This window comes from Haliotis cracherodii, unplaced genomic scaffold, assembly GCF_022045235.1.
Source record: "Haliotis cracherodii isolate W230 unplaced genomic scaffold, xgHalCrac1.p SCAF_4, whole genome shotgun sequence".
Taxonomy (NCBI): Eukaryota; Metazoa; Mollusca; class Gastropoda; order Lepetellida; family Haliotidae; genus Haliotis; species Haliotis cracherodii.
Window position 1 is genome coordinate 58,828,744 of NW_027266297.1, and position 144,179 is coordinate 58,972,922.

A 144,179-nucleotide genomic window follows, 5' to 3' on the forward strand; every position below is an offset into this window, starting at 1 on the left:
GCGTTGTTCCCATGTGGAGATTAGAACTCAGGCGTTACGAGAGGACGCTGTAACCAGCGGGCTACCCAAGGGGCCTTTAATATAGGAACTTACGGAATATGATTACCTGATACCTGATTCCGTCACTGATAATCACAATGTCACATGAGGTTGCATAATTGGTCAGATTTTACCCCTCAAAAAGTGTTATACAGGAAGTGTAATGTGTAGATATATATACTATTTTCCATCTTGACCTGTCAATCAATACGAAACCATCAGTACACACACACCGCCTTGTGTTCTGCAAGCAGTGGGGTCTTGCAGGGCGGATGTCACGACGCTTGTGTCTGCATCCTCTTTGTTTGTTTCTTTCTTTGTTGTTTAACGCCGCACTCAGCAATATTCCAGCTATATGACTGCGGTCTGTAAATAATCGAGTCTTGATCAGACAATCCAGTGATTGATATCATGAGCATCGACCCATGCAACTGGGATCGATGACATGCATCAACCTAGTCAGCGAGCCTGACCACCCGATCCCGTTAGTCGCCTCTTACGACAAGCACAGTCACCTTTTACGGCAAGAATGGATTGATGAAGACCTATTCAACCCAAGATCTTCGCGGGTTGTGTCTGCATCCAAGAAATGGATTATGTCACACGGAAGGGCGTATTTAGAACCGACACTGATTCTAAACAATATGGTTTAAACATGTTTCTTACACCAACACATGTTTTAAACTTTCTTCATTTTACAGCGTTTCATAAGAAATATCAAATTTCACATTCTACACATACTTTAACAAATGTTATGTTCGGTATAACACTTTCTCTGTGAAGTTGGGCGGTCCGGTAGTCTAGTAGTTAAAGCGTTCGCTCGTCACGCCGAAGACCTGGCTTCGATTCCCGACATGGGTACAATGTGTGAAGCCCATTTCTGGTGTCCCCCGCCGTGATATTGCTGGAATATTGCTAAAAGCGGCGTAAAACCATACTCACTCACTCACTCACTCACTTTATCAAAGTCTTGTTTCCACCCTTGCCACATCAATCCCAATTTCCAGCGCTAAATATAATGGACTATCGCACATATCAATAGTGCCTGCCTTTGTTGACACGAATATGTTTTTTCAGCTTTTAACCCCCCAACAATTGCAAAGGTTTTTGTGAAATCAATGTTTTTGTTGTCTGATCGACTAGGTCATTGCTTATGGTAGTCGCCATCTTTGCGGAGCTATACGAGATAAGAACAGCGATCTGATTGGATATCCCGTTTTCATAAGGGGCACAACTCGTGATCTACGCGAGGTGGTGCCAGGGTCGAGCCAGGAAAAGTGGCCTTTATGTTGCAAGGGTAGAAACTAGGCTTTGATATTGGCTAGTGGACACGCTTGTCTCGGGAGGACGGTCTGAACCACACAACCATGTCACGCTATTAGAACCTAATCATTTAGTCTCAACTTAGGTTGGCTCTTACAACAAGCATGAGGTACTGGGGACGTGTTATGAAAAAAATAAATCTGAAAACCATTGAAAGATCTCCTCTTGGACAACAATGCCCTGAAAAGCCAAGATATTATGAGCAGTGATCCACACCATGGGTACGATGACATTCATCCAAGAAAATCACCGAGCCTGATCGTCCGGTCCATTACGTTCCCTATTGCAACAAATATAGGCTACTAAAGTACTCACTGAAATGAGAAAAAAACTGTTTTTTCGACCTCAGATCTTAAATTATTGCAGTTAATATACAAAATATGTAAATATTCAAACAACTAAATTAGTACTAATTGGGCCGTGGCACAAATACAGCATCAAAACATGTCAGCGAGCCTGACCTCCCAATCCCGTTAGTCGCCTCTTACGACAAGCATTGTCGCTTTGCATGGCATTAAGCAATATTCCAGGTTCACTCATTGTACTCATGTGGTGGATCGAATGGCTTTCACGGTGACCAGCGACCCGTGAAGATTCCGGGGTAGACTAGGTCTTCAGCAACCCATGCTTGCCGTAAAAGGTGACTATGCCTGTCGTAAGAGGCGACTAACGGGATCGGGCGGTCAGACTCGCTGACTTGTTTGATGCATGTCATTGATCCCAATTGCGTGGATCGATGCTCATAATATTAATCACTGGGTTGTCTGGTCCAGACTCGATTATTTACAGAACGCCGTGATCTTGCTGGAATATTGCTGAAAGCGGCGTAAAACCATACTCATTCGCTCACTCACTCACTCACTCACTCCACCATTAGGGAAGGATGGTTCTGGAGATGAAGACTCTGTCTGACATACATCAATCCATCCCATGGGCAATAACACAGTAACTAATGGTGCCTACCAGAAGACATTAGAGTGAGTGAGTGAGTATGGTATTGCGCCGCTTTTAGCAATATTCCAGCAATATCACGGCGGGGGACATCAGAAATGGGCTTCACACATTGTACCCATGTCGAGAATCGAACCCGGGACTTCGGTGATATCTATCACAGGATTGTCTGGTCCAGACTCGATCATTTACAGACCGTCGTCATAAAGCTGGAATATTGCTGAGTGCGGCGTTTAACAACAAACCAACCAACTATTACATAACAAGGGTCATGTGTGACGTCATCCGGCTTACTGCTTAGTACTCTCATCTGGTATGGCCCTCCACAAAACGTTTCTGCTACATCTGTGGATTATCAAGGCGATGATGATAATGCAAACGAGATAAGATCAAATAACTTTTATTAACATTCTAAAACCATGACATTGCGACACAGACAATTCAATTCGATTGAATATTAGAGTGAGTGAGTTAGTGTGGTTTTGCGCCGCTTTTAGCAATATTCCAGCAATGTCACACGGAAGGGCGTATTTAGAACCGACACTGATTCTAAACAATATGGTTTAAACATGTTTCTTACACCAACACATGTTTTAAACTTTCTTCATTTTACAGCGTTTCATAAGAAATATCAAATTTCACATTCTACACATACTTTAACAAATGTTATGTTCGGTATAACACTTTCTCTGTGAAGTTGGGCGGTCCGGTAGTCTAGTAGTTAAAGCGTTCGCTCGTCACGCCGAAGACCTGGCTTCGATTCCCGACATGGGTACAATGTGTGAAGCCCATTTCTGGTGTTCCCCGCTGTGATATTGCTGAAATATTGCTGAAGGCGTCGTAAAACCATACTCACTCACCATTCTTAGTGAAGTACAAATTCTAGTACTTTTTTTTACCCTTTTCTAAAAAGGCATTGTGTATTCATACAACTACGGCTGGTCACCACGAAAGCCAAGTGGGGTGACTTAGGTAGCATAATTATATTTTTCCTTAATCGAAATTGCTCGGTATTTCAATTATTGTTATCTCGATTTTCTCGCATTTGCGATTATTTCTCGTTATTTCAAGTTTATTTTAAAAAGTCGAGGCAACGAGGAAATAATCGAAATAACGCCAAATAATCGAATTTTTTAAATACACTTGAAATGACAAGAAAATATTCAAATTAATGAGACACAAACTCGAAGTAACGAGAAAATAACTGAAATTGCGAAAATACGATCGAAGTAACGAGAAAAAACTCGAAATTTCGTGAAAATATACAAATAATTGAAATTTCGATATTTTTTTTTAAAATGCGGCACCATTTTGCTTTTGTAGGTAACACCCGTTAACAGTGGTCTATACAAAAGCCCGAAACATCATTTACTCAAAAGTAAAACGGAAAGTATGTAATATATCATTTAACAAGGAAACAATCACTTGGCTCTTCAAGTGCCATTGTTCTCTAATTCTCTGTAATAAATATATAACGCTATGTGGCTGTGGGAGTTATATACAACAATGATTTCATTATGCCGTGGTCCACTTGTAATAGTTTTCGAAAACGTCCTTGGAACTGATGGGTAATTGGATATAAAGTACATGCATTTCTACTCTCTTTTTTAAACAATTGTTGATTACCTGTCATATTTGGTCTACATATCTTAAACTCTCCGATATATAGTTATTTGTTTAGTTTAGAAAGTTTACCACAATAATGGGAGAGGGGCGTCAATTGCAGAGCTTCGCTCGGCGACCACGTGGCCTGAATAGGCTGCTACGATCATTTACTGTGAAACGACCGTGTTTATCAAATTCAGTTTGTAAGGGAGGTAATCGCATAGTGTAAAATGCAAAACAGGAATTGAATTGAAACTGCTGGAAAGCCAGGATAAGTTGAGCTTTTATAGTTGAGTTGTGACCTGACAATTAACCCCCTATGTACGAGGTCCGCCAACTAGCGCGTACCATTGTGAAGAAAGGGGTAGCGGGTGGACCGCGACAAGTAGTACGATGGATAAGTGTGTGTGTCCTGTCTCGGCTAACAACGAGTTATAGTGGCGAGTTCAATAACACATTATATTACTTGCTGACGTGAGATACCCGGTGACTGTGAAAACGGTGACAGAAAATGTTTGTTTATGTGTTTGTTGTTTAACGCCACACTCAGCAATATTCAAGCTATATGACGGCGGTCTGTAAATAATCGAATCTGGACCAGACAATCCAGTGATTGACATCACGAGCATCGTTCCACGCAATTGGGATACGATGACATGCATCAACAAAGTCAGCGAGCTAGACCACCCGATCCCTTTAGTCGCCTGTTGCGACAAGTGTACTCGCCTTTTACTGCAAGCATGGGTTGCTGAAGACCTTTTCTAACCCGTGGATCTTCACGGGTCGACAGAAAATGAGCATAGATAACGACTGACAAGTATCGGGACAATGAAGGGAATTCATTTGCTGTAAATATAGAATACTTCTTTTACCAAAGAGAGCAGTAATGAATAGTGTCTTGTCATTCATCCAATGATTGTGACGGTTGAGACATGAACGTAGTGATAGTTGACTCAAAGACATACTCCTTAATTAATCCCATGTTTTGTTTGTTTGTTTGTTGTTTAACGACGCACTCAGCAATATTCAATCTATATGATAATCCCATGTGATTGTTTAAACGCAATACTGGTAGCTGGATTTATTTGAGAAATAAACGCCGACAGGGAGTTGTTTATCGTACAATAAAACACTGAAGGGAGAATTAATTATGAGGGGCGCAGCCCCGAGTGGTTTATTCTCCCTGCAGTGTACCTGTTGTTGTACCGTCCCCTGTTGTACCGTTCCCTGTTGTTGTACCGCCCCCTGTTGTACCGTCCCCTGTTGTTGTACCGTCCCCTGTTGTTGTACCGCCCCCTGTTGATGTACCGTCCCCTGTTGTTGTACTGTCCACTGTTGTACCGTCAACTATGATTATCCAGTTATATAAATATATAAGATTAATACTCGATAAATCACAAAGAACACTGATGAACGAACGGGGAAGGTACATCAACAGGGAACGGTACATCAACAGGGGATGGTACAACAACAGGGGACGGTACAACAACAGGGGACGGTACAACAACAGGGGACGGTACAACAACAGGTGACGGTACAACAGGGGACGGTACAACAACAGGGGACGGTACAACAACAGGGGACGGTACAACAACAGGGGACGGTACATCAACAGGGGACGGTACAACAGGGGACGGTACAACAGGGGACGGTACATCAACAGGGGACGGTACATCAACAGTGGACAGTACAACAACAGGGGGCGGTACAACAACAGGTGACGGTACAACAACAGGGAACGGTACAACAACAGGGGACGGTACAACAACAGGTGACGGTACATCAACAGGGGACGGTACAACAGGGGACGGTACAACAACAGGGGACGGTACAACAGGGGACGGTACAACAACAGGGGACGGTACATCAACAGGGGACGGTACAACAGGGGACGGTACAACAACAGGTGACGGTACATCAACAGGGGACGGTACAACAGTGGACAGTACATCAACAGGGGACGGTACAACAGGGGACGGTACAACAACAGGGGACGGTACAACAACAGGGGACGGTACAACAGGGGACGGTACAACAACAGGGGACGGTACATCAACAGGGGACGGTACAACAACAGGTGACGGTACAACAACAGGGGACGTTACATCAACAGGGGAGGTACAACAGGGGGGCGGTACAACAACAGGTGACGGTACATCAACAGGGGACGGTACAACAGGGGACGGTACAACAACAGGGGACGGTACAACAGGGGACGGTACAACAACAGGGGACGGTACATCAACAGGGGACGGTACAACAGGGGACGGTACAACAACAGGGAACGGTACAACAATAGGGGACGGTACAACAACAGGGGACGGTACATCAACAGGGGATGGTACAACAACAGGGAACGGTACAACAACAGGGGACAGTACAACAACAGGGAACGGTACAACAATAGGGGACGGTACAACAACAGGGGGCGGTACAACAACAGGGGATGGTACAACAACAGGGGACGGTACAACAACAGGGGGCGGTACAACAACAGGGGACAGTACAACAACAGGGAACGGTATAACAATAGGGGACGGTACAACAACAGGGGACGGTACAACAGGGGACAGTACAACAGGGGGCGGTACAACAACAGGGAACGGTACAACAGGGGGCGGTACAAATGGTTGACCCTGTTCCTTACATCCCCAGTACCACCAGCACCACCGTCGCTCCCACCTCTACCATCACGTCAACCAGTTGAAGATCTGTGACGGTTGTGATGACAAACAAAATAACTGTATCTGTAGTACTCGGAATAAACAGTTATCATTATCAACGGCACATAAATGAATCCCTCGCCCCTCTGTAGTCCCTCGTCGACTCATTCTGTGAACACATTCCGTGTCAACGATACGCAACAATCTACTCAAGTTTATATTAAGATATAAAAAAATTATCTCACTATAGCTTTACCAGCACTCAATAGGTCATGTGGGCGTACTAATGAATAAACAACTGACTGTTACTGACACGTACAGCGGGTAAGGGCTACGTTTGGGTTACCACGATCACCAGTTTCATTTATGACACTGGTGACCTATAAACTTCAACCTGTGTACAGTGCGGAAAGTCACCGGCTTTGATAAATTCGCTCATGAGGCGGGTCATCCGGCCATTGTTCTAAATCCTCCAAAAACCTTCCGTCAATATTTACCCGCTCCATAATGTGCCCCGTCGTCTCTCTATCCATTGGTTTGTTTGTTTAGAGGATTTCCCTATTCTTTTCATGAAGTTATACATTTTACACTAGATTTCTCTACTCATATATTTGTTCATTATTATCTTAGATCTATTATTTCTCTTCGATCATCGCGTCTCAGAATTACACAATAAAAGATGCAAAGAAAGCCCTAATTGTACAAAATTATCAGGATAATCGTATAAGGTTGAACCAACGGGGTACCTGGCATGGATTCTATTTTTATACTTTTTACAATTCCTGGAGAAATAAAGTAAACAGTGATCACAATATTGAAAAGAAGGAATGAATGGTTTGGAATCCGTGGTTTTGATGCCAAAGGCGATAAAATGCAACACATTCTATTTGCCTGCCGCTTTAATCCACACACGGGAACGTGTAACTACTACTAATGATAAACAAATTCACACAAAAAACTCGTGGGCGAGGCCTCATCTGTTTGTTATTATATCATAGTTACATATGGTCCTATGCACGCAGGGGGCATAACTCTCTTTTTTTCAAAGCGGATCCTCTAAACATTATCTACACTGGATAAATTGGAGAAACTGATATAAAGGCACGATATACATCCAGAGATTTAAAAAAAATATTTAAAAATAAAAAAACATTATTTACCTGTAGAAACAAAACCCGGTAATAACTGCGAGTCTACTAAGTAAATATGGCGTCCACATACAAACTGCGGTGTAATATCGTTGGCCATCAGAAAGATGTCCGCGCTGTTGCCTCGACAATCTTCCCTGAAGGAGGAATTGTGTCCGGGTCAAGGGATGTCACATCTAGAATCTGGGTTCCGAATGAGTAAGAAACCAAGTGAATTATGATGTAAACATACAATCAATTGAACGTACGTTCGGTATTCGATCACAAGGAACGCGTTGTTACATCCGTTTCAAAAAGGAGCTACACTTCATATCACGCAATGATGTGCGAATTAATTCACACAACAACTCACAAAGCAGTTTTAACTAGTCAATGCTGTCTTTCATTGCTAAGTCTTTTACCTGAAACAATTCTTACACACTTGAATGTCTCAGAACCAAGTACTATGGAGACAATATCTGCAGTTCAAAAATGATTAATTTGGAAAATAATCAAAATTTCACAATTTTCAAGAGTTCATATGCTTCGAAGGTAAAGCATTAACCTGTTTGGTGTATTACATGTCGACTGACATGTGCACCAATCTGTTTATCCCCAAAAATATTACATCTTGCACGCAAACATACCACTGAATAGACTCAAATAATGTTCAAGTCCTTGGGGATTCTAAATATTTGGCTGTTTGTTAAATTATTAAACTAATCTAAATTGAAGATAGCGTGTTACATTTATGAATTAAAATTTAAAATTCTGGTAAGAAAAACACAAAGTTTAGAGTGTCAGTTCTTGATTTTCCTCAACCTATTATCTAATTTTAAAATCTCCATCTATGATAGTCTAAAGACTTATGAGTATGTGCGATGAAATGGTATCAGTAAACTTGCCACATAACAGACTGGGACCCAAAATAGACTTAGGTTAAACCCTGTGTACAACATCTGTAACTACCGTATATGACCGCAGATAAGCCGAAAGGCAATGACACACTGGAAGTCTGACTGCAAGACTGTGCCAGTACTTGAAGATATTCAAAAATATAAGATGAAAAACGTAATTATATTGAAATTATAATTTCTAATAAAGACTTAACAAACTTTATTGATAATTTATAACAATAATGGTTGTAGTCGTCGCACCTTCCAAACTTTCGGAAAGTTGTAATCTATCCGACCATCATTCAGCATGTTCAGGCAATGTTTCTGACAGATCACGATCTGAAAAATACTATCATGAAAGTGTATCCTATGGATAAGCTGACCCCTTTCAATGGAATCTTTTTTCTGGTCCTCAAATTTGGCTTATCTGTGGACATATATGGTACCCCAGCGAAGAATTTCTCATACCCATGTGAGTAGTCTCTTCATGTTGACTGTGCCATTCTTAATCAGGCTCAAAACTAATGTATGGTGATAAATGGGTCCGGAGTATTTATATGCATAGAATGGAGATATGATACACTGGATAATCAAGAATTGTTAAATTTGTTGTGGCAATAAATGGTTAACAGGTTTAATTATGATGATGATGATGATGATGATGATGATGACAAATTTATGTTGTGCCTATTTCTGTCAATAGTTGCTCAGTTGTGAGGTACATATCAAATAAACAGGTTATGAGTCAGAGTATGTTGTCAAATGCTTTGTGGAACAGATACCTTTTTAAGAGTGTTCAATGGTGCAAACAGTTTTCATGTTGTTTCAACTAATCAATTTCTTCAAGGATTGGTTGGCTTTTCTTCCATGAAAATTGAATCTTTGATTGAATTCCCATGTTTTCATGTGTATCATTACTTGTGATATTATACACATGGCGACATGAATAATGAATATTGACATTTATTGATGTGGGTGAATATTGAGAATGAATACTCTAAAGTAATTGTGAAGCAATGTATATTCAAATTATAATGATTAATGATTATAATCTATCATTACTTGCTTATTCAAAACAAGATAATCCTGGAAAATTGTACCAGTTCTCAACACCAGTGTAGACGATGGTTTAATTGTTTTTGAGCCACATGATAAACCATATCTGTATGAAATGGTATTCTATGAAATGTAATAACTATTTATTGCCGGGGTAACAGTCTGACAAAACCTTCATTCTATTTTTCTTACATCTTCCCGAGGCAAGCGTGTCCACTAGCCTATATCAAAGGCTAGTTTCTACCCTTGCCACATCAAGGCCACTTTTCTTGGCTCGATCCTGGTGCCACCTCGTAGATCAGAGTTCTGCCCCTTGAAATGAAAACATGATATCCAATCAGATCGCTGTTCTTAGCTCGTGTAGCTTCACAAAGATGGCAACTACCAAAGGCAATGACTTAGTCGATGAAATAACGAAAACATTCGGGATTTAATCCGTGACTCAAACACATAGGCAATCTTTGGGGGTTTTAAGAGATGAAAAAGACATAGTCGTGTCAACAAAGACAGGCAGCGGTAAATCACTTTCATACGAAGGTGTACCAGTCGTGTATGTTGGTTTTGTGAAACGTTCTCTGATTGGACTATCGACATGTGTGATAGTCCAATCATATTTAGCACAGGATGTGGCAAGGGTGGAAACAAGACTTTGATAATAAGGCTAGTGGACCCTCCTGCCTCGGGAAGAGGTTTTTCTAATTAATCATGTTAACACAAATAAATACACATGATTGTTTAAGCTGCTTTTTATGTTGCAGACACAATCCCAGTTTTACAGAAGGACATGTGATGAGCGGCCACAGCAACTTCGTGGCCAGTGTGTGCGTGGTCCCCCCTGATGACACGTACCCGAACGGTCTAATCATCACCGGCAGCAACGACAACACCATCCTGGCTTTCACCCTGGAGTCCCCACAACCAGTCTTCAAGCTTACTGGCCACACTGGCACTGGTGAGTGAGTCCATGTCAAGCATCTGTCAAGCATCTGTCAAGCCATGTACTGATGAAATAGAGAATCTCACCCGACTGTCTTTTGATATCAAATATATCAACATGAGTTGATGAAAGTGGGACAACTGAGGCTTGCCTAGGATTTTTTCCACTTTTATCAACGAGAGTTGATATATTTGATTTCAAAAGACACGAGGGTGAGATTTTATTTATCATCCAACATCATTCTTCCAACTTTTTCAGTCTGTAGACAGTAATAAGCAGTGTCTTTAGTGTAAAAAGTACTGCTAACAGCTTCAATAGCAGAGCCATTAGTGATGTCATTTGATTGTGACGTCATGGTAACCAATGATGTCACAATGGCCTGCAAAGCATTGTGATGCAATTTTATGGCAGCGATATCTACAGTGTAGATATCGTTTGATCTCACCCAAGCTATGTCTCCTGTGGGAGCCAGTTTTGGATGATAAGTACCGGTATATAACGGATCATTTCAGGTCATTAGCAACTTGAGGGATACCTTTCAAATCTGATTTTCAAAATGTTTTCCAAGTTGAGGATTCCCCATGCGCCTGTTGATACCCCGGTGGTTCCTCAACCTACTGGCCAAGGTCAGCATCCCGCAGGTACTTTGATATTGATTCGCTGTGCAGAGTTGCGTCCCTTGGCCACCCAAGAAACCTATGATTGTGGGTTCGAATCCCGGTTTGCCCCAATTATGTTTCTAGATTTGTCAGCACCATACCTGTGCTTGTGGGTTTCACCGAAGTGGTAAACGTCTAAGACCTGCATCACTTCGGGCTTTCCTCCCACATAAGGCTGACACGCCGTGATATAGCTGGAATGCTGTTAAAAGAGGCGTTAATCCCAACTCACTCACTAATATTGGAATCAAATTACTGGATTCCCAGTAGACTTCCTCAAACTCTTGTTTCAGTGTGTGCTGTTGCCTCAGGAAAGTTTGGCTTCCTTCTCAGTGGCTCCTGGGACAAGACTGCCAAAGTCTGGCTCAAACAGAAATGTGTGATGACTCTAGAAGGTGAGAACAGGACTGGTTTTACGGATCAGAAATTGTCATAATCTGCCATTACCAGATCATGTTATTATTTAATGTGTGCAAATGTACAATTAACATGATTAACTGGACATGTGTGAAAATTAGACCAGAAAAGCACAGGACCGTGTAACTAGAATTCTATACCAACAAACCGTCAGACAAAAACCATGTAAGTCAAAGGCCTCGTCTCTGAGTTTGTTAGTATTGAATATTATTTACATGGTCCTGTGAGCCAAGCAACAGAATTTGATGTCTAACAATTCCAGATACTCCACAGACTATTTTAACTATACACAAACAACTGTGGACAATGATATAAAACCAGTGTCTTAATGCAAACCTATGAGCAAACAGTTGTCTGCGTGATTTTTCCTTAGGTTTATGATAACAAAAATGCAAAACAATTGCATAGTTAGCCAATCAAATGCTATGGAATCATGTGCAATTTATTTATTATGTATTGAGTTCAATTTTGGTGTGCCCTGTCACTTGAGTATTGCTGAAAGTGGTGACAAAACTCATTCACTCTATCTCAGAATCCAACACAGGCTACTCACTCACTCACTCACTGGACCGCCTCCATGGCCTACTGGTAGAGCGTCCGCCCGGAGAGTGGAAAGTCCGGGGTTCGATCCCTGACCGCTTCATACCAAAAGACGTTAAACGATGGTACTTGTTGTTACCCTGTCTGGCGCTCGGCATTTAGGGGCTGGTCGGCTCGGAGTCAGTATACCGTGTCTGAGTGGGGTATTCATGTTAAACTGCTGCATATTATCTCAGTGAGCTAGCACTATAAATCGGCATCAGTCCGGACTGGTACAAGTAGCCACATGCACACACACGTACATGCACGTCGCTATATAAGTGCAATAATCTTGGACGCGACGTTAAACCCCATTTCACCTCACTCACTCACTCACTATTAATTGATGCAGAGAATCATCGATAAACATATAGCAGGTTGTACTTTATGATCTCCAGCTATAGTGAAACCCTATTTGTGATTGGGTTGATAATTATTGAAATATCATTTCTTTCTGAGTATGTACAGCTGAGTTACATGTATATTACACCAAAATATTTGTTTCCAAGTGTGAGCGGTGTGTGAAGCGTGTTCAGTTAACGAAGTGCGTCTGTGCGCAGGTCATGAGGCAGCCGTGTGGGCAGTGGCGGTCATCTCGGAACATGGGATGATGCTGACTGGCTCTGCAGACAAGTCCATCAAACTCTGGAAGGCTGGGAAATGTGAAAAAACTTTCCATGGTGTGTATGTCAAGATTATTTCATCATATAAGGTAGCTACACAATAAATCGCAAGGAACAATGATGAACAATGCGTAGTTTATTTCACACTAAAACATTGTTATATCATGACATCATTTCTGGAGATTCGAACATGCGCTCGCAACTTGAAGACATAGTATACTGGACGATGTTATTTTTTAGAGGAGAGTGTCTAGTGAGTTGTTCTTCATAGATGTAGCTGTGCAACGCAGATAAACGCTATAGCCAAACGATCACATCCAAAAGTGGGAGAGACATGACAATAGGTTTTTGGACAAAAGGTGAAGATAATTGACATAATGATTGTGAGAATATGTGGGAAATACCCACCCAAAGTAGACACAATTTATGGATAACAACTTCTTTAATACGACGAAAGGCGACATTATGGTATAGATCCTTATACCGTTGTCAAGCAAGACTGGAAAAAGTACCCACCTGTTCATAAAATGGACTTGTCCGACATTGGAGAGGTCGGATTCTATTGAGCACGTTGAGGGAGTCATCATTATTTAAATAAGGGTATATATTTTTAAACCTTGTACATTTTATCATCATCCTTAAAGTAGCTGTACATGATTACCGGCATGACATCTCAAAACAGAAATAAACGACTTGTCATTATTTTTCGTATAATAAAACACTGCAGGGAGAATAAATCACTCAGGGATGTGCCCCTCATGGTTTATTCTCCCTGCAGTGTTTTTTGTACGATAAACAACTCCAACTCATTGTTTATTATCCCTTGCCCAACAAAGTTGGCGGGGGATATAGAAACGGGCTCCGTCAGTCCGTCCGTCCGTCCGTCTTTTTGTACGCCCGTACGTCACGTTTCGTTTCCGGAGCATTACTCAGAAACCGTTCAATATTTTTTCAGTAAACTTTGCAGGTCTGTCAAGTACATGCTGTAATGGTGCCTTTTGCTATTTAGAAATTTTTATTTTTTACGTTTCAATGGCAACAAGATGGACTTAGGTTCCAAACTCTTCTTTCTTTTACAATTTCCATGACAAGTTCCACCTCAGTTAAAAAGGTTAGGGTTTGTTTAGATTTAATTATGTCATAAATTCTGCAACAGTGGCGGGGGATATGGCGACATTAGTGGCAAACTCTTGTTTTTTTAAATACAAAGCTTGTTATTCTCACAAACAGTAATTTTCATCACCACAGCCAGGAGATTAGAATGGGGTTTGTTATATTTTATAATGTCCAGATTGACTGATATGTGGAGAGTATCTACCCCTAATGTATATATCTTGCTTCGTGTCTTCACAAGACCCCAACATCTGTCGAAGGTTGCACTGCCGAGGTCAGGTATTGGTTGAGGAAGATTTTTGGCCAGATGTTAAATTAGTGAGTGATGACATATTTACCTTTAGTTCAGTGATGACTTGCTAACTGTAGGTATTTTAAACTAACTGTCTACAACATGAGTGGTGCTGTTACTCTTGAAATATGAAAAGAAATTTGCATTGGATATTTTCGAAATGTTAGAAATTGTCATTAATCCTCCTATTTCAGTATAAGTAATGATAAAATATATGGATGAACAACTTCTTTATCATAATTAGGAGCGGGTTGGAATAGGTCTTCAGCAACCCATGCTTGCCCTAAAGAGCGACTATGCTTGTCGTCAGAGGCGACTAACAGGATCGGGTGGTCAGGCTCGCTGACTTGGTTGTTGCATTAGGAGCAATGTTTTGGTGTAGGTTCTAACACCGTTATCAAGCAAGTGATCACTTGATTGATAACAGTGTTAGAACCTATCACTATCAAAAGTGGGATGGCATATTTGTTTCAGTCTTTTATCAACTGAGATGCATGATTGTTTTCAGGGCATGAAGACTGTGTTCGAGGTTTAGCGGTCATGACTGGTGGTGAGTTTCTGTCCTGCTCTAACGATGCAACAGTCAAACGTTGGCTGCTAACCGGCGACTGTGTCGCCACCTACTACGGCCATGCCAACTATGTATACAGCGTCGCTCTGCTGCCCAACGGCCAGGACTTTGTGACCAGTAGTGAGGACCGCACAGTGAAGGTGTGGCGTGGACCAGAGAGTGCCCAGACCATTCCCCACCCCACACAGTCAGTCTGGTCAGTGTGCACGCTACCCAATGGCGACATAGTCACAGGAGCCAGGTATGTTATTAAAGGTGTTATTGTTAATGCTGCAAAAAAATCTGATTGGTTGAAAAATATTGTTAAAGGGAATTTGATTCCGGAAATATTTTCACTGCATATGAAACGCTTTTTAATTTCCTTCTCATTCTCAACTTGAAGAAAAACACGCCATTTGGCTTAGCGAAATGGCCATTACTGCATTCGACCCAATAAGCGCCCATGTCCGAATATAAGCGCCCCCGCCCGGTTCCGAAAATTTATATACTGTATTCGACTTAATAAGCACCCAGGGCGCTCTCAAAATTAGAAATTGGGGGCTCTTATAAGAATATTATTTTGGTGAAAAGAGTTCAAAGAGCGTAAATTTCGTGGTTTATGCTGAAATGTTTATGAGTGACAGATGTATTTTTCCAGAATTTAATTGCCCATAATTAAGGGTGCATATAACAAACATATTATGCACGAATAAATAGCCTTGTGTACATTTATCAATCGGAAGGGGTGCTCATTAGGATTGTTCACTAGCCAGTAATATTAACAAATATCGCCGAGGGCTCTTATTATGTCGAATACTGTAGTAATTATTTCATTTTAAATGAAAATCGTCCGGGAACCGATGTTTCCGGATATTTGAAGTCCGTCTAAGCGGGGCATGACTGTATTCTGTTTATTTTAGATATTTGTGACTTTCAATATTATGCCGAGAAAAAAATGACACCGTACTCCTTCAGCGAAGTACGGCAAACGAACGGGTGATGAGAAACTAAATTCGTCAGTACAAATTCGAAATTTGAGATAAAAAATCACCAGACATGTTGACTTACCGTTTAAATTGTATTTTTTGTTCAGCTAGGCATTGTTTTATATCCAGGGATTAAGATTACCTGGTGTATTTTCTCGGAAACTAAGCTGGACAGTGTACACACGTTTTCTTGGAATCTACCGGTGATTCGGTCAAGACACACCCAATGATATGACTTTACAGGATTTTAAATGCAAGGATCAGCAAAAGTTGTATCTGAAACTATTTTTTGTCAGGAATAATATATTCCAATATATTGTTAATTTAGATTCAGCTTTTACTAAACATATTGAAAATAATAATAACCCTAAGCGAAGCAGCTGATCGCTATTGCCGGGTATTATTTTTTACATGGAACCAGTCTGACAAGTCACCGCCAAGGCTCCCGTGCACGTGATCGCGAGAATTACGTGTTGACATAGAATCGTCCAACAAATACAAATATGACTTTTAACGAATCAAAGTATGGCATTTATGATATATGTATCCATTCTCTGCCAACTAAAGTTCGTTTCAAGGCGTCAATAGCGGTAATCTGACCGTGGTCGCTGTTAATAACGGTGAGTTGTGCGATCTTCCGATCGCTTCACACACGATTTCGCCGAAATTAATTAAAACAATGTTAAAAGGAATTTTGAATAAAATTAATGAAATAAGTTACGAACATAAGTCCAGATAAACAAAGAACATTTTTTATAGCCAGACAGTGTAATTACATGAATAATTTGCGAACTTCAGTATGGATTTGTTGACATGGTATTTCCGGTGTTACGTGCTCACAGTAATGTCTTTCCATTGGGGAAAAAACATCAAAACTCATTAATTCGTGTATAATGCGCACCCCCTTCTACACAGCTGTGTTTTTTTTCAAGAAAATACTGTAAGGCTTACTGATGAATTTACGCCAATTTGACTCTGAATTTGCGCCCAATAAGCGCCCACTCCTGTCTTTATTTTAAGCGCCCAGGCCGCTTATTGGGTCGAATACGGGTAGCTCTATGTTATTTAATAATAAGTTTGATCAAAATTTTTTTTTTTACAATGTTGATAAACATTATATGTTTTTAATGTTTGTTATTGATTATTTGACAGGGGTTCAAAAATCCCTTTGTCTGTCAGGCAGGTCAAGTAAATCTTTACATATTTTACATTCAGGCAGGCAAAACTTTCTGTCACGACTTGTCTGTGAACGTGTGGATTATCTTGTCATTACACTCTCTGGTTATAAAGAGTGTTCCACGTATATCTATCCGTCTTGATGTTTTTAATCTATTTCATTGATTTTATGTAAAATTTGATTCAGTGTTGTTTATATTACTTCGGCAAAATCGTGTGTTTTACCAACCAGAAGGTCGCACTGACTCATTTTTTACTGCAACGGTTGTTTGGTAGTCAGGAATAGTTACATATATTATTAATGTCATGCTTTGACTTGTGAATGGCATTTAGGGGTACACAAAGTATGTGGTCTAGACTACCAGGTGTCAGACTTTCATTTTTGTAGAAGCCTTGCAGACTGAGTGGGTTAAATCGCTGACTTTGTGTGCTGGTGATTAGATGCCTCACTCTAGCAGTTTGGGTTCAAATCCCAAATGGGACTCAACCCCCAAAAGTACAAAAATCTGTACTTTACTTAGTAAGTGTTATCCTAATGTAACATTTGTTGTTATTTTATTGTATGTCAAATGTTGTTTTTGAGATTGAGATTGCCAGACGCAGAATGCCTTAATGTCACGGTAGTTGATTGTTAAATCTCAAATGGTGATTCGTTCAGTTGGTACATGCGTAAAAACTTATGGTAATACAGCAAAGTGCTACACGTGTTATTATTTTTGTTTTAAACAAATTCATTAAAAGTAACAACTAAAAGAGCAAGATATTAGAATGATATATCTCTTAAATAATATCGGGATTGGGTGGTCAGGCTCGCTGACTTGGACGCATGTCATCCTATCCCATTTGCGTGGATAGATAAACAACAAACAAACAAGCAAATTAAATAATATCCAGATTCATTTGGTTCAAGATCAAAATAGAAGGGCAAGGATCGATATTATGCATGATGAAGTCACCATTCAATATTCATGTGGGAGGCCGACTCATCTTCAGCGGCACAATTAGCTGTTCAAAGCTTCGTCCCTGACTCATGTACAGTGTCAAATAAAATTTGGATTGTTTCTAGATATGTCCTCACCATTCTAGTGGCTCTCACCGAAGTGGTAAACATCTTATGACCTGCATCACTTCAGGCTTTTCTCCCGCATCAAGGTGTGACAGAAACTTTGGTCGTGGGTCAAATCCCAGATTTGATGTCCTTATGTTTCTAGATCTGCCACACGTTACTAATGGGTTTCACCGAAGTGGTAAACATCTTATGACCTGCATCACTTCAGGCTTTCCTCCTGCATCAAGGGGTGACAGAAACTTTGATCGTGGGTCAAATCCCAGATTTGATGTCCTTATGTTTCTAGATCTGCCACACGTTACTAATGGGTTTCACCGAAGTGGTAAACATCTTATGACCTGCATCACTTCAGGCTTTTCTCCTGCATCAAGGTGTGTCAGAAACTTTGATCGTGGGTCAAATCCCAGATTTGATGTCCTTATGTTTCTAGATTTGCCACACCATACTAATGGGTTTCACCGAAGTGGTAAACATCTTATGACCTGCATCACTTCAGGCTTCTCTCCTGCAGCAAGCTGACTTGCTATGATATAGCTGTATTACTGTTCAAAGTGGCATTAAACCAGACTCACTCAGTATCTTCCCTAGGAAAGAGAGTTAACTGACTATAAAAGTCCAGTTTCCACCCTTGCCGAACTAGGCTGGTATTATGGAGTTACATTTTGGTTGGACAAATGAGTCAATGCATAGTCCAATCAAAATCGTGCACCAAAATCGAAATCCAGTTTGTAAACTGTCCTGCAGATTTTGGTAGATTGCAGGATTTGCAAAGTATGTGCACCGCCAACTCGTCAGGAGATATTTTCCAAATCTTTTCATGTTTTTAATCAAGGTGCTCGCCTGATTTAATGCATTTCGCGATGTAAGACCCGTTTTATCACAGTATAGATCTTTATTATCGATCAGATCGTCCTGACTCGGTGCCACCATTTTGTTTGATGCAAACACAAGTGATACGACAGGTGGAATCTGATTGGTCCATAGGAGAGGCTTAGAAGGAACATTACTGGTTATGGCCACTGGTGGCGCTACGATCGAGCCCAGTTATTCCAGCGTAGTTCGGCAAGGCTGGAAACTGGACTTTTAAAGTCAGTTAACTCACTTGCCTCGGGAAGATGGCCTGTAGTAGTCCTGTACCCCAGTTTTTGTTTCATGTTAAATATGCCTTAAACATGATGAAGGCTTATCATCAAATGTGGAACACAGTGCTAATCCGGGTTAGAATAGGCCTCCAGGACTTGCTTGTCTGCTTGTCGTAAGAGATGACTAACTTGGATGGTGTGGTCTGATTTCATGACTTGGTTGCTTGTGTTTCATCATACCCTGACAACATGGGATGTTGCTCATTATATTGACCACTGGTTTGCCATCCAAGACCTTATAGGTCACAAGCCCGTTCAATAGTTTGATTTGTTGTTACACCCATGATTATTTGTTGCACCCCTGAATACTCCTTACACCCCTACTAACCTCGATCCTGCTTGCTTCTGTGTAAGGGGCAGGGGGTAGTCTAGTGGTTAAAGCATTCCCCACATGGATACAATGTGTGAAGCCAATTTCTGGTGTGCCCCGCCGTGATATTGCTGGAATATTGTTAAAAGCGGTGTAAAACCATACTCACTCATTCTTCTGTGTAGTGATGGAATCATACGAGTGTTCACATCGGCACCTGAGCGGATGGCATCGGCTGAAGAACTGCAAGCTTATGAGGAGCAGGTATCTGCATCCACAGTTCCGGCACAGGTGGGCGACATCAAGACAGAAGACATACCTGGTCCAGAGGTGCTAATTAATCCAGGTAACACACCTCTTTCTCTGCTTTGATGTTGTAAGATTATAGGTGAGGTGAAATGGGGTTTAACGTCGCCTCAAAGATTATTGCACTTATATAGAGACATGCATGCACGTGTGTGTGTGTGTGGCTGCTAGTACTGGTCCGGACTGATGCTGATTTATAGTGCTAGCACACTGAGATACCATGCCGCAGTTTAACATGGATACCCCACTCAGACACAGTATACTGACTCCGAGCCGACCAGTCCTTGTTTTAGCCCCTTAATGCTGAGCACCAGACAGGGTAGCAAGTACCATCTTTTAACGTCTTTTGGTATGACGCGGCCCGGGATCGAACCCCGGACCTTCTGCTCTCCGGGCGGACACTCTACCACTAGACCACCGAGGCGGTCTGTAAGATTATATAATGTTGAGAAAGTCTGAACACACTGAATGTGACATCTGACGTACTGAGTGTCCATGTTTTGTCCCATGTAACTGTGGCATGAGGATTAGGTCTGTTATCAACAAGGGTAATCAGTAGGGCTGGGACGAGTCCAAAAGTACTACCCGGGTACCCGACCCCCTATTACCCGACCCTACCCCGGTACCCATTGTAGGTCTCAAGAGTTGGGTACAAAATAACTGATAAGCAATTGTTTTACCGCAGCCCTGGCAAAAACTACTTAGATATATGTATCAAACACTCAGATCATGGGTACACAGAAGTTGACCGAAGCTTTATCTTTACTCAAACATATACAAGTCAAAATGAATGTGTGCATTGTCAGAACAAAATGCGAATATCCACGACCTGTGGTGAACCACTGAGCTTCAGTGAGTTTTTGTCATTAAGGGCAGATACTGGACTTTTACAGTCAGTTAACACCCTTGCCTCAGGAAGATGTTTGTTCAAATGGACCCTGGCCTAGCAGTTTTTATTAACACACTCTCATGATATTACTTGAACAATACTGGGTGGTACATGAAATAACAAACCAATAAAAAAACAAAAACACATTTGCTGCACTGTATGTTGTGTGTTTCCAGGTCGCAAGGACGGGCAGCAGAAGATGGTGCGACAGGGGGACAAGATTGAGCTGTACCAGTGGGATGCAGCTAAGGCCAGCTGGACTAAGATTGGGGATGTTGTTGGTTCCAGTGGAGGGTCACAACAGACTTCTGGCAAGACGCTTTATGAAGGCAAGGTAGGACAGGATGGATGAGATTTTCTATTGCTTCTGATCAGAGAAATAAATTTAGGATCTTTCATGTAGGTTTTATCCCAGATTCCAGAACTTTCCTTTTACATTTAGTTGACACAATGTGATATAAAGAACTGTGTGTCCTGTTGAACCCATCCCACTAATTGTAGAAATATGACTGTGTGTCCTGTTGAACCCATCCCACTACTTGTAGGAATATGACTGTGTATCCTGTTGATCCCATGTCACTCACTACTTGTAGGAATATGACTGTGTCCTGTTGAACCCATCTGACTCACTATTTTTAGGAATACGACTATGTGTCCTGTTGAACCCATCTCACTCACTACTTGTAGGAATACGACTATGTGTCCTGTTGAACCCATCTCACTCACTACTTGTAGGAATACGACTATGTGTCCTGTTGAACCCGTCTGACTCACTACTTGTAGGAATACGACTATGTGTCCTGTTGAACCTATCTCACTACTTGTAGGAATATGACTGTGTGTCCTGTTGAACCCATCTGACTCACTACTTACAGGAATACGACTATGTGTTCAGCGTGGACATTCAGGAAGGAATGCCGCCTCTCAAACTGCCGTACAATGTCAGTGAAGACCCGTGGTTTGCCGCACAGAGGTTCCTCGATAAACACGACCTCAGTCAAATGTTCCTTGACCAGGTGGCTAAGTTCATCACAGACAACACCAAAGGAGTAACCCTGGGTACAGAACAGCCAGCCTACTCTGACCCTTTCACCGGTCAGTAACACCACCATGGCTTCGTCCATTTCCATATCTAGACTCTATAGACTATTAGCCATCATACCCATAGGGGAATGGATAGCCAGGAAACATTTTCATTTTCAGATTATGTCTCAGTGAGAAATATCACAGTTTACCTAATCCTGACTTACACTCACAGCTTATCTCTTCTTATTTCCGAAAGGTAGTGGAAACTTCTTGCTCTGCGTTCCGGAGAACAGGAAACATCTCACCCAAACACACCCCTTCCTCTCTCAGATGCACCTGAACCAACCCATCTGACTCATCACTCTTGGGGGCGCGGGTGGCCCAGTCGTCTTAGGCACCGCAATTCCCTGTGCAGAGTTGCGTTCCCTTGGCACGCCAGAAACCTATGATTGTGGGTTCAAATCCCAGTTCGCCCCGATTATGTTTCTAGGTTTGTCAGCACCATACCCGTGCTCGTGGGTTTCACCGAAGTGGTAAACGTCTGAGACCTGCATCACTTCGGTCTTTCCTCCCACATGAAGCTGACATGCCGCGATATAACTGGAATACTGTTAAAAGCGGCATTAAACACAACTCACTCACTCACTCATCACTCTTATTTTCTCCTAGCCTTCTTAAGTCAAAATCACATCAGAGAGAGCGGGGACGGTTGGCCTGGTGCTTCAGTGTATTAGTCACTGGAACCACATGACCAACCAGTCTGATCATCACTCTCTTATTTTCGCTCTGAGCTAGTTTTTCATGTCATGCATTTTGTATTGTTTGTGTTGCTTGTTACTTCATTTACGTTGTTGTATCTTTGTTTCCTTATGGTTATGTAAGTGGCTTTTTTGCTTTCTTAGTGTAAACCATCTTGCCGAGGCAAGAGAGTTAACTGACTTTAAAAGTTCAGTTTTCCTCCCTTGCCGAACTAGGCTGGAATTACTGAGCTCAATCGTAGCGCCACCAGTGGCTATTACCAGTTATGTCCCTTCTAAGCCTCTCCTATGGACCAATCAGATTCCACCTCTCGTATCACTTGCGTTTGCCTCACACAAAATGGTGGCGCCCGGTCAAGACGATCTGATCGATAATCAAGATCTATACTGTGATTTACGGGTCTTACATCGTGAAATGCATCAAATCACATGAGCACCTTGGTTAAAAACGTGAAAAGATTTGGAAAATATCTGCTGATAACGAGTTGGCGGTGCACATGCTTTGCAAATTCTGCAATCGACTGAAATCTGCCCCGACAGTTTACAAACCGGATTTCGATTTCGGTGGGCGATTTTGATTGGACTATGCATAGACTCAGTAGTCCAGCTAAAATGTAAATCCATAATACCAGCCTAGTTCGGCAAGGGTGGAAACCGGGCTTTTATAGTCTGTTAACTCTCTTGCCCCAGGAAGATGAGTGTAAACTTGTCCTTTAAGCCTCATAGTTGGGATTGAGATACCTATATCATATAGCATACCTACACGATCGGGGTGGGAAGGCATTGTGATTACACCTCTGCTTCATTGCAGATATATGCCGCGTTGTACTAAGTGCCATGGTAACAAGCCTGGCTATCACGTAAATCGCGGACGCAACATGCTTGTAAACTAGCACTCAGGATATCCGATTCTTCCGAGCCTACCACTCCATCACCAGTCTTGACTACCTCTTCTTCTGTGGGCTGGAAGCCCCCAGCATCTACCACTCTATGATTCGCTTCGTCGGAGAATCCTCTCTCTACTATCGCCTCACCAATTCAGGTGTTGGTCACCACAACGGTGATGGACCAGGCGCTGATGACTGTTCTACCAACGGCTCCTGTCTACACATCGATGACATCATCCAGGACTTCCCTGAGTCGAATTCTAACCAAGTTGATCATCTTTCCACCGTCATGACCTATCAACAGCGCCAGATCGATCTCTTGTGGAATCATGTGCAAGCTGCTCTGGTGGAACTTGCTACTACTCCACACCTTGGTTATCTGGCCCTTACGGAATGGGATTCCAATTTTAAGAGTGTCTTCCTTTGACAATCATGGTCCTCTTCCGCTGTCTTCAACAGCCACGTCTCCGCCACTCACTCTGACATGTCCATCGGTCAGGTAGCCTCGTGGTTAAAGCGTTTGCTTGTCACACCGAAGATTGGGTTCGATTCCCGACATGCGTGCAATGTGTGAAGCTCATTTCTTGTGTTCCCTGCCATGATCTTGCTGGAATATTGCTGAAAGCGGCGTAAAACCATACTCACTCACTCCACCATTAGGGAAGGATAGTTCTGGAGATCAAGACTCTGTCTTTACGAATCATTACCTCAAAGGTTTCACCACTGAAGACATTGCTGACATACATCAATCCATCCCATGGGCAATAACACAGTAACTTATGGTGCCTAAGTGAGTGAATGAGTGAGTATGGTTTTACGCCGCTTTTAGCAATATTCCAGCAATAACATGGCGGGGGACACCAGTAATGGGCTTCCCACATTGTACCCATGTCGGGAATCAAACCCGGGTCGTGGGCGTGACAAGCGAACGCTTTAACCACTAGGCTACCCGATGCGCAAATGAAGACATTAGAGGTACATTCACCCACATATCACTTCTTGTGGACATCAGCTTACTGTTCCATACCCAACAACGAAGAGTCCATGCCCCCCTGTGTTACAAGTTAATTCATGAGTGATAAAGACCGTGCGAATATTCGACCTTTTCTTAACTCTAAAGTCGTTTATAAAGAAAGCTTGAGTGATATTCTATGCGCGATTTATCAAATCCATAAAATTTTACGATTTGCTCCTTTTTCCCTGAAAGAAGGTGGTACCCAACGATAGATAACAAAGAACAACAATAGAGCCTAGAAGATGTCTGACCTCGTACCCATGGGTTTCTACAGAACAGACAATTATCAGAACCACACATTCAGGCGAGACCCACTACCATCTGTGATATTCAAGCAATTTTTATATGTCAGGATAAGGTGAAATATGTATTTTTTAGACAAAAAATATCATTAATGCCTTTCCTGACTTATACGCTGAAGCACCCGCCAAACCATCCCCTCTGATGTGATTTTAACTTGATGGGGTTTAATGTCGCGTCCAAGATTATTGCACTTATATAGCGACGTGCATGTACGTGTGTGTGTTTGTGTGGCTGCTTGTACTAGTCCGGACTGATGCCGATTTATAGTGCTAGCTCACTGAGATACCATGCCGCAGTTTAACATGAATACCCCACTCAGACACAGTATACTGACTCCGAGCCGACCAGTCCTTGTTTTAGCCCCTTAATGCCGAGCGCCAGACAGGGTAACACCAAGTACCATCTATTAACGTCTTTTGGTATGACACCGTCGGGGATCGAACCCCAGACCTTCTGCTCTCCGGGCGGACGCTCTACCACTAGACCACAGAGGCGGTTTTAACTTAAGGAGGCAAGGAGAAAATAAAACAGTGATTATTCAGACGGGTTGGTCACGTGGTTCGTGTGAGCCTTTGTATGGCAGAGGTGCGTTTGGGTGAGATGTTTTCTGTTCTCCAGGAACACATCACAGGACGTTTTCCACTACCTTTCGGGAATAAGAAGAGATAAGCAATTAGTATGTATCATGATAAGTATAATTGATATATTTTTGCTTTATGCTGTTATGTTAATGACTGTCATTTGTCTTGAGTGGTTGTTGTCTAATGTTTTGTTGACTGATTGTTGACTCTTCTTGTGAAGGTGAAGGACGATATGTCCCAGGGTCCACTGCTGCACCAGGAGCCGGAGCCGGAGCTGGAGCCACACATGGAGCTGACCCCTTCACTGGTGAGAAAACCGTCACAGTGTCAAACACAATACCGTCATTTTCATCTTTACTGGATTGTGTATGCAGTCAAACACTCCTTTGGCCTCGTCAGGATTTATTATTTACAGGCTGCTGTAAAGGCAATCTCATTAAAATCAGAGTTCTTGCTGCCGCTAAACAAAGATCTACGGACATCCCATTACGGGTCACGTCAGAACGACCTTTTGCAAACTTTGACCAACCACTGAAATGACTAACAAGAAGTCGACATCAGCCAATTAGAAAGCAGCTTTCTTGAGCTTTACAGCACTTGTTTTAACCTGGCGACTTCCATTTCAAACTACGCTTGAAAAATATGTTGACACAGTTCTCGATTAAAATTATGAAAACTGAACAAACGAACATTCTGGAATGTCTAATAAATGTATATGGTTGAGATTGTATGGCAGTGCTTCCCACGTACTGTGCAACGCCTCCACCGTTCAAATGTTTATCCCACTGATGCGAGAGATAGACGATAATTTTGACGGAATCAGTCGTACGGGTCATAACTGTCGTTTGGAATACCCCGTGTTGACATTTTCAAGGTTGCATGATTAGAAAACACATTCGGACTGTCACTTTCATGATCTGGTAAGCGACACTCTGATTGGTCGGATGAAAGGTTTTTCTGACATGACTGGTAATTGGATGTCTTCAGATCTTTGTTAAGTGATAGCGAGAACTAAGATTTGATATTAATGAGATTACTGTAAAGGAGTTGATTGTGGCTGAAAACAATTCACACACTCCACAGGATCTAATCTGTGCATCAAGTACATGCTTAATGAATGCTCATACTTAATGACCTGTTTCAATGACCTGGGGGTGGCCGAAAGTTCCTATTGCTTGTTGCTAGTTAGGCATGTTGTGTCACATCATACTCCATCCACATATTGGGTAAAGGGTTTGAAAGTAGTAACTGTTCTCTGTTGACTATCTGCAAGCTTAACTGACATTGTGTTCCAGGCTCTGGCAGTTACAAACCAGCGGGCAGCAGCAGCAGCAGCAGCAGCAGCACCTCCACCTCCAGCAACTCCTTCTTCCCCCTCACCTCCTTCCTCACCTTCGACCAGGCCAACCCCACACAGATTATAGGTACGTTATTATCAGGTGGTGATGACATCATATTGTTTGATGAACTTACAATGTATATTGCCAGAGAACATGAAAAATTGATTTATGATGTTTTTAGGAAGGTTATGTTTGAGGTACTCTTTTTTAGCAAAACATGATACCGTATATCACCATGAATAAGGCAAGTTTTTCGAACCTAGAATTAAGGGGGTTCCAAGGGGGTTGCTTTTTACACAAGGTGGAGTGATCGAGAGATTGCACAACTCATCGTTATTTACAGCAACCAGGGTCAGATTTACGCTATTGATGCCTTGGAACGACGTTTAGTGGACAGAGAATGGATGTATTAATATCATAAATGCCATACTTTGACTCTTTAGAAGTCATATTTGTTGTAGTTTGACTGTTGTATGTCAACATAAAGTTTTCATGATTGTGATCACGAGTGCGGGAGCATCAACGGTGATTGGTCAAATTGTTCCATATGAAAAACATGTCCGGCAATAGCGATCAGCTGTACCAAAGTGCTATGCTAATGGTTATTAACTTATTTCAAATGTATATAGTAAAGCTGCAACCAAAGTGACATAACACTGGAATATATTATTTCTGATAACATATTAATTTCAGATGCAATTCTTCCGATCATTGTATCAAAATTCTTTAAAGTTATATTATTTGGTAATTTTTAACCGAATCACTGGTAGATTCTGAGAAAATGTGTGTACAGCTGATTGCTGCTTCCGGCTTAGTCTACGAGAAAATAAACACAGTAATCTTATCCTCTGCATATAAAACAGTGCCTAGCAGAACAGGAAATACAATTTAGATGGTATATCATGATTTCTAGTCATGTTTTATCTCAAATTTCAAATTTGCATTGACCAAGTTTAATTGTTATCACCTATTGGTTTATAGGCGGGGTTGCTTTAAGGACGGCGGTCTACGTTACCTGTACCTAGCCTTGGTCAGGAGACCTGCTGAAGTAATGAGGTTTTATCAAGTGAAAGCCACACTCTGTTTTTACTTTGACACAGTGCTAATTACATTTACTTATGGGGGGCATCGGGTAGCCTAGTGGTTAAAGCGTTCGCTCGTCACGCCAAAGACCCGGGTTCAATTCCCGACTTGGGTACAATGTGTGAAGCCCATTTCTGGTGTTCCCTGCCGTGATATTGCTGGAATATTGCTAAAAGCGGCGTAAAACCATACTCACTCACTACTCACATTTACTTATGACCCGCGAAGACCCGGGGTAGAATAGGTCTTCAGCAACCCATGCTTGCCGTAAAAGGTGACTGTGCTTGTCGTATTTTTTGCTTGTTTTGTTTGTTGTTTAATGCCACACTCAGCAATATTCCAGCTATATGACAGCAGTCTGTAAATAATCAACTCTGGACCAGACAATCCAGTGTATGACCACCCAATCCAGTTGGTCGCCTCTTACGACAAACATAGACACCTTTTACGGCAAGCATGGGTTGCTGAAGACCTATTCTAACCCTGATCTTCATGGGTAATGCTTGACGTAAGAGGTGACCAGGCTCGCTGACTTGGTTGATGCATGTCATCGTATCTCAGTTGGGTGGATTGATGACTGATGTCAATCACTGGATTTTCTGGTCCAGACTCAATTATTTACAGAACGCTGTCATATAGCTGGAATATTGCTGAGTACAGAGTTATTTTGTCGAGCTAATTCATCACAAGGCTGCTCATAGTGTGTGTAATTATTACCCAGGTCAGTAGATCAGTGTTTATTCCATTTAACAGGGTATGTACACATTGACTGCATATGCTAGAATCTGGTCATGTAGTAATACTGTCTTGGTTTTGTTCAGGCAAGATAAAAGAGTTAAATGTGACAGTGAGTGACAGCCTGAAGGTGCCGGACTCCAGAATAGATGACCTGTCATCACTCATCTCGGGTCAGTCAGCCTCACAACAACAGTTGCAGACAGTGCAGAGTCTGCTGGCCTGGCCGTCAAGTGAGTAGCCTCTCTGGTTTGTGTTGATGTGGAGGTGTCCTAACAATTTACTTGTTCCAAGTGTTGTTACCTGGTGTTACCCATGTTCAGCACAGATTCAATGAGTCCTAACTACTGACTGATAGCTGCATGGTGTTACTGATGTGGTATTCACCTAAATGTTCAGCACAGATTCAATGAGTCCTAACTACTGACTGATAGCTGCATGGTGTTACTGATGTGGTATTCACCTAAATGTTCAGCACTGATTCAATGAGTCCTAACTACTGACTGATAGTTACATCTTGTCACTGATGTGGTGTTCACCTAAATGGTCAGCACTGATTCAATGAGTCCTAACTACTGACTGATAGTTACATGGTGTTACCATCGTGGTGTTCACCTAAATGTTGAGCACTGATTCAATGAGTCCTAACTATTGACTGATAGTTACATCTTGTCAATGATGTGGTGTTCACCTAAATGGTCAGCACTGATTCAATGAGTCCTAACTACTGACTGATAGCTGCATGGTGTTACCGACGTGGTGTTCACCTAAATGTTCAGCACTGATTCAATGAGTCCTAACTACTGACTGATAGTTACTTGGTGTTACCGAAATGGTGTTCACCTAAATGTTCAGAATTGGTTCAATGAGTCCTAACTATCCACTGACAGTTACAGTGTTGTTAAAGATGTGGTGTTCACCTAAATATACAGCACTGATTCAGTGAGTCCTAACTATCCACTGACAGTTACAGTGTTGTTAAAGATGTGGTGTTCACCTAAATATACAGCACTGATTCAGTGAGTCCTAACTATCCACTGACAGTTACAGTGTTGTTAAAGATGTGGTGTTCACCTAAATATACAGCACTGATTCAGTGAGTCCTAACTATCCACTGACAGTTACAGTGTTGTTAAAGATGTGGTGTTCACCTAAATATACAGCACTGATTCAGTGAGTCCTAACTATCCACTGACAGTTACAGTGTTGTTACAGATGTGGTGTTCCCAGCCCTGGATGTGGTGAGGATTTGTGTGAAGCATCCCCTGGTCAACCAAGCCTTCAGCAACCAAGCCACGATACAACAGCTGATTTCCTTCATCACCCCAGACAACCCACCAGCCTGTCAGATGCTGGCCCTGCGATCCCTAACTAACCTGTTCTCCCAATCCCAGGGTAGAAAGGCTGTATGTGAGAACAGAGACACTGTCTTAGGCTCTGCACTCAGCTGCAGGAAAACTAACAAGAATGTACAGATAGCCATTGGCACTGTCATTCTGAACTATGCAATCGCTCTACGTGGAACAGAGGATATCGAAGGTAAATCACAATGCCTTTCCGCTGCTCGAAATGTCCTCGAAGCCTCACCAGACCATGAAGCCAGTTTTAGAGTCCTTGTTAGCATCGGTACTATCTTGTCTGGGGATGAGGAAGCATTCGCACTAGCTCAGTCTCTAGGCCTACAGGATCCTATAGTCAAACTAGGGAGAGTGACAGAGCCGAAGAAGGTACCGGAGTGTGCTCAACTGGTTCTTAACATTTTGAGAGTTTGAATGCATGTATTTGATATTGAATGGATGTGATATTTGTAAAGGGGAAAGTATTGCCTTAGGCATGTAATGTGTGAGCAAAAAGGCACAATGCAAGATAACTGCATCTTCCTGAGGCAAGTATGTCCACTAGCCTATATCAAAGCCTAGTTTCTACCCTTGCCACATCAAGGCCACTTTGCTTGGCTCAACCCTGGCGCCACCTTGCATAGATCACGAGCTGTGCCCCTTGTAATGAAAACGAGATATCCAATCAGATTGCTGTTCTTATGTCGTATATCTTCACAAAAGATTGACAACCAAGTTGATCAGACAACGAAAACATTTGCAATTTCATATCTGACACAAAAACATTCGCAATTTCACAAAATCCTCTGCAATCGTTGGGTGGGGTGGGGGGGTTGTTAAAAGATGAAAAAGACATATTCCAGCAGTACATCACTTTCATACGAAAGTGTACCAGTCTGATTGGACTGTTGATATGTGTGATAGTCCAGTCATATTTAGCACAGGAATGCGGGCTTGATGTGGCGAGGGTGGAAACAAGATTGAAAAAAAAAGGCAAGTGGAATCTCTTGCCTCGGGAAGATGAGATAACTGAAACTCTACTTGCACTGTTCAAATATGCTAAAGAATTGACAATATTTGCTGCTATTATGGAGGCATAAAGAACCGGTGTGCACTCTGTGTTAATCAGCATATTGCATTTATGCAGAGAGCGCACACAGGATATTCGGTTGTACCATGATAAACACAAACAAACAACACCGAAGTCAATTCTTATGATAAAATAACCTCCCAGACTGCTTATTGCATCATTAACAAAAAAGACGAAGAAAATACGAAACCAGTGACATCGTTAAGCGCAATAATGCAACAAATGTATCTACTGGTGCATGTGACATCATTGCTCTGGGAACAGGAAGCAAAACAATTCCTTGCTTGGTTAGCCTATCACGCTGTGGAATCGGTTGCAATTTACTTGTTTATCTTGAAATGTAAGATACAAGGCTTTCTTAATCAAATAATATGTGATCAGTTTGGTTGATCTTGTGAAAGATCCCAAGCTAAGTTAAGGAATATATTTAATAACATGAATAACACCTATTGTTATTATTCATAATTATTGTACATTATGATGTTTTCACAATAAGACCTGGTAAATAGCTGCTTCATAACTGACATTCTAACAGCAGGATTATTTAGAGACATTTGTGTCCAACATATTATGTAAATGCATATTTGTTAGGCTACAAAAGATAATAGTCTTGGTTCTCAGGCACCGCCTGCATCATCATAAAGTTCACCGCACGTTTCATTTTTATTGCCATTTTTACAAAAAACAAAAAAATCCTTAAAGAGTCCAACGGTAGTCAAATACTGTATTCCAGTATTTTACTCAATAGGGAATACATTTATGTAGGGAGCCCTTCCCAGGTTGATTGTACACAACTGTTTATTTGGTTACACATCTGTTTATTTGGTTACATACTAGTTTGAACAACAACAAAAAAAACACTGCCCACCTGCACTATATTTTCAAAAGTCATTGCCTGAGAACCAATTCTTTTATTTTAGCCTTATCTTTCTTCCATCATGTTGATGTTGAAATAGATGAATCTTCTCAGGTCTAGACAAGGAATACTTCTGGATGTATGCTTTTACCTACAATACTGAATGGCTTAACAGACATGATGACAACCTATTTCATAGGAGAATGCCTGTATTTCTATTCTACTCAATAACTGTTAAGGACCCCTCACTTCTTTGATGTCACTGTATTCGACGTAATAAGCGCCCAGGGGCTCTCAAAATACGAAAGAGGCGGCTCTTATTAGAATATTATTTTGGTGAAAAAAACAGAGTTGAAAGATAAATTTTGTGGTTTATGCTGACAGCCTGAAATGTTTATGTACGACAGATATATTTTTCCAGAATGTAATTGCCCATAATTAAGGGTGCATAAAACACACGAGTACGCATTATACACGAAGAAATAAGTCTTGTGTACATTGATCAATCGGGAGGGGTGGCAATTGGGATTGTTCACTATCCAATATATTAGCAAATATCGCAGTGGGCGCTTATTTGAGCGGGGCGCTAATTATGTCAAATACGGTACTCCAGTTAACCCGCATTGCCATTGTTTGTCTATTGTATTTTTTATTTATGGTTAACGTTGAAAATGAATGCATAGATATTATACAATAAACTATCTCATTCCATTGACGAGACATGTAGTGCTTCTCATCCTAATCAAGGCGTCAGTCGCCTCCTTGGTCTAGTGGATAGAGCATCTGCTTAGAGAGCAAATGGATTGGGGTTCGATGCCCGGCTGCTTCATACCAAAAGATGTTAAAAGATTGTACTTCTTGTCACCCTGCCTGGCGCTTGGCATCAAGGGGCTATAACAAGGACTGGTTGACTCGGAATCAGTATACGGTGTCGGAGTAGGATATCCATGTTAAACTGCAGCATGGTATCTCGGTGGGCTAGCACCAAAAAACTGTCATCAATCCGGACACAACGTTAAACGTCATCAAGGCATCTTCATTCCAGATCATTAAACCTTGGGGATTCTGGGTTGGAATGGGTCTCAAGTACCAGTATTTCCTGCTTGTATGAGTGAGTCAACTGAAGTTGATGGTGTTCCTCCTGTGTCACAGTGGCATGTAAATGATCAAGTCTGAACCCATCTTCCTGAGGGGGCGCGGATGGCCCAGTCGTCTAAGGCGACGCGATTCGCTGTGCAGAGTTGCGTCCCTTGGGCACGCCAGAAACCTATGATTGTGGGTTCGTATCCCGGTACGTCCCGATTATGTTTCTAGGTTTGTCAGCACCCTACCCGTGCTCGTGGGTTTCACCGAACATTAAGCTGACACGCTGCAATATAACTGGAATACTGTTAAAAGAGGCGTTAAACCCAACTCACTCACTCACTCTTCCTGAGGCAAGAGTATTTATCAAAGGGGGCGGTCGGGTAGCCTAGTGGTTAAAGCGTTCGCTCGTCACGCCGAAGACCCGGGTTCGATTCCCGACATGGGTACAATGTGTGAAGCCCATTTCTGGTGTCCCCCGCCGTGATATTGCTGGAATATTGCTAAAAGCGGCGTAAAACCATACTCATTCACTCACTCACTTTATCAAAGTCTTGTTTCCACCCTTGCCACATCAATCCCAATTTCCAGCGCTAAATATAATGGACTATCGCACATATCAATAGTGCCTGCCTTTGTTGACACGAATATGTTTTTTCAGCTTTTAACCCCCCAACAATTGCAAAGGTTTTTGTGAAATCAATGTTTTTGTTGTCTGATCGACTAGGTCATTGCTTATGGTAGTCGCCATCTTTGTGGAGCTATACGAGATAAGAACAGCGATCTGATTGGATATCCCGTTTTCATAAGGGGCACAACTCGTGATGTACGCGAGGTGGTGCCAGGGTCGAGCCAGGAAAAGTGGCCTTTATGTTGCAAGGGTAGAAACTAGGCTTTGATATTGGCTAGTGGACACGCTTGTCTCGGGAGGACGGTCTGAACCACACAACCATGTCACGCTATTAGAACCTAATCATTTAGTCTCAACTTAGGTTGGCTCTTACAACAAGCATGAGGTACTGGGGACGTGTTATGAAAAAAATAAATCTGAAAACCATTGAAAGATCTCCTCTTGGACAACGATGCCCTGAAAAGCCAAGATATTATGAGCAGTGATCCACACCATGGGTACGATGACATTCATCCAAGAAAATCACCGAGCCTGATCACCCGGTCCATTACGTTCCCTATTGCAACAAATATAGGCTACTAAAGTACTCACTGAAATGAAAAAAAACTGTTTTTTCGACCTCAGATCTTAATTATTGCAGTTAATATACAAAATATGTAAATATTCAAACAACTTAATTAGTACTAATTGGGCCGTGGCACAAATACAGCATCAAAACATGTCAGCGAGCCTGACCTCCCAATCCCGTTAGTCGCCTCTTACGACAAGCATAGTCGCTTTGCATGGCATTAAGCAATATTCCAGGTTCACTCATTGTACTCATGTGGTGAATCGAATGGCTTTCATGGTGACCAGCGACCCGTGAAGATTCCGGGGTAGAATAGGTCTTCAGCAACCCATGCTTGCCGTAAAAGGTGACTATGCCTGTCGTAAGAGGCGACTAACGGGATCGGGCGGTCAGACTCGCTGACTTGTTTGATGCATGTCATTGATCCCAATTGCGTGGATCGATGCTCATAATATTAATCACTGGATTGTCTGGTCCAGACTCGATTATTTACAGAACGCCGTGATCTTGCTGGAATATTGCTGAAAGCGGCGTAAAACCATACTCACTCGCTCACTCACTCACTCACTCACTCCACCATTAGGGAAGGATGGTTCTGGAGATGAAGACTCTGTCTGACATACATCAATCCATCCCATGGGCAATAACACAGTAACTAATGGTGCCTACCAGAAGAGATTAGAGTGAGTGAGTGAGTGAGTATGGTATTGCGCCGCTTTTAGCAATATTCCAGCAATATCACGGCGGGGGACATCAGAAATGGGCTTCACACATTGTACCCATGTCGAGAATCGAACCCGGGACTTCGGTGATGTCTATCACAGGATTGTCTGGTCCAGACTCGATCATTTACAGACCGTCGTCATAAAGCTGGAATATTGCTGAGTGCGGCGTTTAACAACAAACCAACCAACTATTACATAACAAGGGTCATGTGTGACGTCATCCGGCTTACTGCTTGGTACACTCATCTGGTATGACCCTCCACAAAACGTTTCTGCTACATCTGTGGATTATCAAGGCGATGATGATAATGCAAACGAGATAAGATCAAATAACTTTTATTAACATTCTAAAACCATGACATTGCGACACAGACAATTCAATTCGATTGAATATTAGAGTGAGTGAGTTAGTGTGGTTTTGCGCCGCTTTTAGCAATATTCCAGCAATATCACAGCGGGGGACACCAGAAATGTCCTTTCACACATTGTATCCATGTCGGGAATCGATCCCGGGTCATTGGCGTGACGAGCGAACGCTTTAACCACTGGGCTACCCGATCGCCCCTTGAATTATGAGAAACATCAGTGAATAACAATCATAACATAATCTGATTTTCAGTCATCCGTACGAAGTAGTCAATCATGGATCTGAAATTTGATCTTGTGCATATTTATGATAACAGCTTTCTCAGCTGGGTTTCTCAGTCACAGATCTATTAAGAAAACAGTCACTCACTATTCATTCAACGATATGGCCCAGTGACTGAATGAATGAAGAAAATGTTAATGTCCCCCTCATTATTCGTATTTTCGAGTTGGATAGTAATTTCCCTTGGCTCGCGAAGATGTCCTTGCATACGGTAGCTCAGTCTCTTGTCACGCTCAGTTACGTTAGTGAGCAAATCGACTCACGGCAGCTAGTGAGCCCTAGCGGCCAGTGTCAGACTACCGAGAAGAAGCTAGAGATTAGCACCCCTTTGAAATACAGTAAAGTACGGTTATAACGAACTCAAGGGGACTACTAATTTTAGTTCGTTATAACCGTAGTTTACTGTATGTGTGTTCACTGACACAAATATGCATAAACATTTACTGCAAGGACTAATGTTGAATTTCAATTATCTGAACTTGACATCAATTTACGTGCAAAATGTGTGTAGGCATTTGATTACATGCTCTAAATGAGAGTGTAGTTTGACGCTGCTTTTAGCAATATTCCAGCAACATCACGGCGGGGGCATCAGAAATGTGCTTCAAACATTGCACAATGTGAAACTGTGGCATGTTTTCTCAGTGGGTTAGCTAGCAAAATAAAACTGGCATTAATCCGGACTAGTACGAGCAGCCACACGTACACGTGCTAGACTAACGCTTAATCTCTGAAAATATATAATTTTGAAAGAAACAAGCTACTATATTTAAATTGAAAAGGAGCCCCAGTGAGATGGGAGATCCTGAACTTGTGGAGAATCTAGACTTGCTTCATTTAGGGCTGAAACATTACAGTAAGGGCTTGGCGGAAGGGACAATAATAGGGTTGATGGGCGGAAGGACGTGCATGCACGTTGCTATACAAGTACAGTAAACTACGGTTATAACGAACACGCTTATAACGAACTGACGGATATAACGAACTTACTTTTTAGGTCCCGACTATTTGCTGTAGTTAAGCTGTATATATGCTTATAACTAACTACGGTTATAACGAACTAAAATTAGTAGTTCCCTTGAGTTCGTTATAACCGTACCTTACTGTACAATAATCTTCAACGCACGTTGAACCTATCTTGCCTCAAACAATAGGTTGTTGAAGTCTATTCCAGACTGGGCCCCCACGGGGTTTTCAATAAGAATGTCGATAGGCGTACAGTTGTTATGGCGTTCAAAAGGTTACACAACGAATACAATTTATTTTGAGGTATGAATGAGTTTTCATGATGTCTCAAATGAACAAACTCAAAGACTCTTACTGAGTTTTGGGTACAATGTGTGAAGCCCATTTCTGGTGTCCCCCGCCGTGATATTGCTGGAATATTGCTAAAAGCGGCGTAAAACCATACTCACTCACTTACTGAGTGTTAAATGTCATTAAGACCACACCTGCATTCAGCGGGTCGCGCTTTTCCCTCTTCCCCTGCAGTAGACTGGACAGGCAAGCTATTTGATTGACCAACAGTGGCTGAATCGGCACCTCGGTCAACGAACATGGCTGCTAATTGAAGCCGACGAGAGTCTGTTTGTCGGGATCTTGGTTGACTCCAATGGCGGAAATGCGTTTGCTACTGGCAAGAAGATCCAAATCCAGGGATAATACGGTGTCGTTCGTCTTGATGGATGCCTCGGAGATATCTCGCGGCACCTCTCTGTTAGAATGATTTAATAGTAAACACCATGGTAAGCTATTCCACAACAGTAATGCTATTGCAGTGAGTGTGTGATGTTTTATGTCTCGTTTTAGCAATATTCCAGCAATATCACAACAGGGAGAGACCCGTTAAGATTCCGGGGTAGAATAAGTCTTCAGCAACCCATGCTTGCCGTAAAAGGTGACTATGCTTGTCGTAAGAGACGACTGACTGGATCGGGTGGTCAGGCTCGCTGACTTGGTTGATGCATGTCATCAATCCCAATTGCGTGGATCGATGCTCATGATATTAATCACTGGATGGGCTGGTCCAGACTCGATTATTTACAGACCGCCGAGTGCGGCGTTAAACAACAAACCAACCAACCAACAACAGGGAGAGGGACGAAATGAGCTATACACATTGTACCTTGGGTGTTTGTTTGTCGTCTATATATAATCGGTCTATATATAATCGAGTCTCGACCAGACAATCTAGTGATTGTCATCATAACCATCGATCCACGCAATTGGGATAACGACATGCTTCAGCCAAGTCAGCGAGTCTGACCACCCGATCCAGTTAGTCGCTTTTATGACAAGCATAGTCGCCTTTTACGGCACCATGGGTTGCTGAAGACCTATATAATTCTACCCCGGATCTTCTCGGGTGACCCATGGGTGTCTCCCAATTTGTTAGACAGGTTATAATCACATAGTAAGTGGATTACTAATTCATCGGCTGATGTCAATGCAATAGACTAACCCAAACAAGGTAGGCGGCTATACACGCAACTATTAAACAAATTGATTTGTTTTCATGACATGTTACATTCTCAAACTGTGTAAATAGATAGAGCATTCTCCCTTTTTTCAGGATATATTATTCATGATATTGACAACATTCTCAAATAGCAAGGAATCTTAACAAAGTAGAACAAGAGTCCTCACTCACCCTAACCTAAATCCTCGAGTAGGTTCTTGGTCAAGCTGATCCTTCAGTCGTTTCAATTTCATATCAAAATAAACTATTTGGTTTCTTAAGTGAGTCCTCTCAGTTTTAATCAAAATAAACTTCGGTAAATATAAACTGTTTGATCATCTAGTTAAATTTGTTTGTTTGTTTGTTTGTTGTTTGACGCCGCACTCAGCAATATTCCAGCTATATGACGGCGGTCTGCAAATGATCGAATCTGGACCAGACAATCCAGTGATAGACATCACCGAAGTCCCGGGTTCGATTCCCGACATGGGTACAATGTGTGAAGCCCATTTCTGATGTCCCCCCGCGTTAAACAACAAACAAACGAACGAACATTACAAGACAAGGATTGTTATTTTGATGACTGATACTGTAAGTTTTTGTTCCGTGCAGGTTACAAGGGAGGGTTCGGGTAGAATTCAAGCTACTTACATTACACAGGCCGTCATGGTAGCGAGACCAGCCAACAAGATCATGATGAAAAGGGCGAAAAACGAGAGCATGAAATCTGCAATACAAAGAGTATATGTTGTAGACGATTTGTTCCAGGGAAAATGTTATACACCGCTTTCCATATGAAACTACCAAGCTGCAGGTGCTTTGTTTGTTTGTTTGTTGTTTAACGCCGCACTCGGCAATAGTCAAAAAAAAAAAAAAAAAAAAAAAATTGTGTCTATCTTGTCAAACAATTTAATAGTCCAGGTATATGAAGGCGTTCTGTAAATAATCGAGTCTGGACCGGACAATCCTGTGATTGGTGTCATGAGCATCCATCCACGCACTTGGGATACAATGACGTGTCAACCAAGTCAGCGAGCCTGACCACCCGATCCCATTAGTCGCCTCACACGCCAAGCATGGTTACCTTCTACGGCAAGCATTGGTTGCTGAAGACCTATTTCACCCCGGATCTTCACGGGTCTTGTACATATGCACCCTTGCGACATTATTCATTCAAACTGAGCAAGGGGCCACGGGTGGCCCAGTCGTCTAAGGCGCCGCGATTCGCTGTGCAGAGTTGCGTCCCTTGGGCATGCCAGAAACTTATGATTGTGGGTTCGAATCCTGGTTCGCCCCAATTATGTTTCTAGGTTTGTCAGCACCATACCCGTGCTCGTGGGTTTCACCGAAGTGGTAAACGTCTGAGACCTGCATCACTTCAGGCTTTCCTCCCACATTAAGCTGACACGCCGCGATATGACTGGAATACTGTTAAAAGCTGTGTTAAACCCAACACACTCACTCACTCAAACTGAGCAAGCATGGGGTAATCGATGCTGGTCCTAGATATAACATCTTTCTGATTATCAATCACATGCACTTGTTCAGTAGTTCGAGTAGCCTAGTGGTTAAAGCATTCGCTCGTCACGCCGAAGACCCGGGTTCGATTCCCGACATGGGTACAATGTGTGAAGCCCATTTCTGGTGTCCCCCGTCGGGATATTGCTGGAATATTGCTAAAAGCGGCGTAAAACCATACTCACTTATTTAGTTCGCCCGACGAAGGGATATACGTAGTCCTTCAACACTAACGACAGTGAAGAATCTGTCTTCTAAATTCGTAAATGCCTAAAAAACTTTTAATAAACCGACAACCAAATATAATTCAAAACGAAACATACTACAGATTTCTGACATAAATTAGTGTCTTGTTCCACATGTAGGGCATCGCTTAATGATGCTGTTAGAACTTGAAATAATCAATTTCTATCTGCTTCTTCTCATTTATTCCTTGTCTTATCATATACTGGGGAGTTTTTTTGTGCCGTGCGCTTGTCCCAAATGAAGATTTAGAACCAATCTCATTAAAATCAGATCTTAGTTTTCGCTACCGCTAAACAAAGATCTGAGGACATCCCATTACCGGTCACGTCAGAACGACCTTTCGCGAATTTTGATCGACCAATGAAATGACTGACAAGAAACCGACATTGGCCAATCACAAGGCAGCTTTCTCGAGCTTTACGACACAAGTTTCAAATTGGCGACTACACTTCGAAACATATTTTGACGTATTCTCGATTAATTTTTTTAAAACTGATAAGAAGAACATTCTGGAATGGCTTATAAATGTCCTAGATTGTATGGATCATAAAACCTATAACTGTCGTTCGGAATACCCCGTGTTAATTATATCGTGGTTGCATGATTAGAAAACACATTCCGACTGTCACTTTCATGATCTGGTAAGCGACGCTCTGATTGGTTGGATGAAAGGTCGTTCTGACGCGTCCCGTAATGTGATGTCCTCAGATCTTTGTTTAGCGATAGCGAGAACTAAGATCTGATTTAAATGAGATTGGTTTAGAATTTCTTTTTATATTCTTTATTACTGATTCTCTAGGCGCTTTTGCAAAGTAAAAAAGTTTTTGGACAAACTGATTGTGTTAGTGTGTCTGATTTGTTTAGAAACGTGTAGAGATCTTACTCTGGAAAATCTGAGCAGAAGGGGCAGGCTTTGTTGGCATCGGCGTCGAACTGTGCACTGTTCCGTTTGAAGCAGCTTCCGTTTCATTCTCAGACAATACCCCTGTGCTGTTGGTTCTGGTATGTCGGAGCACATGTTCAGACATGGTCTGTGCTTTCTGAAGCCAATCGTTCTCAGCGGTCTGTCCATCTTGAAGCGCATATCCGACTTCGGTCTTTTCTTTCTCAAACCGGACTCCGCCATCGGTAGTAGTATTATGGCCTGTCATCGAATGAAAGTACATAATCAGAAGTTAGATATGTAAGGACAAGTTTCATACGTGTCTACGACTCGTAAGGAAGCATTCTCACATAAAAATATAAATCAATACATCGATGAATTGAGCATCTCACAAAAAGTGTTTTTAGCTGGCATGTTACACGGATTTTACAAAAATATATACAACATATACTCGTGTCCCAAATCTAAATTACATGATGTTCTTTTAGCATGGTCAGTTTTATGCCACCATCCGGCTTCTACAGGTAGTCTATGGTCAGAAAGTCGAGAACGTGCGAACCATGCTCTTAGTTTATAAGGGGGCACGGGTGGCCCAGTCGTCTAAGGCGCCGCGGGGGCACGGCTGGTCCATTCGTCTAAGGCGCCGCTATTCGCCGTGCAGAGTTACTTCCCTTGGGCACTCCAGAAACCTATGATTCTGGGTTCGAATCCCGGTTCACCCCTATTATGTTTCTAGGTTTGTCAGCACCATACCCGTGCTCGTGGGTTTCACGGAAGTGGTAAACGTCTAAGACCTGCATCTCTTGGGGCTTTCCTCCCAAATTAAACTGACATGCCGTTATATAACTGTAATACTGTTAAAAGTGGCGTTAAACCCAACTCACTCACTTAATTTATAAGGGAGACAAGGTAGATATGATTCTACTAGTGGCATTTGTTGGTACTGGTATGGATATTAGTATTTGACTGACATCAGATAGCGGATGGACCGCCTGTTCACCGATGGCGATGACAAGAATCTGACCTTCTCCACTGAGGGACAACATCAAGCTCTTCAGTCAATTGACACTATTTACATTGATGGTGCCTCTAGCTTATGTCGCACCCTGTGGAGTCAGGTATACTTTATTCATGCCACAACTAAATATTCTCGCGTATACACTGTTGACAGATATCAATATACATACTCTTAATTTGGCTCCCATGCTTGTCGTAAAAGGCGACTATGCTTGTCGTAAAAGGCGACTAACGGGATCGGGTGGTCAGGCTCGCTGACTTGGTTGATACATGTCATCGATCCCAATTGTGTGCATTGATGCTCATGATGTCAATCACTGGATTGTCTGGTCCAGCCTCGATTATTTACAGACCGCCGTCATATAGCTGGAATATTGCTGAGTGCGGCGTTAAACAACAAACAAACAAACATGTACGACGGATGGCTCGTGATTATTGTATCTTCCAGTGTGGCAAATGGCAGTCATATTTGCTTTCCATTCAAGATGTCTTGATAAAACTTGGTAATACACAAGGTAATCATGTCTGTCCCTTTACCATTTAGCAGATATTTTAAAGTTTATTTGTTTTTAATCAGAGATGGCTACCTGGCAGCCATTTTGAAATTCCAATTTTTATGCCTTGACCAACCTTTAAACCTCTTATAGTAACCAATATTCACACATAATTTCAGCTGAATCAATCAAGTCATTTCTGAGAAGCCCAAAACGTAAAAAAAAAACGTCAAAGAAAATATGAACGATGGCGACAGAAGCTCACATGGCCTTTCATTCCAGGTTAGCTAAAAAGACGGACATGTCGCCAAATGTGAAGAACTGACAACAACCTGGGAAGAATATGAATTTGATGTTTTCATTTTGTTTATTTATGGGAAACGACTGTCCTTTAAAATTGACAATATTGTAAAATACATATCACAAGAGGCCCATAGGGCCTGTATCGCTCACCTGGATATTTGCGCGATCGTGAAAAAATATACATTTGCATTGTTCATGTATAATACTGCAAATATTTCGTAATTTTGACTCAGTCAGCATTTAAAATGGATGGATGGCAAATCTGACAGCATGAACGTGTATTTCTCTAGATACTAATGTAGCATAAAGATCTGAACCGTTTCCATGTTATGATCCAGTGGGGTGTGTGTGTGTGTGTGTGTGTGTGGGGGGGGGGGGGGGGTCAGCCCCACCATTTGTACAATTTTGAATCCCCACCACCTAGGAATGCTTCAAACCAAATATGGTTGATCTCTATCTCTTAGTTACAGAGAAGAAGTCGTTTAAAGCAATATAGCCAAATTACCCCTATTTGGCCACGCCCCTCAGCCCCTTGGGGGTCAAGACCACTATTTATACAGTTTTGAATCTAACCACCTAGGAATGCTTCCAACCACATATGGTTGATCTCTAGCTCTTAGTTACAGAGAAGAAGTCGTTTAAAGCAATATAGCCAAATTACCCCTATTTGGCCACGCCCTTCAGCCCCTTTGGGGGGTCAGGCCCACTATTTGTACAGTTTGAATCCCCACCACCTAGGAATGCTTCCAACCACATACGGTTGATCCCTAGCTCTTAGTTACAGAGAAGAAGTTTGAAGCAATATAGCCAAATTACCCCTATTCGGCCCTGCCCCTCAGTCCCTTGGGGGTCAGCCCCACCATTTGTACAGTTTTGAATCCTCACCACCTAGGAATGCTTCCAACCACATATGGTTGATATCTTTCTCTTAGTTCCAGAGAAGAAGTCGTTTGAAGCAATATAGCCAAATTACCCCTATTCGGCCACGCCCCTCAGTCTCTTAGGGGTCATCCCCACCATTTGTACAATTTTGAATCCCCACCACCTAGGAAAGCTTCCAGGCAAATTTCGTTAAATTGCAATTAGGGGTTCTGAAGAAGAAGTAGTTCGAATAAATTGTTGACTTACAGACGACGGAACACGGACGACGGACGGACGACGGACGCCACGGTATGGCATAAGCTCACCTTGGTCCTTCGGACCCGGTGAACTAATATATTGTCCTAAGTTTTCCATTGCCTCAAAAAACAAAACAAAATACACCAGCTAAAAACACAACAATCATAAACAAAAACAAAACAAACACCGTTGACTTAAAATGCTGGATGTTCGAATCATATATGTGTTGCGAGTAGGTACAGAACATAATTGGCTTCTCCTTTCGGGGTATATATTCTATCGATCTTTTTTAAAGATATATCCCTGCACTCGACCCAAGTATATCAAACGGTTAGTCCCTGAAATCACATTGACGTCCAACAAACCACATGCAAAAGCTACTTTAGAAATTTAGAAACTTTAGAAATAAGGATTACAAATACAAGAAAAAAAAATCCAAAACCATATATAATCATTTCATTAACGTCACATTTATCATGTCATTGTTGCCACATGGGGCAGTGGGATTTACAGACAATACCGTATTCAATGTAATAAGCGCCCCGCTCTAATAAGCGTCCACGGCGATATTTGCTAATATATTGGCTACTGAACAATCCCAGTTAACACCCCTTCCGATTGATCAATGTACACAAGACTTATTTATTCGTGTAAAATACGCACTCGTATGTTATATGCGCCCTTAATTATGGCAATTAAATTATCGACAATATATCTATCGTGTTTAATACGCACAGCTTCTTCTTTTATATCATTTCAGGCTGTCAGCATGAACCACAAAATATAAATCTTTCAACTCTGTTTTTATCCCACCAAAATTATATTCTAATAAGAGCCCCTTATTTCTAATTTTGAGAGCGCCCTGGGCGCTTATTACGTCGAATACGAATATTTCATGTTCTTTTTTAAAATGAACATTCAAAGGAGTAATCTAATAATTTTACCTTGAATCCCCTGTCCCGTCAGAATACAGACGACACACATTGGAATAAATAAATCCATACTGAAGATGTCACACAGTGTCCCCTGCAGCCTGACAAGTATTTGTACGGAGCCTCCGCCTATGCCACCTGAATGACTCTATGGAACTCTTGTGTCTTTAATTCTGTGATATGGTATCCGACGCTGATGTTCAGAATATTATGTTACTTATTGTCAACTGCATGTGGCGATGCTGTGATTCCATGACGACGCGACAGAATAGGCTAATCATGTTGAATTACTGATGGCGACACTGGTTGTTAATTGGCAAGGACAATAATGAGCTGGTAGCTTTCGTAATATTTGTTTATCATTCTGTAGATCGGTTTGCGTTGCATCATTTACACAAGATTAATATCTGTTAAACTGCTATATCTTGCTTAAATCCCTTGATTTGTTACAAGATAACGAGAAAGCATTTTCTTATCAGCCACAATACGGCCTGAGTTAAAGCACAATTACAAAACGAAAGCAATCAGTCCACAGTTCTTTGGAAACAACAAGTTAAAATCACGGCGTGTCGGCTTAATGTGGGAGGAAAGCCCCAAGATATGCAGGTCTTAGACGTTTACCACTTCGGTGAAACCCACGAGCACGGGTATGGTGCTGACAAACCTAGAAATATAATTTGGGCGAACCGGGATTCGAACCCACAATCATAGGTTTCTGACGTGCCCAAGCGACGCACTTCTGCACAGTGAATCGCGGCGCCTTAGACGACTGGGCCACCCGTGCCCCCATAACTTTCTGAAATGAACCAGTCCAGAATCGTCCGTATTTCAATTAATAGACAGTTTCTTTATTTTCCTCATCCAAAGTTATGAGTGAATGAGTGAGTTTAGTTTGATGCGGTGACAATTAAAGGTTTGGTTGAGAAAGAGATGTGACAAAACCTTAGTCCCCTTTGACCTTTTGCACCCTTGGACATCGTGGATAGAACTGGTCCCAAACACAACTCGTCATAAGCTTGACTAAACGTGATCGGTTGGTCAGCCCGATGACCTCGTTGACTGTCACTGGAAACCTATAGGAATGTATGTTACTCATAATATCAAACACTGGGCTGCCTGGTCCAGAACTGCCATCATATAGCTGGAATATTGCTGAGTGCGGCGTTAAACAACAAACCAAAGACTGGTCCAGGCTCGATTAATTACAGGCCGTGATAAAACTGGAATATTGCTGAGTGCGGCGTTAAACAACAAACCAAAGACTGGTCCAGACTCGATTAATTACAGGCCGTGATAAAGCTGGAATATTGGGCAGCCTAAAACAACAAACAAACACTCTTGACCAAAAATATTAACTGTTGTAAGGTGTGGCTAGTTACCATATTAACATCAGTGGTCGCCTACCCAAGGTCGGCACGGAATGGTGGCACCTGTTTTATTTACCTGGCACACCATTGTAACCTGACTACAGTCGTGGATTCTAATTAGTCTAGTTCTGTACTCGCGATTGTTCGCACCAAAGAAAACCACACGAAGTCAACACAAAAGTAGCATTATCTTCCAAGAAGGTACCGGAGAAACAGGAAACAAGTCGTGAACTGGAGGACTCTACTACAGGAAATGAAGTGTTCTCGAACACAAAACCGTTTCAAGAGTGAAGACCAATCCAAACCCGCACCTGCTACCTGTTACCTGTTACGTGTTACCTTACTGGTTCCTGATGGTCGGGCTCGGTGATTTGGTTGATTTTGCGTATCATCGTACCTCTATGACATGGGTCGCTGCTCATGATATCAAACACTGGATTGCCTAGTCCAGACACAAATGTTTATTGGCCGACGTCTTGTGTCTGGAATATTGTTGGGTGCGGATTTGGGCAACTAACACTGTTTTAATGAAAAGTGTTAAAGAGTGACTGGTGCCTCAGGTAAAGCAGGACATGCTTACCCTTTTCGTGCACACCTGGTGTCATCACTCCTTTTCAGCCATCCACTAATATTTTTCAGCATTATTTTGACTTTTTCGATCAAGGAAATATGTTTCGTTGGTTGGTTTGTTTGTTTTTTAACGCCGCACTCAGCAATGTTCCAGCTATATGACGGCAGTCTGTATATAATCAAGTCTGGACCAGACACTCCAGTGATTAATATCATGAGCATCGATCCAGGCAATTGGGATCGATGACATGTATCAACCAAGTCAGCGAGCCTGACCACCCGATCCCGTTACTCGCCTTTTACGACAATCATAGTCACCTTTTACGACAAGCATGGGTTGCTGAAGACCTATTCTATCCCGGAATCTTCACGGGTCGAAATATGTCTCGATAGACATTCGAAAATGATTATTCCCTGGCTTAGACTTTTTGGACTTAAAAAATTCTATCAGCATTTGAAACTTACTTATTTTGTCAATTACGATGAAACATATTGTCTGTGTAGATTTGGCGCTTTGTCAGTGATATCACTAGTGAGTGAGTTGAATTTAACACCACCCAAACTGTATTTCTCTTGAGAACAGCCTTGATTGGATGAGTGAGTAAGTTTAGTTTCACACTCTTGTGACTATTTCTCTAAAGAAGAGTCTTGATTGGATGAGTGAGTAAGTTTAGTTTAACACTCTTATGACTATTTCTCTAAAGAAGAGTCTTGATTGGATGAGTGAGTAAGTTTAGTTTAACACCCTTGTGACTATTTCTCTTGAGAACAGCCTTGATTGGATGAGTGAGTTAGTTTAGTTTAACACCCTTGTGACTATTTCTCTCAAGGAGAGCCTTGATTGGATGAGTGAGTAAGTTTAGTTTAACACTCTTGTGACTATTTCTCTCAAGGAGAGCCTTGATTGGATGAGTGAGTTAGTTTAGTTTAACACCCTTGTGACTATTTCTCTCAAGGAGAGCCTTGATTGGATGAGTGAGTTAGTTTAGTTTAACACCCTGGTGACTATTTCTGTCAAGGAGAGCCTTGATTGGATGAGTGAGTTAGTTTAGTTTAACACCCTTGTGACTATTTCTCTCAAGGAGAGCCTTGATTGGATGAGTGAGTGAGTTAGGTTAGTTTAACACCCCTGTAACCTTAAGAAGAGTTTAGATTAGATGAGTGAGTTAGGTTACACCATTGTTAGTGTATTTCAGTTATGAGAATAGCCTTGATTGGATGAGTGAGTGAGTTAGTTTAAACTACCTTGTAAGTGTATAAAAACTAAGACAGCCTTGATTGGATGAGAGATTGGGTTTGTTTTCAAACACATTTTATTGACATATATGGTCATTAGGATTGGGGAAAATTGGACATACATAAATACACAAGAATGACAAGAAATCAGCCATCAGTAGAGGGCTGAAGGTAATCCAATGTAAAAGAAAGAACATGAACGACAGGCACGGATAGTTATCAATTGATATTTATGCAATGGAAACAGTCATATATTTCAACGAAATAGGTCCAATGATAACACGTCTTGTATGTTCTTAGGATGTTATGCCATTCAAAACAGTATATTTTTTTTATTTGACGTTTACACGATATACGACGAGAGGTCGGTCACATGACCGCGAAATTGACGTTCATAAGTGTATGAACGACACAATTTGACGTTCATACGTTTTTCACAAGACCGTGTTCTTGAAATGACGTAAACACTGACGGACTACTTCCACATTCCTGGGGAAACCCCTGGGAATTCCCTAGCACGAAAACATACATAAGCATTATTTCTGATCATTTAGAACCTTTAATCTTGGTCTCAGCATTTCAGTATACTTTGAGAAACGTAAGAGAGCTTGACTACATGATTGTTCACGAATTTCCTCGCTACGGCCTATCCTAATGAACAAACGAAAAATGCACATCTAAACTATCGTCAGTATCGATTCGATCTGTGTCTAGACTGACAGTGACCGTCTCCAGCAATCTGCGAATTAACCTTTGTGTCTGTTTGACGCACCTTTTTTCTCACCTTTTAATAATCGGTCAGTTGATCAATGATGACTAACACATGTAACCACCACAGGTTCATCAACGACTTCGGAAATCTCTCCCGTCACGTTTATCGCGTCGGCCATTTTGACGTCTTGTACTTGATGTAAATTAATTACGACGCGCTGTCATTGTGCCTGACTTACTGAGGTAGTTCATTACAGACCTTTCTCATCTAATGAGATATTATATGAACACATGTGTTGCGTAAGATGTTTCTGAAGAGCAAGTTGTGCATCCATTCGCTCATGTCACCTCTCTTTTTTGGGAACGATTTTATTCCGCGATATAGCTGGTTGTTGTATGGCTGTCAGTGTAAACATGAAGTCAAACGTACTAAAAAAATTGTGTATAGATCTTTGCCAACATCCTTTGACGTAAGAAATTGTGATAAAAACCTCCGATGATCATACAGTTTGGCCCTCACTCTATAAAGGTTCATACTCCAATGAACTCACGCAAAGTGAAGGTCAATTCTTAATAATTTTTTAATTTGACGTTTACACGATATACGACTTTTCCATTGGACGAGAGGTCGGTCACATGACCGCGAAATTGACGTTCATAAGTGTATGAACGACACCAATTTGACGTTCATACGTTTTTCACGAGACCGTGTTCTTGAAATGACGTAAACACTGACGGACTACTTCCACATTCCTGGGGAAACCCCTGGGAATTCCCTAGCACGAAAACATGCATACGCGTTCTTTCTGATCATTTAGAACCTTTATTCTTGGTCTCAGCGTTTCAGTATACATTTAGAAATGTCAGAGAGCGTGACTGCATAATTGTTCACGAATATCCTCGCTATGCTACGGCCCGTCCTAATGAACAAACGAAGAAATGCACATCTAAACTATCGTAGTATCGACCCGATCCGTGCCTAGGCTGACATTGACCGTCTCCAGCAATCTATGAATTTACCTTTGTGTCTGTTTGACGCATCTTTATTCACCTTTTAATGATCGACCAGTTGATCAATGATGACTAACACATGTAACCGCCACAGGTTCATTAACAACTTCGGAAATCTCACCCGTCACGTTTATCATGTCGGCCATTTTGACGTCTTGTACTTGATGTAAATGTATTACGATGCGCTGTCATTGTGACTGACTTACTGAGGTAGTTCTTAACAGACCTTTCTCATCTAATGAGGCTATGATTTGAACACATGTGTTGCGTGAGATGTTTCTGAAGAGCAAGTTGTGCATCCATACGCCCATATCACCTCTTTTTTTAGGAGCTATTTTACTCCGCGATATAGCTGGTTGTTGTATGGCTGTCAGTGTAAACATGAAGTCACACGTACTAAATAAAATTGTGTATAGATATTTGCCTTCATCCTTTGAGGTAAGAAATTGTGATCAAACTTTTTATAAGAATTGACTTTCCCTTTGCGTGAGTTCATTGGAGTATGAACCTTCATAGAGTGACGGCCAAACTGTATGAACGTCAGAGCTTGAAGGTCAATTCTTAAATAACAAATGTTCTACAGACGTTTTTTCCCAAACGTTTTTAAAATAGGGAGTATTTGCGATTATTTACGTTTCTAAATGTTATCGTGTCGGGGCTAACACTTGGGAAATACGTCGCTTCATAAATAAAGCGACAAAACATGTCGTTTCAATGCATTCAGGGACTAAAAACTAGGACTGGTCGGCTCGGAGTCAGTATACTGCGTCTGAGTGGAGTATTCATGTTAAACTGCGGCATGGTATCTCAGTGAGCTCGCACTATAAATCGGCATCAGTCCGGTCTAGTAAAAAACTAGTCTAAGAAACCGCATCTAAAACCATCCAACACCCAAACTGACTGACTGACTGACTGACTGACACTGACTGACACAAGCAGCCACACACCCACACCAATGCATGCACGTCGTTACATAAGTGCAATAATTTTGTATACGACGTTAAACCCAATTTACCTCACCTCAAATTTTAGGGTAAAACATGTCACAGCTCTATTTGCACGTGTTGATATTGTTATCAAATACATGTCGTTATAATTAAGCTTTGCCAGTATAAAGAATGAATTGTTACAAAGGGACTCTAATAAAGTGAGTGAGTGAGTGAGTGAGTTGGGTTTAACGCCGCTTTTAACAGTATTCCAGCTATATCACGGCGTGTCAGCTTTAGTGGGAGGAAAGCCCGAAGTGATGCAGGTCTTAGACGTTTACCACTTCGGTGAAACCCAAGAGCACGGGTATGGTGCTGACAAACCTAGAAACATAATCAGGGCGAACCGGGATTCGAACCCACAATCATAGGTTTCTGGTGTGCCCAAGGGACGCAACTCTGCACAGCGAATTGCGGCGCCTTAGACGACTGGGCCACCCGTGCCCCCGACGCCAATAAAGGTCATGATAACTTATGGTAGGCCAATGGTAGGCCAAATGGTAGGCCAAATGGTAACATATTGCGCACCTATCGACCTTTTTAAAGTGTACATTTTACTGAAAAATATGTAAAGCATATTTCCGCGTGGGGAAACCGCAGTATTTTTGCAAAGTTTCGATGTAGTATCCTTCCTCTTGAAGTTGAGCTTGACTGTTATAACAACCCCGTAATCTCTCCAAAAAATCGTTTATGTTCACATTGTAGGTTTAACACTATTGAAGTCGTATGCCATTGTTTAGTCTGGTCCCCATTTTATTTGGATTTAAAGAACACAAGGACAAGTTTTCATTAAATTCGATATACTGTGACATTATGAAGTGGTATATATGTAAATATAATACTAATCTATGGATGTAAATACATTTGATGATACATTTGTGTGTTTAAAGTTGATTTTGACAGCCCGGGCCAAGTCGGACCCAACTCTTCTGATAGAGAATGTGGAGTGAAAAGGGCTTCACTTTGAGCACTGTGTTTTCTTTTACTAGCGCAATATGAGACAATAAAGTGGTATGTAGCTAGATACTAGTCTTTAGATATAAAGAATGTTTAGAACTTTAGAGGAGCTAGGACTGTTATTAACACGTGTCGTTTCAGCCCTTTGGCATTCGCGAATATCCACTTCCAGAAAACATCCTGTGATGATTTAATATGAATTAGTAAAGGTTAATTAGGGATGCCCAACACGTTAAGTAATGAAAGAAGAGTAGCTAAAACACTGTCGTTTCCTGCCAGGGCATCACACCCTTACACGCTGAGGTCGGTGAGAAACATCAAAGAAAACACACACTGACTTTTCTACGAGGACTCACGGTATGTAGTCATAATTATCAGTTTATTACACTGTTGGAGATGCATTTTGATTCAAACTCAATTAAATGAGCAAAACTATACGCTTGTGGACATTTGAGATATTCGTTTTATTATTCTGCAATCCATTTTTAGTATTACCTACTGGCCCGGTCCGACTTTTCTTGGCCCGACTTTAAGGCAATCCCTGTTCTTTTTCACAAGACTGTCCAGCTTAAACCAGCTTTTCTCTCTATGCAGCCTCCAGATAAACTGTCCTATGTTATGATTAATCATCTTTTTTAACAATTTGTTGCCGCAACACATTGTAAAATGCTTAAACGTTTCCTGTTACAACCCATCTCAAAGCTATCCCACTCAATTTCAGTCGTTTGTTGTTTGAATATCTTATACCGTATTCGACGTAATAAGCGCCCCGCTTTAATAAGCGCACACGGCGATATTTGCTAATATACTGGCAGTGAACAATCCCAATTAGCACCACTTCCGATCGATCAATGTACACAAGACTTATTTATTCGCATATGATACGCACTCGTGTGTTATACGCACCCTTAATTATGGGTAATTGAATTCTGGAAAAATATATCTCTCGTATATAAACATTTCAGGCTGTCAGCATAAACCATGACATTTATCTCTCAACTCTGTTTTTTTCTCTCCAAAATAATATTCTAATAAGAGCCCACTATTTCTCATTTTGGGCGCTTATTACGTCGAATACTGTATGTATATTATTATGGTGCTAATATGTCTTAGATATATGTATGGTAATATCATCACATCCTGGAAAGGACCCGTAAAGATCCGGGGTAGAATAGGTCTTCAGGAACCCATGCTTGCCGTAAAAGGCGACTATGCATGTCGTAAGATGCGACTAACGGGATCGTGTGGTCAGACTCGCTGACTTGGTTGATGCATGTCATCGATCTCAATTGCGTGGATTGATGCTCATGATGTCAATCACTGGATTGTCTGGTACAGACCCGATTTATTTTACAGACCGCCGTCATATACTGAAATATTGCTGAGTGCGGCGTTAAACAACAAACAAACATCCGGGGTAGAAAATGTCTTCAGCAACCCATGCTTGCCGTGAAAGGCGACTATGCTTGTCGTAAGAGATGACTAACGGGATCGGGTGATCAGGCTCTCTGATTTGGTTGTTGCATGTCATCGTATCACAGTTGCGTGGCTCGATGCTCTTGATGTCAATCACTGGATTGTCTGGTCCAGACTCGATTACTTACAGACCGCCGTCATATAGCTGGAATATTGCTGAGTGTGACGTTAGGCAACAAGCAAACAAAACATGTGTATCCAATCTTGTTTTAGTGCAAAGTGTGACACATTAATACAATAATTTCCTTCTTCCTCCTTCGCGTTTGGCCGAAGGTCAAGGACGTACATATTTTAAAGCGAAACTACCTGCTCGCTCAACTGTGACGAATCCTACAACATAACTTGTCGCAGTGTCACTTGGGTGTACGTATACCCCGCTGTTCGACTGAGGTGAGGTCAACTTGTGACGTGTGACGTGACTTTCATTGACTGGGATAACTACTTGTCCAGCTTATCACAACTTGCGACGAATCACGGAACAAGACGGCACGCCTATATTACAGGAAACACTGTGATCAAGGACCAACATCAATCTACCAGCTTGTGCTTCGCAATATGTCTTCTGATGTAAGTATTGCCCGCATTAGATGTAAGATCAACTTGTCCTGATGACATTGCCGCCCCATCATTGTGTCGCGTAATCACCGCTCCCACCCACCTGTAGCGCGAGGGGTATGCCCTATTACATTGTGTGGTGTTCAGGTAAATGTTTGTAATGAACAGGATATTAATCAGATATTAAGAACAGGTAAGTGTGTAATAAATTAGGGTAGTTCGGCTTTGTCAATACACTTACATAGTTCGCAATATCAGGGCAGAGAGCATAACCTAACTGACGTCCACATTTCCCAGAAATGAAACCCAAAGCGGATGCGCTTCTTTTCTTAGAAGTCGCCTTGAATATCTAGCGTTCCCCTCTTACATAACGACGGCTGGAATGGATGGAGAGTGTTCCCAGAGAACGCAATGTCGGTATATCGATCGTCAAACGAAAGACATTAAAAGATGGTATTTATTGTTACACCGCCTGACATTAGGCATTAAGGAGATTAAACAAGGACTGGTCGACTCGAAGCCAGTATAACATGTATGTGTGTGGTATCCATGTAAAACTGAGACACCATATCCCAGTGGGGTAACACTATCACCGGCATCAGTCCAAACTAGTATCGGAACACACATACACACGTATGTAATAAAAACGAAAATTAATTAATCACAAGTGAAGACAAAACTGTAATACCATAACTATAGTCACATATTTCATACTTAAATGGCAATATGGATTGTACTATATGTGGTTCATGTTCTTCCCAGGAATACACAAGGAATTGATAATACTACACCTGTGTAAGTCTGTTGTAAGAGTATTCTTAGAGCAATACTTCAAAAAATGTTGTTTGCTGCAGGGAAAGTAACACCTATGTGCATGATACTCTGAATGGCGTCATTTTATCCTTGCAAGGTTTCCTTACAGAAATTATTATTACTAAATTATTTATAGTAATTGCTCAGGATCTTTTTGCAACCCCCCATTTCAAAGTATTCATAAGTATCACCTTCATCGTACTGTCACACAAATCGTAAATAACTTTCACTTTGTCCTATTCATATATATATCAGTCTCGTTTTTCAAAATAAAAATGCTGCAGGGAACGTTTGACTTTGACAATTTTTAAACCTACATTGTGTTACCCTATATTGCATAAGGTTCCTGACAACCTCAGGTAAACTTAGTAACAGCTCATCTTCCAAGGCCCAGTTTTGAATTGGTTCTCTTCCGAACCTGGGTTTGAAATGGGTCACTTCTAAACCTACTTTGAGGTTTTACATTTCAATTTTAATACCCATTTTATTAACTGGACTCTTAAGTTAAACACAATATTCAGTTTTGATTGGTTAAAAGTCACAATTTTGGCAATCTCATTAAAATCCGATCTAAGTTCTCGCAGCCACTAAAAAAAGATGTTTGTTTAGGGATAGCGAGAACTAAGATCTGATTTTAATGGGATTGCCATTTTGTTATATGAAAATTCCATGACTGAATCAAACCTAGAACCTCACATATCGTGTTTAGTTCTGTAATCCACTGTTTTCCCACTAAGACACAAGGGCAGGTGATGAAAGCTTGTTTAAGTTTACATGTCATGACTCCAGCTGGTCCATGTTGCAAGTGTTTTTTTCTCTCGCATGGTTCGATCGAATTGCTTTGGACCGCGAAACGCTGTATTATTTCACTATAAGGCATTTCGATGTTTTCTTAATTGTTCGGTATCTCTTGCAGTTAGACGGTTCATAAGTGGGATAAAACACGCCAGCGAAAATCTAAAAACGCCAGCGAGGTAAAAGCCCGAGGCCATCGGTTTTCCCTCGCACGCGGTTTTACAGTTTCAACCAAAACCTCAGAAGCGTGTTTTATGCAAATCGTAAAGACTCAGAATAAGACGTCCTTGAATGTTTAACACATTGAGACTCTTTGACACATTGACACTTGTATAGAGATATGACAAGGAATGTTATTATGGACAGTCACTTTTATACTCTATTAACATAAATTATAATGTTTTAGGGCTACTTCTTGCCCCTTCATCAGTTGAATGACAGGGTGTTGATGTTGCTTTATATGTGTCTTAAGTGGTCGCCTTCTGCCCAGGGTGGGAAAACATGACCTATGAAGTCAGTTATTATTAGATACATGTATGTGCAGCCAGTCGTGAATAGATTCACGATATACAGTTAAGAGTGAGTGAGTGGGTTTAACGCCGCTTTAAACAATATTCCAGTTATATCGCGGCGTGTCAGCTTAATGTGGGAGGAAAGCCCGAAGTGATACAGGTCTCAGACCTTTACCACTTCGAACCGGGATTCGAACCCACAATCAGGTTTCTGGGGTGCCCAAGGGACGCAACTCTGCACAGCGAATCGGGCGCCTTAGACGACTGGGCCACCTATGCCCCCTATAGAGTTAAAGAAGGAATTGATGGTGTGACCGTTGTTAAAGAAGAGTGTGACATGTTAATAATTAAAAGTTAAGAAAGATTTAAATAAAATGTCCCATGAAAAACTCTCCTACGCTAAATAAATAATTCACATTTGGTCAGTATTTCATATTTCATCGCCCTGTACTGTATCAGTAGCAATAATCTTGGACGCGACGTTAGACCAAATTTCACCTCACTTCATTGAGACGACGATGAGCACACATAGTGTATTATTCTATATTTCAGTTCCCTGCTGTCATCGACTTAAATGTGGGTGGTCGTCATCTGACAACCTCCCTGTCCACCCTCACCAAGTACCCGGGCTCCAAGTTGGCCGGCATGTTTAGTGGAAGGCATCCGGTACCCAAGGACAAAGATGGCCGCTACTTCATCGATGTAGATGGTGATGTGTTTGTTCATATCCTCAACTTTATGAGGTTTGAGACAATGCCTCCTCCTGAAAGAGTTGGAGAAGTTCGGACATATGCAGAATACTTTGGATTACACTACCTGATGAAAGTCATTGTAGATACCTATGGATATGTTTATTGATAACACTTCTCATTTGGAATACGCGAAAAGGGAACTGAGGAATTTTGACTTTTCTTCAAGGTATATTTGTCATTTCATATGGACCGCCCAATGTTCCTGTTTTATGAGTGGGTGTCAACGTCAGCTTTCTGGGGTACCTCAGATTGACATACGTATTTAAATTTCTGGTCTTCATAAAGATAAGCAGATCTCCGTTGCTCAATCTACTGGCACATGACTTACAATGTCTGGTTATCTTCACAACTGAGAAAGAAATAACAAGCGACTGTTTCGGTGCAATGATATTTCGAATTGACAATTCACCCAAGTGTACACTGAATTAACTCAAATGATTAATCAACGTCACCAACAGAAATACGCATTTCGTCTATTTCAGATCATAAAGAGAACGTCATAAACTACATGTTATATACCTGATGTACAGATTGTGAGGAAAACATCGTATCGCGCAATGACAGCCGAGACAGCGATGCATTCGTTAGACATCAACAGCTTTGAGGAAGATAGTGTCACGTGCATACACAAGCCACGCCCACTCATGAATATTGTAGACTTAAGACCATTGTAGATTTAAGGGCACAACAAACGTACATGTATTTTACTTTTACTTTCTTTCAAAGAGGGTGTAGACAATGGTGGCGATATGTCCGGTGTGGGGGTCAGGACCTATCACGTCAGGGTGGAAATCAATCATTATACCACAAGGTTATTACATTGTTAACACAAATAACCTTGTTATTTTTCTACTTTCTATGCTTTGGAGACTATTAATGCCTTAGATTTATATATACTGACATGCGGATATATGGAAATGGCTGTATAACGAAGACAATACAATATACATGTACCCTAAAGTCGAACGGTTAAATGTTAATAAGTAAATACACTTAACGTGATTGTGTAACATAGCCATTTAGTTTTCGTTTATGCTTCCAAAAACCAAAAGCAAATTAGGCCACGCCCACAACCAACTAATGCTTCCTGATTGGCCGATTAGAGTGGGCTGGGTTTGTTTCGCATTATTGCGCTGATCGTTTTCACTGATTTCGTATTCTTATAGGCATTTTTGTTATGTTAATGATTAAATAAATAGTGTGTGAAGTTAATATTGTTGACTTATATATTTAATCCTCGTACCTAGACGGGACGGTCGGGTAGCCTAGTGGTTAAAGCGTTCGCTCGTCACGCCGAACGGCCTGGTTCGATTACCGACATGGGTACAATGTGTGAAGCCCATTTCTAGTGTCCCCCACCGTGATATTGCTGGAATATTGCTAAAAGCGGCGTAAAACCATACTCACTCACTCGTACCTAGACATTGCATGCTCGGATGGACCTCAAAAGTTCTAAAATGTTGACACCAAAGGCTGGAGCTGCAAGATTAATATTTATCATTTGCATGTGACCTGTCAGGGAAAACAAATAAACATGACTCGTATTCAATAATGTAACCTCTAGTAACCTTGACCGTAAACAGAGGTCAGGCACAATTTAATCAAATAGAAATCCAAACCTGTACACATAGTCTCAAGCAAACGTACAATGTATAGTTTCCGAAAGAAATGTTAAGATAATTGATGTTTTGAAGTCAATTTTCCCCAGGATCATACACTGACAGTCAGCGGATTTATGGTAAGCTAATGGACACTTTGTTGGACATTGGTCATGTTTCGTGGGAATTCCGGCGCAGAATACGTTCACAGTATCCCAGGGTGATTTTGTGTTGTCGCACGCAGACAGTGTAGGAAATAGGTAATGATATCAAACGTGATTGATACTGAATTATTTACAGTCCGACGTTACAAGGTTAGAGTGAAATGACAATAAGTCCGCTATATCATAGCGTGCCAGCTTGATGGAGGGAAGTTTCAAGGCTGCACAAGTCGAAGACGTTTACCACTTTGGTGAAATCCACAAGACCCGAGCATGGTGCTAAAAAACCAAGGGAAATCTTCAGGGATAATCAGGGATTCGAGCTAATTAACAGCGGATCCTGATATTGCCAAAGGGATATTGATCCTTATAAATCTTAACATACTCATGATATTTCACGCTTCATAAACAGATCTTTTTTATCTAGTAATTATTTGGTATGTGATTATAAATATTGGTGGAATATTTCATGAAAAGAGTGATGGATAAATCTTGTTACCACGGCTACTAAATTCTTGTCATTTGTCTCAAAAGTTGTAACATGTCTTCCCACGTAAACCGAGCGAGAATTGCTTACACCTATTATAACGTTATCAAATATAATTGCTTTGTACCAATTTATAACAAAGTCATGGATCAAGACTTTGAAAGGCATTTAGAAGTAATACACATAAGGAAGAGAATTTATGGATGTCAACATCTTTATATATTATGAGGAACACAACGTGTCTGAGTATATGCCTACTCCTTCATCAGGTGAATGAATGATATGAGACAGAGGGCTAATTACCCCCGGCCTCCCGTTTGTCTATTGTCCATTACCATTTACTTATCAGTGATAATCTATTCCTGGCTTCCAGTTGTCGATAACAGTTACTATCAGCGCTAATCACTGTACAGTGTTGGTTTTCATTGTCTATTGCTAGTCAGCGCCAATTATCTGTTGGATTCCCTTGTTAAGGTTCCACCTTTTGTTATCATATAGCTTTTGTTGTTTTCACATGTACATATATATGCTCTCTGCCTCATAGCATTCATTCACCTAAAAAACAAATAAAAAAACACACTACAGGTAACTGCCAACACTGCAAACAACCAGAAACCCCAGAACACGCACTCATCCACTGCACACACTACCTAACACATCGAACCGCATTACAAATGACCCTCAATCTAAACAAGGCTCTCACTCTAGAAGCAATACTAAACCCACAAAATAAACTAGAAAACTTCAAGGCCTTAGGCGTATTCTTAATAAAAACGGAACTAATAAAACGCATCTAAAAACACAATAACCTACCAAATCAAAATCACATAAACAAACAAACATCCACCATACCCAGCTCCCTTAGTTCTCCTCCCCAAACCCATCGGCATCTATTCCAAATCCCCAAATTCCCAAATTCTATATAAGCAACCCCTAAACCCCCCTCTTGGGTTGCACAGACCACTTTCGCCCCTTTCGGAAACACATTAAATGGCCTGGCCGGGTCCGTGTGAGAAATACGCATCAGTCGGAAAGCGCACGTTAAATCTCCAAAGTAAGTAAATAAGTAGCATTCATTCACCTGATGAAGGAGTAGGCATATACTCAGAAACGTTGTGTTCCTCATAATAAAGAAGTTGACATCCATAAATTCTCATCCTGATGTGCTACATTGTATTATAGGTTTTTTTCTAATCTTACAAAGCCTTTTGAAACTAGGGTAACATTTGGATAAGTGGACAAGTATTTAACACTTAGCACTGGATGTTCCTATCAGATAAAGTTCTCAGAAATTGCAGCTGTTGTACACCAACGCGTGATGAGCCTGTGAATGCATGCCGTGCCTCTTCCAGTCGTATAGCAATATCAGGGCGGAGTGTAAATAATTGATTCTGGGCCAGGCAACCAACTGCTTGTCAACATCAGTAACCAATCAATTTAAAGCTGTCCTCACTTGAAAGCGTGTACTAAACCCAGTCCCTCCAACTGTGTTATACTGTTCACAGCCCATATAAGATATTTTTGTATGGTTTCTATCAATTCTAGGGGGCACGGGTGGCCCAGTCGTCTGAGGCGCCGTATTCGCCGTGCAGAGTTGCGTCCCTTTGGGCATGTTCATGCGGTGGGTGAAGTGAGTGAGTGAGGGAGTATCGTTTTACGCCGCTTATAGAAATATTCCAGCAATATCACGGCGGGGGACACCAGAAATAGGCTTCACACACTGTATCCATGTCGGGAATCGAACCCGGGTCTTCGGCGTGACGAGCGAACGCTTTAACCACTAGGCTACCCGACCACCCGATTCAAAAGACGAAAGGGGGGGGAGAGGGTGTGAAATGGGGTTTAACGTCGCGTCCAAGATTATTGTACTTATTTAGTGACGTGCATGTGTTTGTGTGGCTGCTTATACTAGTTCGGACTAATTCCAATTTATAGTTCTAGCTCACTGAGATACCATTCCGCAGTTTAACAAGAATACCCCACTCAGACACAGTATATTGACTCCGAGCCGACCAGTCCTTGTCGGGAATCGAACCAGGGTCTTCAGCGTGACGAGCGAACGCTTTAACCACTAGGCTACCCGACCGCCCCGTTGGGTGAAGTGGGTGTATAGCAATGCGTGTATAGCAGTTGGCACCGGCTATATCAGGGATACTTGTAAATGATCGAATCTGGACGAGGCAGACCAGTGGTTGATAGTGCGAGCATTTATATGTGGCCAACGCCTGTAACCAGTCGCATCTCGGTAAACATTCCGCTCTTACGAGAAGCATGGAGTATTGGTTTTGGAAACTGCATCAGCTGGTTTGCTAAACATACAGTAAACACGTAGACATATATACCCGCGAATAGGTGCATATTAACAGTTGTGTCATAAAACGACATTCACTCACTCACTAAAGGATATTTTCTCATCGTTAAACGATTTGCAGTTTTTGCATATGCCTTGATTCAATATTTTATCAACAAATTTTATATCATTAGCGACGTAAAGTACGCAATCTATTTCATATCATTGGTGTAAGTAAACGAACAGTGGTAATTGTTTTCGGAAAGTAAAAGAGGTATATTTTAAATGGTATAGAAAACAGGATTGGTCGCCCATGTGAATAATACATTCAAGCCCTCGAACGCGTCTCCATCGAAACTCGTTCCACCCGTGAAGATCCGGGGTAGAATAGGTGTTCAGCAACTCATGCTTGCCGTAAAAGACGACTGTGAATCGGATAGTCAGGCTCACTGATTTGGTTGATGCATGTCATTGTATCCCAGTTGCGTTGATTGATGCTCATGATGTTAGTCGATAGATTGTGTGGTCCACACTCGATTATTTACAGACCTCCGTCATATAGCTGGAATAATACTATGTGCGGCGTTGAACAACAAACAAACAAACTCACTCGTCCTGTTCACATTCCCACTCAATGACACACTCCTCAGCTCCGCCGTACAACCGTATGAATAGAAAGATGAGTCATAATGCGACAGGGAAGTAGCCAGTTACATAATAGGATAAGTCCGCTGTTTCACTCCTTCCTAGAAACAAAACCGAAAGTAGACCATGTGGAGTTGATGGAAATTCCGACACGTCAGCTCTGATCTACACTCATGTCCAGCGCATTACTTCCAACACTCCTTCATTGAAAAGATGCTTTTCACCCAGTGACAGAACAATGGCGGTAAGTGTTACTGTTTTCACCCAGTGACAGAACAATGGCGGTAAGTGTTACTGTTTTCATGATCAACCAGTGACAGAACAATGGCAGTAAGTGTTACTGTTTTCACCCAGTGACAGAACAATGGCGGTAAGTGTTACTGTTTTCATCCAGTGACAGAACAATGGCGGTAAGTGTTACTGTTATCACCGAGTGAAGAAACAATGTCGGTAAGTGTTACTGTTTTCACCCAGTGACAGAACAATGGCGGTAAGTGATACTGTTTTCACCCAGTGACAGAACAATGGCGGTAAGTGTTACTGTTTTCACCCAGTGACAGAACAATGGCGGTAAGTGTTACTGTTTTCATGATCAACCAGTGACAGAACAATGGCGGTAAGTGTTACTGTTTTCACCCAGTGACAGAACAATGGCGGTAAGTGTTACTGTTTTCATCCAGTGACAGAACAATGGCGGTAAGTGTTACTGTTTTCACCCAGTGACAGAACAATGGCGGTAAGTGATACTGTTTTCACCCAGTGACAGAACAATGGCGGTAAGTGTTACTGTTATCACCAAGTGAAGAAACAATGTCGGTAAGTGTTCCTGTTTTCACCCAGTGACAGAACAATGGCGGTAAGTGTTACTGTTTTCACCCAGTGACAGAACAATGGCGGTAAGTGTTACTGTTTTCATCCAGTGACAGAACAATGGCGGTAAGTGTTACTGTTTTCATCCAGTGACAGAACAATGGCGGTAAGTGTTACTGTTTTCATCCAGTGACAGAACAATGGCGGTAAGTGTTACTGTTTTCACCCAGTGACAGAACAATGGCGGTAAGTGTTACTGTTTTCACCCAGTGACAGAACAATGGCGGTAAGTGTTACTGTTTTCATGATCAACCAGTGACAGAACAATGGCGGTAAGTGTTACTGTTTTCACCCAGTGACAGAACAATGGCGGTAAGTGTTACTGTTTTCACCCAGTGACAGAACAATGGCGGTAAGTGTTACTGTTTTCACCCAGTGACAGAACAATGGCGGTAAGTGTTACTGTTTTCATGATCAACCAGTGACAGAACAATGGCGGTAAGTGTTACTGTTTTCACCCAGTGACAGAACAATGGCGGTAAGTGATACTGTTTTCACCCAGTGACAGAACAATGGCGGTAAGTGTTACTGTTTTCACCCAGTGACAGAACAATGGCGGTAAGTGTTACTGTTTTCATCCAGTGACAGAACAATGGCGGTAAGTGTTACTGTTTTCACCCAGTGACAGAACAATGGCGGTAAGTGATACTGTTTTCACCCGGTGACAGAAAAATGGCGGTAAGTGTTACTGTTTTCACCCAGTGACAGAACAATGGCGGTAAGTGTTACTGTTTTCACCCAGTGACAGAACAATGGCGGTAAGTGTTACTGTTTTCAACAAGTGACAGAACAATGGCGATAAGTGTTACTGTTTTCTAGGAAAAACATACCACAAAGCGTAGAGTGTATTTCACAAACTTTCCTCATTTTCTGAAGTAATTATCATTTAATCAATAATAAATCTGAATCACTGTAACAGTCCCGGTCATATTCTGGTCAGTGCTATGTCTTATTTACTTGTCCACCTATACAAATGTTACCCTCGTTTCAAAAGGCTTTGTAAGATTAGAAAAACTAATTGGCCATGGGCTACTTAGGTCCTCCGTGCACCATAATGTCACCACAGTTTAAAGAGCTAATGCTGCGTCGTATATCAGTGTCATATTTAGGCGTTGTGTGTATAGCAACAGCTGCAGGATGTCAAATGTGCAGCTAATATTCATGTGTACAAGGGTTTAAGTACACGCTCTAGTGGCCTGATTGGCGTACAAATGGCTGTCCTTGGAGCGGAGAGTGCGTGCAAAGCATTCACATTTTTTCTGCTTGTCATAACCAGAAACCAAACAACATAAACGTTTCTACCTTACCTCAAGTCAGTTTGAGTTACACAATACTCCTCGCCTCATAGCTATGTGTGTCACAATGACCCTAAACATGTCACGAGTCAAATGATATTTTTAGGTCATTATTACACCAACTGATAAATCGTTGATCCCATGTGGCGCATGACCGCTTATCTTTCACCTACCCATCTTTGAGAAGTTTATTTGTCGCTATACGGCTGATCAGACATTACCGATACGACGTTAAACCTTAGCCAAGGACGCTCTTCCATATAAAGGTAAAACAAAACCAAATAGAAAAAGACTTACCACTGAACAGATTCGACGTAATTTGCCTGGTAAATATATTTATCCAGGTTGTCAATAAAAGTGTTTTCGGTGTATGATTGATAATTATAATTTTCCGATGAAGATTATAGTTACAATCACATGATTGCGAAGCCCTGGATTGTGATATTAAAGGAATATTGCTAAAAGTGGCCTGAAGCTTTACTCACTCACATACTCTTTCGTCTTTTGAATCGGGCGGTCGGTTAGCCTAGTGGTTAAAGCGTTCGCTCTTCGCGCCGAAGACCCGGGTTCGATTCCCGACATGGGTACAATGTGTGAAGCCTATTTCTGGTGTCCCCCGCCGTGATATTGCTGGAATATTGCTAAAAGCGGCGTTAAACCATAGTCACTCACTCATTCGAATCATAACGGGAATGAGTTGTGTACATATAAGTGAGTGAGTGAATGTGTTGCGTTTAACGTCGCTTTTAGCAATATTCCAGTTATATCACGGCGAGTCAGCTTAATGTGGGAGGAAAGCCCGAAGTGATGCAGGTCTCAGACGTTTATCACTTCGGTGAAACCGAGGGGCGACTGGTTACAGGCGGTTACCACATATAGATGCTCGCATTATAAATCACTGGTCTGCCTATCCAATTCTAATTTACGAGTCTCCCTGATATAGCCGGTGCCGACTGCAATACACTCACTTCACCACAAACGCATTCTGTCCCATATAAAAACAGAATTATTTAAGAAACTTATAGTGTGAGTGAGTTGGGTTTAAAGCCGCTTTTAACAGTATTCCAGTTATATCACGGCGTGTCAGCTTAATGTGTGAGGAAAGCCCGAAGTGATGCAGGCCTCAGACGTTTACCACTTCGGTGAAACCCACGAGCATAGATATGGTACTGACAAACTTAGAAACATAATTGGGGCGAACCGGGATTAGAACCCATAATCATAGGTTTCTGGCAAGTGCAAGGGACGCAACTCTGCACAGCGAATCGGGGCGCCTTAGACGACTGGGCCACCCGTGCCCCCACGTACCCATGTACAATGACTGATCAACAGCGATGTCCTTTATTCCTAGCTGCCTTTCTGAACGTTTGATAAGCTGGAGGTACAATGCACTCAATAACCTAACGTATTGACTTGTATCAGTACTGGCAATAGCATCTCTTCCACATGAACACCAGTTACTCTCAACCCGTGAAGATTCCGGGGTAGAATAGGTCTTCAGCAACCCATGCTTGCCGTAAAAGGCGACTATGGTTGTCGTAAAAGGCGACTAACGGGATCGGGTGGTCAGGCTCGCTGACTTGGTTGATACATGTCATCGATCCCAATTACGTGGATCGATGGTCATGATGTCGATCACTGGATTGTCTGATCCAGACTCGATTATTTTACAGACCGCCGTCATTTAGCTGGAATATTGCTGAGTGCGGCGTTAAACAACCAACCAACCAACCAACCAACCAACCAACCAGTTACTCTCAAGGATGAATACATGATGGGTGGAAAACAGGATCACATCACATTAGAAAACCCAGTTATTCCATTGATGCAATGATGCATGTGCTTGTGAAGGTGCCAGTGAAGAGGCAGGACTTCTCTCACCTTATGCCGGGTGTCATCACTACCAGTACTTGATAGCATGCTTCATCTTCCCGAGTCAAGGGAGTAAACTGACTAGAAAAGTCCATTTCCACCCTTGCCGAACAAGGCTGGAATTATGGAGTTACATTTATAGTCAGTTAACTCCCTTGCCTCGGGAAGATAAGCAGGCTTATGATACAGTCGGAATCGTACAATGGACTTCTATTAGAGATTTCTTATGATTATGGAAATGCTTGTGTCGTTTCTATTTATTATAACATTTAGATAACTGTTAGCATTGATTTACCGGTAATATGTTTCTAGGGAAAGCATTCATAAATCTTACCGTCTGGTATTTATTATTGGTTTCTAAGAACTATGAACCTTTGGAAAACATACAATATAAGTTCTAAAAAATGTCGGTATGTCATAGTTTCACCTTATATCTGGTCTTCTTCTATACATATGTTTCAGTTTCCTCAAATCATAGATCTAAATGTGGGAGGGCGGCACCTGAGCACCCGTATTTCAACTCTCACAAAATACCCTGATTCCAAGTTGGCCGATATGTTCAGTGGGGAAGATGTTATGCCAAAAGACAAAGATGGCCGGTTCTTCATCGATGCGGATGGCGACGTATTCGCTCACATTCTCAACTTCCTGAGGTACGAGATGCTGCCCCCTCCCGACCAGGCAGTGGCTGTACACAAATATGCCAACATTTTTGGCATTAAGCCTTTGCTTGCTAAACATTTACAGTGGGGACCAGTCTTTGCACAGGCTTTGAGAGACAAGTGGAAACGTGGAATAGCCGGGTATGACGACTGCCTGAATCAGGTGCGGGAAGGCCTGGTGGCAAGTCGGTATCACAGTGGTGTCTTGTACATCCAGTTCTCGGATTCCTCTCAACACATGTTCACTCTGTGCAAGGTGGCTGGTATTCCTGAGGGACATCAGGTCATCAACGTCAAATACTCCTCCTCCACAATGGATGGGACCAATCTTGTCCATTTCCTCAATGAGGATCTGAAGCGTATCGGTGTCCACCTTCAACCGGGGGAATTCCGACCAGAACCAAAGTGTGGTTGTCGCGTGGCGTTGCGGTACATGATAAAACATGAGTAACTGATGTACCCATAATTGTCAGATTGTGTGGTTTGGTACGATTAATGTATACCTCCCAGGCGAATAACATACAATCTACAGCAACCTATGCTTGCCGTAAAAGGCGGTTATGCTTGTCGTGAGAGGCGACTAACGGGATCGGGTTCAGGATGGCTGACTTGGTTGAAACATGTCATCGTTCCCAATTGCGTATGCTGATGATATCAATCACTGGATTGTCTGTTCCAGACTCGATTATTTACAGACCGCCGTCAAATAGTTGGAATATTGCTGAGTGCGGCGTTAAACAACAAACCAACCAACCAACACTTAGGCACAATCGTCGATTAAGCAACGTGGCACCGAGGTGTTTGAGAAGGTAACGAAAAATAACAAATAATTAATTGATGTAACTTGTTTACATTAATAAACAGGCGATGATAATCATATTCTCCTGCCAAAAGCATACATTATGAATATACAGCTAGTATGCATTTCAAGCTTTCTAGTGGAGAGTATAGTTGTATATAATGTTTATACTTGTGATTACGTATACACTTGTCTAGTGGTAGTGCGTCCAACCGGAGAGCGGAAGGTCCGGGGTTCGATCCCCGGCCATGCCATACAAAAAGACGTTGACTTGTGACGGTTGAGTCATGTGAATACATCTGAGTTGTGCTTGTATCATATGTATTGTTTAATAAAATACCTACATATTTTACTGTTGCTTTTAGTGTCTTTTTTCTTTGTTTGTTAACGCCGCACTCAGCAATAGTCCAGCTACATGACGGCGGTCTGTAAATAATCGAGTCTGGACCAGATACGATGACATGCATCAACCACGTCAGCCAGCCTGACAACCCGATCCCGTTAGACGCCTATTACGGCAAGCATGGGTTGCTGAAGACCTATTCTACCCCTGCTTTATGTGAGTAAAACGGATTTACTCCGCATAAACGAAAGGACGAGAAGGAGGAGAGACGTAAGTGTTCCAGACTGGGGACATTATCCACAGAAGGGAGAGATCCACGTTTGTCGCAGAACTGTCAGAATCGGAAATTCGAACAGACGATATGTGGACCTCGCAAGGCTAAGAGATGACCGTCTGTACTGTGAAATGTTTGTTACTCTTAAATAAATTTTCAAGAATTGTGACCCTGCTTCACCATTAGAAAACCATCCTGTCATCCTTCGTTGATAGATACTTTCAGGTGAAGGTTTTATCGTGGATGAATTCTCTTCATTTCGTGCTGAGAATCTCAGCTGCTTAAAGAGTTATGGTCATTTTAGGGAGATCAACCACATTTCCGTTTTCATAAAACATGACAATGACAGTGAAGTGCTAATGTTCCGGATATCCTATGCTAGAATGAGTGTTTGACTGTTGAGGACATTGCACTCATTGTTAGAATCGATCGTGTTCAGAAGTTGTTCTGGTATGGAATCGATGTTTCAAAGGAGATAATTTATTTACAATTTCCTAATTAAAAATCCTTAATTCCGTTCGGGCGTGATAACTTATCTGGACCGTTAGACGTTAAAGATTCTGGGTTAAGATTAGTTTTCAGCAACCCACGCCTGTCTAAAGAGGGGACTTGGTTGATGAGTGTCATCATATCCCAATTGCATAGAACGATTCTCATAATGTCAATCCCTGGATTCTTGTCTGGTTCTTACTCGATTATGTATAGATCGTCAAACAAACAAACATATTCCTTGTGATTTGAATAAGGTAGTGGTGATGATTCTGACTAACTTGCTGGTGTATATTTTATGTGCGCTCCATACTTCCAGTAAGAGAGGAGACAACTCACTTGCACTTACACAGACCCAGATCACGGTGAAATTACAGAATATCACTGTACCATTTCTGAGATATTATGTTGGTAAAGGATCATATTTATTTTTTATATTGTATGTATCTCTCATTCATTCTACACAAACAAAGAGTATTCAGTCAGCAATTACTACGTGACTCACATATGACAAAGCAGGATCTTTCGGTATAGATCCCCATACCCTTGTCAAGCAAGACTGAATGAAGAACATTGTACAGAAAATATATAGTAGGTGAAGCCTGTGCAAATAGTCTGTGAACTTGCAACATGGCAAAGATACAGTTAGAAGTGAAGTTTATCCCGTCTCAGCGCGATGGACGTATTCCATGTTTTTTCCGAGGATACATGTTCAAATCAAACAAGCAGAGCCTGAGTGTGTGAGTGAGTGAGTTAGTTAGGCTTAACGCCGCTTTGAACAAGATTCCAGTTATACCACGGCGTGTCAGCATGAAGTGGGATGAAAGGCCGAGGTGATGCAGGTCTCAGACGTTTACTGTTTTGGTGAAACCCACGGCACGGGTGCTGACACACCTAGAAACAAAATCGGGCGAACCGGGATTCGAACACATAATCATAGGTTTGCGTCGCCTTACATGACCAATCAAGAAGAGACATGATTGACAGTCTTGTGAGTGTTTCTAGAAGACGTGTCCTGCAAAAGTGTCCACAACGAATGTCATAACTCATGTAAATAAAATAATGACAAAAATGGTTATATGCACGGGTGGCTTAGTCGTCTAAGGCGCCGCGATTCGCTGTGCAGAGTTGCGTCCCGTTGACACGCCAGAAACCTATGATTAATGGGTTCGAATCCCGGTTCGCCCCGATTAGGTTTCTAGGCTTGTCAGCACCATACCCATGCTCGTGGGTTTCACTGAAGTGATAAACGTCTGAGACCTGCATCACTTCGGGCTTTCCTCCCACATTAAGCTGACACGCCGCGATATGACTGGAATACTGTTAAAAGCGGCGTTAAACACAACTCACTCACTCACTATGTAATGGCGGTCTGTAAATAATCGAGGTTGGACAAGACGATCCAGTGCTTGACATCATTATCATCAATTCATGCAATTGGGATCGATGACATGCATCAACCAAGTCAGCGAGCCTGACCACCCGATCCCGTTAGTCGCTTCGACAAGTATTGTCGCCTTTTACGGCAAGCATGGGTCGCTGAAGACCTATTCTACCCTGGATCTTCACGGACCTTATGTGTAGATGTATGTTAAACCAGTTCTACAATTTATAATACTATTTATTAAGATTTTAGTTTTAGTTTACTTTTAAGTACACTCAACAAGCAATAGTGAAACTACAATTAATTATATCAGCAAATAAGTTTTGAAATGGTCCCTGACAGTAATTCTCTTTTGCCTTTGGTCACATACTCCGATGTTAATAAGGTACCTGCCTGGAGTTTCAACAGGCCGACCTGCTTAAACAAGTCTCTGCATTCTGTCTTTTTGTACCCAAGCTGAATGCATCTCACCCCCATTGCCGCTCCCCAAATCACATCCTGTCACACCCAAACTGAAGATACTCCTGTAGCGTTAGCGCCTGTAGGAGAAAAGAAATGATAGCATGATAGCAACTAGAGCTGTACTTGTAGGTACGTTTCCTGCTAACAAAATGCTAATGGTTTAAAATCTTCTGTATATTTAAGTAACACTAAATCAATAAACCTATTGCGCAGTCCTCTGCAATTCTACTGAATTTGCTTGAGCTGCCCATGGGGCTCAATTGGAAATCTTGAGCAGGAGGAAAGCAGATTCCCACAGACTGGGAGTGAAGGACTAACCTCCATCTCAAGAGGCTCAAAAGAATTATGAACCTTTACAAAGGTTGTGATAGAAGGCATCACCAAATGCTGGAGTGCATCGGCTCTATTATAAATTGGCTTCACCATGTTTCAATTTCATGTGTTGTGTTTGATGTTTTAATTGAGTTAGAGGACTCTCTGTTTCGAAAGCAGATGTCAATATCACTTGGTTATTTTGAAATATTTGGGTTGTGGGGTGTGGGTGTGGGGTGTGGGTGTGGGGGTGGGGTGTGGGGTGTGGGGGGTGGGGGTGGGGTGTGGGGGGTGGGGGGTTATCACTCAATTGGTCACCGTTTACCCACAAAGAGGGCAGTTTGATTAGAGGCCATTGACACTTTGGCAGCTGGAGTCGTGGAAGAGAAAGTGGTTGAAAACGTCTTGGTGGAAGGTGTTTGGAATGGAGGAAATAACGTTTTGGCCTCTGTGTTGTCCTCTATGTTGTCCTCTGTCATGTCTGACATACAGCCTGTACCGTCTCTTACACTGCTAGAATTCAGTGTCGACACCTGTCATTTCAACCTCCGATACTTAATGATCACTTTATTCATTATGATGTAACTCCTATGATTACTGATTGATAACGTTGGATAAAATTATATCTACGAGGGGCGTTCAACAAGTTTTGCAACTTGGGCATTTCTGATTACACAAACAATTTCAACTTTTGGCAGGTGTGACACTAGTCATAACATTAGGTTGACACGTGTCATAACAAGTTCCAGACACAACAATAAGTTAGGTGTGATGGCTTCATTCACCTAAGGGTGGTCACAATCATGGATTCTCTCAAACATGAACAATGCTCTGCAATAAAGTACCAAGGAGGGATGCAAAGCAAAAGAAATCCATGATCGCACGTGTAAAGTGATGGGTAAGGATGCTCCTGACAATTCTACAGTTTGCCGTTGGTCTCTACAGTTTAAAAGGGGTAGGGAGTCCATAGATGATGACCCACGGTCAGGCAGGCCATCAGATGCCACCCTAACGGAAACCATTGCTGCTATAGAAAGAAGAATTTTGTCTGACCGACGAGTAAAAGTATCTGAACTTTCTAGGGAATTCCAAATATCAGTTGGAACTGTTGTAACCATTATTCGTGAGCATCTTGGTATGTCCAAGATATCTGCAAGATGGGTACCTACAAACCTCAGAGCTCAAGATCGCCATCAGAGAACTGAAAGTTGTCGAGGACCTCCTGGATCTCTATACTGCTGATGGAACCGGATTTCTTTCTCGTCTAGTGACAGGTGATGAAACATCGATCTACCACTGGGACCAAGAAACTAAATTGGAATCCATGCAATGGAAGCAGCCCAATTCTCCGCCTCTGAGGAAGTATCGAACTCAACCATCGACTGGCAAGGTAATGGCCACCATATTTTGGGATGCAAGAGGCATATTACATGATTGTGGTTTCGAACAGTTATATCACCCAACCTACAGCCCAGACTTAGCCCCCAGTGACCATTTCCTGTTCCGGCAAATGAAATCTGCCCTGCGTGGTAGACACTTCAAGGATGAAAAATACAAAAAGACTGTCACAGAGGCGTGGTTAGAGGTCCAATCTGCGGATTTCTATAAAAGTGGTATTAAAAGCTTGAAGGACAAATGGAATAAGTGTATTGAGGTGAATGGAGATTATATTGAAAAATAAAATTGCTAAAGTTATTCTGCGACTTGGTCTTATGTTGAAGTTGCAAAACTTATTAAACGCCCCTCATAATATGTTTTCATCCTGCGAACAGGACGTGTCATAAATTGATTTTAAATATTACTTTGAATAAATGACTCAAATGTGAATAACTTAACTTGGTCTCATCGTTATATAACTTAAATAATGCCGATGGGCCGTTAAAGTTTAACTCACTCACTCTTATCTTTCAACCGGATAATATATTAAAGTTTTAGATTGGGCAGGTTCACAGACAAATAAATCGCGCCGAGGTCAAGGTTTAAGTTTGCACAGTGCATATTTCCTTCTGTTTATCTTATCATGAACAAGATCACAATGCAATATTACCGGGACACAACTCCACGCGTTTCTGCATTCGTAGTTACACAGCGACTTTAGGTAGGTTGCCTTCTATAATCTCTCTACCAGTCGACATTAGGGTAGGACGCTTCTGGAATTGTATGTTATCGCTTTATTATCACCCTAATGGTGACGTCACGCTATTGTTGTTGCAGTTGATTTTGAACCAGGAATTCACTGGCAATTCGTGCAAAATTTAAAAAAGTAAAACTGACTCAACGATTTTTGGTCATTTTCATTATCGTTGAGAGAAATTATCAATCTCATTACGGTAGAAGTCAGAGAAATCACATGAATGTTCGTGTCTCGTTTATTCTACTTCCGGAATCAGAGAAAGCAGAGATGCTTAAAAATCTCTTTGTTTAACATATCTTTCTCGGAACCAATGTAGAGGGCAGAGGAGGTGGGACAATTTGCAATGATTAAAGAATCGCTATACACGGGGATAGAAGGTATGAGTTTAATTTGGACTAGACTGGGTAAACTTGCAACGAATTAATCTGGATTCAGCTTTAACCTGTGTGTGTGTGTGTGTGTGTGTGTGTGTGTGTGTGTGTGAGCTAATACGCACATATTCGCGGGTTCTTTCCACAGCTGCTTTCCAAATCCAACACTCCATGCTTTTGTGTATATAATATCATTATGTATTGTGAACTGTATTACCAGCCTGGAGAGACAGTGCAAACTACACACACTCAAGAGACCTGCCTTAAAATGATCCGTTACTCATATTATTAAACACTTGTTTGCCTGGCCCAGAACCGATTATTTACAGTCCGCCCTAATATTGTTAGATTACAGGTACATCATAACATGCACGCATTAGCTCATCACAACGAGCTGTAAAACAGCCGGAATATCCAAATAACTCCAAAGCGAGAGTACATGCGTGATGGTGTAGGTAGACGCGTGCAAGGTGTGACTATGAGGGATCGTGTCTAGGTTAACATGACCTGTAACCTGGCTAGGGCGATTTCAGTTTACAGTTTACAGCAATATGATTTCTTTGTGATTGACCCCTGTGGTCACATTATAAAGTTCATTACAAATAAACATAGTATCATCAAATATTAAGGCTTGTTCTACCTTTCGAAATTTGGTCAGTTAGGTAATTGCATTATATTCTTTCAGATAGAACTTGTTGGAAGTATCATTCTCACTCGCAAACCTCAGTGCAGGGCATATCCCAGATTCCAGCTGTGTATCATTTATTATTTCCAAGCACCATACAGGTGCGCCAAGGTGTTAAACGTCTTAGCACGTGTATTAATGTTGAGAATTGAGATAAACACCGCTTGTACAGTATTTCATTCAGGGCGATTCTGGGTTTTTTTAAAACACGATCATATGTTTCTAAAGGATGCAACTGTGCATATCACCTTGCTTTAGACGACATGGCCACTTGTAACCCCATCTGTCAGTAATCCAACTTATAACCCCAACTAAACTGTTGAATTGTTGTTTAAAGTGGTCTTTAACAAACCATTCACTCAAATTGACAGGAACCAACTCACATTCTTAAATTTACCCCGCTTTTCTTTTGTTTCTAGATAGAAACCTACAAGCAATACTCGACACCCTGAACACGGGATTATTACTTACAACTGTGGACTTCACAAAGTATATTTTAACATTATGCAGGTGAGTGTACGATGTCAATGTTTTGCCTATTGAAACTCTGTGGTTCAAGAAAAAGTGTCAACATTTACTTCACTGCATATCGAGTGTGAGGATGAGTAGGCATCTAAGTTTACAGTGGCAAAGTGTCCAAACCGTGTGTATCAGCCCCAGTGCGATGAGTCTACCGAAACATGTTATTACCCAAATGCTACCGGTAGGGCAGGACATACTTCCCCTTTTCGCGAACACCTGGTGTCATCACTTTTAGTGATCCATTCAAATTGTTACCGCTGTTTTGTCTTTTACGCCTCAAAATATTGTTCTGCGGATAATAATACTCGATACTTTTATGCCCTGGCGTTGGCGGTATATTATAATTCACCGCATCAAAAACATTTGTGCCTAGATTGTGTAAAATCTGAACAAATCACAAATTCACGTCAAAGGAATTGTAATCTATTAAGAACCTTAACTCACTTTGCATAAGAGAAAGGAGAAAGGCAAACTGGAGTTCTCTATTTAATTAATGGAGTAGGGGTAGAGTGAGTGAGTGAGTGAGTGAGTGAGTGAGTGAGTGAGTATGTAACGTCACATCGGCAGTATTTCAGCCATATCGTGAAGAGAGGTTATGCATTAATAATACAAATATTTAGATTAAATAAAAACCTGTCAAACGATGGACAGTACAATAACTAAAATTTCTCAGATGCGATGTAAAACTAGTTGAGAATATTAAAACGCAGGAAGTAAGAGTGTGGGTAGAATAGGTCTTCACAACCAATGCTTGCCGTTATCTGCGACTGACGGGATCGGGTGCTATACACAGGTGCAGGACGCACATATCTGAAAGAGAAAAACAAAATAATCAATAATTAAAGTGATGGCATACCTAATCTCTCACGGTAAACAGCCAGTGCACAGAGAACACAGCAAACGCTATCTTTACAGGACTAACATCGAACTACCAACTCGTGTTTCGTAGTATGTCTTCTAGTGTAATTACTACTTGCGTTAGGTGAAGAATTTCCTGTTCACTTTGGCACAATGATACCTTAGTGTCTCGCGGGATCGTCGCATACATCTGCCTCCAGCGCGGAAACATGCCTTGATGGAAGATTCAGATACATGTATTAATAAGCACACAGCTGGGTATCGGTCTTGCAATATCAGATATCAAAATCAGTTCAGACTGTCACAAACTAGCTTTAAGATGTTGTGTTAGGCCAGAGAGCCTAGCTGTCCTCCATACTTTCCAGAAATGTAAGCGAAAGTATATGTTCTACATTAAAGCGGCCTTGAATATCTAGTTTTCCCTCAATACATTACGATTGAGACCTGTGAAGATCCGGGGTAGAATGGGTCTTCAACAGCCCCTGTTTGTCGTAAGAGGCGACTAACGGGATCCGGTAGTCAGGCTCGCTAACTTGGTTGATGCATGTCATCGTATCCAAATTGCGTCGATTGATGCTCATGATGTCAATCACTGGATTGTCTGGTCTGCTGAGTAAGGCGTTAAACAACAAACAAACAAAATGAGGTAGGTGGCATATCCACCGTCATATGTAGCTTGATTCCATGATGTATATACATTGAATTTTGTCTGAATCCATTCGATGTTTGTCGTAATTGGGAAACATGCATCATTGCCTCATATGATATTCTTATCTTTGGCACATTACATGTGTTGGTTGGTGAGTTATCAAATTACTGAATCAAACTGAATGTCCTTTTTCATGTTCAAATACATCAGTTGCTGTAAACAAGCCAAATGACTATTTAGCTTGAGTCATATTTGGAAAGTATTTTTCATGTTATACGCGGTGTGTGTGAAATCAATATTTATTCTGAAACCACTCTTAGACCAATTAATCATTGTCATGTGCGTTTCATGTACCTTAAAAAGTCTTATCTGAGTGTATGTACATACTAGCCTGTTGGGATTCCTGGAAAGAATAGGTCCTTAGCAACAAGGAAATGAACAGAGCAATTTACGCATTAAATGTGTACATGGTCTCGCGTAGGTTTCTTTCACCCCGAAATGATATCTGTACATTCTCGGAAATGTAAATCGTTGAAAAGAAATATATTTCTGGTTGTGTTATCATTCAGGCTATGTATATAGTGCATTTTAATTTGACCAATTGGTCTAATTTAAGAGATAAACATACCATCCTTTTCATGGAGCTAGGTTACCTGTAAATATGCGCCAAGTTGATTCTGGAGCATGATCGAGAAATAAGTTAGTTCAGAATGTAAATATTAGCTTCGATGCGACCATTAAATCAGTGCTTCAGTCAGAGGCGGTTATTGTGATTTGACACCTTTGATAGACCAATGAGAATCGAGTATTTTCTAAATGTAAGGTAGAATCACATGTGCATTAACAATGTGTTGTATTTCAGGATTCTCAAGTTGTAGACTTAAATGTGGGTGGTCGACATCTGACAACCTCCCTGTCCACCCTCACCAAGTACCCGGACTCCATGTTGGCCACCATGTTTAGTGGAAGGCATCCGGTAGCCAAGGACAAAGATGGCCGCTACTTCATAGATGTAGATGGGGATGTGTTTGTTCATATCCTCAACTTTCTGAGATTCAGGAAAATGCCTCCACCCGAAAGAGCATCAGAGGTTAATGAATATGCAGAGTACTTTGGATTAGAGGAACTGAAGGCACCTGTCCTCGAAGACTTCGAACAAGTGCTTTACGGAATATGGAAAAAGAAGCTACCTGACTACCAAAGTCTTTGGGATTGTGTGAAAAGTAAATTGAACAATATCAACACAAGTTACTTTTACATTCGCACAAGAAGTTTTGATTGTCAACACTTAAGGATTACAGAAACAGTGACCCCAAGCAATTATGACACCATTGGTTTAGATTTCGACCCAAACCCATCTATCTTTTTCAATCTTCTTGCAGTAGACCTGAAAAGACGTAATATCTTCACCGACTCTTGTCTGAGGGTATGCCCGGTTTGTGGTCGTAAAGCAGCAATGGGATTCAGAATTGGACGGTGATCCAAATTGTCACACATTGAGTCGACAGATAATTTTGATGAAAGGAATGTGAATCAGCCGTGGCATGGGTGGAGAGCTCTGTTGCCTACTGCTGTGATCTTGAAGCGCTGGGTCATTGGTTAATGTTCGTCTAATTGATGATCAAATCTAGCAAGACCTACTAGTATTATTACGGAACATTTCTTTTCAATGTATATAAACTCAAATAGGATACTAATGCAAGACAACTGTTAACAGAGCGATTAACGTTTTGCTGCTTCTCTAGGTTCTTAATTTCCCTTGGATTTCCGTGTCAGAATAGGTCCATGGTATGCCATACGTGTTGCAAGTGCCGACTAGGGTGGATACACTGGCTGACTGTCACTTGTACCAGGGTTTTAGATGATGTTAAATAGCTGAAATATTGCTGACTGTGGCGTAAAACAAATCCGTTGCCATTGTGCCGAACCAGGTGTTTTTTGGTCGCTTTTATGTAAGGCCAGGACACAAACATTTTTAAAATGAAAATTGTTACTTTTGTGCTTACTTTTTGACATACAATGTATGTACAATGTAAAAGAATGTATGTGAATATCGTTAATAGCTGAATTGATTAAAGCTTGCAGTATACTGGGTTCCTTTTCACTCTTGACTTGTTTTGAACCCATTGTGAGAGTGATGAAGAGTATTCAGAATTCAATGTTGGTCTTGGTAAAAACAAAATGTTCCTCGTGTTGGTTCAGTAACAGTAGACATCTATTTAATGTGCGCTTCCTAATCACGACACGAAAAGCATCTTTTCTGACGTTTTGAAAGGTGTTGGTATTGATGAAAATGCATACATTTTGCAAGCATTCCAAATCATTTGGTTATATTTATATGTATGCCTAGTTTGGGAATGTTTGGAAATGTTTGAGAAATGCACACACTTACATCAGTGTCCATACCCGCCTACAATCTTGCAGCTGTGTTATGTCATGTGGCAGCAGGTAGCGACACACAAACAAATTAATAACTTTTTCATGTGTACACATGTATTTGTGTTATTTGGACAGTTTACAATTTCAAACCTTATTTCAAACGTTAGAAATGAAACATTTCCCTTAAACTTCCCGGTACAGAAATATATAGGGAATTGTACAAGATGTTTGATGCAGGTTTGGCATATATGAGATAAGATTGGCACCCTAATGTTTTAAATACCAAGAGAAATACAAGCAGAATCAATAACTTTTGTCACTTTATTTCCTTCCATGACCATGTACAGGCATCAAGGCACCCTCAAACCTTATGAAATATAATTTGATAAGGATCACTAGGTGATATGTGTGTAAGTTACCACAAACATAACAAAAGACATGACTCTGACTCAGAAACGTGTTTAATCATGTTATGAATGAAAATTCATGAACGGCATGAACTTGTATCAATATGGAATGTTTGAAATCTGCAAACACCAAAAGGCATTTCATTAAAAAATGTTAACAGCAAACAAGAGAAAGAATTACACAGTTATGAGGGATAGTCCATCATTACACTTGTCAATATCGAGTATGACCTCCCCTTGCATCAATGACGGCCTGACAACGTCGAGATATGCTGTCAATAAGCACCCGGATGTTCCCAATGGGAAGGTTGTTCCACTCTTCCACGAGGGCATGTCCGAGCTCTGCCAAAGTCGTGGGTTGTGCTCTATGGCGTGAAAGGGCAACCTGCAGCATGTTCCAGACATGCTCAATCGGGTTCAAGTCCGGCGAGCGCGCTGGCCAATCCATGCGGACAATTGTCTCCTGCTCAAGGTACTGCTCAACCACCCTGGCACGATGAGGACGGGCGTTATCATCCATCAGGATGAACTCAGGGCCAACAGCACCAGCGTAGGGTCTGACGTACACATCGAGGATCTCATCCCGTTACCTCACCCTCGTCATTGTTCCTCTCTCTAGAACATGTAGATCTGTCCTTCCATCTCTGTTGATTCCACCCCAGACCATGATGGAACCACCACCATAACGGTCATGTTCACTGATGTTGGCATCATGGAAACGTTCACGTTGTCGTCGCCACACCCGCTGCCTCCTGTCTGTAAAGTCCAAACAATACCTGGACTCATCGGTGAACAGAACTGGAACCCAATCGTTCCGTGTCCAAGTGTCATGATCTTCAGCCCATTCCAATCGCTCCCGCCGGTGTCGAACAGTCAGGGGGATTCGGACACATGCCCTTCTCGAGTAGAGACCTGCATTGTGAAGACGATTCCGTATCGTCTGAGTGGACACATTCACCCCCGAGGCGTTCAGGAGGTCGTTACGTAGGCTGGTTGCTGTCCAGAAGGGATGACGTCGTGCCTGAAGAGCCACAAAATGATCTTGGCGTTGGGTTGTCGACCTCTGACGACCTCCCCCATGTCGGTGTGCTGCTGTACCAAAATTTTACTGTCGGGACCAGGCCCTGCTTACAACGCTCTGGTTGACGTTTAGTGCATTGGCAACGTCACGTTGTGAATAGCCAGCATCAAGCATTCCAATACATCTGCCCAGTTGTTCTGTCGTCAGGCGACGCCTTACACGTTGAGGGGGCATTGCGTAGATAAACGTAGTGTAAACACTCAATTGAGTTTACAGTTTCAGAATGAATCAGACACCGTTGCCTGATTGGAAATCGTGCAATGGTAGCAAAAGCATGAACTGTGATGTGAAACGCATTTCCCATGGCATGAAATGCACGTGCACGTGTGTTGGGGACGTTTTTGATTTCACTTGAACACAATATTGCCAGTTATGCAGTTATTTTGTTTTTTTATAACGAAAAATATCTACGATCCTTATCAAATTTTGAGTAGTATACATTGGAAATATATGGACATATAGCTTCTAGTAATTTGATCTCTGCATACGCTCGGTATTCATGCATTGTCTGTATACAAAGACAGAGCTCGTTATGCAGGACAAAGAATGCTCAGTACACTCCCGACCATGCAGTTGCTGTAAACAAATATGCAAACATTTTTGGCATTATCCCTTTGCTTAAAAATTTACAATGGGGACCAGTCTTTGTGCAGGCTTTGAGAGACAACTGGAAATGGGGAATAGCCGGATACGACGACTGACTGAATCAGGTGCGGGAAGGCCTCATGGCAAGTCGGTATCACAGTGGTGTCTTGTACATCCAGTTCTCGGATTCCTCTCAACACATGTTCACTCTGTGCAAAGTGGCTGGTATTCCTGAGGGGCATCAGGTCATCAACGTCAAATATTCCTCCTCCACAACGGATGGGAGCAATCTTGTCCATTTCCTCAATAAGGATCTGAAGCGTATCGGTGTCCACCTTCAGCCGGGGGACTTCCGACCAGAACCAAAGTGTGGTTGTCGCGTGGCTTTGTGGTACATGATAAAACATGAGTAACTGATGTACCAATAATTGTCACATTGTGTGGTTTGGTGCGATTAATGTACACTTCCCAGTCGAAAGACATACAATCTACGGCAACATATCCTTGTTGTAAAAGGCGACGATGCTTGGCGACTAACGGGATCGGGTTGTCAGGCTGGCCGACTTGGTTGAAGCATGTCATCGTTCCCAATTGCCCAGATCGATGCTAATGATATCAATCGCTGGATTGTCTGGTCCAGACTCGATTATTTAACAGACCGCCGTCAAATAGCTGGAATATTGCTGAGTGCGGCGTTAAACAACAAACTAACCAACCAACCAACTTTTTGGCATAATCGTCGATTAAGCAACGTGGCACACAGGTGTTTGAGAAGGTGAAAGACGAAAAATAACAAATAATTAATTGATGTAACTTGTTTACACTAATAAACAAGCGACTATAATCATATTCTCATGACAAAAGCATACATGATGAATATACAGCTAGTATGCATTTCAAGCTTTGTAGTGGAGAGTATAGTTGTATATAATGTTTATACTTACGTATACACTTGTCTACTGGTAGTGCGTCCAACCGGAGAGCGGAAGGTCCGGGGTTCGATCCCCAGCCGCGTCATACAAAAAGACGTGGACTTGTGACGGTTGAGTCATGTGAATACATCTAAGTTGTACTTGTATCATATGGATTGTGTCATAAAATACCTACATATTTTACTGTTGCTTTTAGTGTCTTTTGTCTTTGTTTGTTAACGCCGCACTCAGGAATAGTCCAGCTATATGACGGCGGTCTGTAAATAATCGAGTCTGGACCAGATACGATGACATGCATCAACCACGTCAGCCAGCCTGACAACCCGATCCCGTTAATCGCCTATTACGGCAAGCATGGGTTGCAGAAGACCTATTCTATCCCTGCTTTTTGTGAGTAAAAACGGATTTAAACCGTATAAACAAAAGCACTAGAAGGAGGAGAGATGTTAGTGTTCCAGACTGGGGACATTATCCACAGAAGGGAGAGATCCACGTTCGTCGCAGAACTGTCAGAATCGGAAATTCGAACAGACGATATGTGGAACTCGCAAGGCTAAGAGATGACCGTCTGTACTGTGAAATGCGACATCTAAGTTTGTTACTCTTCAATAAATTTTCAAGAATTGTGACCCTGCTTCACCATCAGGAAAACTTTTTCTCATCCTTCGTTAATAGATACTTTCAGGGGAAGGTTTTATCGTGGATAAATTCTGTACATTTCGTCCTGAGAATCTTAGCTGCTTAAAGAGTTATGGTTATTATAGGGAGATCAACCACATTTCCGTTTTCATGAAACATGACAATCCTGTGAAGTGCTAACGTTCCGGATATCCTATGCTAGAATGAGCGTTTGACTGTTGAGGACGTTGCACTCATTGTTAGATACGTCGTCTCCTGGCAGACTTCTCGGATATATAACAAGGGTGCGGCTGTGCAGTCCGTTGCCCGTAAAGGGCCGTGGCTAGCTGATGGGGCTCTTCGGGAGTGTTTCTGTCTTCTCTTACTAGTACATATAGGATTACCTTAGTACATATCATATGTAGGTCTGTAAGCAGAGGATACTCCGAGCCCAACGTTAGGGTGGAAGTATTTCTTCGTTAACTCTGACATTAGCGTTTTGGTAGATGAATCGATCGTGTTCAGAATTTGTTCTAGTATGGAATCGATGTATCAAAGGAGATAATTTATTTACAATTTCCTAATCAAAAATTCTTAATTCCGTTCGGGCGTGATAATCTCTCTGGACCGTTAGACGTTAAAGATTCTGGGTTAAGATTGGTTTTCAGCAACCCACGCCTGTCGAAAGAGGAGACTTGGTTGAAGGATGTCATCATATCCCAATTTCATAGATGGATTCTCATAATGTCTGTCCCTGGATTCTTGTCTGGTTCTTACTCGATTATGTATAGATCGACAAACAAACAAACACATTCCTTGTGATTTGAATAAGGTAGTGGTGATGATTCTGACAAGCTTAATGGTGTATATTTTAAGTGCGCTTCGTACTTCCAGTAAGAGGGGAGACAACTCACTTGCACTTACACAGACCCAGATCACAGTGAAATTACACAATATCACTGTGCTATTTCTAAGATATTATGTTGGTAAAGGATTATATTTATCTTTTATATTGTATGTCTCTCTCATTCACTCCACACAAACAAAGAGTATTCAGTCAGCAATTACTACGTGACTCACATATGACAAAGTAGACACAATTTATGGATAACAACTTAAATACTGTAAAGGCGACGTTTCGGTATAGATACCCATACCCTTGTCAAGCAAGACTGAATGAAGAACATTGTACAGAATATATATAGTAGGTGGAGCCTGTGCAAACATACAGTTTGAAGTGAAGATCATCCCATCTCATCGCGATGGACGTTTGCAGAGGTTTAACGCCGCTTTGAACAAGATTCCAGTTTTATCATGGCGTCCAGCATGAAGTGGGATGAAAGCCCGAAGTGATACAGGTCTCAGACGTTTACCGTTTTGGTAAAACCCACGGCACGGGTCCTGACACACCTAGAAACAAAATCGGGGCGAACCGAGATTAGAACACATCATCATAGGTTTGCCACGGGAGGCAACTCTGCACAGCGACTTGCGTCGCCTTACATGACCAATCAAGAAGAGACAAGACTGACAGTCATGTGAGTGTTTCTAGACGGGTCCTGCAATAGTGTCCACAACGGATGTCATAACTCATGTAAATAAAATAATGACAAAAATGGTTATATTGAAAAGAACTAACAACCCAATTCAATGTTATAGGTGCAGGTAACCATGGATGTCATAAAGAACAACAATCACGTCTTTGCCATCACTTTACCGAGAAGAGGTCAAACAAATTGCGAGGGAGAGAGTGGAGCGAGGAGGCCATGCCAACATTTCACATCTACACCCTCTACCGAGCCAAAAAGAAGATGTTCCAACAGTGACCCACCACTAGACACTACTTAGAACTACAGACAAGCTCTGCAAGACAGAGGGTGGTGATGGTTTTCTGCTAATAGACGACGGTGACTAAGACAAAATGGGATTCGCAACAGACAACGTTCGTCATCTCTGCGACGCTTAGGCAATTTATAGCGATGGAACAGCAGGGGTGCCAATTATAATGTTCCTTCAAGTGTTCATCATTCTCACATTTGTGGGCAGAGAGATGTTCCGTCACGTATATTCCCTCCTTTCCGACAAGAAGCATACTACCTATAGCTACGACAGGATGTTCCATTTATTTCCAGATGCTGCTACTTTAAGAGGATAACAGCTTTCGCTCCAAACCTTACAGGTATGAATCCAATTAAACCTGAAGTGCGGTTATTCACTTGGTAGTTAACTATTCATTAATATTGCAAATGGACAAACATGTGACGTACCTTTTAATTAAGTATTGATGTTTTTATTTGCAGAAGGACTTTGAAGACGATGGCCAAAATGTTGTCATGACCATATTCCCGTGTGAGTGGGCATGTTGCTTCTCCCACTTCACACAGGATATATGGAGAAGAGCTGATGCCAGACAAGCCCCACATAACGTATGTAGCAAAACAGTATTTGTATTTTAATACATGTGTTTATGTGTTGGTTGTTGTTGACGCCCCGATTATGTTTCTAGGTTTGTCAGCACCATACCTGTGCTCGTTGGTTTCACGGAAGTGGAAACGTCTGAGACCTGCATCTCTTCGGGCTTTCCTCCACCATTAAGCTGACATGCCGCGATATAACTGGAATACTGTTAAAAGTGGCGTTAAACACAACTCCCTCACTCACTATATTATGGCGGTCTGTACATAATCGAGGCTGGACCAGACGATCCAGTGCTTGACATCATTAGCATCAATCCACGCAATGTGCTTCATTCACCTGTGGGTGGTCACTATCATGGATTCTCTCAAACATGAACAATGCGCTGCAATAAAGTTCCTTACCAAGGAGGGATGCAAAGCTAAAGAAATCCATGATCGCATGTGTAAAGTGATGGATAAGGAGGCTCCTGACGATTCCACAGCTTGCAACTGGTCTCTACAGTTTAAAAGGGGTGAGGGTCCATAGATGATGACCCAAGGTCAGGCAGACCTTCAGATGCCACCCTACCAGAAACTATTGCTGCTATAGAAAGAAGAATCTTGTCTGACCGACGAGTAAGAGTATCTGAACTTTCTAGGGAATTCCAAATAACAGGTGCAACTGTTGTAATCATTATTCATGAGCATCTTGGTATGTCCAAGGTATCTCCAAGATTGGTACCTAGAAACCTCAGAGCTCAAGATCGCCAACAGATAACTGAAAGTTGTCAGGACCTCCTGGATCTCTATACTGGTGATGGAACCGGATTTCTTTCTCGTCTGGTGACAGTTGATGAAACATGGATCCTCCACTGGGACCCAGAAACTAAATTGGAATCCATGCAATGGAAGCACCCCAATTCCCCGCCTCCGAGGAAGTTTCGCACTCAACCATCCGCTGGCAAGGTAATGGCCACCATATTTTGGGATGCAAGAGGCATATTACTGATTCATTACATGCCACCAAAAACAACAATCAATGGACACTATTATGCTAATGTAATGAAAGAATTGCGAAAATCTATGCGCCAGGGATGTTAACACGTGGTATTCTACTTTTGCATGACCATGCTCTGGTTCACTAGTCAAGAATGTCACAGGCCGCCGTATGTGAATGTGGATTCGAACAGTTAAATCACCCACCCTACAGCCCAGACTTAGCCCACAGTGACTATTTCCTGTTCCGGCAAATGAAATCTGCCCTACGTGGTAGACGCTTCAAGGATGAAGAATACAAAACGGCTGTCACAGAGGCGTGGTTTGAGGGCCAATCTGCGGATTTCTGTAAAAGTGGTGTTAAAAGCTTGAAGGACAAATGGAATTAGTGTATTGAGGTGAATGGAGATTATATTGAAAAATAAAAGTGCAAAAGATATTCTGCGACTTGGTCTTATATTGGAGTTGCAAAACGTATTGAACGCCCCTTGTAATATGTTTTCATCCTGCGAACAGCACGTGTGTTTTTACAATTGTATTAAATGGACCATATGGTTGTTTGGGCTGATACGGCCAACTCTCCTCTATTGCACGTTAATCTTGACTACTCTTTGAGATTTGGGTCGCGGCTGTTTGCTCAACATTTATATTAATATTTATTGATTGTTTTTAGGAAACTGTAAATGAATCGCTAATACAGTTTGTTGTTAATGTTTCAAAACACCCCCATCTAGTTTACTGACGAAACCTATATCATATCATCTTAACACACTGGTGAGCAGATGTACATCCTGTGTTTTTAAGCCAACTCATTGCTGAGTATTTTTTTTTTGGCTATTATTGTGCACAACCACCAGTAGCTTAAGTGATAACGTAAATCTTGCTGGGGTATTATGCAGGAAGACAAGGTACTGTAAGTCCCCATGATCCCGAGCGAGGTGGCCTAGCTTTGGAAACTGGTGACCTATAGCCCATGTTTGAAAACTCTATACATGATATTGTTATGCTCAAATATGTTTCATAAATTGATTTAAATATTACTTTGCATAAATGACTCAAATGTGAATAACTTAACTTGGTCTCATCGCTATATGACTTAAATAATGCCGATGGGTCGTTAAATTTTAACTCACTCACTCTTATCTTTCAACCGGATAATATATTAAAGTTTTAGATTGGGCACAGACAAATAAATCGCGCCGAGGTCAAGGTTTAAGTTTGCACAGTGCATGTTTCCTTCTGCTTATGAACAAGATCACAATGCAATATTACCGGCACACAACTCCACGCGTTTCTGCATTCGTAGTTACGCAGCGACTTGAGGTAGGTGGTTACGAGTAACATATTATCAAACACTTGTTTGCCTGGCCCAGAACCGATTATTTACAGCCCGCCCTAATATTGTTAGATTACAGGTACATCATAACATGCACGCATTACCTCATCACAACGAGCTGTAAAACAGCCGCAATGTCCGAGTAACTCCAATGCGAGAGTACATGCGTGATAGTGTAGGTCTTCATGTAGACGCGTGCAAGGTATGACTATGAGGGATCGTGTCTAGGTTAATATGACCTGTAACCTACATGTACCTGGCTATGGCGATTTCCATTTTACAGCAATATGATTTCATTATAAAGTTCATTACAATAAACATAGTATCATCAAATATTACGGCTTGTCAGTTAGGTTATTGCATTATATTTTTTCAGATAGAACTTGCTAGAAGTATCATACTCCCTCGAAAACCTCAGTGCAGGGCATATCCCAGATCCGGGGTAGAGTGAGTGAGTGTTTAACGTCACATCGGCAGTATTTCAGCCATATCGTGACGAGAAGTTATACATTAATAATACACATATTTGGATTATATAAAAACGTGTCAAACAATGGACAGTACAATAACTAGAATATCACAGATGCGATGTAAAACTAGTTGAGAATATTAAAAAGCAGGAAGTAAGAGTGTGGGTAGAATAGGTCTTGACAACCAATGCTTGCCGTTATCGGCGACTGACGGGATCGGGTGCTATACACAGGTGCAGGACGCACATATCTGAAAGCGAAAAACAAGATAATAAATAATTGAAGTGACGGCATACCTAATCTCTCACGGTAAACAGCAAGTGCACAGAGAACACCGCAAACGCTATCTTTATGGGACTAACATCGAACCACCAACTCGTGTTTCGTAGTATGTGGTCTAGTGTAATTTAGGGTTGCGACGGGTACTCGAGTACCCAATAACGGGTCGGGTAGCTTAGGACTCGAGTCCAACTTTCAGGACTCGAGTACCCGTTCAGGGGAGATAGTTATGCAATCATCATGAATTAAGTCTGTTCTCAGTAGTCTAGATCTTATACTTACCAGATCTGATTTAGTACTTTCCGTGTGACAGGCGTACAATGAGAAAGTCCATGTTGTGGTGATAAGAAATCACAAATGACATTCCACAAGTGTTAGTTAAAATTCGTTTGATAACTTTTCATGATCACTGTTTTTTTTAATTTTTGTTCGGTTAAAAAACAAATTAGGTTGTTCAAAGTTGCAAGTTTGTCTTTATGCTTCAGCAAGATAACAACAGAAAAGTTGTTCTGTTGGACTATTTTAACATAAAACTAAACAGTTTTCTATAATATGCTGATCTGTTTAATAAAAATTTGAAATCTAATGTTACATATGTTTGTCATTATTGTCAAAATTATTTTACGAAATACTGAAATGGTGCAATGTTACAAATTACAATACAAGCCTAGATCACTCAGACACATATCGATTTATTACTCATGTCACGACTCACGTGTCAGGCAGTCATGTGATCTTGCCGTTTCCCGCTCTCGCCTGTTTTGGTGACAGTGTTCAATGACTGGCGCCAGATTACTTTGATATTCTGCGTCACTTGTGGTTTTAGGTAAGCCGTGCAGGCATTTAATAAAAAAAATAATACCTTAGTACAGATTAATATATGTTTGATGACCTTTTATTCGCAAAAACGTTACAAACAAGTGGGACAACATTGAACTACGGGTACTCGAATCCGGTTCGGGTATTGTCTGCCGGGTACTCGAGTTCAGTTTTCATACCCGGTCGCAACCCTAGTATAATTACTATTTGCGTTAAGTGAAGAATTTCCTGTTCGTAAGTTGGTAACTTACAATGGTACCTTAGAGTCTCGCGGGATCCTCGCATACATCTGCTTCAAGCGCGGAAACATGCCTTGTTACAATGTGTGGTGATTCAGATACATGTATTAATAAGCACACAGCTGGGTGTCGATCTTGCAATATCACATATCAAAATCAGTACAGACTGTCACAAACTAACTTAAAGCTGTTGTGTTAGGCCAGAGAGCCAAGCTGTGTTCCATATGTCCCAGAAATGTAAGCGAAAGTAGATGTTCTTCTTTATGTAAAAGCGCCCTTGAATATCTAGTTTTCCATCCATACATAACGATCGAGATCTGTGAAGATCCGGGGTAGAATGGGTCTTCAGCAACCCATGCGACTAAGCGTGTCGTAAGAGGCGACTAACGGGATCGGGAAGTCAGGCTCGCTAACTTGGTTGATGCATGTCATCGTATCCAAATTGCATGGATTGATCCTCATGATGTCAATCACTGAATTGTCTGGTCCAGACTCGATAATTTACAGACCGCCTTCATATAGCTTGAATATTGCTGAGTGCGGCGTTAAACAACAAACAAACAAAATGAAGTAGGTGTCATATCCACCGTCCGATGTAGCTTGATCCCCTGACATTGAATTTGGTCTGAATCCATTCGATTCGTAATTGGGAAACATGCATCATTGCCTCATATGATATTCTGATCTTATGGCACCTTACATGTGTTGGGTGGTGAATTATCCAATTACTGATTTATATGACCATTGCACACACACACCCTTCCTCCCCACCTACTCATCCGCACCCCCTCCCCCCCCCACACACACACACCCCTCCGCCTCCGTTGACGTTATACTTTACTACTTTATGAATATAGGATGACTGTGACATAGATAGATTTGTATTCAGTGTCGAAAAAGTTTTTATCATGTTACACGCGGTGTGTGTCAAATCAATATTTATTCTGAAACCACTCTTAGACCAATTAATCATTGTCATGTGCGTTTTATGTACCTTAACAAGTCTTATCTCAGAGTTTATTTACATACTAGCCTGTTGGGATTCCTAGAAAGAAAAGGTCCTTAGCAGCAAGGAAATGAACAGAGCTATTCACGCATTACATGTGTACGTGGTCTCGCGTGGGTTTCTTTACCCCGAAATGATATTTGTAAATTATCGGAAATGTAAATCGTTGAAAAGAAATACATTTCTGGTTGTGTTATCATTCAGGCTATGTATATAGTGCATTTTGCTTTTGACAATTTTTTCTAATTCAAGAGATAAACATACCATCCTTTTCATGGAGCTAGGTTACCTGTAAATATGACTGCGCCAAGTTGATTCTGGAGTATGATCGAGAAATAAGTTAGTTCAGAATGTGAATATTAGCTTCGATGCGACCATTAAATCAGTGTTTCAGTCAGAGGCGGTTATTGTGATTTGACACCTTTGATAGACCAATAAGAATCGAGTATTTTCTAAATGTAAGGTAGAATCACATGTGCATTAAAAATGTGTTGTATTTTAGGATTCTCAAGTTGTGGACTTAAACGTTGGTGGTCGACATCTGACAACCTCCCTGTCCACCCTCGCCAAGTACCCGGACTCCATGTTGGCCGCCATGTTTAGTGGAAGGCATCCGATAGCCAAGGACAAAGATGGCCGCTACTTCATCGATGTGGGTGGGGATGTGTTTGTTCATATCCTCAACTTTCTGAGATTCTGGAAAATACCTCCACCCGAAAGTGAGTGAGTGAGTGAGTTAAAATTTTACGTCACATCGGCAATATTTCAGCCATATAGCCACCCGAAAGAGCTTCAGAGGTTAATGAATATGCGGAGTACTTTGGATTAGAGGAACTGAAGGCACCTGTCCTCGAAAACTTTGAACAAGTGCTCTACGGAATATGGAAAAAGAAGCTACCTGACTACCAAAGTCAATGGGATTGTGTGAAAAGTAAATTGAACGATATTCCCACAAGTTACTTTTACATTTGCGCAATAAAGTCTGATTGTCGATACTGCAGAATCAGTGACCCCAGGCAATTATTACACTATTGCCTTAATGTTTGAATCAAACAGAACCTTGCTTTTCAATCTTCTTACAGTCGACATGAAAAGACCAAATTGATCCAAATTGTCACACATTGAGTCGACAGATAATTTTGATGAAAGGAATGTGAATCAGCCGTGGCATGGGTGGAGAGCTCTGTTGCCTGCTGCTGTGATTTTGAAGTGATGGGTCATTGATCAATGTTTGTCTAATTGCTGATCAAATCTAGCAAGACCTAGTATTATTATTACGGAACATTTCTTTTTGATGTATATAGACTCAAACTCAAAACAGGATATGGATGAAGGACAACTGTTAACCCGTCACAGAGCGATTTACATTTTGCTGCTTCTTCATTTCCTTTGATTTCCGTGTCAGAATAGGCCCCTAGTTACGTGTTGCCAATGGCGACCGAGGTGGGTACACTGGCTGATTGTGTGCCACTTGTACTAATCAGCGTATTAGATAATGTAAAATACCTGAAATATTTTTGACTGGCGTAAAACAAATCCGTTGCCATTGTGCCGAACCAGGTGGGTTTTTGTCGCTTTAATTTAAGGCCAGGACACAAACATTTTTAAAAGGAAATTTGTTACTTTTGTGCTTACTTTTTGACATATGTACAATGTAAAAGAATGTATGTGAATATTGTTAATAGCTGAATTGATTAAAGCTTGCAGTATACTGGGTTCCTTTTCACCCTTGACTTGTTTTGAACCCATTGTGAGAGTGAAGAAGAGTATTCAAAATTCAATGTTGGTCTTGGTAAAAACAAATTGTTCCTTGTGTTGGTTCAGTTATAGTAGAAATCTATTTGATGTGCGTCTCCTAATTACGACACGAAAAAGCATCTTTCCTGACGTTTTGAAAAGTGTTGGTATTGATGAAAATGCATACATTTTGCAAGCATTCCAAATCATTTGGTTATTTTTAAATGTATGACTAGTTTGGAAATGTTAGAGAAATGCACACACTTACATCAGTGTCCATACCCTCCTTTAATCCTGCAGGCGTGTTACGTCATATGTGCTAGGGGGTAGCGACACACAACCAAATTAATTACTTTTACATGTGTACACATGTATTTGTGTTAATTTGGACAATTTACAACTTCAAACCTTAATTTCAAACGTTAGAAATGAAACATTTCCCGTAAATGTCCCGGTACAGAAATATTTAGAGATTGTACAAATGCCTAACGCAGGTTTCTGTAAACAAAGTCACAGCTCGTTAGGACAAGGAATGCTCACTACATTAGCAAGTGAACATTTAAGCGCTTACTTTTCGAACAACTCAAATATTTTCCAAGAAAACATTTATGTGAACTTTTCACTTGTACTTTAACCATCATAATTTGTTTAGGCCTTCATTTTAGTTAACCACAGTTACAGTCTAGTGACAGGTGATTGGGACCCAGAAACTTAATTTGGAATCCATGCAATAGAAGCACCCCAATTCTCCGCCTCCGAGGAAGTTTTGCACTCAACCATCGGCTGGCAAGGTAATGGCCACCATAGTTTGGGATGCAAGAGGCATATTACTGATTGATAACATGCCACAGCCCGCCATATGTGAATGTGGATTCGAACAGTTAAATCATCCACCCTACAGCCCAGACTTAGACCCCAGTAACTATTTCCTGTTCCCGCAAATGGAATCTGCCCTACGTGGTAGACGCTTCAAGGATGAAGAATACAAAACGGCTGTCACAGAGGCATGGTTAGAGGGCCAATCTGCAGATTTCCATAAAATTAGTATTAAAAGCTTGAAGGACAAATGGAATAAGTGTATTGAGGTGAATGGAGATTATATTGAAAAATAAAAGTGCAAAAGATATTCTGCGACTTGGTCTCACGTTGAAGTTGCAAAACGTATTTAACGCCCCTACGTAATATGTTTTCTTCCTGCGAACAGCACGTGTGTTGTTACAATTTTCTTAAATGGACCATATTGCTGTCTGGGGTGATACGGCCAAGTCTTTTCTTTCTTTTCTTTTCTATTTTCTATTTTCTACTCATCGAGATTTGGGTCGCGGCTGTTTGCTCAACATAAAATTGATTTATTGATTGTTTTCAGGAAACTGTAAATGAATCACTAATACAGTTTGTTGTTAATGTATCAAAACACCTCCATCTAGATTACTGACGAAACGTATAAAATAATCTTAACACACTGGTGAGCAGATATACATCCAGTGTTTTAAGCCTTTTTTAATATTGGCTAGTATTGTGCACAGCCACCAGTAGCTAAATCCTGCTGGGTTTATCATGCAGGAAGCCGGGATACTGTAAGTCCCCATGATCCCAAGCGAGGTGGCCTAGCTTTGGTTACTGGTGACCTATAGTCCGTGTTTGAAAACTCTATACATGATATTGTTATGCTCAAATATGTTTCATAAATTGATTTTAAATATTACTTTGCATAAATTACTCAAATGTGAGTAACTTAACTTGGTCTCGTCACTATATGACTTAAATAAGGTCGTTGGGCCGTTAAATTTTAACTCACTGACTCTTATCTTCTGCCTGATAATATATTAGAATTTTAAATTGGTCAGGTTCGAATTCACAGACTAATAAATCGCGCCGAGGTCAAGGTTTAAGTTTGCACACTGCATATTTTTTTCTGCTTATCTTATCATGAACAAGATCGCAATGCAATATTACCGGGACACAACTCCACGCGTTTCTGCATTCGTAGTTACACAGCGACTTGAGGTAGGTTGCCTTCTATAAATCTCTCTACCAGTCGACATTAGGGTAGGACGGTACTCTCGTTCATTACTAGTTCTGGAATTGTATGTTATCACTTTATTATCACCCTAATGGTGACGTCACGCTATTTTGAACCAGGAATTCACTTGCCATTCGTGCAAAATTGACTCAACGCCATTTTCATTATCGTTGAGAGAAATTACCAATCTCATTACGGTTGAAGTCAGAGAAATCACATGAATTTTCGTGTCTCGTTGATTCTACTTCTGGAATCAGAAAAAGCAGAGATGCTTTAAAATCTCTTTATTTAACATATCTTTCTTGGAACCAATTTAGAGGGCAGAGGAGGTGGGACAATTTGCAATGATTAAAGAATCGCTATACATGGGGATAGAAGGTATGAGTTTAATTTGGACTAGACTGAGTAAACTTGCAACGAATTAATCTGGCTTCAGCTTTAACCTGTGTGTGTGTGTGTGTGTGTGTGTGTGTGTGTGTGTGTGTGTGTGTGTGTGTGTGTGTGTGTGTGTGTGTGTGTGTGTGTGTGTGTGTGTGTGTGTGAGCTAATACGCACATATTCGCGGGTTCGTTCCACAGCTGCTTTCCAAATCAAATACTCAATGCTTTTGTGTATATAATATCATTATAAACTGTATAACCAGCCTGGCGAGACAGTGACAACTACACACACTCAAGACACCTGCTTTAAAATGATCCGTTACTCATATTATCAAACATTTGTTTGCCTGGCCCAGAACCGATTATTTACAGCCCGCCCTAATATTGTTAGATTACAGGTACGTCATAACATGCACGCATTACCTCATCACAACGAGCTGTAAAACAGCCGCAATATCCGAGTAACGCCAATGCGAGAGTACATGCGTGATGGTGTAGGTCTTCATGTAGACGCATGCCAGGTATGACTGAGGGATCGTGTCTAGGTTAATATGACCTGTAACCTACATGTACCTGGCTATGGCGATTTCCAGTTTACAGCAATATGATTTCATTGTGATTGACCCCCGTAGTCACATTATAAAGTTCATTACAAATAAACATAGTATCATCAAATATTAAGGCTTGTTGTCCCTTTTCCACATTTTGTCAGTTACGTCATTGCATTATATTTTTTCAGATAGAACTTTTTCTAACATACTCCCTCGAAAACCTCAGTGCAGGGCATAGCCCATATTCCAGCTGTGTATCATTTATTATTTCCCAGCACCATACACGTGCGGAAAGGTGTTAAAAGTCTAGCACTAGTATTAATGTTGAGAATTGAGATAAACACCGATTTGTACAGTATTTCATTCAGGGCGATTCTGATGTGTGTTTTTTTAAAAAAACACGATCATGTTTCTAAAGGATGCAACTGTGCATATCACCTTGCTCTAGACGACTGGGCCACTTGAAACCCCATCTCTCAGTTATCCCACTTATAACCCCAACTGAACTGCTGAATTGTTGTTTAAAGTGGTCTTTAACAAACCATTCACTCAAATTGACAGGAACCAACTCACATTCTTAAATTTACCCCGCTTTTCTTTTGTTTCTAGATAGAAACCTACAAGCATACTCGACACCCTGAACACGTGACTTCACAAAGTATATTTTGTCATTATGGAGGTGAGTGTACGATGTAATTGTTTTTCCTATTGAAACTCTGTGGTTCAAGAAAAAGTGTCAACATTTACTTTACTGCATATCGAGTGTGAGGATGAGTAGGCATCTAAGGTCACAGCGGCAACATTTCTGTCAAAAGTGTCCAAACCGTGTGTATCAGCTGTTTCCCCAGTGCGATGAGTCATGACCGAAACATGTTACTACCCAAATTCTACCGGTAGGGCAGACACATACTTCCCCTTTTCGCGAACACCTGGTGTCATCACTTTTAGTGATCCATTCAAATTGTCACCGCCGTTTTGTCTTTAAAGCCTCAAACTATTGTTCTGTGGATAATAATACTCGATACTTTTATGCTCTGGCGTTGGCGGGATATTATAATTCACTGCATCAACAACATTGATGCCAAGATTGTGTAAAATCTGAAGAAATCACAAATTCACGCCAAAAGAATTGTAATCTAATAAGAACCTTAGCTCACTTTGCACTAGAGTGTTCAAACAAAGAAACTACTAGCTATATAGTAGAAAGGCAAACTAGAGTTCTCTATTTAATTAATGAAGCAGGGACCCTTCAGGATCCGGGGTAGAGTGAGTGAGTGAGTGTTTAACGTCACATCGGCAGTAATTCAGCCATATCGTGAAGAGAAGTTATACATTAATAAAACAAATATTTAGATTAAATAGAAACCTGTGAAACGATGGACAGTACAATAACTAAAATATCACAGATGCGATGTCAAACTGGTTGAGAATATTAAAAAGCAGGAAGTAAGAGTGTGGGTAGAATAGGTCTTCACAACCAATGCCTGCCTTTATCGGCGACTATCCGGACCGGGTGCTATACACAGGTGCAGGACGCACATATCTGAAAGCAAAAAACAAAATAATCAATAATTAAAGTGATGGCATACCTAATCTCTCACGGTAAACAGCCAGTGCACAGAGAACACAGCAAACGCTATCTTTATGGGACTAACATCGAACCACCAACTCGTGTTTCGTAGTTTGTGGTCTAGTGTAATTTAGGGTTGCGACGGGTACTCGAGTACCCAATAACGGGTCGGGTAGCTTAGGACTCGAGTCCAATTTTCAAGACTCGAGAATTAAGTCTGTTTTCAGTAGTCTAGATCTTATACTTACCAGATCTGATTTAGTACTTTCCATGAGACAGGCGTACAATGAGAAAGTCCATGTTGTGGTGATAAGTCTTCTAGTGTAATTACTACTTGCGTCAGGTGAAGAATTTCCTGTTCGCCTGGTACCTAACAATAGTACCTTAGTGTCTCGCGGGATCGTCGAATACATCTGCCTCCAGCGCGGAAAAATGCCTTGTTACAATGTGTGGTGATTCAGATACATGTAGTAAAAAGCACGCAGCTGGGTGTCGATCTTGCAATATCAGATATCAAAATCAGTTCAGACTGTCACAAACTAACTTTAAGCTGTTGTGTTAGGCCAGAGAGCCAAGCTGTCATCCATATTTCCCAGAAATGTAAGCCAAAGTTGATATTCTACTTTACGTAAAAGCAGTCTTGAATATCTAGTTTCCCCTCAAAACATTACGATTGAGATCTGTGAAGATCCGGTGTAGAATGGGTCGTCAGCAACCCATGCTAGCCGTAAACGGCGACTATCCTTGTCGTAAGAGGCGACTAACGGGATAGGGTGGTCAGGCTCGCTGACTTGGTTGATGCATATCATCGTATCCAAATTGCGTGGATCGATGCTCATGATGTCAATCTCTGGATTGTCTGGTACGATTTACAGACCGCCGCCATTAAGCTTGGATATTGCTGAGTGCGGCGTTAAACAACAAACAAACAAAATGAGAAGGTGTCAGATACACCGTCATATGTAGCTTGATTCCCTGATGTATATACATTGAATTTTGTTTGAATAGATTCGATGTTTGTCGCAATTGGGAAACAATCATCATTGCCTCACATGATATTCTGATCTTCTGGCACCTGGCATGTGTTGGGTGGTTCCTTATCAAATGTCAACAAACTGAATGGCCTTCTACATGTTCAAATGCATCAGTTGCTGTAAACAAGCCAAATGACTGTTTAGCTGGCGTCATGACATAGTTGGTGAATATGTTATCATGTTCAAGCTGGTCCTATGTGACACTCAACATTAACGTGTGAGCTCACCATGTAACCTGATTTGTCCATTTATTGTAGTTCCCACAATGTTACTGTTCATTCCGAGATATATAGTAGTCAGGGTCAAAGACCGTACGTCATTGCTGTATGTTCTGCTATTGATCGATGAATGTGGGTAACGGACATGACCGGGTGTTATCATACGTTGCCTCGACTGTTTGAATTATAATAAAGTGTTGAAGTTGTCAGAACACACACACACTCTTCCTCCCCACCTACTCCGAGTTCCATGATCGATAAAAAAAATAAGAAGAGGTTTTGTTGTGAATTATAATATAATCGACGGAGGGGTAACAAATGATTGATTAACCACAGTTTTGAATGAAATTGTGCAATCACAGGTAATGTTAGCTCAAGGTAAACAATGGTGGGGTAAGAAATTTCATTTTCAAAAGTTTTCTGAAATGTCACCCAAAAATTGTCCGACACACTACAAGTTCATTGTCGACACTGTTGCCTTCAATAGCGTGTATGACCTCGAGCTGCCTCAATGCTTGCTGTCTCATCGATGACGTCAGTCTTCTGATGACGTGGACTGGATTCCGTTGCCACTCGTCTCTCAGGGCCTGCTGCAATTCTTGTCTGTTGACGGGAGGCTGTTGGCGTGCTCTAACCTATCTGTCAAGGTGGTCCCACAGATGTTCAATAGGATTCATATCGGGTGACTGGGCAGGCCAGGGCAAAACGTCAACGTTCTGCTGTTTAGAATGTTCCAAGTCAGTCTTGAAGTATGAGGCCTGGCATTGTCGTGTTGAAACAATGTCCCCCGTTGTTGGTTTTGTAAGAACGGAAGCACAATTGGCTGCAACACTAGGTCTCTGTACTGTAGAGCGTTCAGGTTTCCCTGTATAATCACAGATACTTTTTTAGTCCCAACGAGGTCCAGGTCAGACGAAATTGCTGAGACAGAAGGCGACGTCTTAAATACTTAAAGCAACAACAAACAACAACAACAACGACGATACTGCTATAGCGAATGCATCTTGCTGTCATGTGTCAATCTGCCATCGTAACAGAATTAAAACAAATTAAAAATTGATAGATAACAGCTGTTGGATTGAGCTGGGGTCAATGTGTGACATGTCATGTGACAACCAGCCTGGTTCCCTGGGTATGCTGTGCTGGCGCAGTGAAGCGCCAGCGCAGCATACCCAGGGAACCAGGCTGGAAGACAACGTACAGCTTGACACTACTTGTGTAAATCACGGAACAAGACAGGATATATTACAGGAAACACTGTTTTCAAGGACCAACATCGATCTATCAGCTGGTGCTCAGCAATATGTCTTCAGGTGTAAGTTTAGCCGGCATTAGATGTAAGATAAACTTGCCCTAGCGACATTACCACCCCATAAAAGCGCCGCATGATCTCCGCTCCCATCCACCTGTAGCGCCAGGAGTATGCCCTGTTACATTGTGTGGTGTTCAGGTAAATGTTTGTAATGAACAGGATATTGATCATTAACTATCAGATATGTAAAACAGGTAAGTGTGTAATAATGTGAGTAGTTCGCCTTTGTCTTTTAACTTACATAGTTAGCAATATCAGGGTAGAGAGCATAACCTAATTGACCTCCATATTTCCCAGAAATGAAACCGAAAGCGGATGTGCTTCTTTTCTTTGAAGTCGTCTTGAATATCTAGCATTCTCCTCTTAAATAACGACAGCTGGAATGGATGGAGAGTGTGCCCAGAGAACGGAAGGTCGGTAGATCGATCGTCATACGAAAGGCGTTAAAAGATGGTATTTATTGTTACACCGCCTGACATTCGGCATTAAGGAGATTAAACAAGGACTGGTCGACTCGAAGCCAGTATAACATGTATGTGTGTGGTATCCATGTAAAACTGAGACACCATATCCCAGTGAGGTAGCACTATCACCGGCATCAGTCCAAACTAGTATCGGCACACACACACACGTATGTACGGCATACACACACACACACACACACACACACACACACACACACACACACACACACACACACACACACACACACACACACACGTATGTAATTAAAAAAAAGAAAATTTATTAATCATAAGTGAAGACAAAATTGTCATACCATAACTATAGTCACATATTTCATACTTTAATGGTTATATGGATTGTACCCCATATGGTTCATGTTCCTCCAAGGAATACACAAGGTTGGTTGGTTTGTTGTTTAACGCCGCACTCAGCAATATTCCAGCTATATGATAAAGTCACCTTTTACGACAAGCATGGGTTGCTGAAGATCTATTCTACTCCGGAATTTTCGCGGGTGAGTCCGTTGTAAAGGTATTCTGAGGGCAATACCTAAAAAAACGAATGCTTGCTACATGAATAGGAAAAATGTTGGTGCATGCTACTCTGAATGGCGTTATTTTGTCAATGAAAAGTTTCTTTTCGGAAACTATTATTACTAAATTATTTTTAGTTATTGTTCAGAATCTTTTTGCATCCCTCCATTTCAAATTATTCATATTTAACACCTTCATCGTACTGTCACACGTATTGTAATAAACTATAACTTTGTCTTAGTCTGGTTTTTCAAAATAAAAATCCTAGATGTTTGGAACCAAACAGTCCTAGCATTATGTCTTATTCATACATATAGCACATTATACTCCAGTTTAACCTTTCTCGATGTAAGACTCAATTTAATATCTGGGAAATTTGGACAAACTGATATCTTGTGCAAAGATGCTGATACGCACCAATATTTGGATTTTGCATCATGTCACCCGTATCATTTAAAACGTAATATCCCTTACTGTCTCGCAAGACGTATTTGTACCATTGTTTCCAGGAATGATGTTAAAACTACCCGCCTTGCTGAACCTTAGAGTTTGCATCAAAATTATCCCGCAAAGCTTATTGAAGATAGCATACGCACAGCACTTCGCATTGAGCAACCAAAACTGAGAGAGAAGTCTGAAGAAAACGACTTTGGGAATAATTTAACTCTAATGTCTACCTTCAACCCTTATCATGAAAAAACATTGTCCATGGTTCAACGGTTCCTGCCTTTTTTAATCAAAGTATTAAAATGGAGAAGATATTGAGCAAATACAAAATTATCAACACCCAAAGACAACCCAAAAATCTTAGAAAGCTTAGAAAGTTTGTATTTGTTAAAAGTCACCATTTTATTACATGAAAATTCCATGACGTGAATCAAACCTACAACCTCACATATCGTGTTTAGTTTTGTAACCCACTGTTTTGCCACTGAGTCACCTGACAGGTGCTGAAAATGTTATATGTCATGACTCCAGCTGGCCCATGTTGCAAGTGTTTTTCTCTCGCACGTTTTGATCGAATTCCTTTGGACCGCGAAAGGCTGTATCATGTTACTATAAGGCATTTCGATGTTTTTTTAATTGTTCAGTTTCTCTTGCATTTAGATAGCCCATAAGTGGGATAAAACACGACAGCAAAAATCTGAGACCGCCAGCGAGATACCCTCGGTTTTCCCTAGCTCGCGATTTAACATTTCCCTCGGAGACGTGTTTTATCCAAAACGTAAAGACTCCGAGTCAGAATATGACGCCCTTGTATGTTTAACACAATGCAGTGTCATTTCGAGACTGGACATGACTTGTATCGAAATATTCTACAAACATAATGTTTCATGGGTACCTCTTGCCACTTCATCAGTTGAATGACAGGGTGTTGTTGTTGCTTTATATGTGTCATATATGACCTATATACAAATGAAGCAAGTTTTTATCAGATACATGTATTTACATCCAGTCGTGAATAGATTCACGTTATACAGTTAAGAGTGAGTGAGTGGGGTTAACGCCGCATTTAACAGTATTCCAGTTATATCGCGGCGTGTCAGCTTAATATGGGAGGAAGGCCCGAAGTGAGGCAGGTCTCAGACGTTTACCACTTCTGTGAAACCCACGAGCACGGGTATGGTGCTGACAAACCTAGAAACATCATCGGGGCGAACCGGGATTCTAACCCACAATCAGGAGTGCCCAAGGGACGCAACTCTGCACAGCGAATCGGGGCGCCTTAGACGACTGGGCCACACGTGCCCCCTTATAGAGTTAAGAAGGAATTGATGGCGTGACCGTTGTTAAAGAAGAGTGTGGCATGGTAATGATTAAAGAAGATTTAAGAAAAGTGTACCATGAAAAACTCTCCTACATTTAATAAATAATTCACCTTTGGTCAGTATTTCATATTTCATCACCCTGTACTGTATCAGTTGTCTCCCTTATAATCTGTTTTCAGAGATGTTTATGCGTGAACTGATGTTCACTGAGACGACGATGAGCACATATTATTGTATTGTTCTATATTTCAGTTCCCTGCTGTCATCGACTTAAATGTGGGTGGTCGACATCTGACAACCTCCCTGTCCACCCTCACCAAGTACCCGGACTCCATGTTGGCCACCATGTTTAGTGGAAGGCATCCAGTGACCCAAGACAAAGATGGCCGCTACTTCATTGATGTGGATGGAGATGTGTTTGTTCACGTTCTCAATTTTCTGAGATTCGGGACAATGCCTCCTGCCGGAGCGGCTGCAGATGTTTGGAAATATGCAGATTACTTTGGATTACACGTCCTGAAGGAAGGCATTGCCAATACTCATGGCACGCTATTAAGGAGTGGGTTTCCTAATTACACTTCTCACTTGGAATACGTGAAAGGGGAAGCGAGGAGGTTTTCAGGGTACTTTTATCTTTGCATATGTACCGCCGACTGTTCATGTCGTGATGATACTGCGTATAAAAATGATCTTCACGGGTCACCTAGGATTGATATACATCTTGGTCTTGATGATAAAAGGCGATCTTTGTTGCTTCGTCTTCTGGCACATGACTTACAATGTATGGATATCTTCACAAATGAGGAAGAAATAACATGCAACTGTAACTGTGTCGGTGCGATGAAACTTCAGTTTCGCAAGGCACCCAAGTCTACACTGGATGAACTCAAATGATTAAACAACGCCACCGACAGAAATTCGCATTTCGTCTATTTCTGGAGAGAACGTAAATGTATGTTACTTTTACTTTCTTTCAAAGAGGGTGAAGACGATGGTGGCGATATGTCCGGTGTGGGGCTCAGGGCCTATCAAAACAGGATGAATATCAATCATTATACCACAAGGTTATTACATTGTTAACACAAATAACCTTGTTATTTTTCTACTTTCTATGCTTTGGAGACTATTAGTGCCTTAGAATTATTAATACTGACATGTGGATGTATGGAAATGGCTGTATAATGAAGACAATACAATAGGCATGTACCCTGAAGTCGAACGGTTTTGTATTAATAAGAAAAGACATTTCACGTGATTCCATACCAAATGATTGTGTGATATAGCCATTTAGTTTTCATTTATGCTTCCATTAACCAAAAGCAATAACCATAACGCCCATAACCAATTAATGCTTCCTGATTGGCCGATTAGAGTGGGCTAGGTTTGTTTGGCTTTATTGCGCTGATCGTTTTCACTGATTTCTTATCCTTGTATGGATTTTTGTTATGTTAATGATTAAATAAACAGTGTGAAGTTAATATTGTTGTCTTATTTATTTATAAAATATGACTTCAATAGTTTCTGCGTGTATGGAGGCATAAACATGGACATCATTTTTGGCCATTATGCATCAAACTTGGAGATATATTCCCCATGTCTACCATAAAACTTTCTGAAAGCTTTACCGATGCTTTAAATGTTGAGCAAACAACTTCTGAGCAAGGGTCATATGACGCCCTTTGAAATCTTCGTACCCGGACGGAGCGGTGTCCCGATTCCCAATTCCCAATTCCCGATTCCCGATTCCCGACATAGGTACAATGTGTGAAGCCCATTTCTGGTGTCCCCCGTAGTGATATTGCTGGAATATTACTAAAAGCGGCGTAAAACCATACTCACTCACTCGTACCTAGACAGAGCATGCTCGGCTGGACCTCAAACGTTCTAAAATGCTGAGGCCAAAGGCTGGAGCTGCTGGAATATTGTTCCACATACAGGGCAAGATTAATATTTATCTTTTGCAAGTGACCGGTCGGGGGAAAACAAATAAACATATCTCACATTCAATAATGTAACCTCTGGACACCTTGACCTTAAACAGAGGTCAGGCACAATTTAATCAAATAGAAATCCAAACCTATACATATAGTCAAGCAACCGTACACTGTATAGTGTCCGAAAGAAATGTTGAGATAATTGATGTTTTGAACTGGATTTTTCCCAGGATCATACACTGACAGTCAGCGGATTTATGGTAAGCTAATGGACATCTTGTCGGACACTGGTCAGCATGTTTCGTGGGAATTCCGGCGTAGAATAGGTTCCCAGTATCCCAGGGTGATTTTGTGTTGTCGCACGCAGACGGTGTAGGAAATAGGTAATGATATCAAACGTGATTGATGCTGAATTATTTACAGTCCGACGTTACAAGGTTAGAGTGAAATGAATTTAACGCCGATTTGGACAATAATTCCGCTATATCATAGCATGCCAGCTTAATGTGGGAGGGAAGTTCCAAGGCTGCACAATTCGAAGACGTTTACCACTTTGGTGAAATCCACAAGACCCGAGCATGGTGCTGACAAACCAAGGGAAATCTTCAGGGATAATCAGGGATTCGAACTAATTAACAGCGGATCCTGATATGGTCAAAGGGATATTGATCTGTATAAATCTTAACTTACTCATGATTTTTCACGCTTCATAAACAGATTTTGTTTATCAAGTTATTATTTGGTATGTTATTATAAGTATTGGTGGCTTATTTAATGAAAAGAGTGATGGATAAATCTTGTTACCACGGCTACTAAATTCTTGTCATTTTTCTCAAAAGTTGTAACATGTCTTCACACGTAAACCGAGCGAGAATTGCTGACACATATTATAACGTTATGAAATATAATTGCTTTGTACCAATTTATAACAAAGTCATGGATCAAGACTTTGAAAGGCATTTAGAAGTAATACACATAAGGAAGAGAATTTATGGATGTCAACTTCTTTATTATGAGGAACACAACGTGTCTGAGAATATGCCTACTCCTTCATCAGGTGAATGAATGACATGAGGCAGACGGCTAATTACCCCCGGCTTCCCGTTTGTCTGTTGTCCATTGCCATTTTCTTATCAGTGATAATCTATTCCTGGATTCCAGTTGTCGATAACTATCAGCGCTAATTACTGTACAATGTTGGCTTTCATTGTCTATTGCTAGTCAGCGCCAATTATATGTTGGCTTCCCTTGTTAAGGTTCCAACTTTTGTTATCATATTACTTTTGTTATTTTCACGTGTACATTTGCTCTCTGCCTCATATCATTCATTCACCTGATGAAGGAGTAGGCATATAGTCCGAAACGTTGTGTTCCTCATAATAAGGAAGTTGACATCCATAAATTCTCTTCCTGATGTGCTACATTGTATTAGTTTTTTCTAATCTTACAAAGCCTTTTGAAACTAGGGTAACATTTGGATAAGTTGACAAGTATATAACACTTAGCACTGGATGTTCCTATCAGATAAAGTTCACAGAAATTGTAGTTGTTGTACACCAACGCTGATGATCACGAGCCTGTGAATGCATGCCGTGCCTCGTCCAGTAGTATAGCAATATCAGTGTGGACTGTAAATAATTGATTAAATAATTCTGGGCCAGGCAAACAAATGCTTGTCAACATCAGTAACCAATCACTTTAAAGCTCTCCTCACTTGAAAGGGTGTACTATACCCAGTCCCTCCAACTGAGTTATACTGTTCACAGCCCATATAAGATGTCCTTGTACGGTTTCTATCAATTCTAGGGGGCACGGGTGGTCCAGTCGTTTGAGGAGCCGTATTCGCTGGCCAGGTTTGCGTCCCTTTGGGCACGTTTGTGCGGTGGGTGAAGTGAGTGGGTGAGTGATTATGGTTTAACGCCGCTTTTAGCAACATTCCAGCAATATCACGGCGGGGGACACCAGAAATGGGCTTCACACAATGTATCCATGTCGGGAATCGAACCCGGGTCTTCGGCGTGACGAGCGAACGCTTTAACCACTAGGCTACCCGACCACCCGATTCAAAAGACGAAGGGGGGGGGGGGGGGGGGGGGGGGGGGGGTGAAATGGGGTTTAACGTCGCGTCCAAGATTATTGTACTTATATAGCGACGTGCATGTGTTTGTGTGGCTGCTTATACTAGTTCGGACTAATGCCGATTTATAGTTCTAGCTCACTGAGATACCATTCCGCAGTTTAACAAGAATACCCCACTCAGACACAGTATATTGACTCCGAGCCGACCAGTCCTTGTCGGGAATCGAACCCGGGTCTTCAGCGTGACGAGCGAACGCTTTAACCACGAGGCTACCCGACCGCCCCGGTGGGTGAAGTGGGTGTATAGCAATGCGTGTAAAGCAGTTGGCACCGGCTATATCAGGGATACTTGTAAATGATCGAGTCTGGACCAGGCAGACCAGTGGTTGATAGTGCGAGCATTTATATGTGGTCACCTCCTGTAACCAGTCGCATCTCGGTAAACATTCCGCTCTTACGAGAAGCATGGAGTATTGGTTTTGGAAACTGCATCAGCTGGTTTGCTAAACATACAGTAAACACGTAGACACCCGCGAATAGGTGCATATTAACAGTTGTGTCATAAAACGACATTCACTCACTCACTAAAGAATATTTTCTCATCGTTAAACGATTTGCAGTATTTGCATATGCCTTGATTCAATATTTTATCAACAAATTTTATATCATTAGCGACGTAAAGTACGCAATCTATTTCATATCATTGGTGTAAGTAAACGAAGAGTGGTAATTGTTTTCGGAAAGTAAAAGAGGTATATTTTAAATGGTATAGAAAACAGGATTGGTCGCCCATGTGAATAATACATTCAAGCCCTCGAACGCGTCTCCATCGAAACTCGTTCCACCCCATGAAGATCAGGGGTAGAATAGGTGTTCAGCAACTCATGCTTGCCGTAAAAGACGACTGTGAATCGGATAGTCAGGCTCACTGATTTGGTTGATGCATGTCATTGTATCCCAGTTGCGTTGATTGATGCTCATGATGTTAGTCGATAGATTGTGTGGTCCACACTCGATTATTTATAGACCTCCGTCATATAGCTGGAATAATACTATGTGCGGCGTTGAACAACAAACAAACAAACACACTCGTCCTGTTCACATTCCCACTCAATGACACGCTCCTCCAACTGCCGTACAACCGTATGAGCAGACAGATGAATCATAACGCGATATTAAAGTAGCCAGTTACATAATAGGGAAAGTCCGCTGTTTCCCTCTTTCCTAGAAACAAAAGCGAAAGTAGACCATGTTGAGTTGATGGAACTTCCGACACGTCAGCTCTGATCTACACTCATGTCCAGCGCATTACTTCCAATACTCCTTCATTGAAAAGACGCTTTTCACCCAGTGACAGAACAATGGCGGTAAGTGTTACTGTTTTCACGAAGTGACAGAACAATGGCGGTAAGTGTTACTGTTTTCATGATCACCCTGTGACAGAACAATGGCGGTAAGTGTTACTGTTTTCACAAGTGACAGAACAATGGCGGTAAGTGTTACTGTTTTCACCAGTGACAGAACAATGGCGGTAAGTGTTACTGTTTTTACCCAGTGACAGAACACTGGCAGTAAGTGTTATTGTTTTCACCCAATGACAGAACACTGGCGGTAAGTGTTACCGTTTTCACCCAGTGACAGAACAATGGCGGTAAGTGTTACTGTTTTCTTCCAGTGACAGAACAATGGCGGTAAGTGTTACTGTTTTCGAGGAAAAACATACCACAAAGCGTAGAGGGTATTTCACAAACTTTCCTCATTGTCTAAAGTAATTAATATTTTTTAAAGTTAATTAATAATAAATCTGAATCACTGTAACAGTCCTGGTCATATTCTGGTCAGTGCTAATTGTTCTATATAGTTGTCCACTTATACAAAAGAACCTTCGTTTCAAAAGGCTTTGTAAGATTAGAAAAAACTAATAGGCCATGAGCTACTTAGGTCCATAGGGCAGCCCACCCCCCCCCCCCCCCCCCCCCACCCCCCCCCTAATCTAGCACACGTCCAGGTTTTCCATAGCCTTGGGTCACTATGACCCCGATAATATGCGATGGGTAGTCTAGTGGTTAAAGATCAGTCTGCTGAGAAAGAATCCATGCATTTCCAAAAGTATACTTCCCGAAGCCGCTTAAATAAAACAAACGAAATCGTGTTCAATTTCCATTGTATATATCCTAGTATATATATTTCCCTCGCCTCATAGCTATGTGGGTCACATTGACCCTAAACATGTCACGAGTCAAATGATATTTTTAGAAAATTATTACTCAAACTGTGGCGCAGAACCGCTTCTCTTTCACATACCCATCTTCGAAAAGTTTATTTGTCGCTATACGGCTCAGACATTACCGATACGACGCTAAACCTTCGATTTGAAGATAAAACAAAACCAAATAGAAAAAGACTTACCATTGAACAGATTTGACCTTATTTGACTAGTAAATATATTTATCGAGGTCGTCCATAAAAGTGTTTTCGGGGTATGATTAATAATCATAATTTTCCGATGAAGATTATAGTTACAATCACATGACTGCGAAGCCCTGGATTATCACTGGGCGCCTCGTTATGATATTAAAGGAATATTGCTAAAAGTGGCCTGAAGCTTTACTCACTCACATGCTCCTTCGTCTTTTGACCGCCTCCGTGGTCTAGTGGTAATGCGTCCGCCCGGATAGCGAAAGGTCCGGGGTTCGAACCCCGACCGCGTTATACCAAAAGTCGTTAAAAGATGGTACTTCTTGTTACCCTGTCTGGCGCGCGGCATTAAGGGGATAAAACAAGGACTGGTCGGCTCGGAGTCAGTATACTGTGTCTGAGTGGGGTATTCATGTTAAACTGCGGCATGGTATCTCAGTGAGCTAGCACTATAAATCGGCATCAGTCCGGACTAGTACAAGCAGCCACACAAACACATGCACGTCGCTATATAAGTGCAATAATCTTGGACGCGACGTTAAACCCCATTTCACCTCACCTTTCGTCTTTTGAATCGGGCGGTCGGGTAGCCTAGTGGTTAAAGCGTTCGCTCGTCACGCCGAAGACCTGGGTTCGATTCCCGACATGGGTACAATGTGTGAAGCCTATTTCTGGTGTCCCCCGCCGTGATATTGTTGGAATATTGCAAAAAGGGGCGTAAAACCACACTCACTCACTCTTTCGAATCATAACCGGAATGAGTGTACATATGAGTGAGAGAGTGAATGAGTTGGGTTTAACGCCACTTTTAACAATATTCCAGTTATATCACGGCGTGTCAGCTTAATGTGGGAGGGAAGCCCGAAGTGATGCAGGTCTCAGACGTTTACCACTTCGGTGAAACCCACGAGCACGGATATGGTGCTGACAAACCCAGAAACCTAATCGGGGCGAACCGGGATTAGAACCCATAATCATAGGTTTCTGGCAAGTCCAAGGGACGCAACTCTGCACAGCGAATCGGGGCGCCTTAGCCGACTGGGCCACCCGTGCCCCCGTGTACCCATGTACAATGACTGATCAACAGCAATGTTCTTTATTCCTAGCTGCCTTTCTGAACGTTTGATAAGCTGGAGGTACCATGCACTCAATAACCTAACGTATTGACTTGTATCAGTACTGGCAATAGCATCTCTTCCTCATGAACACCAGTTACTCTCAACCCGTGAAGATTCCGGGGTAGAATAGGTCTTCATGCTTGCCGTAAAAGGCGACTATGCTTGTCGTAAAAGGCGACTAACGGGATCGGTGGTCAGGCTCGCTGACTTGGTTGATACACGTCATCGATCTCAATTACGTGGATCGATGCTCATGATGTCGATCACTGGATTGTCTGATCCAGACTCGATTATTTTACAGACCGCCGTCATTTAGCTGGAATATTGCTTAGTGCGGCGTTAAACAACCAACCAACCAACCAACCAACCAACCAACCAACCAACCAGTTACTCTCAACGATGAATACATGATAGGTGGAAAACAAGATCTCATTACATTACGAAACCCGGTTATTCCATTGATGCATTGATGCATGTGATTGTGAAGGTGCCAGTGAAGAGGCACGACTATTCTCACCTTATGCCGGGTGTCATCACTACCAGTATTTGATAACATGCTTCATCTTCCCGAGTCAAGGGAGTTAACTGACTAGAAAAGTCCATTTCCACCCTTGCCGAACAAGGCTGGAATTATGGAGTTACATTTTGTAGTCAGTTAACTCCCTGGCCTCTGGAGATGAGCAGGCTTATGATACAGTCGTACAATCGCACAATGGACTTCTATCAGAGATTTCTTGTGATTATGGAAATACTTGTGTCACTTTTATTTATTATCACATTTAGATAACTGTTATCATAGATTTACCGGTAATATATTTCTAGGGAAAGCATTCATCAATCTTACCGTCTGCTATTTTTATTTTTTTTCTAAGATTTGGATTTTCCAATAAACCTTTGAAAAAACATACAACATAAGTTTTAAGAAATGTCGGTATGTCATAGTTTAACCTTATATGTGTTGATATTTTTCTGTTTATAAGTCGTCATGTATACATATGTTTCAGTTTCCTCAAATCATAGATCTAAATGTGGGAGGGCGGCACCTGAGCACCCGTATTTCAACTCTCACCAAGTACCCTGATTCCAAGTTGGCCGAAATGTTCAGTGGGGAAGATGTTATGCCAAAAGACAAAGATGGCCGGTTCTTCATCGATGCGGATGGCGACGTGTTCGCTCACATTCTCAACTTCCTGAGGTACGAGATGCTGCCCCCTCCCGACCAGGCAGTGGCTGTACACAAATATGCCAACATTTTTGGCATTAAGCCTTTGCGTACTAAACATTTACAATGGGGACCAGTCTTTGCACAGGCTTTGAGAGACAACTGGAAACGTGGAATAGCCGGGTATGACGACTGCCTGAATCAGGTGCGGGAAGGCCTGGTGGCAAGTCGGTATCACAGTGGTGTCTTGTTTATCCAGTTCTCGGATTCCTCTCAACACATGTTCACTCTGTGCAAGGTGGCTGATATTCCTGAGGGACATCAGGTCATCAACGTCAAATACTCCTCCTCCACAATGGATGGGACCATTCTCGTCCATTTCCTCAATGAGGATCTGAAGCGAATCGGTGTTCACATTCAGCCGAGGGAATTCCGACCAGAACCAAAGTGTGGTTGTCGCGTGGCGTTGCAGTACATGATAAAACATGAGTAACTGATGTACCCATAATTGTGACATTGTGTGGTTTGGTACGATTAATGTATTCTTCCCAGGCGAATAACATACAATCTACAGCAACCTATGCTTTCCGTAAAAGGCGACGATGCTTGTCGTAAGAGGCGACTAACGGGATCGGGTTGTCAGGCTGGCTGACTTGGTTGAAGCATGTCATCGTTCCCAATTGCGTAGATCGATGCTAATGCTAAGAATCACTTGATTGTCTGGTCCAGACTCGATTATTTACAGACCGCCGTCAAATAGCTGGAATATTGCTGAGTGCGGCGTAAAACAACAAACCAACCAACCAACCATCTTCATGCTTTAAGGCATAATCGCCGATTAAGCAACGTGGCACATAGGTGTTTGAGAAGGTGAAAGACGAAATATAACAAATAGATGATGTAATTTCTTTACACTAATAAACAGGCGACGATAATGATATTCACCTGACAAAAGCGTACATAATGAATATACAGCTAGTTTGCATTTCAAGCTTTGTAGTGTAGAGTATAGTTGTATATAATGTTTATACTTGTGATTACGGATACACTATAAGCTGTGCCTGTACCACATGTATTGTGTAATAAAATACCTACATATTTTACTGTTGCTTTTAGTGTCTTTTGTATTTTTTTGTAAACGCCGCACTCAGCAATATTCCAGCTATATGACGGCGGTCTGTAAATAATCGAGTCTGGACCAGATACGATGACATGCATCAACCACGTCAGCCAGCCTGACCACCCGATCCCGTTCGTCGCCTATTACGGCAAGCATGGGTTGCTGAAGACCTATTCTACCCCTGCTCTTTGTGAGTAAAAACGGATTTACTCCGCATAAACAAAAGCACTTGAAGGAGGAGAGACGTAAGTGTTCCAGAGTGGGGACATTATCCACAGAAGGGAGAGATCCACGTTTGTCGCAGAAATGTCAGAATCGGAAATTCGAACAGACGATATGTGGAACTCGCAAGGCTAAGAGATGACCGTCTGTACTGTGAAATGCGACATCTAAGTTTGTTACTCTTCAATAAATTTTCAAGAATTGTGACCCTGCTTCACCATCAGGAAAACATCTTCTCATCCTTCGTTAATAGATACTTTCAGGGGAAGGTTTTATCGTGGATAAATTCTGTACATTTTGTCCTGAGAATCTTACCTGCTTAAAGAGTTATGGTTATTACAGGGAGATCAACCACATTTCCGTTTTCATAAAACATGACAATCCAGTGAAGTGCTAATGTTCCGGATATCCTATGCTAGAATGGGCGTTTGACTGTTGAGGACATTGCACTCATTGTTAGATACGTCGTCTCCTGGCAGACTTCTCGGATGTATAACAAGGGGGCGGCTGTGCAGTCCGTTGCCCGTTAAGGTTACACACAACCAAATGTTTTCCCATAGACTTCTATAGTAACGTTATGATTTTTTTTAAAATAACTAAGCATTCAACAGCTATTACCTGTACGTGTGTGCACAGTTTGGCCTTAGAGCAGCAATAAAAAAAATAAAAATGACTAGCTTAGCCAGCTCCTTTTCCGAGTACCGGAAGCTAAACACACCACCCCCAGTTTCGCACCAAATGTCACCTACTTGAAAATAGCTGTGGTCACATTCAGCATAAGTCATCATGTTGAAAAAGACAGTACTAAATATAGAAAAACATGGTCAGTTTTAATAACTGGATGGATGTACATTTGAAAGACATAAAAATCTTACAGAATATCCTCCAATCATAGCCTGCAGATATCTCTCGATCTGCACTGAAGGCTCCCTACGAAAACCGCACTGTCCAAACTGGTTCTGATTTGGTGTAGTAGAACCTTAAGGGCCGTGGCTAGCTGATGGGGCTCTTCGGGAGTGTTTCTGTCTTCTCTTACTTTCAGATTAGTACATATAGGATTACCTTAGTACATATCATTTGTGGGTCTGTCAGCGGAGGATACTCCGAGTCCAACAAGTATTTCTTCAGTAACTCTGACATTAGCGTTTTGGTAGATGAATCGATCGTGTTCAGAATTTGTTCTAGTATGGAATCGATGTATCAAAGGCGATAATTTATTTACAATTTCCTAATTAAAAATCCTTAATTCCGTTCGGGCGTGATAATCTCTCTGGACCGCTAGACGACACACAAACAAACAAACAAACATTCCTTGTGATTTGAGGTAGTGGTGATGATTCTGACAAGCTTAATGGTGTATATTTTAAGTGCGCTCCATACTTCCAGTAAGAGGGGAGACAACTCACTTGCACTTACACAGACCCAGATCACGGTGAAATTACACAATATCAATGTGCTATTTCTGAGATATTATGTTGGTAAAGGATCATATTTATTTTTTATATTGTATGTCTCTCTCATTCACTCTACACAAACAAAGAGTATTCAGTCAGCAATTACTACGTGACTCACATATGACAAAGTAGACACAATTTATGGATAACAACTTTAATACTGTAAAGGCGACGTTTCGGTATAGATGCCCATACCCTTGTCAAGCAAGACTGAATGAAGAACATTGTACACGATATATATAGTAGATGTAGTCTGTGCAAACAGTCTGTGCACTTGCAACATGGCAAACATACAGTTAGAAGTGAAGTTTATCACATCTCATCGCGATGGACGTATTCCATGTTTTACGAGGATACATGTTCAAATCAAACAAGCAGAGCGTGAGTGAGTGAGTTAGTTAGGTTTAACGCCGCTTTGAACAAGATTCCAGTTATACCACAGCGTGTCAGCGCGAAGTGGGATGAAAGCCCGAAGTGATATAGGTCTCAGACGTTTACCGTTTTGGTGAAACCCACCGCACAGGTGCTGACACACCTAGAAACAAAATCGGGGCGAACTGGGATTCGAAAACATAATCATAGGTTTGCCCCCGGGAGGCAACTCTGCACAGCGACGTGCGTCGCCTTACATGACCAATCAAGAAGAGACATGTTTCTAGAAGACGTGTCCTGCAATAGTGTCCACATGTCATGTCATAACTCATGTAAATAAAATAATGATGGTTATATTGAAAAAAAACTAACAACGCAATTTAATGTATTAGGTGCAGGTAACCATGGATATCACAAAGAATTGGGCTGCACAACAACCACGTCTTTGCCATCCCTTTACCGAGAAGAGGTCGAACAAATTGCGAGGGAGAGAGTGGAGCGAGGAGGCCATGCCAACATTTCACATCTACACCCTCTATCGAGCCAAAAAGAAGATGTTTCCACAGTGACCCACCACTAGACACTACTTAGGACTACAGACCAGCTCTGCAAGACAGAGGGTGGTGATGGTTTTCTGCTAATAGACGACGGTGACTAAGACAAAATGGGATTCGCAACAGACAACATTCGTCATCTCTGCGACGCTGAGGTAATTTATAGCGATGGAACAGCAGGGGTGCCAGTTATAATGTTCCTTCAAGTGTTCATCATTCACACATTTGTGGGCAGAGAGATGTTCCGTCACGTATCTTCCCTCCTTCCCGACAAGAAGCATACTACGTACGACAGGATGTTCCAGATTTCCAGATGCTGCTACTGTGAGAGGATAACAGCTTTCGCTCCAAACCTTTGAGGAATGAATTCAATTAAACCTGATGTGCGGTTATTCACCTGGTAGTAAACTATTCATTAATATTGCAAATGGACAAACAGGTGACGTACCTTTTACCCTGGGGTTACCAAAAAGAGACACGGGTGGCCCAGTCGTCTAAGGCGCCGCGATTCGCTGTGCAGAGTTGCGTCCTGGTTCGAATCCCGGTTCGCCCCGATTACTTTTCTAGGTTTGTCAGCACCATACCCGTGCTCGTGGGTTTTACCGAAGTGATAAACGTCTGAGACCTGCATCACTTCGGGCTTTCCTCCCACATTAAGCTGACACGCCGCTATATAACAGGAATACTGTTAAAGGCGGCGTTAAACACAACTCACTCACTAACTTTACAATGGCGGTCTGTAAATAATCGAGGCTGGACCAGACGATCCAGTGCTTTGCATCATAAGCATCAATACATGCAATTTGGATCGATGACATGCATCAACCAAGTCAGCGAGCCTGACCTCCCGTTAGTCGCCTCGACAAGCATAGTCGCCTTTTACGGCAAGCATGGGTTGCTGAAGACCTATTCTAACCCGGATCTTCACGGATCTTATGTGTAGATGTATGTTAAACCAGTTCTACAATTTATGATAACATTTATTAAGATTTTAGTTTTAGTTTACTTTTAATACAAGCAATAGTGAAACTACAAATAATTATATAAGCAGACGAAGGACTAACCTCCATCTCAAGAGGTTCAAAAGAATTATGAACCTTTACAAAGGTTGTGATAGAAGGCATCACCAAATGCTGGAGTGCATCGGCTCTATTATAAATTGGCTTCACCATGTTATAATTTCATGTGTTGTGTTTGATGTTTAAATTGAGTTAGAAGATTCTCTGTTTCGAAAGCAGATGTCAAAATAACTTGGTTATTTTGAAATATTTGGTATTTTTATCACGGCAATTGGTCACCGTTTACCCAAAAAGATGGCAGTTTGATAAGAGGCCGTTGACACTTTGGCAGCTGGAGTCGTGGAAGAGACAGTGGTTGAAAACGTCTTGGTGGAAGGTGTTTGGAATGGAGGAAATAACGTTTTGGCCTCTGTGTTGTCCTCTGTGTTGTCCTCTGTCATGTCTGACAGCCAGCCAGTACATCTCTCACATTGCCTCAGTGTCGACACCTGTCATTACCACCTCCGTTACTTAATGATCACTTTATTCATTATGATGTTACTTCTATGATTACTGATTGATAACGTTGGATAAAATTATATCTACGAGGGGCGTTCAATAAGTTTGCAACTTGGGCATTTGTGTTTACACAAACAATGTCAACTTTTGGCAGGTGTGACACTAGTCATAACATCAGGTTGACACGTGTCATAACACGTTCCAGACACTACAATAAGTTAGATGTGATGGCTTCATTCACCTAAGGGTGGTCCCAATCATGGATTCTCTCAAACATGCATTATTGCATTATATTGTTTCAGATAGAACTTGCTAGTAGTATCATACTCCCTCGAAAACCTCAGTGCAGGGCATAGCCAAGATTCCAGCTGTGTATCATTTATTATATCCCAGCACCATACACGTGTGCCAAGGTGTTAAACGTCTAGCACGTGTATTACTGTTGAGAATTGAGATAAACACCGATTTGTACAGTATATTGTACAGGTTTTTTAAAACAGGATCATATGTTTCTAAAGGATGCAACTGTGCATATCTCCTTGCTTTAGACGACTGGGCCACTTGTAACACCAGGTGTCAGTAATCCCACTTATAACCCTAACTAAACTGCTGAATTGTTGTTTAAAGTGGTCTTTAACAAACCATTCACTCAAATTGACAGGAACCAACTCACATTCTTAAATTTACCCCGCTTTTCTTTTGTTTCTAGATAGAAACCTACAAGCAATACTCGACACCCTGAACACGTGATAATCACTTAAAACTGTGGACAATATTTTGACATTTTGGAGGTGAGTGTACGATGTAATTGTTTTTCCTATTGAAACTCTGTGGTTCAAGAAAATGTGTCAACATTTACTTTACTGCATATCGAGTGTGAGGATGATTAGGCATCTGTCACAGCGGCAAAACTTTCTGTCTAAAGTGTCCAAACCGTGTGTGTCAGCTGTTTCCCCAGTGCGATGAGTCTACCGAAACATGTTACTGCCCAAATGCTACTAGTAGGACATACTTCCCCTTTTCGCGAACACCTGGTGTCATCACTTTTAGTGATCCATTCAAATTGTCACCGCTGTTTTGTCTTTTACGCCTCAACATATTGTTCTGCGGATAATAATACTCGATTCTTTTATGCTCTGGCGTTTGTGGTTCACCGCATCAGCAACATTGGTGCCTCGATTGTGTTAAATCTGAACAAATCACAAATTCACGTCAAAGGAATTGTAATCTAATAAGAACCTTAACGCACTTTGCATAAGAGTGTTCATGGAGAAAGGCAAACTAGAGTTCTCTATTTAATTAATGAAGTAGGGGCCCTTTAGGATCCGGGATAGAGTGAGTGAGTGAGTGAGTATGTATGTAACGTCACATCGGCAGTATTTCAGCCAGATCGTGACGAGAAGTTATACATTAATAATACACATATTTGGATTAAATGAAAACCTGTCAAACGATGGACAGTTCAATAACTAGAATATCACAGATGCGATGTTAAACTGGTTGAGAATATTACAAAGCAGTAAGTTAGAGTGTGGGTAGAATAGGTCTTGACAACCAATGCTTGCCGTTATCGGCGACTAACGGGATCGGGTGCTATGCACAGGTGCAGGACGCACATATCTGAAAGCAAAAAACAAGATAATCAATAATTAAAGTGACGGCATACCTTATCTCTCACGGTAAACACCCAATGCACAGAGAACACAGCAAACGCTATATTTATAGGACTAACATCGAACTACCAACTCGTGTTTCGTAGTATGTGGTCTAGTGTAATTTAGGGTTGGGACGGGTACTCGAGTACCCAATAACAGGTCGGGTAGCTTAGGACTCGAGTCCAATTTTCAAGACTCGAGTACCCGTTCAGGGGAGATAGTTATGCAATCATCATGAATCAAGTCTGTTCTCAGTAGTCTAGATCTTATACTTACCAGATCTGATTTAGTACTTTCAATGAGACAGGCGTACAATGAGAAAGTCCATGTTGTGGTGATAAGAACTCACAACTGACATTCCACAAGTGTTAGTTAAAATTCGTTTGATAACTTTTCATGATCATTGATTTTTTTATTTTTGTTCGGTTAAAAAACAAATTAGGTTGTTCAAAGTTGCAAGTTTGTATTTATACTTCAGCACGATAACAACAGAAAAGTTGTTCTGTTGGACTATTTCAACATAAAACTTAACAGTTTTCAATAATTTGCTGATCTGTTCAATAAAAATGTGAAATCTAATGTTAATTGTGTTGTCATTATTGTCGAAATCATTTTACGAAATACTGAAATAGTGCAATGTTAAAAATTAAAATACAAGCCTAGATACAGACACATATCGATTTATTACCCATGTCACGACTCACGTGTCAGGCAGTCATGTGATCTTACCGTTTCCCGCTCTCGCCTGTTTTGGTGACAGTGCTCAATGACTGGCGCCAGATTACTGATATTCTGCGTCACTTGTGGTTTTAGGTAAGCCATGCAGGCATTTAATAAAAAACATAATACCTTAGAACAGATTAATATATGTTTGATGACCTTTTATTCGCAAAAGCACTACAAACAAGTGGGATAACATTGAACTACGGGTGCTCGAATCCGGTTCGGGTAATGTCTGCCGGGTACTCGAGTTTTCATACCCGGTCGCAACCCTAGTGTAATTACTATTTGCGTTAAGTGAAGAATTTCCTGTTCGCTTGGTAACTTACAATGGTACCTTAGTGTCTCGCGAGATCCTCGCATACATCTGCTTCAAGCGCGGAAACATGCCTTGTTACAATGTGTGGTGATTCAGATACATGTATTAATAAGCACACAGCTGGGTGTCGATCTTGCAATATCACATATCAAAATCAGTTCAGACTGTCACAAACTAACTTAAAGCTGTTGTGCTAGGCCAGAGAGCCAAGCTGTGTTTCATATGTCCCAGAAATGTAAGCGAAAGTAGATGTTCTTCTTTACGTAAAAGCGGCCTTGAATGTCTAGTTTTCCCTCAAGGCATTACGATCGAGATCTGCGAAGATCCGGGGTAGAATGGGTCTTCAGCAACCCATGCTTGCTGTAAACAGCGACTAAGCTTGTCGTAAGAGGCGACTAACGGGATCGGGAAGTCAGGCTCGCTAACTTGGTTGATGCATGTCATCGTATCCAAATTGCATGGATTGATCCTCATGATGTCAATCACTGAATTGTCTGGTCCAGACTCGATAATTTACAGACCGCCTTCATATAGCTTGAATATTGCTAAGTGCGGCGTTAAACAACAAACAAACAAAATGAAGTAGGTGTCATATCCACCGTCCGATGTAGCTTGATCCCCTGACATTGAATTTGGTCTGAATCCATTCGATGTAAGTCGTAATTGGGAAACATGCATCATTGCCTCATATGATATTCTGATCTTATGGCACCTTACATGTGTTGGGTGGTGAATTATCCAATTACTGATTTATATGACCATTGCACACGCACACCCTGCCTCCCACCTACTCATCCGCACCCCTCCCCCCCCCCCCCCCCCCCCCCCACACACACACACACACGCGCACACCCCTCCGCCTCCCTTGACGTTATACTTTACTACTTTATGAATATAGGATGACTGTGACATAGACAGATTTGTATTCAGTGTCGAAAAAGTTTTTATCATGTTATACGCGGTGTGTGTCAAATCAATATTAATTCTGAAACCACTCTTAGACCAATTAATCATTGTCATGTGCGTTTTATGTACCTTAACAAGTCTTATCTCAGAGTGTATTTACATACTAGCCTGTTGGGATTCCGAGAGAGAATAGGTCCTTAGCAGCAAGGAAATGAACAGAGCTATTTACGCATTACATGTGTACGTGGTCTCGCGTGGGTTTCTTTACCCCGAAATGATATTTGTAAATTATCGGAAATGTAAATCGTTGAAAAGAAATACATTTCTGGTTGTGTTATCATTCAGGCTATGTATATAGTGCATTTTGCTTTTGACAAATTTTTCTAATTCAAGAGATAAACATACCATCCTTTTCATGGAGCTAGGTTACCTGTAAATATGACTGCACCAAGTTGATTCTGGAGTATGATCGTAAATCTTAGCTTCGATGCGACCATTAAATCAGTGTTTCAGTCAAAGGCGGTTATTGTGATTTGACACCTTTGATAGACCAATAAGAATCGAGTATTTTCTAAATGTAAGGTAGAATCACATGTTCATTAACAATGTGTTGTATTTCAGGATTCTCAAGTTGTGGACTTAAACGTTGGTGGTCGACATCTGACAACATCCCTGTCCACCCTCACCAAGTACCCGGACTCCATGTTGGCCGCCATGTTTAGTGGAAGGCATCCGGTAGCCAAGGACAAAGATGGCTTCTGTTTCATCGATGTAGATGGTGATGTGTTTGTTCATATCCTCAACTTTCTGAGATTCGGGAAAATGTGCCTCCACCCGAAAGAGCATCAGAGGTTAATGAATATGCGGAGTACTTTGGATTACAGGAACTGAAGGCACCTGTCCCCTAAGTGCTCTACGGAATGTGGAAAAAGAAGCTACCTGACTACCAAAGTCAATGGGATTGTGTGAAAAGTAAATTGAACGATATTCCCACAAGTTACTTTTACATTTGCGCAATAAAGTCTTATTGTCGATACTGTAGAATCAGTGACCCCAGGCAATTATTACACTATTGCCTTAATGTTTCAATCAAACAAAAACTTGCTTTTCAATCTTCTTGCAGTCGACCTGAAAAGACTTAATATTTTCACCGACGTTTTTCTGAGGGTATGCCCGGTTTGTGGTTGTAAAGCAGCAATGGGATTCAGAATTGGACGATGTCCTAAATTGTCACACATTGAGTCGACAGATAATTTTGATGAAAGGAATGTGAATCATCCGTGCCATGGGTGGAGAGCTCTGTTGCCTGCTGCTGTGATTTTGAAGCGATGGGTCATTGGTCAATGTTCGTCTAAGTGCTGATCAAATCTAGCAAGATCTAGTATTAATATTACGGAACATTTCTTTTTAATGTATATAGACTCAAACTCAAAACAGGATATGGATGAAGGACAACTGTTAACCCGTCACGGAGCGATTTACATTTTGCTGCTTCTCTAGGTTCTCATTTCCTGCGGATTTCCGTGTCAGAATAGGCTCCTAGTTACGCGTTGCCAATGGCGACCGAAGTGGGTACACTGGCTGATTGTGTGCCACTTGTACCAGATGATGTTAAATACCTGAAATATTGGTGACTGGCGTAAAAAAATCCGTTGCCATTGTGCCGAACCATGTGGTTTTTTTTTTTCACTTTAATTTAAGGCCAGGACACAAACATTTTTAAAATGAAAATTATTACTTTTGTGCTTACTTTTTGACAAATGTACAATGTAAAAGAATGTATGTGAATATCGTTAATAGCTGAAATGATTAAAGCTTGCAGTATACTGGGTTCCTTTTCACCCTTGACTTGACTTGTCTCAGAATTCAATGTTGGTCTTGGTAAAAACAAAATGTTCCTTGTGTTGGTTCAGTTATAGTAGAAATCTATTTGATGTGCGTCTCCTAATTACGACACGAAATGCACACACTTCCATCAGTGCCCATACACTCCTTTAATCCTGCAGGTGTGTTATGTCATATGTTCTAGGGGGTAGCGACACACAACCAAATTAATTACTTTTGTGTACACATGCATTTGTGTTAATATGGCCAATTTACAATTTCAAACCTTAATTTCAAACATTAGAAATGAAACATTTCCCTTAAACGTCCTGGTACAGAAATATTTAGGGATTGTACAAATGCCTAACGCAGGTTTCTGTAAACAAAGCTCGTTAGGACAAGGAATGCTCACTACATTAGCAAGTGAACATTTAAACGCTTACTTCTCGAACAACTCAAATATTTTCCAAGAAAACATTTATGTGAACTTTTCACTTGTACTTTAACCATCATAATTTGTTTAGGCCTTCATTTTAGTTAACCACAGTTACAGTCTAGTGACAGGTGATGAAACATGGATCCACCATTGGGACCAAGGAACCAATTGAAGCACCCCAATTCTACCCTCGTAATATGTTTTCTTCCTGCGAACAGCTCGTGTGTTGTTACAATTTTCTTAAATGGACCATATTGCGGCCAACTCTTCTCTATTGCACGTTAATCTTGACTACTCATCGAGATTTGGGTCGCGACTGTTTGCTCATGATAAAATGAATATTTATTGACAGACACCAGTAGCTAAATCCTGTTGGGTATTTCATGCAGGAAGCGGGGGTACTGTAAGTCCCCATGATCCCAAGCGAGGTGGCCTAGCTTTGGTTACTGGTGGCCTATAGCCCGTGTTTGAAAACTCTATACATGATATGTATATGTTATGCTCAAATATGTTTCATAAATTGATTTAAATATTACTTTGCATAAATGACTCATATGTGAATAACTTAACCTCGCTATATGACTGAAATAATGCCGATGGGCCGTTAAATTTTAACTCACTCACTCTTATCTTCTGCCTGATGATATATTAGAGTTTAAAATTGGTCAGGTTCGCAGACTAATAAATCGCGCCAAGGTCAAAGTTTAAGTTTGCACAGTGCATATTTCCTTCTGCTTATCTTATCATGAACAAGATCACAATGCAATATTACCGGGACACAACTCCGAGCGTTTCTGCATTCGAAGTTACACAGCGACTTGAGGTAGGTTGCCTTCTATAATCTCTCTACCAGTCGACATTAGGGTAGGACGGTACTCTCGTTCATTACTCGTTCTGGAATTGTATGTTATCACTTTATTATCACCCTAATAGTGACGTCACGCTATTATGAACCAGGAATTCACTGGCCATTCGTGCAAAATTTAAAAAAGTAAATCTGACTCAACGTCATTTTCATTATCGTTGAGAGAAATTATCAATCTCATTACGGTTGAAGTCAGAGAAATCACATGAATTTTCGTGTCTCGTTGATTCTACTTCCGGAATCAGAAAAAGCAGAGATGCTTTAAAATCTCTTTATTTAACATATCTTTCTCGGAACCAATGTAGAGGGCAGAGGAGGTGGGACAATTTGCAAGAATCGCTATACACGGGGATAGAAGGTATGAGTTTAATTTGGACTAGACTGGGTAAACTTGCAACAAATTAATCTGGCTTCAGCTTTAACCTGTGTGTGTGTGTGGTTGTGTGTGTGTGTGTGTGTGTGTCTGTGTGTGTGTGTGTGTGTCTGTGTGTGTGTGTGTGTGAGTAAGAGAGAGCGAGAGCTATTACGCCCATATTCGCAGGTTCGTATTTGAACGTTGTTACTGCATGTGTATCATTACGGTGGGTGCCGATGACACTTACATTGGTTCCAAAGCTGCTTTCCAAATCCAAAACTCCATGCGTGTGTGTATATAATATCATTATGTATTGTGAACTGGCCTGGCGAGACAGTGCAAACTACACAGACTCAAGAGACCTGCTTAAATATGATTCGTTACTCATATTATTAAACACTTCTTTGCCTGGCCCAGAACCGATTATTTACAGCCCGCCCTAATATTGTTAGATTACAGGTACATCATAACATGCACGCATTAGCTCATCACAACGTGCTGTAAAACAGCCGCAATATCCGAGTAACTCCAATGCGAGAGTACATGCGTCATGGTGTTGGTCTTCGTGTAGACGCGTGCAAGGTATGACTATGAGGGATCGTGTCTAGGTTAAAATGACCTGTAACCTACATGTACCTGGCTATGGCGATTTCCAGTTTACAGCAATATGATTTCTTTGTGATTGACCCCTGTGGTCACATTATAAAGTTAATTACAAATAAACATAGTATCATCAAATATTAAGGCTTGTTGTACCTTTCCACATTTTGTCAGTTAGGTTATTGCAGTATATTTTTTCAGATAGAACTTGCTAGAAGTATCATACTCCCTCGAAAACCTCAGTGCAGGGCATAGCCCAGATTCCAGCTGTGTATCATTTATCTCCCAGCACCATTCACGTGCGCCAAGGTGTTAAACGTCTAGCACGTGTATTACTGTTTTACTGAAAATTGAGATAAACATCGCTTTGTACAGTATTTCATTCAGGGCCATTCTTGGGTTTTTTTTAAAACACGATCATATGTTTCTAAAGGATGCAACTGTGCACATCGCCTTGCTTTAGACGACTGGGCCACTTGTAACCCCATATGTCAGTAATCCCACTTATTACCCCAACTAAACTGTTGAATTGTTGTTTAAAGTGGTCTTTAACAAACCATTCATTCAAATTGACAGGAACCAACTCTTAACCAATTCTTAAATTTACCCTGTTTGTCTTTTGTTTCTAGATAGAAACCTACAAGCAATACTCGACACCCTGAACACGTGATAATTACTTACAACTGTGGACTTCACAACGTACATTTTGACATTATGCAGGTGAGTGTACGATGTAATTGTTTTTCCTGTTGAAACTCTGTGGTTCAAGAAAAAGTGTCAACATTTACTTTACTGCATATCGAGTGTGAGGATGAGTAGGCATCTAAGGTCACAGCGGCAACATTTCTGTCTAAAGTGTCCAAAACGTGTGTATCAGCTGTTTCCCCAGTGCAATGAGTCTACCGAAACATGTTACTACCCAAATGCTACGGGTAGGGCAGGACATACTTACCCTTTTCGCGAACACCTGGTGTCATCACTTTTAGTGATCCATTCAAATTGTCACCGCTGTTTTGTCTTTTACGCCTCAAAATATTGTTCTGTGGATAATAACACTCGATTCTTTTTTGCTCTGGCGTTGGCAGTATATTATAATTCACTGCATCAACAACATTGGTGCCTAGATTGTGTAAAATCTGAACAAATCACAAATTCACTTCAAAGGAATTGTAATGTAATAAGAACCTTAACTCACTTTGCACAAGAGTGTTCATGGAGAAATGCTAACTAGAGTTCTCTATTTAATTAATGAAGCAGGGACCCTTTAGGATCCGGGGTAGAGTGAGTGAGTGAGTGAGTGAGTGAGTGAGTGAGTGAGTGAGTGAGTGTTTAACGTCACATCGGCAGTATTTCAGCCATATCGTGAAGAGAAGTTATACATTAATAAAACAAATATTTAGATTAAATAAAAACCTGTCAAACGATGGACAGTACAATAACTAAAATTTCTCAGATGCGATGTAAAACTAGTTGAGAATATTAAATCGCAGGAAGTAAGAGTGTGGGTAGAATAGGTCTTGACAACCAATGCTTGCCGTTATCTGCGACTGACGGGATCGGGTGCTATGCACAGGTGCAGGACGCACATATCTGAAAGCGAAAAACAAAATAATCAATAATTAAAGTGACGGCATACCTAATCTCTCACGGTAAACAGCCAGTGCACAGAGAACACAGCAAACGCTATCTTTATAGGACCAACATCGAACTACCAACTCGTGTTTCGTAGTATGTCTTCTAGTGTAATTACAACTTGCGTTAGGTGAAGAATTTCCTGTTCACTTTGGCACAATGGTACCTTAGTGTCTCGCGGGATCGTCGAATACATCTGCCTCATGCGCGGAAACATGACTTGTTACAATGTGTGGTGATTCAGATACTTGTATTAATAAGCACACAGCTGGGTATCGATCTTGCAATATCAGATATCAAAATCAGTTCAGACTGTCACAAACTAACTTTAAACTGTTGTGTTAGGCCAGAGAGCCTACATGTAGCTGTCCTCCACATTTCCCAGAAATGTAAGCGAAAGAAGATGTTCTACGTTAAAGCGGTCTTGAGTATCTAGTTTTCCCTCAATACATTACGATTGAGACCTGTGAAGATCCGGGGTAGAATGGGTCTTCAGCAGCCCATGCTTGTCGTAAGAGGCGACTAACGGGATCGGGTAGTCAGGCTCGCTTACTTGGTTGATGCATGTCATCGTATCCAAATTGCTGGGATTGATGCTCGTGATGTCAATCACTGGATTATCTGGTCTGCTGAGTAAGGCGTTAAACAACAAACAAACAAAATGAGGAAGATGGCATAACCACCGTCATATGTAGCTTGATTCCCTGATGTATATACATTGAATTTTGTCTGTATCCATTCGATGTTTGTCGTAACTGGGAAACGTGCATCGTTGCCTCTTATGATATTCTTATCTTATGGCACCTTACATGTGTTGGGTGGTGAATTATCAAATTACTGAATCAAACTGAATGTCCTTCTTCATGTTCACCAGTTGCTGTAAACAAGCCAAATGACTATTTAGCTTGAGTCATATTCGGTAAATATGTTATCATGTTCAAGCTGGTCCTATGTGACACTCAACATTGACGTGTGAGCTCACCATGTGATCTCATTTGTCCATTAATTGTAGTTCCCACAATGTTAATGTTCATCACGAGTAATATAGAAGTCAGGGTCAAAGACGCGTGTACATCATTGCTGTATGTTCTGCTATTGATCGCTGAATGTGGGTAACGGACATGGCGGGTATTGTCATACGTTGTCTCGACTATTTGAATTAAAATAAAAAAATTGTCATCGCGATAGGAGCATTGCACACACACACCCCTCCGCCTCCCTTGACCGTTATACTTTACCACTTATAAATATAGGATGACTGTGACTTAGATAGATTTGTATTCAGTGCCGGAAAGTATTTATCATGTTATACGCAGTGTGTGTGAAATCAATATTTATTCTGAAACCACCCTGAGACCAATTAATCGTTGACATGTGCGTTTTATGTACCTTTAAAAGTCTTATCTCAGAGTGTATTTACATACTTGCCTGTTGGGATTCCTGGAAAGAATAGGTCCTTAGCAACAAGGAAATGAACAGGGCTATTTACGCATTAATATGTACGTGGTCTCGCGTGGTTTTTTTTACCCCGAAATGATATCTGTAAATTCTCGGAAATGTAAATCTTTGAAAGGAATACATTTCTGGTTGTGTTATCATTCAGGCTATGTATATAGTGCATTTGACCAATTGGTCTTATTTAAGAGATAAACATACAATACTTTTCATGGAGCTAGGTTACCTGTAAATATGACTGCGCCAAGTTGATTCTGGAGCATGATCAGAAAAAAGTTAGTTCAGAATGTAAATCTTAGCTTCGATGCGACCATTAAATCAATGTTTCAGTCAGAGGCGGTTATTGTGATTTGACATCTCTGATAGACCAATGAGAATCGAGTATTTTCTAAATGTAAGGTAGAATCACATGTTCATTAACAATGTGTTGTATTTCAGGATTCTCAAGTTGTGGACTTAAACGTTGGTGGTCGACATCTGACAACATCCCTGTCCACCCTCACCAAGTACCCGAAATCCAAGTTGGCCGGCATGTTTAGTGGAAGGCATCCGGTAGCCAAGGACAAAGATGGCCGCTGTTTCATCGATGTAGATGGTGATGTGTTTGTTCATATCCTCAACTTTCTGAGATTCGGGAAAATGCCTCCACCTGAAAGAGCATCAGAGGTTAATGAATATGCGGAGTACTTTGGATTACAGGAACTGAAGGCACCTGTCCTCGAAGACTTTGAACAAGTGCTTTACGAAATATGGAAAAAGAAGCTACCTGACTACCAAAGTATTTGGGATTGTGTGAAAAGGAAATTGGACACTATTTCCACAAGTTACTTTTACATTGGCACAACAAGTTCTAATTGTGAACACATAGGGATTACAGAAACAGTGTTCCCATGCAATTATATCACCATTGATTTAGATTTCGGCCCAAACCCATCTATGCTTTTCAATCTTCTTGCAGTCGACCTGAAAAGACGTAATATCTTCACCGACTCTTGTCTGAGGGTATGCCCGGTTTGTGGTCGCAAAGCAGCAATGGGATTTAGCATTGGACGATGATCCAAATTGTCACACATTGAGTCGACAGATAATTTTGATGAAAGGAATGTGAATCAGCCGTGGCATGGGTGGAGAGCTCTGTTGTCTGCTGCTGTGATCTTGAAGCGCTGGGTCATTGGTTAATGTTCGTCTAATTGCTGATCAAATCTAGCAAGACCTACTAGTATTATTACGGAACATTTCTTTTCAATGTATATAGACTCAAAATCAAACAGGATACTAATGCGAGACAACTGTTAACAGAGCGATTTACGTTTTGCTGCTTCTCTAGGTTCTTAATTTCCTTGGGATTTCCGTGTCAGAATAGGTCCATGGTATGCCATACGTGTTGCAAGTGCCAACTAGGGTGGGTACACTGGCTGACTGTTTGCCATTTTGTACCAGGTGTTTTTTGTCGCTTTTATGGTAAGGCCAGGACACAAACATTTTTAAAATGAAAATTGTTACTTTTGTGCTTACTTTTTGACATATGTACAATGTAAAAGAATGTATGTGTATCGTTAATAGCTGAATTGATTAAAGCTTGCAGTATACTGGGTTCCTTTTCACTCTTGACTTGTTTTGAACCCATTGTGAGAGTGATGGAGAGTATTCAGAATTCAGTGTTGGTCTTGGTAAAAACAAAATGTTCCTCGTGTTGGTTTAGTTATAGTAGACATCTATTTAATGTGCGTTTCCTAATCACGACACGAAAAAGCATCTTTCCTGACGTTTTGAAAGGTGTTGGTATTGATTGAAATGCATACATTTTCCAAGCATTCCAAATCATTTGGTTATATTTATATGTATGCCTAGTTTGGAAATGTTAGAGAAATGCACACACTTACATCAGTTTCCAAACCCTCCTTTAATCCTGCAGGCGTGTTATGTCATATGTGCCAGGGGGTAGCAACACACAAATTAATGACTTTTTCATGTGTACACATGTATTTGTGTTGATTTTGACAGTTTACAATTTCAAACCTTATTTCAAACGTTAGAAATGAAACATTTCCCTTAAACTTCCCGGTACAGAAATATGTAGGGAATTGTACAAAATGTTTGATGCAGGTTTGCAGGTTTGGCAGATTGGCACCCTGATGTTTCAAATACCAAGAGAAATACAAGCCGAATCAATAACTTTTTTCACTTTATTTCCTTCCATGACTATGTACAGGCATCAATGCACCCTCAAACCTTATGAAATACATTAGACATATATGGACATATAGCTTCTAGTAATTTGATCTCTGCATACGCTCGGTATTCATGCATTGTCTGTATACAAAGACAGAGCTCGTTATGCAGGACAAAGAATTCTCAGTACACTCCCGACCATGCAGTTGCTGTAAACAAATATGCAAACATTATCCCTTTGCTTGCTAAACATTTACAATGGGGACCAGTCTTTGCGCAGGCTTTGAGAGACAACTGGAAACGTGGAATAGCCGGATACGACGACTGCCTGAATCAGGTGCGGGAAGGCCTCATGGCAATTCGGTATCACAGTGGCGTCTTGTACATCCAGTTCTCGGATTCCTCTCAACACATGTTCACTCTGTGCAAGGTGGCTGGTATTCCTGAGGGGCATCAGGTCATCAACGTCAAATACTCCTCCTCCACAACGGATGGGACCAATCTTGTCCATTTCCTCAATGAGGATCTGAAACGTATCGGTGTTAACCTTCAGCCGGGGGACTTCCGACCAGAACCAAAGTGTGGTTGTCGCGTGGCTTTGCGGTACATGATAAAACATGAGTAACTGATGTACCCATAATTGAGACATTGTGTGGTTTGGTACGATTAATGTATTCTTCCCAGGCGAATAACAATCTACAGCAACCTATGCTTGCCGTAAAAGGCGACGATGCTTGTCGCAAGAGGCGATTAACGGGATCGGGTGGTCAGACTCGCATACAATCGTATCCCAATTGCGTGGATCGATGCTCATGATGTCAATCACTGGATTGTCTGTTCCAGACACGATTATTTACAGTCCAACGGTCATATAGCTGGAATATTGCTGAGTGCGGCGTTAAACAACAAACCAACCAACCATCTTCATGCTTTTAGGCATAATCGTCGATTAAGCAACGTGGCACACAGGTGTTTGAGAAGGTGAAAGACGAAAAATAGCAAATAATTGATTGATCTTACTTGTTTACACTAATAAACAGGCGACGATAATCATATTCTCCTGACAAGAGCATCGTACATAATGAATTTACAGCTTTGTTGTGGAGTGTATTGTTGTATATAATGTTTATACTTGTGATTACGTATACACTTGTCTAGTGGTGAGGTGAGGTGAAATTGAGTTTAACGTCGCGTCCAAGATTATTGCACTTATATAGCGACGTGCATGCACGTGTATGTGTGTGTGTGGCTGCTAGTACTAGTCCGGACTGATGCCGATTTATAGTGCTAGCTCACTGAGATACCATGCCGCAGTTTAACATGAATACCCAACTCAGACACAAGATACTGACTCCGAGCCGACCAGTCCTTGTTTTAGCCCCTTAATGCCGAGCGCCAGGCAGGGTAACAACAAGTAAATCTTTTAACGTCTTTTGGTATGAAGATCGAACCCCGGACCTTCCGCTCTCCGGGCGGACGCTCTACCACAAGACCACGGAGGCGGTCCTTGTCTAGTGATAATGCGTCCAACCGGAGAGCGGAAGGTCCGGTGTTCGATCCTCGGCCGCGTCATACAAAAAGACGTTGACTTGTGATGGTTGAGTCATGTGAATACATCTAAGCTGTGCTTGTATCATATGTATTGTGTAATAAAATACCTACATATTTTACTGTTGCTTTTTGTGTTTCTTGTCTTTGTTTGTTGTTTAACGCCGCAGTAAGCAATATTCCAGAGTCTGGACCAAACAATCCAGTGATTGATGTCATGAGCATCGATCCACGCAATTGGGATACTGTGAATGAAACGTAAATACAGTTTGTTGTTAATGTATCAATACACTAAAACACACCCCGTCTAGTTTACAGACGAAACCTATAACATATTATCGTAACACACTGGTGTGCAGAGATGCATTTTATCAGCTGATGGATAATGCCGAGGTCAAAGTTTTGTCCTGCTTATCAAGATCAAAATGCAGTATTGCCGGGACATAACGCCACGCCTTTCTGCATTCGTAGTTACACAGCGACTTGAGGTAGGTTGTTAACATGCCTTCTATAATCTGTCTACCATTTATAATCTGCCATCTATAATCAAGTCCACACGAGTGAATGACGATACTTTCGCCTATTCCAATACTAGTTCTAGAAGTGGTTGTTATCCCTTTATTATCATGGCGTGAAGCTGTTGTTATTGAAGTTGATTTTGAAACAGGAATTCACTACCCGTTCGGAACGTTCAAAACTGACTCAACTATTCGTGGTCATTGTCGGATCTCGTTGATTCTAGTTCCGGAGTCAGATTCCCCTTTACATAAAAAAACAGAGATGCTTTAAAATCTCTTTATTTAACATCTTTCTCGAAACCAATGTAGAGGGCAGAGGAGGTGGGACAATTTGCAATGATTAATGAATCGCTATACACGGGGATAGAAGGTAGGAGCTTAATATCACGACATGGGTACAATGTGTGAAGCCCTTTTCTGTGTCCCCCGCCGTGATATTGCTGGAATATTGTTAAAAGTGGCGTAAAACCACACTCACTCACTCACTATGAGCTTAATATGGACTAGACTTGCAACGAATTAATCAGGCTTTAACTTTACACCTGTGTGTGTGTGTGTGTGTGTGTGTGTGTGTGTGTGTGTGTGTGTGTGTGTGTGTGTGTGTGTGTGTGTGTGTGTGTGTGTGTGTGTGTGTGTGCTAATACGCACATATTCGCGGGTTCGTATTTGAACGTTGTTACTGCATGTGTATCATTACGGTGGGTGCCGATGACACTTACACAGCAAAAAAAATGCAGTTTCCGGTATCCGGATACCTGCCGGATACCACCGGACACTTACCCAAAACGCGTCCGGGTATCCGGTGGCAGAAACCTTGCCGGATACCAGATCCGTGGTATCCGGCATGGACACCTCACCTGAAAGTATGCCACCTGGAATCCGGGTATCCGGCACCGGATACCTCACCGGATACCTCAATCTGGGTGTCCAGGGATCCGGCACCGGATACCTCATTCTGAGTTTCAAAAAACATGTCACAATTTGGGGGGTGCATTTTGTTCAATTAAGTGTGAAACACCTAAAAATATATTGGAAACTAACCATGAAAATTGAACATTGCTGAAGGTATCCGGCAGGTATCCGGCAGGTATCCGGATGCAATTTTTCGAGATGTCTTTCTCCTAGTAAATAATGTTAGCCTGGGCATAGCAGATAGCTGTAGTAATATTCTGTGTTATTTTGGTTGTAAATATCCCCTTAAAGTTGAGATCTATGGGCAGGTACTTTTGGTGAAAACATTTTTCAAATTCATATATATTTCATTTTAGATGTTCAGCGTATTAAATGAAAAGCATTCAGTCCTGGTATGATGGTATCCTTACATTTCATCTTCATATTCCCAGTTTGTTCTAGCTTCTCGTGGTTGAAGCGCTCGATTCACCAAATCGGTACATTGCTTGGTGTCACCCATCATGATATTGTTGGAATTTTGCTCATAAAGTGACATGACACCATATTCACTCTGACAAAACAAATGAAAGTCATTGGCTATGTGCTCACTTGGGCCTTTGTTCCTGGTGAGATTAAAAGATTATTTTGGAACTGTATCAGTACTTGTTACATCTTGACAGACGAGTTTCATTGAAGTTTGAAACAGAATATCATTAACCCAAATGGGTGCATCCACAGAAAACACCTAATAAAGTACCGGTGCATAAAAACATCAATGTAATTTTTCTACTGACATGGAACTAAAAACTTCATTCAGTGAGCTGTATTAATTGTTGGAAAACATTCAGGGCATTAGTATATTTGATATATGTTAGCACCTATGTTATGAATGATCAATATCATATTTCTTTAAAGAAGCAAAACAAAAAAATTTGTTAAGATAACAAATCATATTTATTGATTTTATGACATTTCATTGGTTCAGTAACCAAAGGTGTTTGCAAGAACATTCAAAAACAGAAACAGATGCTTCAATGCCATTTTCTAAATAAACAAATCGGTCAAATCTCAGAAGAATTTCAAGGGAGAAGAATATCTAAAGTCAATTATGTTTGTGCAGTAAACCACAAAAGTCATTCAGATTTGTATAGTCAGCGTCAGTGTACACCACATAAACATAGTCTCACTGCTGTGGTATTAATTCCTTTAGACTTGATTAATGTCGTAATAAAACAACCTACAGAATCACACTGATGTGGCATTAGTCATTCAGAATCATCACTTTCTGAGGTGAACCTGCTAGTTGTTCTGGGGAGGATTATTCATCACCCTGAGAGTCCTTTGTATGACTTGTCTGATCTGGTGTCATTGTGAAATCCAGGTGCCTGAAACAATTTATAACATCTTTAAGATCTTGTTATTAAAAATATAAGAAACACACATATATTGACAAAGGGTAAAAAGTTGGTTTCTCAATGAGTAAGGTAATGACAGTTTATCAAGCAACTGTTAACCAAACCATGTTAATCAATGTAAAAAAGCCATAGCAAACAGTAAATTTTACAGAAAATACAAAATTGTAATTGATCTTCTGAAAACAATTCCTGTAGTGCCATAAGGCAGGCTCACCTGATTTTTTCTCAAATGTTTGCATTACATCAAAACATAAGGAAGGTTAAACAAGGCAATGCAAATTGCATAAAATAGGTTCTTATACATAAAACAGAACTACCGTATTTGATGTAATAAGCGCCTCGCTCTAATAAGCGCCCACGGGAATATTTGCTAATATATTGTCTCGTTAACAATCCCAAATAGCACCCTTTCCAATTGATCAATGTATACAAGACTTATTTATTTGCATATAATACACATTCGTGTGTGATATGCACCCTTAATTATGGGGAATTTCATTCTGGAAAAATATATTTGTCGTACATTAACATTTCAGGCTGCCAGCATAAAGCAGGAAATTTTGAGAGCGCCCTGGGCGCTTATTCTGTCGAATACGGTATTCATAATTATCAAAACTTTCAATCACACAAGTATTGTAAGTGATCTCAAAATATTATATAATGAGTGTGCAAGTTAGTATAGTTCCACACAGCTTTTAGCAATATTCCAGCAATATATCTGCGGGGACACCAGAAATGGGCTTTTCACACAGTACCCATGTGGGTAACAGAACCCAGTGCTTCGGAGAATGCATTACCCACTAGGCTACCAAATACAAATATCATCTCAAATACAAAAGTAAGTAACATTAGGATTTCATACAACAGATATTTTCTCCAAATATCAAGTCACTATACAACTGATTGAATTACTGATTAGAGAAGCAAGTACATATAAATGTAGCAGCTGAATCAGGCTTAATTTGAATCGTTCCTTGCTTCAGTTGCAATGGGAGCCACATTGAAAATAATTATCTCACTTATTATTGATGATTAATATCTACCATTAATTGGTAGGCCAAAATAGACACTGATACAAAAAATCAACTGAAAAGAACCACCTGAACAATCGACTAAAAACTATGTATATTACATTTGGGGGACCTTATTTCGGCTGCTGGCAATAGCATGGGCGGATACAGAGGGGGGGTTGCTGTGGTGCGCACCCCCCTTTTTATTTCGAAAATAAATCTTTATTTCTGTATAAATTTCCACCAAAGACAATAAATAGCTGTAAAAAAGCTGTATCCGCCCATGATTAGTCATGAGTAAAATCATTATCATATTTTTATCATTTATCCTATCTTTAATTAAGATTAACAATAATGGGAAAAGCTGCCAAATATATTGGTCAAGTGTAATCACAATTTAAGTAGTTCTATTTGGTTTTGGAACTTTTCAAGGGTCATTGTAAATATATGTGTATTCCTATTTGAATACTCGTTTGATTGTTATAAAGTTACACAGTATTGCATCTATCGTCTGTTTCTAAATACAGTGGAACCCATCTTTGACTTGTGTGACATAATTGAATCATACCCCAATTGCATTGTTATGCATCTGCACAGAGTGGTCAAAGTCCTTGTCACACACATAGTTTGCTACAAGGCAGAATCCAATAAGTACAGTTGAGACATCAGGTTGTATCCAGACAAACTGTCTGATAATCTCAAGTATGGTCTTGGTAGGATCAAGGGATGTAGCTAATCCTAAATAAACATTAAACAAATGACATAATCTCTTCTACAGAACACTTGATCAAAGCCTGCCCCACCTTTGATGTTTATCATCTTGTTACGCTCACAACAGCTCATTAGCAAGATGAACTCAATGTCAACTCATGGTGGATTAGGGATTAACAGGGCAATTAGTGTCAGGTGGGTATTATCACTTGCAATTATCTGTTAATTACTTAATTGAGTAGTGACGGCTTAGTTAATTTCCAACCACACTGACAAGTCAGTTTACAGTTTACTAGTAACATGTTTCTGTGGACCAAGGAAATGTATCTTGCCAGATACTTAAAAAGTTCTACTCATAAGTAATAAAATAATGACAGTTTTGATATGCAATTCTCCCTACAAAGACATTTAACATTTGATATACATAAACTGTCTGTTGAAACTATGATGATGCTAAAATACAAGTCGCACAAAACAACTAATTCATATACTGGTACCTAGCCAAACATACATAATTTTTATACGCGTATGCACATGCTTGTACATATATACCTCTACTGGCACATCACACATACAAACAATCATTAGATGGATGTAATCGTTGAAAAAATATTTTACATACACAAACAAGTGAACAGATTCTGTAATAGCATGGTTAATATTGGGAGATGTTTAAGCATTTCCATTTTCACAGAATCGAAGGCATATCCTTTCAGGACTCAGATCAGCTTGTAGTGATTTAAATTCACATAAAAATGATTCATGTGAAATGACCTATCCCGCACGTGTGGCACCTGTTATAAAAATACCATTCATTACTTATTTGTGTGTCCAAATTATGCTATTATTAGAAATAATAGGTATTATTATACAGCATGGATATAAGAAAGCTTTATATGGAATTGTTGAAAATTATGTACAGGAAAACATTGAAATAAATCAATCAATACGTGCATTTATCTCAGAATCTGGTAGATTTAATCAATATGGACTTCTCCTTCATTATCTAATTATAATCAGATGATTACATTATTGCTCAACTGATAGTTTGCAATAGTATAGAATTAGTATTTTATTAATAATTATTTTGTATTTGAGCATCATTTAGATAAGCCAATGAAAAAAATATATGTTTAAAACACATGTAGTAGAACATATTGCAATAGTTAAGACCCGAAAAGAAGTTATGTGTAGGATCCTCAAAATGGTATCCACAAGAGCAGGTTGTAGAATCATGTTGGTGTTTGTTGTTTAACTCTGCACTCAGCCATATTCCAGCTAAATGACGGCGGTCTGTAAATAATCAAGTCTGGACCAGACTATCCAGTGATTGACATCATGAGCATCCATCCACACAATTGGGATACAATGACATGGATCAACCAAGTCAGCGAGCCTGATCAGCCGATCCATTAAGTTATCTCTTACAACTAGCATAGGTTGATCATGTTGATGGGGACTAACTTCAACCTGGAATCCCCATGTGAGTATGTATGCGGCTGTTAGCTTTGTTTGATGTTTAACGCCACACTCAGCAATATCGCAGCTATGTGGCAGTAATCAAACCTGCATGGGTCTTCAGCACGAAGAGTGAACGCTTCAACCACTAGGCTACCCCACCACCCAAAATTCCCCCATGATAAAGTTGTCATCATGGTTATTGTTCAGCTAGTTCAAGTGAAAATGTTCATACCCTTAAAATGTCTTATCTTCCACTTCACGATGATCTCTGATGCAAAACTTCCCTGTCATTAAAGCTGTTCTTGATTCTTCACATCTGGAAAAATATGTTGAGGCTATTAATCATCTCACAGAGTAAAGGGAGTATATGAAATAAGACAGTGAGTCACATTAGCATACAAATTATCCAGTTAAAGTAAACATATTTCTTCATTATATACATAAGCATATACTAACATATGATAGACAGGCTACTTGTTATATAAAAATATAATTATATCCTGATACATTTACTTACATGTTGGTTATGAAAGTTAATGTGTCACATGTGACAGGCTTACATGTGGTAAATTACTTTAATACGTGATCATTGTAATATTCACATATTCCTTACCTTAATGTGTCACTTCAGCTGCCAGCATTACCTCAGCTGCAATCTCAATATTTGGCCAGTTTTGACGAAATGACCGATTGTGTTCAGTGTATAAGCTGGGCCTCGTCTCTAATATAACTTGGCGCAAGTTGACGACGCGCATAGAGAGCCGGGAACCAGCTTATGTCGTGTTAAACTAGTTCCCGGCTCCCTATGCGCGTCGTCAACTTGCGCCAAACAATATTGTGATATTAGAGACGGGGGCCCAGCTTTGTGTTAACCCGGAACAAGCCAATTTACCCATATTCCCCTGCGGTCCAGGGCGCCATTTTAGAACATGGATGTAAACAAACCTCGTGTATAGATATACACCGTGATGCTTGATTACGATAAGCTTACCTCGTGTATCGATAGATTGTTCTCATTCACCTCCACCACGGAAATGCCGGCCGAAGTTCCTCTGAGCCATCCACAACGCGGAAGTCAACAGTATTTGGAAAGGCGATTGGCAGCAAATGCGGATGCCAGGTACGTAGCAGGGCTTCGTGACCTTATGATTTCCGTGCAGAGATCTTATGGAATGGATTGATTTAGATATTTTCCTGCTCTACATACTTTACTGTAAACGCCAAGGGTCCTTTTTTTAGTGTTATGGTCAACTGTTTGTTATGACGACAAGGATTTGCATAAGGGGCGTAATGGATTTGTGGTCAAAACAAGATGATCCAAATTAGATCGGCTTTTTATAGATAATGAAGAAATGTACAAAGATCTAGGAACGATTATTAACTCTAAACTTTTGTGGGATGCTAATACAGACTATAATTTACAATAATGGCCACCAAAGACTTTACTTTTTTTACGCTTAACATATTTTTATAATTACACTGTTATGTCCTTGTTTTGTATAAGCTTCATAATTAAATAATATATTTCTGTAATGTGAATGCTACTTATTTTTGCAGAATGTCTGGATAAATGAATGAGTCAGTCATCTGCACAGCATCAATGGAAAAAGGGAAGCAATGAGGAACAAGAGAAGAGTAGCAGTGAGTGGTAAATATTTGAAATTATTCTGTTTGGTTCATCATGTTCATGTAGCTATTCTGCAAATATTTCTTCAGTTTGCTTGTTCTTTATCACCTGTTGGCATGGATGGCCTAATTATCAAAGGCACCACAACTTGCTGTGCATAGATGCATCTCTTGGGCTTGACAGAAACCAATGGTCGTGGGTTTGAATCGAGGGTAGCATCATACACTTGCTTGTGGGTTTCATCAAAGTGGTAAACATGTAAGACCTGCATCACTTCGGGCTTTCTTCCCATTTCACTCATTTAACACCACATCCAACAATAGTTCAGCTAAATGACAAGGATTATAAATAATCAAATCTCAAATCTCAACTAGGCAAACCAGTTATGAGCTCGATCAAGACGCACCGATGATGACTGTTATGGACAACATCCCACGTTATTGGGTACGATTACGAGCGATCAATGAGCCCACTTGCTACCTCATCTATTACTTTGGCTTGTATGGCAAGCATTTTTAAGAGATGTCAGTTAATGATTGTTTCAACTCATCAGCATGGAACAATATATATCTCAAATGTTTGGTATATAACAAAACTCAAAGACGATAAATTAAGTGAATTTGCTGCCTTTTATCTGTAAGTACATGTTGCAACGATTCTTTTTTATTGCTACAATCTTTATACATAATTTTGCAGAAACTGAAGTCCAGCTTGAGATACCCGGATGACTGGTTGACAGTCTGGAAGGACCCTTCCAGATATCAGAAGTGATAGGCAGACAGTGATGAGGAGAATCCTGTTATTTCAATGGGGGCCTACCAAGAAGTTATATCCCAATTGACACTGGGACACACTCACACAGGCTGGTCTGGCTAATGTGAGAAGACCAACCAATGCCAAGTCGGAGTGGGACCCTTCAAGGACGTTGAAGAAATTATTGTCTTTGGCCATGTGGTAATCACTTGAAAGGAATGATGTTTGCGACTACTTGTCTATAAATGTGGACCCATACACCAAATAGAATGTTCACAATTCTACTAACACAATGCAACAGGGATAGAGCCGATCTGGCCTCCCCTCATCCTGGTTCCTGTTTTTCCATGGCAATATAGAAGGGAAAAGATATTTGAGGGCAAGTAACTCTGAACTGGTGAGCATGGTCTGCTTATGCTTTCAAGCGAACAGTTATCCCACTCTGTTATGAGTATTGAAGAATAGGAGGAAATTGCATACTGCATCAGGAACCATCATGTGAACAATGTTCAGTGTGTGATATAGGCATATAAATAAAAGAAATTGATAATTTGTTTGTTGTTTATGTTTCTTTAGCCAGGTGTGTAAATGGGGATTTTCCAATATTTTGCCTCACTTTGATAGCCATAGTTATCGGATGAAACCATGCATTGCTTGGACATCTTTGGAATAACACATTGATCTGCTATGTCAAAGGTCAATGTCATAGCCAGACAAAAAAATTGTTAATGGCCAAACTCTTCCTTAGGGCAGGGATAGAAGTTGGCAACAGGTCATACACTTACTTTTTATCCCCCCGGCATATAATACGGGGTGATATAGCGATCAGCCAGTCTGTCTGTCCGTCCGTCCATCCGTAATCATTTACTTTTCCAGGGGAAGGATTCCCAAACCATTCAGTGTATTTGATCGAAACTTGGCAAATCTATCAGGCACATACTGAAGTGGTGCCTTTCGATATTTTGGGATTTTTCTAAAAAAAATTAATTTTTTTTTTTTATGGAATGACGTTGGACATAGACTCAATTGGGGATGGGGTTCGTTTCCGGGGCAGAATTCAAAAACCATTCAGTGTATTTGATCGAAACTTGGCCATGCTATCAGGCACATACTGAAGTGATGCCTTTTGATATTTTGGGATTTTTCTAATTTTTATTTTTTTAAATTTTTATGGAATGAAGTTGGACATAGATTCAATTGGGGATGAGGTTCGTTTCTGGGGCAGAATTCGAAAACCATTCAATGTATTTGATCGAAACTTGGCATTCATATGGATGCGACCATGGTGGATCTTTTGTGGATAAACAATGTATGCTTCTTAAAGAACTTTAAACTGTTGACTCATTACATACAGAATTGCACATTTACTAGTGGTTACTTTACAGACAGCTGCCGGGGGGTTATGTCATCTTTCTGATGACTCTTGTTCTCTAATGTGCCTTTTCCTGCAGAAGTCTAAATAACTCTTATACATATAGTTGTATATCATTGTCATATGTTTGTCAATGTTATACTGAATGAAGGAATTTACAATTGTTTTTGAAATAGTCGCAACTGATATTGGAGGTCAAATTAGCTTTCAATGTCTTTCAGTAAAAATGTTCACAGTAACTGAGGAACAGCTCTCTGTAGTGTGATGAAATCTGGTACATGTCACCCTCAGAGTGAGGCATATTGTGTTTCAAAACTTAAATGAAGCTGGTATGCTCGTAACAAGTACTTGTACCTTTACAAATAATCATATTATCATCTCACTAGGACCAAAGGCCAAAGTGAGCACACAGTCGATGAGTTTATACTTTCACTCAGAACAATCTGGAAGTCTGAACATGAAATTTAAGGGTATCATCATACATGTATTAGAACTGATGTTTGTTCATTAAACAGCTTAACATCTAAAAAGATTGAAAAAATTGTCTTCTCCAAAAGTACATGCCCATAGATCTCAACTTTAAGGGGATATTTACAACTAAAATGACACAGAATGTTACTACAGCTATCTGATATGCCCAGGCTAACATCATTTACCAGGATTAAGACATCTCGAAAAATTGCATCCGGATACCTGCCGGATACCTGCCGGATTCCTTCAGCAATGTTCAATTTTCATGGTTAGTTTCCAATATATATTTAGGTGTTTCACACTTAATTGAACAAAATGCACCCCCAAATTGTGACATGTTTTTGGAAACTCAGAATGAGGTATCCGGTGCCGGATCCTTGGTATCCGGTGCCGGATCCTTGGACACCCAGATTGAGGTATCCGGTGAGGTATCCGGTGCCGGATACCCGGATTCCAGGTGGCATACTTTCAGGTGAGGTGTCCATGCCGGATACCACGGATCTGGTATCCGGCCTGGTATCTGCCACCGGATACCCGGACGCGTTTTGGGTAAGTGTCCGGTGGTATCCGGCAGGTATCCAGATACCGGAAACTGCATTTTTTTTGCTGTGTTACATTGGTTCCACAGCTGCTTTACAAATCCAACATTCCATGCTTTTGTGTAGATAATATCATTATGTATTGTGAACTGTATAACCAGCCTGGCGAGACAGTGCAAACTACACAGACTCAAGAGACCTGCTTTTAAATGATTCGTTACTCATCTTATCAAACACTTGTTTGCCTGGCCCAGAACCGATTATTTACAGCCCGCCCTAATAGTGTTAGATTACAGGTACATCATAACATGCACGCATTAGCTCATCACAACGAGCTGTAAAACAGCCGCAATATCTGAGAAACATGTGACTTTGTTACTCCAGTGCGAGTGTACGTGTGCGTGTGCGTGCGTAAATGTACCTGGTTATGGCGATTTCCAATCTACAGAAATATGCTTTCTTTGTGATTGACACCTATGGTCACTTTATATAGTAATTACAAATAAACATAGTTTCGTCAAATATTTAGGCTTGTTATACTTGTTCCACATTTGTCAAGCCCAGTTGTTTGTCTATTTATTCTATCTTTCCATATAGAACTTGCTATATGTATCATACTCAGCGCAGGGCATATCCCAGATTCGAGCTGATATGATTTATGATTGCCCAGCACAATACACGTGTGTCAAGGTGTTAAGCGTGCAGGACGTGCATTACTGTGGGATTAATGTGTGAGTTGAAATAAACAGTTATATAACAGCTTGACAGATTGATATGGGACGAATCGATTCAGGTCGCCACACTAACGGATATGGTGTTGTCAAACCATTTCAGGGCGATTCTGGATTCAAACTCACGATCATAAGTTCCTAAAGGACGTACATCAAATTGCCTCATCAATTGGGCAACTTGTGCACCTAGTTGTCAGCTCATTGTATAACTAAACTGCTGCATTGTTGTTCAAAGTGTTTTTTTACACAAACCACTCAAATTGAAAGAAAGCAACTCACATTCTTAAATTCACCCCGCTTTTCTTTTGTTTCTAGATAGAAACCTACAAGCAATACTCGACACCCTGCACACGTGATAATTACTTACAACTGTGGACTTCACACCGCATATTTTGACATTATGCAGGTGAGTGTACGATGTTTTCTCTTTTTCCTATTGAAACTCTACGGTTTAAGAACAAGAGTCAACATTATATTTTACTGCATATCGAGTGTGTGTATGAGTAGGCATTTAAGGTCACATCGGCAACATATCTGTCTAAACCCTGTGTAGATATCACCTGTTTCCCCAATGCGATAACAATCCACGCCGAAATGTTCATTTTCTTCAAAATGCTGTCGATAGTAAAAGCACACGTTTACCCTTTTTCTCGAAAACCTGGTGTCCTCACTGATTTGCAGTTATCCATTCATATAATCGTCACCCTATTTTTAGTTTTGCACCCAATGGAATTATTGTCGGCGGATAATCGCGCCCGAGACTGTTATTCTCTGGCGTTGGTGTTTAATATGTATTCATCTAGAGTAACAGTAGTGATGCCTGAGTTGTGTAAAATCTGCTCAAATCACAAATTCACTTCAAAGGTCTAATATGAAGCTTAACAGAGAAAGACAAACGAGACTCTTATTTTATGAAGGTGTCATATCCACTATCATATGTAGCCTGATTCCCTAATGTATACTTAGATTATTTTCTAAATCCATTCAATATTTGTCCTCATGAGAAACAAGCCTAAGATGATTTTCTGATCTTCTGGCACCCTAACAGATTTGGGTGGTAAATATGAAATGTCAAGAAACTGAATGTCCTTCAACAAGTTCAAAAACATATTCCCCTAAAGAGGTTCCGATGACTGTTGTGCTTGAGTTATGTCACATTTGACCCCTTTGTGTTACACATGTTATTATGTTCAAGCTAGTCCCTAGTGACATCACCACGTAATCAGAAGTGTCCATTAAATGCAGATCCTCCAATGTTAATGTTATCAGGGCTCCAGATATAGGCCGTATAGGCGCATGTACGGATAGAAATATCCACGATACTGTGTGGGATGATTTAGAAAACGTATCAGAAACGCATCACAGCATACATGTACGGCATGGTATTCATTTCCAGACGCATTTCCCAAAATTTATATTCTGATTTCAAGCAGCGAAATTTCTTGAGCATAGTGCACACTTTTTCCTAAAAACACAGCTGTGTAAAGGGGTGAGCATTATACATGACTACGAGTTTTGATGTTTTTCCCCTTCGCAAAGACAACAGTGAGCACGTAACCTGAACAAATACCGCAAATACCTGAACGGGTCAAAACGGCCTCATGTCAGAACGCCCTAAAAGGTAAAGTCAAAACCCATCTAACATGAATACCCTGTATACAAGATTATAACATTTTATTCCATTCCATACTCTGAGTGTACTCCTTAGTTTTGCTGCTGATATTGAAATAATAAGGAGTACGTTCCCCTGACTGATGTTGAAAAAGTATCTGGAGCCCTTGTTCATCCCGAGGAGTGAGTGAGTGAGTTGGATTTAACGCCGCTTTTAACAGTATTCCAGTTATATCACGGCGTGTCAGTTTAATGTGGGAGGACCTTTACCACTTTGGTGCAACCCATATGGTGCTGACAAACCTAGAAACATAATTGGGGCGAACCGGGATTCGAACCCACAATCATAGGTTTCTGGCGTGCCCAAGGGACGCAACTCTTCACAGCGAATCCCGGCGCCTTAGACGACTGTGCCAACCGTGCCCCCCTCATCCCGAGGAATATAGTAGAATGTGTGTACGTCCAACGACCTTCTGATGATCGATGAGAGTGGTTAACAAACATGTCAGGTGTTGTCATTCGTCGCCTTGACTTTTTAAATGTGTGTTTAGGCTAGCAATCAGACTTTTCTACCTATTTTGTTCCATTATGATCCTTCAATGTTTATGTTCATATCGAGAATACTAGTATAATAGAGTTCAGGTCAAAGACGTGTGTGCGTCCTACCAACTATCCATTAATACAGGTGGTTAATGAACATGACTTGTATTCATCGCCTCAGACGTTTTGTCATTGCCACATGACTTCACAAACATAACATGTTTATAACATGATTGTGATATAGATATATCATGAGCAGGGGGCGGTCGGGTAGCCTAGTGGTTAAAGCGTTCGCTCGTCACGCCGAAGACCCGGGTTCGAATTCCGACACTACGTGTGAAGCCCATTTCTGGTGTCCCCCGCCGTGATATTGCTGGAATATTGCTAAAAGCGGCGTAAAACCAAACTCACTCACTCTCTCATGAGCAGGTGTTTATGAAACACTATCAAACAATGATGATACCAGGTGTTCACGAAAAGACGAACGTATCCTGTCCCACCTCTGGCACCCGTGACATTCACATGGTGAGGCAAGTCAATTGTTCACCTGAAAATACACGGGAACTTATGGTTAAAGTCAAAATAGGGAATTGCATCGTACATCATTTTTGTCACTGATGCGTCCAATTTGGAAATGTCCTAGACATGGCTTCCATAAAACCCTTTGAAATATTTACTGCGTCCTTGAATGTTATAACTTTGATCAAACAACTTCTGAGCAAGAGTTGTATGACGCTCTTTAAAATATTGGTAGAAAGAACATGCTCTATTGTATCTCAAAAATAGTGAAATGTAAACATCAAAGGCTGGAGCTGCTGGAATATTGCTCGACATGAAGGGAAAGTTGACTATTTTTAAGTTGAACTCACCCCTCTTGTCATACAGTCTTGAAGAGAGTGTTTTGTCACTCTGAATCTCTATGCATAGATCTAAATATTAAACAGATGAGGCGGTCTTACTGGACTCCTTTATCTAGATCAGTGGAAGGGAATGTCTGTTTGATGGTTATTGAACGATATCAGATCATCGATAATACCTGAAGCTAAAGTCAAACTTCTTGGCCAAATTACTAATTACACTTGTCTCAAATACTTTCAGTGAATATAAAGAAAGTCCTTCCTTGATTGAATTAAGGCTTATGGTTGGTCCATTTGCTGGAGCTAACAATATCTCTCTCTTTGTACGAATATTTATGACGCTTTGGGATCTAGTACAAAAGAGGAATGGACATGTCTTTAGGTTTTAGAGTCAAGTTACAAATTGATAGTACTGATGCATGGTTTGGGCAGATTTCTTTTTTCAGCTAACATACTGGTCATACATGCCCATGCTTGCCGTACAAATCGACTGATTGAATAGGGTGGTCATGCTTGGTGACTTGCTTCATATACGTGTCATCGTTCTAGCATCACATTTCAATAGTGCAGATTGTATTTGACCAATTGATTGAGAATTTGGATACTGTATCAACCCCATGATTGAAAAAGAAGTTATTTTCAGATTATAAATATCAGCTTCGATGCGACCTTAAAAATCAGCTGTTTCAGCCAGAGGTGATTCTTGTGATTTGAAACCTTGATTTCCCGTCTTTGTTCCGCATTCGTTCTAGAATCACATGCACATAAACAATGTGTTGTATTTCAGGATTCTAAAGTTGTGGACATAAACGTTGGTGGTCGACATCTGACAACCTCCCTGTCCACCCTCAC

General features: G+C 41.1%; 8 protein-coding genes, 2 long non-coding RNA genes and 4 pseudogenes across 13 annotated transcripts in view; 12 read left to right on the forward strand and 2 right to left on the reverse strand.

Moving 5' to 3' along the window:
• Nucleotides 1–4,237: 4,237 nt before the first annotated feature.
• LOC139479532 (putative per-hexamer repeat protein 5) lies at nucleotides 4,238–6,552 on the forward strand. The gene is made up of 2 exons (XM_071262377.1): nucleotides 4,238–4,289; nucleotides 5,357–6,552. Exons 1-2 carry the CDS (start codon nucleotides 4,238–4,240, stop codon nucleotides 6,550–6,552), a joined length of 1,248 nt encoding a protein of 415 aa, XP_071118478.1.
• Nucleotides 6,553–7,787: 1,235 nt separating this feature from the next.
• On the forward strand, nucleotides 7,788–31,234 carry LOC139479791 (phospholipase A-2-activating protein-like). The gene is made up of 12 exons (XM_071262667.1): nucleotides 7,788–7,927; nucleotides 10,419–10,612; nucleotides 11,550–11,651; nucleotides 12,813–12,932; nucleotides 14,789–15,092; nucleotides 19,699–19,859; nucleotides 20,885–21,042; nucleotides 21,584–21,803; nucleotides 25,499–25,585; nucleotides 26,574–26,702; nucleotides 28,523–28,669; nucleotides 29,652–31,234. Exons 1-12 carry the CDS (start codon nucleotides 7,788–7,790, stop codon nucleotides 30,206–30,208), a joined length of 2,319 nt encoding a protein of 772 aa, XP_071118768.1. The 3' UTR covers nucleotides 30,209–31,234.
• Nucleotides 31,235–36,938: 5,704 nt separating this feature from the next.
• Nucleotides 36,939–44,415, reverse strand: LOC139479671 (uncharacterized). The gene is made up of 4 exons (XM_071262516.1): nucleotides 44,358–44,415; nucleotides 40,481–40,741; nucleotides 38,485–38,560; nucleotides 36,939–37,089 (listed from the first exon to the last, which is right to left on the reverse strand). Exons 1-4 carry the CDS (start codon nucleotides 44,413–44,415, stop codon nucleotides 36,939–36,941), a joined length of 546 nt encoding a protein of 181 aa, XP_071118617.1.
• An 8,544-nt stretch (nucleotides 44,416–52,959) lies between these two features.
• LOC139478747 (uncharacterized) lies at nucleotides 52,960–56,524 on the forward strand (annotated as a pseudogene).
• A 4,858-nt stretch (nucleotides 56,525–61,382) lies between these two features.
• Nucleotides 61,383–66,763, forward strand: LOC139478746 (BTB/POZ domain-containing protein KCTD7-like). 2 transcript variants are annotated; one of them, XM_071261355.1, is made up of 2 exons: nucleotides 61,383–61,511; nucleotides 65,767–66,763. In XM_071261355.1, the coding sequence occupies exons 1-2, from the start codon at nucleotides 61,506–61,508 to the stop codon at nucleotides 66,415–66,417; spliced, it is 657 nt and encodes a 218-aa protein (XP_071117456.1). In that variant the 5' UTR covers nucleotides 61,383–61,505; the 3' UTR covers nucleotides 66,418–66,763. The 2 variants fall into 2 exon arrangements, with proteins under 2 accessions (XP_071117456.1, XP_071117458.1); XM_071261357.1 differs by lacking the exon at nucleotides 61,383–61,511 and adding an exon at nucleotides 62,887–62,895.
• Nucleotides 66,764–70,923: 4,160 nt separating this feature from the next.
• On the forward strand, nucleotides 70,924–80,113 carry LOC139479533 (BTB/POZ domain-containing protein KCTD14-like; annotated as a pseudogene).
• Nucleotides 80,114–84,360: 4,247 nt separating this feature from the next.
• LOC139479534 (uncharacterized) lies at nucleotides 84,361–89,896 on the forward strand (annotated as a pseudogene).
• Nucleotides 89,897–92,523: 2,627 nt separating this feature from the next.
• On the forward strand, nucleotides 92,524–101,791 carry LOC139479675 (BTB/POZ domain-containing protein KCTD7-like). 3 transcript variants are annotated; one of them, XM_071262521.1, is made up of 3 exons: nucleotides 92,524–92,535; nucleotides 94,092–94,161; nucleotides 100,636–101,791. In XM_071262521.1, exons 2-3 carry the CDS (start codon nucleotides 94,156–94,158, stop codon nucleotides 101,275–101,277), a joined length of 648 nt encoding a protein of 215 aa, XP_071118622.1. In that variant the 5' UTR covers nucleotides 92,524–92,535; nucleotides 94,092–94,155; the 3' UTR covers nucleotides 101,278–101,791. The 3 variants fall into 3 exon arrangements, with proteins under 3 accessions (XP_071118622.1, XP_071118621.1, XP_071118623.1); XM_071262520.1 differs by lacking the exons at nucleotides 92,524–92,535; nucleotides 94,092–94,161 and adding an exon at nucleotides 97,469–97,619; XM_071262522.1 differs by lacking the exons at nucleotides 92,524–92,535; nucleotides 94,092–94,161 and adding an exon at nucleotides 98,000–98,069.
• Nucleotides 101,792–105,882: 4,091 nt separating this feature from the next.
• LOC139479535 (BTB/POZ domain-containing protein KCTD7-like) lies at nucleotides 105,883–110,048 on the forward strand. The gene is made up of 2 exons (XM_071262379.1): nucleotides 105,883–105,888; nucleotides 108,937–110,048. Exons 1-2 carry the CDS (start codon nucleotides 105,883–105,885, stop codon nucleotides 109,585–109,587), a joined length of 657 nt encoding a protein of 218 aa, XP_071118480.1. The 3' UTR covers nucleotides 109,588–110,048.
• A 2,878-nt stretch (nucleotides 110,049–112,926) lies between these two features.
• On the forward strand, nucleotides 112,927–119,295 carry LOC139479536 (BTB/POZ domain-containing protein KCTD18-like; annotated as a pseudogene).
• A 3,432-nt stretch (nucleotides 119,296–122,727) lies between these two features.
• Nucleotides 122,728–126,526, forward strand: LOC139479537 (BTB/POZ domain-containing protein KCTD6-like). Its single transcript, XM_071262380.1, has 2 exons — nucleotides 122,728–122,733; nucleotides 125,539–126,526. The coding sequence occupies exons 1-2, from the start codon at nucleotides 122,728–122,730 to the stop codon at nucleotides 126,154–126,156; spliced, it is 624 nt and encodes a 207-aa protein (XP_071118481.1). The 3' UTR covers nucleotides 126,157–126,526.
• Nucleotides 126,527–131,195: 4,669 nt separating this feature from the next.
• On the reverse strand, nucleotides 131,196–135,575 carry LOC139479656 (uncharacterized). Its single transcript, XR_011654354.1, has 3 exons — nucleotides 135,440–135,575; nucleotides 135,059–135,142; nucleotides 131,196–131,614 (listed from the first exon to the last, which is right to left on the reverse strand). It is a non-coding gene; the product is annotated as an uncharacterized lncRNA (long non-coding RNA).
• Nucleotides 135,576–135,717: 142 nt separating this feature from the next.
• Nucleotides 135,718–137,430, forward strand: LOC139479657 (uncharacterized). The gene is made up of 3 exons (XR_011654355.1): nucleotides 135,718–135,946; nucleotides 136,384–136,474; nucleotides 137,150–137,430. It is a non-coding gene; the product is annotated as an uncharacterized lncRNA (long non-coding RNA).
• Nucleotides 137,431–140,719: 3,289 nt separating this feature from the next.
• Nucleotides 140,720–144,179, forward strand: part of LOC139479538 (uncharacterized) — a 4,013-nt gene continuing 553 nt past the window's right edge. Inside the window, exons 1-2 of the mRNA XM_071262381.1 lie at nucleotides 140,720–140,725; nucleotides 144,115–144,179. The exon at nucleotides 144,115–144,179 is cut by the window's right edge and continues 553 nt beyond it. Of these exons, the coding sequence (XP_071118482.1) occupies nucleotides 140,720–140,725; nucleotides 144,115–144,179 (71 nt within the window). The remainder of the gene's footprint in view (nucleotides 140,726–144,114) is intronic.

Coding starts and splice junctions, on each gene's coding strand:
- LOC139479671 (XM_071262516.1), bottom strand. CDS start 44,415: ATGGATTTATTTATTCCAATGTGTGTCGTCTGTATTCTGACGGGACAG. Junction 40,742..44,357: donor GACGGGACAGGGGATTCAAG/GTAAAATTATTA, acceptor ATTCGATGACAG/GCCATAATACTACTACCGAT. Junction 37,090..38,484: donor ACCATGACGGCCTGTGTAAT/GTAAGTAGCTTG, acceptor TCATTCTAACAG/AGAGGTGCCGCGAGATATCT.
- LOC139479532 (XM_071262377.1), top strand. CDS start 4,238: ATGTACGAGGTCCGCCAACTAGCGCGTACCATTGTGAAGAAAGGGGTA. Junction 4,290..5,356: donor TGTGAAGAAAGGGGTAGCGG/GTGGACCGCGAC, acceptor GTACATCAACAG/GGAACGGTACATCAACAGGG.
- LOC139479791 (XM_071262667.1), top strand. CDS start 7,788: ATGGCGTCCACATACAAACTGCGGTGTAATATCGTTGGCCATCAGAAA. Junction 15,093..19,698: donor GACATAGTCACAGGAGCCAG/GTATGTTATTAA, acceptor TCTTCTGTGTAG/TGATGGAATCATACGAGTGT. Junction 21,804..25,498: donor CTACTCTGACCCTTTCACCG/GTCAGTAACACC, acceptor CTTCTTGTGAAG/GTGAAGGACGATATGTCCCA.